At 40.9% G+C, this 144,179-nt stretch overlaps 1 protein-coding gene across 5 annotated transcripts; it reads right to left on the reverse strand.

Annotated features, from left to right (window-relative positions):
- Positions 1–780: 780 nt before the first annotated feature.
- On the reverse strand, positions 781–87,043 carry LRRC3B (leucine rich repeat containing 3B). 5 transcript variants are annotated; one of them, XM_028518171.2, is made up of 3 exons: positions 86,138–87,043; positions 61,166–61,252; positions 781–4,338 (listed from the first exon to the last, which is right to left on the reverse strand). In XM_028518171.2, the coding sequence occupies exon 3, from the start codon at positions 4,172–4,174 to the stop codon at positions 3,395–3,397; it is 780 nt and encodes a 259-aa protein (XP_028373972.1). In that variant the 5' UTR covers positions 4,175–4,338; positions 61,166–61,252; positions 86,138–87,043; the 3' UTR covers positions 781–3,394. The 5 variants fall into 5 exon arrangements, with proteins under 5 accessions (XP_028373972.1, XP_035886475.1, XP_028373971.1 ...); XM_036030582.1 differs by lacking the exon at positions 86,138–87,043 and adding an exon at positions 85,572–86,107; XM_028518170.2 differs by lacking the exon at positions 86,138–87,043 and adding an exon at positions 83,896–85,548.
- Between the last annotated feature and the right edge of the window lie 57,136 nt (positions 87,044–144,179).

The following is a 144,179-nucleotide window of genomic DNA, read 5'->3' on the forward strand; positions in this document are numbered from 1 at the left end:
TGTATGAATTGAAAGTCTCAAGCCAATAAGGAAAACCTACTCACATCCCAGACTGCCTTATGCTTGTTGATGTCAGAACAAGAATTACTGTGGGTAATCAGAGGAGGACCTGAAAAAGAACAGCGTGTACCTGGCAGAATTCGTATATCAGTGCGTTACAATTTGCCAGGGTGCTCTTGAAAGTTAAATCTTCCATTACATAACTTTTTATTCCTTTCTTAAAAATGTTCCAGTTGGGTTGGCATATCTTATGATTTCCCTTGCTGCGGAGATTAGCACATTGTCAGTGATTAGATTGAAATCCCCAGGTGTTTTTTAACTTAAAAGGTTGAGGTGGCGATGTGGAAGGAGAAGGTTGAGCAAAGAAGCTGCTACTTAAGATATTTAGAAAGGAGGTACATGCCTTAGATAATGAGATTAGAGTTAATTTTGAAAACCTTGCAGTCCTAAAATAGGTAGCTCTCTATGGACACAGACACCTGCAAAGGTTTGAAAAATTGAGGAGCCTGTTGGGATCAAAATCGGAGCATCCACATGGGGCCTTTTTCTGAACAGCCTCAGACCTCCGTCAGCTGTCCCCACTCGCTGGCATCATGAGCTGCTGGCCCACTGGGGCGCAGTGTCCTTACAAATGAGGGAAGAGCATTTCCCTTCAACACGGTCATGAAGGAGTCCGATAGCCTGTTATTTACTCAAGAAATAAAGTATTTTCTCCTCCAGCTGGTTTTAAATTAAGACATAGATTTTATTAAACAGTGAAATGAATGTTATTATTTTGAAAAAAGCACTTGCATTTATGGCACCATTCACTAAAAATCTACATATAAAAATCAAGCAAGGGGATAATTTTGAACCTAGGAGGCACCTCTTAACTCTTTGTATGCAGAGAATTACAAACTAAAACATTGGAATTTAACTGTGCCATATCTGAGCGAGAATACAACTATACTAAAACACTCCTCAGAGATTTTTCCTATATATAATACTTACACTTGACTAATTGGTCATCAGCAAAATAAGCTCTTACTAGTAAAAATTTTAGAGGAGCAACCTGGAATGGATTATGCAATTTGTGAAAGCTTTGCAAAAATGAATGTGACTCACACACTCAAACAGATACAATTTATTTAAAAATTTAAAGGGTTATCTTAGCAAAGGCTTGATTTTCCTGTTCTTTAGGGGGAAAAGAGTGGGGGCTCTATTCAGGTAGGCATCTTTTTACGGCAGTACTTACAGAGATCTATTATAATAATGTCCTCCAGGGGGCGTTAAATCTTCAGCAAAGCTCCAGATTCATCGTAGGCCTTCAAATCCAGTTAGCAAAAGCAGACAGTCCAGCTTTCTTCTCACTGGAATGCAGGAGTTCTGGGGCCCACATTCTGAATTTCACATCTCAGCCTTCAGAGTAAGTTGTACACTTTTTAGAAAAAGTAGGGTGGGCATGAAAAGCCCGTGCCTTGGGGTGTGAGCACCAGTGTAGCCTGGCCACAATGCTCTGAAAGCCCTAATAGGTCTTGGGTTGGCTGACTCTCATGGTCCATGCTGGTAACCATTTTAGAGACAATTGGTGTGTTTAAAAACCGTAGTGCCTTCTAAAGGCAGAAATGTGATTCCTGGAAGCCCACAGGTAACCTAATATGGACTGCAGATGGTGAGGTGGGTCAAAATGGCAAAGGATACCTCCTTCCTACTTAAGCTCACAAAGGGCTATTTTTCCTGTTATTTTTAAATGAAACCCTCACTTAGGAGTCTGAAAACCTCTGGGTCTGGGAAACCAGCAACTTTTTGTAGTAAAGTCTATGACTATGAAGTAACACAGTTTGGTGGTTCAGAAGACTGTAGGTTCTGGAGTTGGCTGAAGGGGTTCCCTTATCTGCTTTGTGTATTATAAGTGCTAGGGTCCTGAATTCATTACTTAAATTCCTGTGTCTCTGATTCCTCATTCACAAAAGACTATCTCCTAGGGTAATTGTGTGGATTAAGAGAATCTCAAAAAAGTACTCGGGGCATAGTAAGTGTTCCATAAATGCAGTGACTCTTATTCCTGAGTCTGGAACCCAGATCCCCATGGTATGGCTCCAATTTGTGTCTCATTTCACCCTACATAGACTCCTTCACCCCTAATACCTCCCTACACTTTTATCCCTTTGCTCCCTCTGCTTCCTCTACCTTCCTTGGCTACATCACCATCTGATGAGATCCCACCCAAATTTCAAGGATTAACTGTAATGACACCTTAATGCCACTCCCAGCCCCTACAATTCCCTATTTTAAGAACAAATGAGCTTTCCTCTATTTCTGAACAATGTCAGGGACATAATATCTTGAGGCGTATACATTTGTTAAAACTTATTGAGCTGTACACTTAATATGGGTGCATTTTTAAATATGCAGATTATACCTCTTTAAACCAGCCCAGTAGGAACATAATGAGAAGACCTCAATCTTTGGAGAGAGGAAGACTTGGGTAAGTTCTGAAGTTTTTTACCTAGCAGGTCATTGAACATCTTTCACCCTCAGTTTCCTCTTATGTAAATGAGGTACAGTTGTCACCTTTCCTGTTCCAGTGAGGGCTTACAGACGTACTACTATACAAATGACTTGCACAGTGCATGCGCACAGCTGATGCTACGTGACTATTAGGACCTTCCTTTTCAGCATTGCTATTTCTATGTTGGTCACACGCCCCTGTCCACTAGAAGGTAATGTTGGGAACAGATTATGGGTAGCCTTTTTCTTTTCTGTGTTTCTAGAAAAAAAGTAGAAGTTGTATCTTTTTATTGCTATACACACCAACTTTTAGATAACAAACATTTAGCGGCATCTCAATTGACTAAACCTCTGTAGGACACCTCACTGTGTTATCACCTGGGTTCACCAAGGCTTGGTATTCTAAAGTCTGACAGATACTTTACTTGGTAAATAATTTGGCTACGGCTCCCCAGTGTACAGTAGGGTTTAATGACACATCTTTCACTCTGCTAGCTCTTTAGGTTCACCAGGGTTGTCTGCTGCCCTTTCCTATACAAATGGAATAACTCTACTGTTTTCTTGACCAATAAGTCACTCTGTTTTCCATGGTTCAAAGTTAAGCTTTTATTTGGTTTTAAATTAAAAAAATAAATTTCATTATTAAATAGTGAGATGGAGCTAAATAATGTTCAGATAGTAGCTGACTCAGGGATATACCACCGGGGGGTACAACGGAGGGGTGGATCACCTAAACTAAAATCATTTGTTATGTTGTCATGTCTGTTAAAAGTTCAACAGTGGCATAATTCAAAAGAAACTGATATACAAAGTTTTAAATGTTTACAACTGATGAGAGAAGTAAACCACTTATTCTACTGCAATTGCACACACATTTCTTTCTCAATGCCAGTCAGTTTGGACACTATACCACAGTGCTAATGTCGTCGGGTTCATCTGCTTTCTTTTGCCTGCTTGGCAGGGATTTCAAGTATTCAAGGTGTCTGCGGGCATCCTCCTGATTTTGCCTCACATAATATACCACGTATGAGATCACCATGGTGAACCAGCCAAACATGGTGACCAGCATGGCATAATCGGTAGTTTTTTTAGGGAGGTTACAAAGGTCGGCATCATTGGCAGCATTGAGAAATGGTCTCCCCGCATGTTCATCCAACACAGAAGTCTTACAGATCACGTTGTGGGCTGTCTCGTGATTGGATGCCATGCTCCGCAGAACTTGCTGTAGAGTACAGTCGCAGTGCCAGGGGTTGTTGGCAATTCTGGCCCTGGCCTTCAGGTTATTGAAGGCGTTTTTGTGCACACTTTGAATCCGGTTGTCAGACAAGTCCAGAGTCTGCAAAGTTTCAGCTACTCCTTTGAAGGCATGCTCATCGATAAACTCAATGCCGTTTTTGGACAGGTTGAGAACTCTCAGTTGATGGAGGTCCTTAAAAATCTCATTGGGAATCGATGTGATCTGATTGGAGTCCAGATACAATAAGACTGTTTCAGGAGGAAGATCTCTAGGTATTTCCTTGAGATTTGCATTGCTGCAGGTGACATTTAAGCCCCCAGAGGAAGAACAAAGACAGCCCTTGGGACACATACTGGCAGAATGAAAGCACAGTATCATAAGAACAAAACTTTGTAGGAGGAGACACATGGAGAGGGAACGGGTCAACCACAGGTCTACCAGATTCATGCTGGAATGTCAGCATAATCACAAGCCCATTCCTCATTTACTCCAACAAACAAGCATGACAACGGTTCCAGCCCTGTCCACACCGCTGATTTCCTTCTTGCGTGGTTCAAAAGGCTGCCACTAACACACGTGTCTCTCCATTATTCTTGTCCTTGCTTGGATACCTAAAAGAAAGAGAAGCAGATGCCATTAGTGCTTTTGCAAAGGGAAGTGCATTGCAATTAAAAGTACTCTCAGGCACCTGGCATTCTATGTGGCCAGGAGAGTTGGTTATGCAGGTAATTTCCATGAACACCACTGGGAGTTATCTGCGTAATGGGAATCTCCTGTTCAAATCCCAGTTGCTGTGGGAGAAAACTGTCAATAAATGAAAACATTTCTGAATTATGTTGCCTTGTTTTTAGTTACACAGAATTAGAGCAAACAGTCCAGATTTCTCTTGTCTCTACTGGTTCTTTTCCTGAACCCATTCTGACTTCTACAGTGATACATTTTAATCACACCTTCCTCCCTACAATAACATGCATTAATGTGAGTTAGCCCTGCATTTTGGCTGCAAGGAAAAATAACAATAATATTTCACAAGTAATGATATTAGAGATAGCAGTATCTGTCATGGCTTCTGACATTCCAATTTTGCATATTTTCTCTCACTTGAAATAAGAAATGAATGTGTGCATTCCAACCTTCACAACAAAATGTTGTTAGTGACTGTCAGCTCAGAATCTCCAAAAGAGTTGCCTCCCCTGTAACCTCCTGAGATTACATTATACCTGGGAGAATGCCCTTAACTGAATTTCCAAAGGATTCTCTCTCTGTTTTCTCCCCAATAGACCTTTAAATATGACACATACCTCCAAGCTTTAAAAATTTTTTTTAAATTATTTTTTACAGGGGGGTGGAGACAGAGAAGGAAATAGAGAGACAGAGAGAGAGAGAGAGAGGGAGAGAGAGGGATCTGTTGTTCCACTTATTTATGCATTCATTGGTTACCTCTTGTATGTACCCTTGACCAGAGATCCAACCTACAACCTTGGCATACTGGCGTGATGCTCTCACCAACTGAGCTGCCCAGCCAGGGCCTCTCCAAGACTTTTAAAAATATAAGATGAGAAATAAGGAATAATAGGCTCTAAGATTTCCCCAATAGCCTATTATTTCTTTACAGTCATAAATACAGTGTGGGGCAAAAGTAGGTTTACAGTTGTGAGTATTCGAAACAGTTTATTCTTACATTATTATTTATTGTATTATTTTCCATATGAACAACTGCAAACTCACTTTTGCTCCACCTTTTTATTATTAGTGTGTGAAGGGGCCTCAGAAATTGAAAAACTCAAGTAATATGAGCAAGGTTATGAGCTTACTCAAAAACAGAGATGAGAATATAAGTTAACCTTCAAAACCCTCTCATGTAGAGAGGAGAGGTGTCTTTGCAGTCAGTTTGCAGAGCCGGCAAGTGGATCTGGGAGAGATTATGTGACTTGTCCAAGGTCAAATAGTGTGTAGGTGGTAAAGAAAGGACTCAGGCCAAAGACTTTGTTCTGATTCATTAATCTAGCAACTCTTTCTGCTACCTCCACAGCTCTGTCTCAAATCCATCTGTTCCAGGAGGACAGTCAGGATCCAGGGAGCATTGCTTAATGTGATTTCTGATGCTGTTATGTTGCAGCTCAATCCCAAATGGAGGCCCCCCATGGAGCTCCATGGAGGGGGCTCTCGGCCTTGTGTAGGGAATCCATGCCTGACTTCAGAGGACTCTCTCTCAGGACTGAAGAAACCTCCAGCCCTCTTACAGCAGTGACGACCAAACCTTCAGCTCTCTTACAGAATTTCAGCACGAGCGAAAAATGACTCTCTGCACACTTATCTTTTCTAAAGATCCCAGATGGATAAATACAGAGGGAAATGACTCCAAATGTCACCAAACTCACAGAAGAGAAGATTAATGTGAGCTAAAAACATAATGAACTGGATTGTTAATCATGGAAAAAATGAGATTAGCGACAGCAGACTTGTGTGGATGTGCTTTTGGAATCCTGAGTCCCTTAAATGCCACAGAATGCTAAAGAAGGACCCCTAGGCTTCCTAAGCCATCCATCAATAGCTCATTTCACTTGCAGTGAAATTTTCTCTTCCTTCCATGTTGTCCTTCAAAAGTGGAATTTAGGGAGTATAAGAATTGTCTAAATGGGAGAAATTAACAGGTATGGAGGGGAGGACACTCAGAAGAAAGAGGGTGGCAGAAGGACAAGGCAGAGGGTGCCAAGAGAAGGACATAGGAGATGGGGGAAATGAGTAAGATTAGACAAAATCAAGGACGTCCATGTCATTAAGCAACTTCCATCAACTGAGTGCATATGGCTAGCCTAAATCCTGCTGACAGGTGCCTCTCCTGCTGGACACTCCACATCTCTCCAGAGACAAATTAAGAACCTATCTGAAGAAGTGTGTGTTCTAATCTAGACTACTAGTTTCATGAAGGCAGGGACTTGTTTTACCTTATGCAGAAACAATAGTAAACAAAAAGCAGAAAATACACTGGGTTTGCATTCCAGCTTTGATCTTTATTCCCAATGTGTTGCTGGGCAAGTTGTTGAACCTCACTAAACCTCACTTCCCTTATCTTCATGTAAAGATTTAAAAAGCACCTAATTACAATGTTGATGGGAGCATTTTATGAGATAATCCATGTGAAGCACTTAGCACAATTCTTAATAGGTTGTACAGAACTCAATAATTATTAGCTATAGTTACTATTATTATCCTAGACACACTTCAACTCCTAGCACCGTGCTTGACATGTAGTAAGGGCTAAATACCTATTGTATGAATTCCAATGAAGTACTGAAGCATCTAGCTGTGCTTTTTCTTCCTTATGGTAATTACTTTTATTATTTTTAACATAAATATTGGCCCATGAAATGTCTATTGGTTTTACATCTCAACATGATGGTTTTAGAAAAAGTCCCAAGTGCAGGTTCCTGGTTGATGAAAGGCAGAATGGAATTCTTGTTTAGTAGGCTTCTCTAGACTTAATCATGGTCTCTCCAGAATGGTCAATCCAGTGGTCACAGTCACAGACAAGAAATGGTTAGGGCATATCTTGAATTTTCCATATCAAAGTGCAATCCCTGTTGAAATGGCATCCTTCATACCCAAATAGTTTGCCTACACACTAGATGGAATGCCTATTAGGAGCACAAATTCAGAGTATCTCTTGTATTCAAAAAGGCTGTACTCAAACTCAGTATTTCGTTCTTCTTCCTATGATGTTTGATAAAGAAACAGAAAAGCTTTTGGGATTGCCTAGATTGCTGGGAGCTATGACTCAGCCTCTAGGCCTTCCACCCTCAGCCAGGACAAAGAGACAAGAGATGCGGGATGTAGAGAGCTAAGCCTTTGGATGTCCACTAGGCAGACAGTAAGGCCAAAGGTATCGAGCAAGGTCATCTTCAGCAGGGAGGATGGAAGAGCTGCCTCTTCACTCTATTATGCTGAAATACTATTTTACAAAGGGAATGCTATATTGTTACTGTCCTAAATTACTGGATAGGACAACAGTGGTTCTTGGAACAGGAAAACATGGGGAAATGTGCCTCAGAGTAAAAAAAGTGAGTATTTTTTTTTGAGAAAATTTTTTAAAATTATTTTTTATTTTAATTGTTGTTCCAATACAGTTTTCTGAGTATTCTTCTGATATTGGTTATTGTGCAGCAGAGTCCAGAGCTAAAGAGGAGCCTGAAAAACTCAACCTCCCTTCTGCTCTATTTCCAGTCAGGTCTACCCATAAACCCAGAGTAGCAAACAAAGAATGGGTAGAACATAGAAAAGGCTTGAGGTCCCACTGGTTTGGGCAACAATAGCAGCAGCAGTCACTGCCTGTCCTTCTGATAAGGAACAAGACCCATAAAGGGACAGACCAAATCCAATAGCATCTTTTCTACTTCTTAACTCCCCATCTGTAATTCTCAACTCATTAGACTACTCTATCCTTATCCCCTCATCTCCTTCTAATATATCTGGGGCAATCAGGAAGCTACAGTATTTCTGGATGTGGTGTCCAGGGATGAGATGTGCCTCCAAGGATGGTCATTTTATCCATGGTCCCATGCCTTGCTTATATTGTCCTGTCATCTATGCTTCTGAGCTATAGGAATTAATGCTGGGATTGGGTGTAAACCACCAAATACTATTTCCAGAAGAAAAAAAAAATGGGGCCATTAACAGACTGACAGAAGGCTTTTCTCTCAGTGGTTGAATAACAACCCTGTTTTCCTTTCTATTTCTTTCTTCTCATCATTAGGAGATTCTCAGGATTTCTAACCCCCAAGCTTTTGTTAACTCTTATGAAATAACAGACTGCACCAATTCAAAGAGAAATACCAGACACTCTGATTTCTTCCAATTACATCCTATGTAATTCTGCTACCAAACAAGAGAATTTTTTTTAAAAAAAGCAAAAGAGAAGGTCTTTCAATTGAAGACATTAAATTCAGGTCAGTGAGAAAAAAACTCATAAATTTAAAGTTAAAATTAAAACTTCTGTATGACAAAAAGTAAGATCATACATAAAGTGAAAGATGATTAAAAAAGATGATTTAAAAAAAGATTTCTTTAACATAAAGAGGTTCTTACAAAGGAATAAGGAACTAATCCAATGGATAGACAGAAAAACGACCAATAAATCAGAAGAAAAGATTCTTAATCTCACTGGCAGTAAACTAAATTTATGTTAAAGTACCTATCATCTTGGTTTAAATTTGGAAAATGTCAATAAAAGTGGGAAGAATGAAGTACCCTCAACCACTGGATGAGGGGATAAGTTGGGGCACCCTTTCTGTATGAGCAATTTAAGAACATCTATCCATGATTTAAAATTTAAGAACAAGATAGACTGACTTGTACTGATGTAAAGTTCTCCAAAGACAACCACAAAAGCAGCTTGCAAAAAAAAAAAGGCTCTTTGTGCAACCACACCAAAAATTATAACTAGACTACAAAACAAATATCACCCTGAACTATCAGAAAATTGAGCTGTATAAAGAAAGTCCAACAAACAAAGAATTACAGAAGCCACATTCATCTAGACAGGCCACATTACTAAGACAGGAGTCAAAACAGCTCTACCAAACACACATAGAAACAAACACAGGGGAGGCTGCCAAAATGAGGAGACAAAGAAATATGGCCCAAATGAAAGAACAGAACAAAACTCCAGAAAAAAAGTAAGCAAAATGGAAATAAGCAATTTACCAGATGCAGAGTTCAAAACACTGGCTATTAGGATGCTCAGGGAACTCAGTGGGTACTTAAACAGCATAAAAAGACCTAGGCAGAAATGAAGGCTACACTAAGTGAAATAATGAAAAATTTATAGGGAGGGGAAAAACCAACAGTTTAGGGAAGGGATGAAACCAAGGATCAAATCAATGATTTGGAACATAAGGAAGAAAAAAATTCAATCAGGACAGCAAGAAGAAAAAAGAATACTATAAAGAGCCTCTGGGATATCTTCAAATGTACTAACATCCAAATCATAGGAGTGCTGCAAGGAGAAGAGAAAGAAGAAGAAATTAAAAACTTATTTGAAAAAATAATGAAAGAAAACTGCCCTAATTTGGTGAAGAAAATAGACATACAAGTCCAGGAAGTACAGAAAGTCCCAAACAAAATGGACACAAAGAGGACAACACCAAGACACATCATAATTAAATGCCAAAGGGTAAAGGTAAAGAGAGAATCTTAAAAGCAGTGAGAGAAAAGCAGACAATTACTTACAAAGAAGTTCCCATAAGACTGTCAGCTGATTTCTCAAAAGAAATTTTGAGCCTAGAAAGGACTGACAAGAAGTATTCAAAGTGATCAAAAGGACAGACCTACAACCTAGATTACTCTATCCAGCAAAACTATCATTCAGAATTGAAGGACAGATAATGTACTTCCCAGACAAGGTAAAGCTAAAAGAGTCGTCACCAAGCCCTTATTATATAAAATGTTAAAGGGACTTATTTAAGAAATAGAAGATCAAAACTATGAACATTAAAGTGGCAATAAATTCTTAACTGTCAACAGTTGAATCTAAAAAACTAAGCAAACAAGCATAACAGAACCAGAATCATAGATATTGAGATCAGTTGGAGGGTTATCAGTTGGGATGGGGAAGGGGGAAGAATAGGGGAAAAGGTGCTGGGATTAAGAAGTACAAATTGATAGGCACAGAATAGACAGGGGGTTGTTAAGAACAGTGTAGGAAGTGGAGTAGCTGAAGAACTTATATACATGACCCATGGACATGAACTAAGGGATGTGATTGCTGGAGGGAAGGTGGGTACCAGGCAGAGAGGGCAAAGGGGGAAAATTGGTACAACTATAATAGAATGATCAATAAAATATATTTTAAAACGGGTTCTTATAGCCTAATCCCAGTTGTATAAAAAGTTTTAAAAGAGAAGATAAATATGAACTGTAGGTATATCATTTCCATGTTTACATATGCATAGATCATTTCTAATGGATGTATAAGAACCTATGAATAGTGGTTAACTCTGAGGGGAAGAACTTGGAGATGGCAAAGGAAAAGGAATTGTTTTTTTTTTTTTATTTTACACCCTCTGTATGGTTTTAACTCCTTATGGTACAAAGGCATTTTGTTTGTTTTTGTTTTACAATAAAGCTTTAAAAGATTTAAATCAAAAGGACATGGGATTAGCTGGAAAACCAATCCAAATATATACCTCAGAAAGCCATGTCTGAGTACATGAAAGGTTGATAAAATGACAATAAATACGTATTTATCAACAATTAAATAAAAAAGAAAATTAAATGAACAGGCAGAGCAGACTCATAGATACTGAGAACTTTTTGATGGTGGCCAGATGGGAGAGGGTTGGGGGGTGGGGGGTCGGGTGAAAAATGTGAAGAGATTAAGAAGTACAGATTAGTAGTTACAGAATAGTCACGGGGATGTAAAGGGCAGCATGAGGAATATAGTCAATAATATTCTAATAACTATGAATGGTATCAGATGGGTATGAGATTTTTTTGTTATTACATAACAGTAATTTATGTAATATTCAGTCACTTGGATGTATACCTGAAACTAATATAATAATGTATGTCAACTGTAATTGAAAATGAAACATGATACAATAAAATTAAAATTAAAAAAGAGTTGGGGCAGTGGTGGCCAAGAGGGTCAGGCAAGTGAGAAGACAATGAAATTTTAAAAGCTGAACGTGTTTCCACATGAGAGACCGTGTACACCCACGGACATTTGTGAGGCCACATATAAAAATAAAAGTCTAACTCACAACCTCCAGCAGCAACCAGCCCAAATCAGCCAGGTCTTGATCAGTGATAACTGCCAGCTTTCCTAATTTTTGTGCCTGTTTCCAACTTCAGAATAACCAGGGACCACCACATCTGCCCCCTGACAAATCCCGGAGGATGCTCTGGTTCTAATTAGCCTGCTGCCAGCCTCCCCGTGCCAAAAGCCTCCATCAGGGCATACTGAAGGCTTTCGGTTTTACCACTCTAAAGCTTTTACACTTTCCTTCCCGCATTTGATTCTCTGCCAAATGCAAGGGATCATGGTTAAGTCCCTTGCTATAAAAAGCTTGGAAAAAATGGCCTTTGCTTGTTCTCCTTTGGGTAGTGTTTGTTTATTTTCACAAACACTAAAGTTTGAGTATGTGATATTTTCAGTGCAATATTTCCCAAATTAGCTTTATAACCTACAACAGAAATTATACACTTATTTTTTAATATGCTCAGATTTTTAAAAATAAACTAACTATGGGTTGCATGAGCCATCAATGTGTGTAATTCCTGACCAGAAATTTAGGGAGGCTTGGGGCCTGAATAAATCAGGTGAACAAACAGTACAAGTAATTTTCACCATCACTGCTCTTTGAGGTCATGTTCATACATACGTCTCCTTCCTTCACATCTTTAGTACTAAGGCCTGTGTGAATTTTAGTTCTGCTCAGCCATGAATTTTAGTTCTACATGTCTATTCACAACCACCTCTCACCAGAAGATTTCTCCAGGGGTACAACCTGGGCATACCTAAAAGTAAAATCATTTCCACCCTTCATCTCTACCCAGTTACCTTTCTCCTCCCAGTTACCTTTCTCCTCCACCATAAATCACTTGTTCTTCCCTCCTGATTTTCTTAGTTTTTATTTTTAGTTTCCTTTCTATCTCTCCTATCCTTTATATTAACATTGCCTCTTTCCCGTCCAAACCTCCATCACAGCATTCTGAATGAAAGCAAAAGAACCTCCTTTCCAGACTGCCCACCTGCAGTCTCGCCTTGGTCCCATTCCCCTCTAATGTCTGGGTAAAGGAACACTCTAATCATGCATTCTCACTGGTCAGAAAGCTTTACTGATGCCCTGTTGCCCACAACAATCCTCCTTTTCCAATCCTATCTCCCACCACACTTCCTTACCCAGCACAGAAACCTGAGCTCAGTAACATAAATCAGTGACCAGAAAGCTGAAATAGCACTTGAAATATGAGATTTGTCAGGAGCCATCCTCAGTGAAGAGAGCTCTACAGCTTGGAATAGCTTTCCTGGCTTCAAATCCGACTATGATGATCTGGCCCATGAGTCATTTACGTGGCCCATTCCTAACAGCAGTATGATCACTCAGTTAAGGATATGAACTGTAAGGCAGACAGATACAGGGGGATATTGAGGATCTTTATACTTAAAAGAGTATAATTTGCTTGCAGATGCAGAATTGTTTAAGGCAGGGAGCTCCCCAAACCTCCAAACACTCCCTTCTCTAATATCCTAGCCTACGTATGCTATTATTTATCATTTTCTACTCAAATTAAAGACATCTGTTCATTTTTACTGCCAGTCCATAAGACTTCAGAGGCCAAGTTCCATGTCTTACATGTTTTTCTATTCTCACATTGCCCATGGTAAGGATTTAATAAATATTTATTATTAAAATGAATTAGGACCCATTCTCATTTGATCATAAAACAGTTCTCATTAATTTCACATTTATGACATGCCAGGCATTAATTAAGTGATGACCTCATTTAACAGGATGGTAAAGTTGAAATTCTGACTAGGTTCCTGGTTCAATGGACATAGAAATCCAAACTGAGGTGTCAAGTTGCCATGTGAAGGTTGGTTGTTACATGTTCTGTGAGTCCAACATCTCCATGCCCACTCTGAGAGCAAAATGCATCAAGACACACCTATCCTGTCGCCTCCCCAAGAAGAGGAGACTTATTACATGATCCCTGGAGCTGGGGGGCAAAATGTCCTAAAACAAGAACCAGGTTGATTTATTGTTTGGTGAGGGAGGTGGGTGGTATTTCCATGTTGGGGTGAGCCTTTACTCTCAGAGTTTATCAAACAAGGGAAGGGAACCTATTCCCTATAGGTCAGATATGGCCATGTTGAGGAATGAGATCCCCAGTGGAGAATATTTTGTGTTCCAGATCTCAGTTTCTGGCCCTGACTTTCCCCCTTTGAAACCTATTTAATAAAATAAACATTTAAGTGAACCCTCAATGTATTAGGGGGAAAAAAACTCTTATGAACATATTGCCTGCTTCCTACATGATCTGATACCCATAGATCTCCAGGGTGGCTTTAAAAGTTCTTCCCACCAGGAACACACTGGAAAAACAACCAACAAACAAAAATTACTTTATTTGGACTCACAATCTATCTCGCTGTGGGTACCAAACATAGAATAAATATAAGACTATGTCTTTGCTAACATCTGTATTTATTATTCAACATGCTGCAAGTTTATAGAGACTGTGTGGGAACTCACACATCTCAGTTCCTTTCTGCTATTCTATTCTTATTCCCCAGCAAGTGCCTATGGCATTAACAACAGTGATAGCTCTGCAAACTCTTAACACATAATCTACATAAATGTAGATCCCAAAGACTCATCAGGGTCCAGAGGCAACTAGAAAGCTCCTTTTAGAAAGCACTTATTTAGGCTGAACTCTGTTGCATTTCTGAGTAGGACGAATAACTGTTGCCATTATTAAAATACAGATCCTGCTTACCCCTATCCATTGACTGGGTCAGAAAGGTATAGAATTGAGATCCAAAACCAGGGTCCAGAAACTAGATTCAAGCCTTCTGAGGAATAAATTCCAGGAATTGAGTGAGTACTCACACATCCATGCCTTAGCTGTCCAAGGAGTATGACTAGTAATATTTGCCTCATTGGTCTCAGTTACAATGATAAAATGAAATAAATATATGTGAGATGTATTTCAGAGACCATCAACAATCATTCAAAGATGATATTCTATTATGGGTTTCAGTATTTAGTTGTTTCCTAAAATGTCAAGTCATTCTCATTCTAGAGCCTCATATTCTTTTTCTTAAGCATAATCAACTAGGAAATGATTCCTGCACAGTGGTCCCCAACCTTTTTGGCACCAGGGACTGGTTTTGTGGAAGACAGTTTTTCCATAGGGGATGGGGTGGTGTTGATGTTACTGAGGGGTGGAGACAGGAGGCAGAGCTCAGGCGGTAATGCTGGCAGCGTCCAGGGAGAGGAAGGAGAGAGGGCGGGGAACCCTGCTATACAGCATTCATGCCAAAATACATTTAACCTGAATCTCATGGATAGGAAAGGAACTGACCAATCCCAAACTTGAGACATTGTATGGGGTGACTAGGGCTTTTCAAGGGTCATGGGAGGGAAATAAGAGAAAACAAAACAGGCTGAGGAGGTGTTCTAGATGAAAGGAAAAAGAGATGTGACCGCTAAAGGCCATGCAAATGGGCTTCTGGAATTTAGAGAATGCTAGAAAAGGTCATTATTGGAACAATTGGGTAAAATATTAAATATAAACTATATGTTAACTATTACATCAAATTTAAATTTCTTGAGCTTTATCATATGAGTAGGAAGGAGGACTTGTTTTTTTTTTTATTTTTAGGGAGGGAAGGGAGGGGGAGAGAGAGAGAGAGAGAGAGAGAGAGAGAGAGAGAAACATCAATGTGGGTTGCTGGGGGTTATGGCCTGCAACCCAGGAATGTACCCTGGCTGGGAATCGAACCTGGGACACTTTGGTTCCCAGCCCGCGCTCAATCCCACTGAGCTATGCCAGCCAGGACTTGTTTGTTTTTAGGAGGTACACACTGAAGGATTTTAGGGTAAAATGAAATGACAACTGCAACTTTTCTGTCATCCAACAAAAACAAAACTGTACGGATATGTGAAAAGAGAGGCAAATGTGGCAAAGAATGAACAATTGGTAAATGAAAAATGACATATAGAAAAGGGTTCATTGTAGCAATTCTTCAACATGCCTGAAAGTCTCGAGTTTTTAAAATGAAAATTGGGAGGAGGGGAGAGTCTGTGCTTAACAATAAACAACAACAAAACTGAACTTCAAGAGGAGGAGAAATCCCATTTTTGGAGTACTAGTCAGAGTGTGGCCTATATCCTTGTAGTGATACAAAATGGAAACCCAAGGTAAAAATGAGCATTAAAAAAAAAATTGCATTGCATGCCGAGCCTACAAAAAAGGCTGGCACATTGTCATAGCACATCTGTGTGAACCTGCTTTTAATTGGGCTGCATGGAATGCGTGGCTTGGCTACTTACTAATCATGTAACCTCTCTATCCAAAACTTTTCTCAGTTGAACATAGAAAGTAATAATAGCTTTCTCCACAAAGGGGTTTTATAAGAATTAATCAGGAAAGCACATATAAACACTTAGAAAGTCTTTTGTTACATGATAAACTCTCAGCAAGAGTTGCTATTATTATTATTATTATTTGTGTTACTTCTATTATTGATATCACCATCATCATCCTCATCATCAACGTGGGGTCTAGGGAGGGCTACGTTCCCTTTATTCCAATAATGGGAATAATTCTGATGGTGGCTACAATTCCTTGGGCATTTATTGTGTGCGAGGCACCTGACCAAATGCTTTAATTTTAAGATGGAAGAAGTTTTTCCCCAGAGTCTCCTCATATCTGCTTTAGATGACTTAGATGATGAGATCTGGGACTTTGAGCACATGAGAGTTAGATGAGATTTTGAATTTTGAGTTGTTGCTATCATGGGTTAAGACTTTTGGGGATGTTGGGACATGATGAACATATTTTCCATGGGGATGGATGTGAATCTTTGGGGGCCAGAGAGTTGACTATAGCAGGCTAAAAAATGTCCCCCAATATATCAAAGTCCTTGTCACTAGAACCCATAAATGTAGCATTTTATGGTAATAGAGACGTTTGAAGTGTGATAAGGGATTTTGAGATGAAGGGATTTTCCTGGATCATCTGGGTAAGCCCTAAATGTAATTACAAATACCCTTACATGAAGGATAATTGGAATAGTCAACACAGAAGAGAATGAGGTAGTATGACTACTGAAGTGGACATTGAGGTGATGTGGCCACAAGCCAAGACATGCTGGCAGCCACGAGAAGCTGGAAGCAGCTGGAGATAACTTCTCTAGGGCCTCTGGAGGGAATGGCCCTGCTGACAAACTGATCTTGGTCTGATGACACTGATTTCAAACTTCTGGAATTCAGAACTGGAAGACAATAGATGTGTGTTATTTTCAGCCACAAGGTTTGTGGTAATTTGTTACAGCAGCCATAGAAAATGAGCTAAGTCATAAGTGAGGGAAGGGAACTCAAAGTCCGTTCTAGCTAACTTCCCATTACCCAGGGTCAAGGACTTCTGGGGCAACTAAATGCCTGGCTTAGCTCAGAGCCTCTTGGCAGCCAAAGGAAGAAGACAAGAATATCAGATTATAAAATGGTCATTATCTAATATAATCAAAAGTATTCATTATTAGCAGAGTGAAACTTTTTCAAGTTTCCAGAATTTTTAAAAGGTCCTGTGAAAGGGCTACCATACAACTTAAGGGACAACGATATCTTCAAATTTTCACTGATGATGCATCTCTATTCTCCTTTGGCTTTAGGCATAAGGTGAAATCACTGCTCTGTGAAAGACTTTCTAAGTCATAGGAAGCTAAATGACCATCTAGGGATTATGTATACTGCAGATGCATAATAAAACAGAGATAGAATAATTATCATGTCCCCTATAATGTGTGTGTCCGGGGGGGTTCATAAAATTTATTGTGCAAACAAAGACACTGACAGTGAAAAGCAGTACTGGGACAACAGGCTCAAATGGAAACTGTTCCAGATGAAATGAGACACAAGATCCTATTACCATACACAACATCCTTAAGAGTTAGGAGAAAGCCTAGCCAAATATACAGAATGCCATCTCTAAGGAATGTGTCAATCCCTGACTAAGACTAAATCAATTTTTGTTCAGGGCTCACAGTCTTCCTAGATATCAGCATAAATTATCTTCTGTGGACTACTAACTTTTAATTTTATAAATAATATTATAAAACAAATATAATTTTTATAAATTAAAAAGGCTACCCAGAATTCAAACATCTAACAAGTCAAATATATTATTCTTCCAGGACTTATAAAATATGCACACACATATCTCACTTTATAATTGCCATTTTAGCATAGGTAACAAGTTTTTTCCTTTTTCAAGGTTCTAAATTGTCATGGCATTTATCATTTTAATACCTACATAATGCCCCAGCGAATGCAATTATATATTAGATCTATTTAAACATTATTCTTTCATTAGATATTTTGGTCTTCTCCCAATTTGGCTGATAATTTACCATAAATAATGTGAAATTGAAATGCATGTTTTGAGTCAATAAATTTTCCCTGTCAGATTATTTTAAGATAAATTCTGAGAGGTGAGATCACCTGTGTCAAAGGATTCTCAACTTCTCACCTGAAGTCTGTTCATGTTCTTTCTACAATCAGGGGTGTCCAACTTTTTGACATCTCTGGGCCACACTGAAAGAAGAAGAATTGTCTTGGGCCACACATTAAATACACAAACACTAACGAAAACTGATGAGCAAAAAAAAAAAAAGGTTTTGAGTAAATTTACAACTTTGTGTTGGGCTGCATTCATAACCATCCTGGGCTGCATGCAGCCTGCAGCCCAAGGGGTTGGACACCCCTGGTACGTCATCGAAAGGACCATTGCATACCACGATGGGCAATGTCTTTAAAATGACGAAGTTGTTTTTCCTGTCCAGTTTATATGGAATCTGTGTCCACAGTGTCAAAACCAAATGATGCAGAGTCATTCCATGGGGCAGGTGGCAGCTCCAGGAGGTGGAGTCTCCCTCCCCCTGTGTCATCCATTGTGGATCTTGGTCATATGGCACCTTAAGAACAGCTGGCTCAGTCCATTTTCTCCCTGGTCAGAGCAGAGCAGACCAGAGAAGCAGGATACTATTTTTAGTCAAAATTGGTATTTAAAAAATCTGTTTATTTACAGCCCCTATAACATTTTCTTGGCAATAGCCCACTATTTTTCTTAAGAGGAGTCATGGGGAAAAATAGTGCCCTGTATATTTTTTTGTTTTTCATTTAAAACATAACTGTGCAAAGATAAATATGTAAGATTGTTTCTTCACTGAGGCCCTGTTTATCATAGCAAAAGGAAAAAACAAAGATTAAAAAATAAACTGTACCCTAAAAATCCATTAGTCTATCACAAAAATTAAATATGTACATTAGTACATTGGTACAAAAGAAAGAAGCAATCTACACATCTTGATTTAAAAAAGACCCCAAATATATATCAGGTGAAAAGTGTCCATGTATGATCACATTTATGTAAAACAAAGCAGAACTATCTATACACACAAATAGTTTTAAAATTATGGAAGAACAACAAAATTGAGAGTAATCTCACCTCTCGGGGATGGTTCTAGAGTTGATGGTATGGAGAACAATTTTTAATTGTTATCTTATACCCTTTTCTACTATTGTAACGTTTGGCCATAAGTATGATCATCATAATAACTGGGTAATCAAGAAAGGGATTAGCCAGTAGGCATTGACTGATAACCCATTTTCTATTAGGAGTTATAATGATTACAAAATATACAAGAGATGCTGTGTTTTTGAACCAGTGAATCTCTCTGGGCAGTCATTGAAACTCTGTGAATTTGAGCAGGTGTCTCAGTTATGGCACCACTGGGGGATCTTGGGTAAGTGGATTAACTACTCAGTTTCCTCATCTATAAATCTGAATAACACTTACTTCATGGGTTTCTGATGTGATTCTGATAGTGCCTACATCATAGCACATGTTACATACGTACTGTCAATGTGACCTATACCTTCAAAGAGATCAGAATCAAGTTCAGATTTTCTAAGGGTCCTGTGGAATACTATGTATCTGAGAATTTTACCAAGTGAATATTGTGAAGTCACCTAAGTCTGACAAATGCACTCTTTGATTATCACAATGGGCATCAGGCTTCTAAAGGTTCTAAAAATTTATAGCAAAGTATTTCCTAAAAGTCCTCCTGCCCAAAGCATGACCACTCACAGCATATGATATTTGCTAATCAGATTGAATTAAACCACATTTACTACTACTCCTACTACTACACTCTTACTTTACTCAAATATGCTGGAGATGACAAGCTTTGCAAATAAAAGTTATATTTGCACTGGACGGTCTCAGGCTTTGTACTATTACCAAAGAAAAACTCCCAGCTCCAAAAAAGTTAGTCATCGGCAGCTATCACTGAGGATCATTTTGTTAAATTAAAGAAATGCCCCTTGATTAAAGCTATTCATGCCTCTCAGTAAATGAAAAAGAATGGGCTGGAATTATGTTTGAATTTTACTGTCTCCGACTTCCTCATCCTCAGAAACTACATTCATGTTTGAAAAGGCCATTAATGACATGCTCCCTCAAGGCCTTGAAAACCTTGGAGTGGTGTCTCAAAGGACTTTGACGTTAGACATACCTAAGTTTGTCTAACTCTGTCATTCAACCACTTTTTAGTTACTAATTAGTGCAAATAACTCATTACTATTTTCATGATTTTTTTAGGAAATGTTACTTAACACTGGACTCGATTTTTTTATCTACAATGGTCATGGTAATTCTTATTTCACGTAGTATGGTGGATTGTTTTTTAGAAATGACTTCCACTATTCCTGATCCTGTATTATCCATTCTCTTTTGCAATGTAACCTGCAAGCTCCTCCCATAAAGAGGTAGAGTGTACACCCTCACCCCTTGAATCTGGGCTGTCTTTGGGATTTGCTTTGACCACAATGAGGCAGAAATGACGTTATGCCAGTTTCAAGCCTAGGTCTTTCTAATAGGCCATGTATACTCTTGCTTTTGCTCTTGGGATTGCCTCTTCTCCCGGCTACCATGTGAAAAATCCCTGGCTAGCCTGCGGGATGATGAGTGATCATATAAAGGAGAGGCCAGTTGTCCTAGCAAAGGTAACCAGCCTAGAGCCAGCCATACTCTAAACATGTGAGAAAACCCAGCCTAGATCATCAGAGTCAACTCTCTGACCTGCATGTGACCACAGAGTCAAGAGTGAGGTCAGCCAAGACCAGGAGAACCACCCAGTGACTCATGAATCTGTGAGCAATAATAAATGCCACCGAGCTGGGGGATACTGGTTATGGAGCAAAAGCCAACAGATACACATGACTATCTGAATAATTTAAAAAGTTGATATATTTATGTTTCTAAAATAGTTGATATATTTATGCTGCTTATGCCAAAGCATATTAATATTTTTTTATTTTTTTAAAGATTTTATTTATTTTTAGAGAGGGAAGGGAGGGGGAGAGAGAGAGAGAGAGAGACACCAATGTGCGGTTGCTGGGGGCTATGTCCTGCAACCCAGGAATGTACCCTGGCTGGGAATCGAACCTGGGACACTTTGGTTCCCAGCCCGCGCTCAATCCACTAAGCTATGCCAGCCAGGGCTCAAAGCATATTAATATTTGTTTAACATATATACACTAATAACAAATAGAACAGGATGCTTCTTAATAAAAGTATAATAGAGATCTCATTCAAGAATGTTGTAATTGCTTAATGTTGAAAGGCATTAGCAGTTACATTATCATAAGAAAGTAAGTTATTTAATTCTATTTGCTGACCATGATAGTTAATAATGTTACAAATTGTTATGGCAACCCCCAAGTGACTCAAAAAAACTGATACACAGATTAAAGATACCCAACCAATTCTAAGGTCAAATCTGAATAATACCTTTAATTATTGCTTGCTCCTATATCCCTGGTGCCTAGCACTGTGCCCAGCATGGAGGCAGTGCTCTCTCAGTGTGGCCCAGTGGTTAGGAGCAAGGCCTCAGGTGTCAGACTTTCTGTGTCTGAATCCCACTTCCTTCAACCCCTTTGCCTTGCCTTAGTTTCCTCATCTGCAAAGCAGGATAACAGCCTTGCTTATTTTTTTCATTTGTAATAAGCATTAAGTGAGATTCCTCAGGTAAATTACTTAGATTAGTAACTGGACCATACTCAGTGCACAATACATGTTGGGTATTTCTCTCCATTGAGTGACTTTTGTTTTAAATGTACTCCAGGACACAGAGCCTGTGCAGAAGTTCGGGGCACGTGTGTGCAGCCACCCCTGATGCTTGCTGGTTCCCTCAGGCTTTCAGAAGCTCTCCTGCAAACACTAAGACAAACATCAAAGAGACGACTGTAGAGAAAGCAGAGTTTCTAGAGATTCTGTGAAGAATTTAAATGTCATGTCTCAGCAATTGTGATGAAACAAACTGAAATAAATAAGATTGTATTAATTCAGGATCTATGGCCAGCATGTCTGATACTTACAGGTGTGCACCTATTGTTTTGTCTGCAAAAGATTCCATTAAACAAAACCACTGTCCATGATACAGGCACAAAGGGTAGAAACCCAAGCAACTGCTTTCTCCAATTCATTTTGGCCACTCACCCATCAACAAGCCTGTCAGACCTGTGCTTTCACACAAATTCGCACCAGATAATTTGGCTGATGACCCGAGGCTGGCATGTGGACCCAGATTTCAATTAAAGGTGAATAGACAACCTATTTGCATTCATATTATCCTTCCTTGTAGAACCTCATTATTTTCCTTCCCAGAACCCCTATCTATCAAACCAAGTAGAGATTTGCTACCCCTACAATTTGTTAACAGAAAACAAGGGGTATATAAATCATCCCCAATCTTCATGTAACTTGCCCTTGATTTCACATTTAGATTCTTTATTGTGTTAAACACTTTTGAATTTCATCTTCTCAATGATCACATGGGGGATCCTGTAACATCAAAGTTTACCTCATTTTTCCTGTGACAAATATTTTTCCCCAAATGTACATCCTCCTTAAACATGAAGACAGAATGGAAAAACCAACCAATATACACAGAACGATAGTCATACAACCAACTCACCTGGGTATAATCGATTCAATTCTACCAGGAGGATCATCAGACAGGCGGCCTTCTGTTTACCTAACTACACTAATGGATGAATGAGGTAGCCCTGGTTAGATGAATGGATCGGATATAGTCTAGAAATACCCTTGTCTTTTCCTATTCTCTCCCTGAGCCCTCTACCTTCACAGTTAAACATTGGCTTATCCCAAATATTTTTAAAAATTCTTCCTTTCATTGTAAAGAAACTGCACAAAACAAAAAATGAAGTCAGGACTAGAAAATGGTTTATCTTTTCCATACAGTGTCATTCACTGAAGTTCTACAGGGAAATGTAAGGCTTGATTTACCTCTGGGAATCACCCGGAAAAATTAACAGCTACCCAGGGACTTAGCTTGTGTCAACAACAAACCAAATACAACTTTCCAAACTCATTTAATTGTCTGCAGGATGCAGTAGGTCTTCCTCTATCTCCTTGCTCAGACATGATACACCAGGTTACATAAAACTAAACTGGCATTCTCCTTTTAATATTTATTGTAGCTCAGTGAACCAACTGGCCAGGTAGAAAGCAGCAAAGAGTAAGACTCTGTCCAGGCAAAGCTAAGAAAGTCAAGCAGAGGAGGGAGAGTCATTTCTGGATAAATATACACAAACCCCAGCCTCTCTCCTCTAAATGCTTGCACAATTTTTGAAAAGAAGACCATTACTACTCACCCCAGCACTTCTTGCCCTTTCTCTCTTTCTACTTCAGCAACTTCTAAAGACACAGATGGGAGGGTTGGACAGAACAGGGCAGAACATCTGTGTGTGGGTGAGCCTGTGGACCAGCTGAGTGGTCCATAAGCATCACCCCCAGCTACCTTGGGACCGACAGCATTGTACATGCTCAACAAAAGATCACGTGGCTGAAAACACAGCAAAAGCTTCTCAAGAACCTAAGAGTCTGAAGGGGTGGGGGCTGAGGTCCTGGAAGGGACCCACCCTCCCCTCACCAGTGCAGATTTCCACACTCTACCCCATCTGCATGGCAGTTCCCATGGAAATGGGGGTGGAAAGAGAGCCGCTAATTGTGAGCTGCTTCTTGTGCAATCAGGTTCAAAATAAAAACAGAGAGCCTTTTGCACTGGGGAATGAAGAAGGCAGCATCCAAACCATAAAAACTGGCATCCAGCAAGATGAGGAGGAGGATGTCTTTGCTCTCCATAAGCCACCCAGGGATGGCCTTGGTCACAGGAGACCATGCTCTGAGATGGCTTGCTATTATTCACATGGGAATGGGTCCTGGTGTCCCAGATATACTGTCATTGAGTCCATGACACTGGCTTGGCCCATGAGTTTCAGAGACATATAGTTAAAACATGAAAGTAAAGAATTTATAGGGAGCAAGTGGCAGAGAGAGGCTGAATTTGCACCAAGTGCATGTTTCACTTTAAATTTGTAGCATTTCCCTCTTTGCCTCTACTGTGTCTCAGCTCTAGAAGGTAAGTCTGTATCCGCAACCCTGAGGGACATGGGGCGTCTGAGAGTCTACACAGCCTCTGTGTGCTCAGCTGCTGGGAACTCCCTGGAGCAGAGGCAACTCTGACAGGGCCGTGGACACCAAGCTGCAAAAACAGATGACACTCATCCCATGATGGGGAAACCACAGCCTTGGCCACACAAAGCACTGATTTTTTTACTATCCAGGTTATAGATTCTTGTCTGTTTGGGGGACTCAGGTGGGTCTGTTCAAACTGACCACTAATTATATGGAGCAGAGACTACCCTGCTCTTGTACAGTCAGAGCTAGGAGAAGTGATAGAAAAAGTATAGTCCAGGCAGTAATTATGGGAGTGAGAAGGAAGTGGTCATTATTCTCTACTGGTGCTGGCAAATATTCCCCAACTAGGCTGGACTTTTGCCCCTGGAACAAAGAACCAGGAGGACTATTATTCCCATGGTCCTTTATCCAAAATGGATGCCTGTTTTCTGCAGGAGAGAATGACTTATCTCCTGGCCAGGGAAGGACAGAGGCCTGGGTGTCCGGGTAGGAAAATATTTTTGAAGGTTTATCCCTTCCCTATTAATCAGTCATTGTAAAATTTCCATGTTTTGTCTTCCCATGTACACCTGGAGCACCTGAGCCTTTTCTGAAATGACCAAGATTGAAAGCTTCCATGAGGCACTTTTATAAGATTTCCATCAGTCTCCCAGCAAAAGGAAGACTGATGGAAATCTTCCCAGAGGCCACTTGTGGAATGTCTTCTTGTTTGGTGGCACTGTCCAGTGGCTGCATGAACTAGAGCCATGGGAGATGAAGGAGCCAGGGCTAATTCTGGATTATTCAAACTATGGGTTATCTCAACCCCTGAATTCTCTCCCCATTCCAACTGCCTCCTGCATCCTGGGTTGTTTTCATGGCTTGTTAGCGCTAGCACAGGAGGGAAAGGCAGAGGAGATAAAGGGAAACAAAATTCAAATGAATCTCTCCTGCCACTTGTTAGCAGCTCAGCTCACAAGTATACAAGGGGGAGGCAGCTGCAGCTCTTCTGTGGGTTTCAGTTCTTCATGCTATTCTTGTCCCCCCTGCTGCCAGGCAATATCGAGTGGGCTGCATGGAAATGATCTGTGGGATAAAAGAAGAAAGGAGGGAGGGGGGAAGCTCCCTCTAACAGTAGCTTCTTCAAAGAATAGGGAAGGGAATTATATGCTCAGTGGCAGCACGCCACACAGATTAGTCCAAATTGTATTAAACAAACTCCTGTTTGGAAGCATCTTATCCCTTCAGAACTAGAGGAACAGCGATGCTGAGACCGTATTTAGAGCAATTATAATGCAGAGGATGCACTGATTGTCATAGCAGCACAAAAGAAAAAGAGAAAGTATTCTTAAAAGAGTATGCCAAAGACAGCAAAAGCAGAAACAAGCAAAGACTGTCTCCAAACCTTAAAGAATAACGAAAAGAGAGAAAACTACATTAAGACATTTAAACCCACTCTCACCAACACAGATAATATGGCAGGGGGAGGATGGAATCCTTGAGCAAAAGCAAATGTCCTCCTCTCTCTGAGTTTATGACACACGAAGGGGTTGGACTAGGGTTACCAATGTCCTGTCCTGCTCTGTGGTGGACACTGATATGTGCCACCCAGCTGCCCCTGCCATGAAGGACTTATCCCAGCTGCTGGGAATGCTGGTGGAAGAGAACTTCCAGCTACCAGATGCTTTCGGGCATGTGTCCATGGGAGATTTACTTTGCCTTCCAGCCAAATGACTCACCACACCCAATGGCTGACTAACATAGGACAACAAAGGCCTGGTCATCTTGGCCTAATGTGGGTCAGCTCTGAAGGGCCATTCTAGGTCCCGGGCTGCCTGTGGCATTGACTGAGGCTACCACTGGGCCTGCGTCACAGCTTGATTTCACCCTGTATCTAATCCATCCCATCCCATCCTATCCACAAACGTTGATCTCAGGGGTTCCTCTTAATAAGCCTCTTGCATGTGGAATCTGATCTCCAGAGTCTTCTCCCTTACAAGCTCAATATGCAGTAATCACTACTGCTTTCTCATCCTGCCTGGGATGTGTAACTTATCACTTTTTCTTAGCTGTAGATTCATGTTTGTGTATGCTGATGGTATATGTAAGAAGAGACACTATGAAACCAGTCAAAGAAGAAATGCAAGCTGGGGGTCGGGTGGGAAATGCCAGTGAGAAAAACACTTTGAATGAGATGAATGAAAATAGAATAAAGAGATTTGGCTTCACATTTATTAAAAAAATCAGTATTGAAGTGACCATAAGGAACATGGAGCACCAAAAAGTCACAACTATATCAGTCAAGAAATGTTTATGGCACCCATACCAGGTCCAAGTATTGGGAGGAAAACAGTGAGTGGGAAAACATGGTGTTTGCCTGGGAAAGGTAAGGGGCATAGTCTGTGTGAATCCCCTACTGTAGCTCAACCCATTAATGAGAAAGGAACCTCTTTGGCTAAACCAAGGAACATGGCATTTTCTATTGGGGGGAACTGCTTGCAGTACAATCTTAGAGAATGTTTGCCACCAGATGAAGACATCAATAGCAGAGAGACTGGACTGAATTATTGATTGATCTGGACACACTTCCCCACTAAATGTCATTGGACACAGCTTTTAGACCCTACAGCTGGGAGGAGTAAAACAGGATACAGCTCAATCACGGCAGATTTGTGAAACCAAGATCTTCCTGAACTGTCTTATAGGAGTTTTCCATCAACTGAACTGCCTAAGAAATTTAAGATAGAGCCAAACAATATAATAATTTGCAGCTAGTTTTTTTAAAGGTGAAAACACACACACACACACACATGCATACAGGTAGGCACATATGTAAAGTCTACCACATCCTAATATTAAAAGGGAAAAAAAGCCAGTTGTAGAATAGTGTGCATGGCAGTATAATTCCATTTTAACCAGCAAATACATATATAGCATCAGAAACTACATCAGATAATTTCACAATTACTAACTCCTTGAGCACATATAACTACCTTTTAAGAAATTTACAAATACAGGCTCCATTTTCCAGGTGAAGAAATCGAAGCACAGAGAAATTAGTGAACGTGCCCATGGTCACAGAGTTAGCAAGTGGCTCAGCCAGAACTGGAACTGCTCTGTCTCATCAACACACTGAAGCTGGCCTTTGCGAGGAGGAAGTATAGCAACACCATGTAACATCTGGGTGATGTCTTAGGGTTTACCGTATGTCTTACAGAGGTGTGGCTGTCATTACAGTGCTTTGCAAATTTTCAGTGCTCCTTCTGGGAACTAGCAGGATTGCCCTTCTCCATCCTCTATGAAGTTAGGTGTGGTCATGTGACTGCTTTGGTGAATGAATTCTGAGCAGAACTTAAGTAATTTTTAAGTCTCCCCTCCCCCACTTCACATCTCACCCCCTTCTACCTTCCTGGATCAGTGTGTAGCTGTAAAAGCAGATACCCTCACTGACTCATGTGGACAGGTAGTGCAAATAAGAAATAAACTTCTTTGCCTTTTTATGCCACTGAAACAGAGCTTATTTATTGCTGCAGCATTTCCAAGCCCATCCTCACCATTACAGTTGCTTAACCTCCTTCCATGTACTAGTAAGATGGAGAGCCCTTTGGCAGCAGATACTGAGGGTCGAGAATCCTTTTAGAAAAAAAGGACAAGTTGAGCAAAGTCAAGAAGGCAAGAAAGTACATTTGAGCAAGTGCAAATATCCAGTGTGTGTGTGAACACTGAGGTGCTGACCAGGGTAAAACCAGATTGCCGAATGCCATGTGAATAAGGAGTTCATTGTGAACTTAAGAAATATAGAACGTTATTAAAAGAAGTAGGGCAAAGGACCAGAAACTGTCAGAGAAAAGATAGAAAAGTGTAAGCATAGATGCAGCATGTGTTATGGTCAAGGCCAAGACATCATCAAGATTTTCCTACCAACCTGCCCAGTTCCTGATACGGCACGGTCCTTTCAGTGCTGTGCAGATTGAGGCTCAGATTGATTTCATGGGAACTAGCTGTACAGGCCAGTCCCATGCAATCTGCTTTCACCTTTGGGTCCTTGGCCACTATCAGAAAATGCAAAGCCTTCCCAGAGAGTGCTGGAACTTTCCCAACTTTATTTTTAAAAAGAGAGAGAGAGAAAAAAAAAAAAGATACCAAGGGAATGTTCACCCTGTTGTGATCCTGACTGAATAACCAGCAAGCCATCTACACCAGCTGATCCACCAGCAGAAACGGGACCGATCCACAGCAGACAGTTCAGCCAGAGCATCCTGAGACAGTATCGAAAGGAACAAGCCAGTGTCAGACATTACCATGCCTTACGCTCAGAAGAGCCCAAAGAGCTGGCTCCGAGATTTGCCTGGTGAATTGCTGGAAAGTAAGAATAGAGGTTTAGTCACGAGAAATTCTGCTGCAGGTAATTGAGGAAAAGTGGATGTCCCAGCTCTGCATAAATAAGCAGAGGAATACAAAATGGAAGCCTGGCCAGGCTGCTCCTGGAGCCAGAACTGATAACTAGTGGGCTGCAGTGTGGTGGAAGCTGTCCTGCTCCTGGCAGGCAGGGTTTTAGGAATGGAGTCTGACTGGTTTCAGTGCTTCAATAGGGTAGAAACCTCCAGCACCTATGGGTCCACATAGCCACAGCCCTTACATACTAGACCTTCAAAAATGGGTGTGCTTCCACTCCTGATCTGCACCCTATAGCCCTTGGTGGGGCCCTACCGTGACTCTGCTCCTTGGGAAATCCACCCCCCTGTGTAACCTTGACAATCCCTTCTTCATTGGGTCTAAGCAATGGGGCCCCAGGAAAAAACTGTGGGTGCCGCAACTGCTCAAATCTGGCTTTGCCAACATTTGGAGATTACAGACGCTGCTGCTGCAACTTACCAATCACATGAGATGACGGCAATGTTAATGCCATCCCGCATCACGCCAGTGCTTGCCATGCCCCTACAGGTGTGATCTGAACTGCTGTCTCCTACCTGGATGGAGCAAGGGAAACCCTAGAGCCTCATGCATTTCCCTTCCCTAGATCCTGACCTTTCTTGAGCTCCTTCCATTTCCAAAAGGTATGGCTGAAGTCTCAGCATGCCTTGGGGCTAAGCATGATTAGAATATAAAAGACCTCAAGATTGAGTTGCTGGGGTTTAACTGGTATAACAAAAATGACGACAGATTGTTTTTGCATGTCACTTTTAATACACGCTGCAGAATGCCTGTGTAGAGACACAGCGTGTAAATTAGGAAATCGCAGATCGAGCGTTGTGTTGGGTAAACACAATGGAAAAGTGAAATAAAAAATAGAGAGTTAATTGATGTAGAAGAAAGAAAAACAGCAATCTTTTGATGCTCATGTTCTTTGGGTGAACATCGCATGCAGTACTCAATGGGAAGGCAAAGAACCAGCCCACGGGGGTAATGACACCCCCGTGTGAGAACCCTGAAGTAAGGGGGCCTCACAGAAGGCCAGTGTGGCTTTCAAATGAACAATTCCACCACCAAAGAGAGCATTTGATTTTTTTCCAGGCTGGGGTCTGTCTCTCTGGTGGCATCTGGCCAGGAAACCTATTTTTCCATCTCAGTGACAGGACTTCCTGAGGGAAAATAAATAGCTCTTCCCACCAGGAACAAAAAAGCAAAAGGCAATGTAGTTACACAGTGAACCAGGTGACTAGAGAGCAGCCAGAGAAGTTCTGTTCTACAGGGGACAATGTGTGTATGCAGGGGCGAGGGTGGGCGGGGAGCAAAACAGAAAGAGGGAGTAAACTTGAAAATTTATAAGGGAAAATGGCAATAATGGGACACAGATTACATGTCGAGGAGATCTAAATCCTAGGCAATGTGTAAGAAAAACAACATCAGCATGAAATGAGTGGGTAGGACAGAGAGGAGGGGCTGGCGGCAGAGCTGTTGCCACATCCTGGGTGAGAAAAGATTGAGGGTTAACTGTACAACGAGACTATGGTGTAAAATGCCTCTGGTTAACTGCAAAATCTGGTACGGCCTGTGCATGCTGATTTATTAAGTGGATTGTTTCATCTAAATTTTCAATTCAAGAGCCTTTGCCCGTTTCAGAAATACTTTCCTTCATACCAGGTTTATCAACCATCTCAGTTCCAGACAGTGATTGACATCAATGAAAACATAGCGATAACAATGGCTTTGATAATTACAGTGGGTGATATTTACTAGCCCTTATTTTGGACTCTATGCTTTATACACATCAGCTCATCATATTCCACCCTCAGAGCTATCTGGAAAAGTGGGAACTGCTATCGGTCCCGTTTACAGATGAGGAAATCAAAGCTCAGGGAAGTTGGCTCGAGTCAGTGGCAGACCCAGAGATGCTGACTGCACAGCCTGAGCTCATACATCTTAGGGAATATTGTCTCTTACTGTGCAGAAGTAGTGGATTTATGTTGACTCTTCTCTATTGGACTGTGAAGAAGAAAGTTTCATGTGCTACAAGTTTAGACATGGTTTTCAAATGGATTTCCCTATATAACCATATCTAAACATTACACTATATTAACCATAAATTCTACACCTATATTTTTTGTTAACACAATTTAGTACACTCCCAAAGGACTGACATTAGGTAACCACTGTCTAAAAAATGTCCATATGCACAAAAGAAAAATAAAAAGGACAAGCAAATGTCAATGAGAACAGAAACTCTGTATTAATTACCTCACTTTCTAACCTTCTCCTAATTCTTTCTCACGTCCTCTAAAGCTATTATATTTAAAAGCCTAAACCAGACCACATTATTTAACTTGTCTTGTGTGGTATGTGACAAAAATATGTGAGAGAACAAAAGGCTAGCTTTTCTCTTCTTGGTTCAATGTCACCTTTGGGATGGAGCTTTCAAAGGAAAATTCTATAGTTAATAACAGAATAAGACAGATAAAGCTGAAATATTTGGAAATCTGTGTTTTAAGATATACCAAAATAGGTCTCACCTTTTGGGCTGGACCATGCTTTAATTCTTTTGGTGACAATGGAACAAGAGATCTTAGAGACAAAGAAGGAGGAACCAGCTACAGTTTCCTTTACAAAATGCAACACCCAAATAATTGTACATGGGTTTTTGGCATTCTGACCGAACAAACAAAATTTTGGTCAACGGTTTGAACAGTTCTGGGCTGCCGAGTAGGAACTGCAGGTTTGTGACATGGAGTGATGGAGAGGATACAGGAAACTAAAGCGGTGTCTTATGTGTGACATTACTGGGCTACCTACTCTTCCCACCAATGGGTAAGATGAAAAATCCTAATTCCCAGACCCATCAGGAAGTTTACAGTCTCTGCCTCTGGCATTAGACTTCACCTAGAAGAAATGCCATCAAAACTTTAAAAAATTTTATTTGTGAAACAAACAGATAGTCGATTTCTTAAGTAGAGCAATGAGATATATTTCTCAAAAGTGCAATTTAGCAGGATTCTGAAACATAGTTCAAGCAGAGCATCTGTGCATACAATTTTCTTTACCAGTAGCTATTTTTATTGGGAACTTTTTTGAGACCTTGGGACAATAATCATTATTTATGGATATCTTTGAATTAACATAAGAAGGAACAATTTCTCCCTAGCAAGAACCAGGAGATTCAGATTCCTGTGGAAAATTTCCTGAGATCTCTCAGTAATTTCAGTTAATACTAAAGCTCCATGCATCCTATTTTCAATGTTTCAAGTACATTTGACATTTCTTCTTCAAAACAAAATAGTTATTCTAAGCTAGAATCTTTAAATGATCAACTATGTAACTTTCAGCAAATTATTTTAACCTCTCTATACCTTGGTTTTCTTTCCTGCAAAATAGGGACAATTGTCTCAACCTTAAGATTTACTTATCTGTTTCCACTGTCATTCTACTAATTCTCTATCTGACTCTTAGGTAGAATAGTAAGGACCTGTGACCCAAGTCTGCAGGTGAAATGGAAGTGAATCTCATGCAGGCCAGGAAACTTTTGATATTCTTGCACAGGTAGTGCGCAGAAAGTCCCTCTCATAGACTAAGTACTACTACTACTACTACTCCTACTACTACTACTAATAATAATAATAACAACAACAATACAATTTGCAATGAAATGGATCTTCAGGGCAGCTATTTTCTTTTGCATCCTGCCAAATATATCATGGATGTTACATGGATATATTAATTAATATATCAGTCTAATAATATACCCTTGAAGTTCTAAAAGGATGGCTTTGTGTGCTTAACCGTGGTGGGTGGGTGGCAAACTGGTGTCTGGTTTCTTAATCCCAGCCCTCCTTCATAAAGCATGCCTCTGGTTGGGCCTCGCTTCTCCTCCAGGTCTCTGGGTGGGGAGTGGCAGTGGGAGAGGAAGTGTCTGAGGTTTCAGGTCAGGGATTCTGGGTGAGGATGCCAGGGATGCCTCTGTGTCTCTTGAGTGTTGGGTGGAGAAGAGAATAAACCTTTAGAAGACAAGGAGGATGTGGAACGCTACTGGAGAGGAAGAATGTGACGAGTAAAATACAACCACAGAGCATCCCACCCACTCTTAGCACAGGTGTTGCTATATCCCAGAGTCCAGAACAGTTCCCCATAAAATGAAATATTCATCTTTGCAAACAGTAATGGCATCCATTTATTCAACAATTTTGTATTGGGAGCCTATTATGTGCCAGGCACCAATTAAGGAGTTGTGGGTACAGAAATAAATAAAACAGCACAAAGCACTCCTTCACAAGACTAGTCTTCCCACAGGCAAGATGGGCACCACCTCCCTATTTGACAAATGGTTTCTACATCTAAACCTTAGGCATCATGGGAGGCAAGAAAGAGCTCAAGGCTCATGGATGTAGAATCCCAGCTCAGCAGAGTGATTCTGAGCAGATGACTTAAGAGTTCTGAGGTTCTGTAAGTTAGAAAATGCAAGGAAGACCATATGGTCTCTCATATATCTTATTTAGTCTTCACCTGTTAATTCTAAATAAAATACAGAGAGAAGATACTTTCCTGTTCTGGCAAGAAAATCTTCAGGACAATCAATATAGAATGTTTAACACTACAGATATAGGATTCTTAATGCTGTCCAACACGCAGTTCTCATTTCCTAGAGGAAAAGATGACTCAACATCCTATTTCACCAGCCACCCCAGGACTCTGGGCTGTTCAAGAAATTATCCAGTCATGCTAACCCTGTACCAAATTCCTAACCAGATTGGCCCAGCAGGAGTCTTTCTCTACTATCAGTAAGAAACAGAGTGAAAAGGCGAAATAACTCTTTATACATTGATACCCAAAAGCATTAAGGAGCTATCCAAATAAAAAAACTCTGATGTTATTTTGGCTGTTCAGTAACAATGAGACACATGGAAACTTAAATGTTATCATTTTAAGAATGAAGAAAGACCCAGGACAATTTTTTTTTCTATCCCCTCGAAATACAAAACAACACCTGGGAAAACAAGGCTATTTTTTAAAATAAAAATAATTTTAAAAAGTATATCCCAAGCCCTGGCTGGCATAGCTCAGTGGATTGAGCGTGGGCTGGGAACCAAAGTGTCCCAGGTTCGATTCCCAGCCAGGGTACATGCCTGGGTTGCAGGCCATAACCCCCAGCAACCGCACATTGATGTTTCTCTCCCTCTCTCTCTCTCTCTCTCTCTCTCTCTCCCTCCCTCCCTCTCTCTCCCTTCCCTCCCTAAAAATAAAAAATAAGTAAAATCTTTAAAAAAAAATTAAAAAATAAAAAAAAATTAAAAACCACCTCTTTAAAAAAAAAAGTATGTCCCAGAATTCCAAGCAACCTGGGTTTTTGTTCTTTTATAGTTTCCATAACCTTTAGTAACTTTCTTAAAAATCAAAAGTAGCATGAAATTAGATACTCAGGACAACTAATTCACAGGCCATTTTTCTTAGTTGCCCTGGAGTGAGAAGCTGATTCACACCTGAACCTTTGCCTTTTATCCGTCATGACTCCATCTCACCTGAGACCCAAAGGTGTAGACAGCAGGTGTGTGGAACCAGGAGGTCAGGGAGACTCCTGCACCCTAGGGTGGCTTTGTTGCCCTTGTTCTTCCCTGGTCTATGGACCAGCAACACTTACATTCTTAGAAATACAGAGTCTCAGGTTCCACTCAAAACCTACTGTACAAGGACCTGCATTTTCACAAGACCCAGGTGATGTGTTGCACAAGGAAGTCTGATTCTCTCTGCCTGGGCCACCTCTGCAGAATGAAGGAACAAAGCAAGTAATCACTATAGGGGATAGGCTAATGGAGAAAATGAAACTAAGGGATTCCTACTCTCCTTCATGTGACATTCCTTTGCTTTTTCCACAAGTCCGTGCTTGTATTGCTTCCCTTTTATTCATTCATTTGCCCTTTTTCACAAATATTTTCTTATGAGCTTCCCATGTTCCAGGCACTGCTCCCCAAGTTGAAGATAAAACAGTGAACATGACAGACCAGGTCTCTGCTCCCATAAAGCTTCACATTCAGGTGGAGGAGGGTGGGGCAAACAAGAGGCAAATAAACTGTTGAAAGTTAGGAGCAACAGCTCCTGTAAATAACAATAAAGCAAAATAGAAGAATGAAGCCTGTTGGTGCATGACAGTGCTATTTAAGACAGGAAGATTGGGGGAAAGCTCTCCAAGATGGTAACTTTTCAGCAGAGAACTGACTGAAGTGAAGAAATAATCTATGAAGATAGTGGGGGGAACACTGTTCAGGCAGAAGGAACAGCATGTGCTAGGACCCTGAGACACCCTCAGCTTCTCTGAGGACAAGTAAAAAGTTCAGTGCAGCTGAAACAAAGCAGGCAGGGGCACAATGGTACAGATAGGTTTGGGTAGGACAACAGAGGACAGACCATAGAGGTTCTCAAAGACTATGGTAGAGGGTTTGGGTTCTATTTTAAACATGATGAAAAGCAAGTGGAGGATTGTGAGCAGAGAAGCAAGATGGTCTGATTTCTACCTTGAAAGGGTAACTCTGGCTGTTATGACCACACCCACGCCACCTGCCATCACCTCTCCTGCAGAAGCACCTACACCGCCATAGCTTGTCCATCCTTGAGGATTTTGTACTCCCTGTTCAAGTATTTGATGACTGAATGAATAACTGAATGTATCCATGAATGAACGAATGGTTCTAGTAGTCAAGATTTTGCCTACCCAAGGCAAACGACTGTATGTTATATCATTCATTAAGATCTTTTCTCATCAAATCTATATGGATTTGCAATAGGACAATAGACATGTCAACAGGAAGTCCACTCAAATATTCCTGGAAGGTCTAAGCTTCCTAGAGGAAGTCGAGTTTTCACTTCATTATACACATTTTTTTCTCACAAACAAAACTTAAGTATATGAAAGAAATTTCTAACACTTCCCCCTAGAAAGCTCTTCCTTTGTTATTCTCAAAGGCTCCCATGCTAAGCTTCAGCAGACTGTGGGTTGGGTACTGGATGACCTCCAAAGTCATTTTTACTTTTGTTTCAATGAATGTATGGTTTTATGTCCTCTGATTATGGTGCTTTTCCAACCTTCCCACCAGAATAAGCTTCAACAACCAGCATTATGTTTAGCGTGGGGCTTTGAGGGTCCACTGGCTCACAGGTACAAAATCTGGTCCCCTGGGCACCAACATTGACCTACAATATGACTCCTGTCAGATGGTCACAAGATACACCAACAAGCCCTCTCTGGGGCTTTCGTATGTACCAAAAACCACTTTTAAATACCCTAGTCTGGCTACTCTATATTTAATATTTTTTTCTGTAAATTCAAACACACAGAATGACATAGTTGTTTAGCCACAGTTGTTTCATTGGGATGAACATTTTGGTTAGTGGGCACCAATTTATTTCAATAGGTTGAAGCTTAGAGCTGGGGAGAGGGAGAGTGCAGAGGGACCATGCTTTTGAAAGATCTATAAAATGAGTTTAACAATGAGTTCTTGTTACTTTATTGGGTTTTCAACTTTCTGGCAGGAAAATAAATCTTGTTTTTATTTATTTTTATTTTTATTTTTATTTTTTAATGGTTCTCAAATTTTAATTATTCTTATTTTTTATTTTTGTATGTATTTATTTTTAAATCTTATTTTTCCTTTTTTAAAAATTGTTGTTCAAGTACAGTTGTCTCCATTTTCACATTACCACGTTCTTGTTTTTAAAGCCCATAACATTTTAATTCTTGGCCTTTCTGTTAGGGAAGGATGTGAAGCACACGTTTGCAGATATAGAAGAAAATGTTTTAGGGCAAAAACTTGAAGGCCCAGGATGTGGTCCTGATTAAAATAATTTGCTTCCCATCCCTGAGCCTCAATTTCTCTATCTGTAAGGTGAGGCTAGTCTTGATACTCTAAAGGTAGGCATCATTTTTGTAAGACACATGCAAAGAGGACTGGGTCCACCTCTCCCCATACTAAGCACACTGTGATGGAATTTGCAGGGTACACATGGAAGGCACATTCAATGAAAGAACTGAAATATCAGAATTCTCTGGCTAGCTCTTTCTATGTAATAATGAAGACATTAATGATTATTCAGCTCCTATTATGTTCCCAACATCATACTGAACTACTTATGTAAATTATTGCTTTCCATTTCTTAACCTAATGAGGTAGTAAGTATGATTATCTCTATTTTATGCTTGGGGAAACTGAGACACAAAGTGATCAAACAATTTGCTCGAGGTCACATAGTTAGCAGTAGGACTGGGAATTCATACTCATTATCTCCTTCAAAAAAATGACTTCTGCCTTTCAATTTATTATAAAAGCTTTGATGCCACAATAATTCCTAATATTCTTATATAGCACATGTGGTATTTCATGAGATTTCAAACCAACCAACCTGGGACTCTCATAAGCTCCATTTTATAAATTAAAAAACCCAAAGCTCAGAAAGAAGAAACAAGATACAAGTCACAGAGTGAACAAGAATTCAAGATTTCAGAATAAAAATACAATGAATGGGCTCTTGAATCACCCACAGTGACTTTCAAATAAGCAATGAGCTAGGAGGGAGGGGACAGGACTCAAAATCAAATCCCTTTAGTTATTTTGGGAGATACACTACTAATAGGTCTGTCTGTATTCTAGGAGACTGATTCATGTCTCTTATCTAAAAAACAAAGTGATGAAATGATTTCTCTTTGGAACTGAGCATCTACCAGGAAATGTACATCCTTTCCTAACCTCCCCCCCGCCCCAACCTCTTCTCCTGTGATGAAAGTAATGGATTAATTAACAGCACACACAGGATAAAAATGAATGGGACACAGGAGAGAAATGATTACAATGAGCTGCTAAACTGATAGCAAACTCAATCAAGTACAGACATGAAGGCAATATTAATTCAAATAACTTAAATAAAGATAAGCAGTTTTTATGGGGAGGAAAAGCCTTTTATTAAGCTCATAGAAAAGTGATTAAAGCTGGAATATAATGGAAGGATGAGGAGGCTTGATCTTTCACCTGGCAGCCAGTCCCCCTCCACCCCCCACCAAGTAACGGAGCTGAACACAAACAAAATAAACTGAAATACTTGGTTTGGAAGGGGTATCTGTTAACACTTAATTCTGCTTATGGAAAATCCAAGGAATCAACTTTCACCAGCAGCCATATGACTTTTAGTAAGATACAACTTTGGGGAATGAAAAGTAATAAAGTGCGTAATAATTTTTTCTTCAGAATGTCAAAGAAGAAACCTCTTTTTTTATTTTCCGAGTTACTGGTTTGCTCTGTTCAAGTAAGACAGATTTAATGAAGAGAATAAATCTGAAAAACTAAAAAAGTAGCAATTAGTAAAAGTTGGGGTTCAGCTCCATGACTGTTGGGGTCATAATGGGGTAAAAAGGTAACAATCACTATCTCCTTCTTTTATAGATACTGTTTTATTTTTTAATATTTTTAACATAAAATATTAAACAACACTTTGGCTTCAATAATCAAATCTTTCATTTTCTGAATCTAGCTAAGGCAGCTCAGGGTTGTCAATGCAACTATGGAAGAAGAATCACCCAACTATGGGAGCAATTTGCTTCACCTTCGTGAAATAAAATGAATGGAGAATCAAAGGCAAAGGTGGTGGTTCTGGAAGCACGAGACGACGAGCTGCAGTGGGACGTGGTGGAAGCAGCAATGACTCTGCAAGTCCCTCATCCCCTCATCCAATTTTTGTTCCACACTCACAAGCACAAGGACCTCTTGGGAACACCAGTGCCTCTGTGAACCTACCATAAAATAGTTGAATTTTTAAATATTCATTCACTGAAAAAAAAAACCTAATTGCAGCACGGTACTCTCAATTCAGCAGTGCTTTTGAATGAATTTGCATTTATTAATCTCAACAAATAGCATCTTTGTATATTTACCCAATGGTTGAACGTGTATATGTGTGACATGAAATTGTTCAATCTACAGATGATGTTGATAAATGGATGGCTTCTAGAACCCTTATAAGCAATCTGTGGTGCCCCAGGAATCTTCAGCTGCTAGATGGGAACTACTACACCTTTTCTTTCTACTAAAGACTCCATGGTATAAAAATAGGCTTTTAGAAGGAATTCCAGCACGTTGCCCTGCAAAAATTTGCAGCCTATATGCATTGAAAAAGAGCCAGAGGATTATACACTGAAATGGTAACAGTATGCATTGCTGGCTTAGGATAGTTTCAGGAGGTTTATTTGCTTTTCTGTATTTTCCAATTTTTCAACAATAATGATTTGTTCCTTTCACAGGAAAAAAACAAACAACAAAAAAGACAAACACTTAACCAAAGGTTTCTGTGCCACAACAGCAGGGAGGCCCTAGTGGTCCTCTGTAAACTTGCAAGCCCAGATTCTTGGAAAATGTGCCTAGTATCTGCTCTCAATCTCTCCTGGGGACCCATTCCTTCAAAGTGATATTGCAAACTATGGAAATCTAAATATGTATTCTACTACCACAACATACACTACAGAACCAAAGTTTGTGGCAAAGATAACTGCATTTTCACTGTAAAAGTAATCCTGTCTTGCTCCTGCCTAAGTCCTTCGATGGCTCCCCCATTGACCTGTAGGGTAATTTCATGCCACAAGGCTTTCTGATCCTGCCTCATGTCTAACCTTTCTGCTTAGTAACCAACTCTGCATCTGTCATGACCCTTGGGAGCCATCTTGCTTGCTACTTTTTGGGAGTCTAGTCTTTTCCCAGAGCACACCCTCTGGAACAAAGATTCCCCAGTTCTTTTAATAGGGCTCATGTAGGAAGAAGGATAGGTTCACTATTCCACACATTCCCAAGATAGGTTAAAAAGAAAGTAACCCTATTTTCAAAGGATTTAACTGAAATCTAGATATGCCTCCATCACCTGGCTATTTGAAAAATATAGGCCCAAAACACTATTTATGCAAAAATTAGTGAGAGGTCTAAAACAATGTTGAGTCCCAAAACTCAACATTGATGGTGTACTGAAAACTGATAGTAACCCAAGTATCTGTGTTTATATATGCAGGAGGAATGTACAACAGCACCGAGTATGGTACTGACCACTATTTATCTCCCAATGTTCAGCCAATGTTTGCTTGGAACCTGTCCACCTGAAATAAAAATCATGCACCACAGCCTCTTTTGTAGTTAGGAGTGTCCATGCAACCAAGTTTTGGTCAAGGAGATAAAGAGCAAGTGTTGTGTTGTGCTGTACTTCAGATCTCATCAGAGAGAAGGCACACATGCTCTTGCTCCATCCTGTTGCATGGAATGTGGATGTGATGAATGATGGAGTTTTATGAGCCCTTCTGGACCATAAGGATGCTCTAGAAATGACAGAAGAGTGAATTGGAAGGGATTAGGTCCCTGAATGAATAATTTCTATAGCTCTCATTCCAGTTCTAGATTGCCTACTCTGGGTTTGTTTCCAGGTGACAAAAGGATAAATATTTGTCTCTGTGTTTGTAGGACGATTTCTTTTTTAAGATCTCTATACTTGTAGTCCAAACTAATCTTAAAGGATATATGAAATTTTGTATGATAACTAGGCATTTTAGCAGAATACATAATTAGAACCCTTAATAAAATTAACAATGCACTAAGGTCACTAGGTAAATGTCATGTATTAGGGTTACTTAGCAACTCATTTAGAAAGTTAGCATTCTCATCATTCTCCCAGAGACTGAAGGACCATGGGGTTGAGTATACCTGTCTAAACTGAGTTTCTTTTTCTTTTTTCCTTGAAAGGAAACCTTTACCAACAGTGAAAAAAATGACAGAAGGAGAGTTCTCAGAATTCAAGGAGCCCAGGCTTCATTATAAAACAGTTCACATTCATTCTTAGTTTTAACATTGTCGCTGGCAAAAATTGTTAGTGATAGTTCTCTTTTCAGCTTCGATTCCTATCTTTGAAAAAAGATGTTATAATTGATATAGTTCTAAAGTATAAAAATAGCAATTTCTATCCTATAAAATACCAAACCAATACTCCTCAAAACTGTCATGGTCAGGCAAAACAAGGAAGGATTGAGAGATTGACACAGACCAGAGAAGATAAGGAAGCATCAGCTCAGGGTGATGTGGGTCCTGAATTGTATCGTGGGGGTATGGGGGAGGCACTGTGGTAGAAACAATGGTGACATTCAGATAAAGCCTGCAGTTGGGCTGGAGTTCTAAGTGTGACAAACCAAGCCAATATAAGGTGTGAGCAACCAGGGAAACTGGGGGAGGGTGCACGGAAACTCTCTGTTCTACCTCTGCAGCTTCTTTTGTGCACCTAAAACCATTCTAAAATTTAAATTATTTATTTAAAAATGGCAATATGTATTGGCAAGTGGTTGAAAGAATTGGCTGAGATAATAGGTATAAAGCCAAGGGCTTGTCGAAGGCATCCAATAAATGGCAATACCCTTCCTTCCAAGTGAACCCTTAAATCCCACCAATGCCTTTGTTTTCTGATAAATTCTTTGACACGTACCTCTGTCTTGGCATGGCTGAAAAACTTATTATCATAAGCTTTCATAAATTTGAGGATGTCTTCCTGCTCTTTTCTTTTCTACCATCAATGATCTATTTGTTGTCAGCTTTTCCTCATAGTTACTCCTTATTCTTCCTTGAAATCTTTTCTCTCTGCTGTCTTTCTAAAGGCCACACATATCACTAGATTTAGGATCTAAATCATATGAAGTGTCTTTACAAAGGCATCCCATAATAAGCTTCTTAACAACAAAAGTCCTCCCTTCTCCCTGGTTCTCCCTTCCCTTCCCACTCCCCAAGTTTCACACAGGGTAGGTTCACAGCACGTTTCTGTTAGACTGATTTAAATGAATAAACTTGGACTACAGTGGGAGAATTGTTTCAGGATTCTTGAATGATTTATTACCTTTGCAAACATTTCGGCATGATGTCAGATTTAATTACAACACTCAACTTTTATCTCTCTCATATTTATTTCAAAGTCTCAAGTTAGACAGATTTTCTAGTACATGAGTTACTCTTGTGAACATCAGATGCCTCTGGGAACTTCGTGAACTCTGTCAAACCACCAGGATGAAAACAGCGATGGAAACCCTCTTATAGTAAAATAAAAGCGTACCTGATATTTGACCAGAATCCAAATTGCCAAAAGATTCCTCACTTATTTCCAAAGAGTGTCTGGCAAATCGCACACTATTTAAAAAAAAAAAAAATTCTAGGTTCTTTCTTGCTCGTTCAGCCAATTTTAGTGTCTGGTTATAGATTTCTTATACCATGTACTTTTATCATCTGTGGCCTCAATTCTCTCTTCTGTAGTTATCAGCAATACATTGCACTCTTTTCTAACAGATAACATTTTGAAGTTTGTTTTGGTAAATTATGATAAAAGAGAACACAATGAGTCAGCTGGGAAGAAAAACACATCAATAAGACAAAGCAGTGGTGCTTCTAGGAAATGGATTTCTTTTAGCAGAAGAGAATGAAGAATACAAGGAAAGAACAAAAGATGGTAAGAAGAAATAGTTGAGTGCACGTGATTTTTTAATCACGGCAAAGGGAAATCTGACTTAGAAGTTAATTACTCAGGTAAGTCAGTCCTCCAAATCCCAGCTGGCCTTGGGTTACAAATGGGGCCAGTGGCACCCTGCTCTGGGCAGCTCAGACCCTCTCGGGCATTAGTCAAGACCCAAGCCCCAGAAGCAGATGCTCTACCCTCATCACCAGGGATCCCTTGATGGTCTTAAGTCCTCCAGCTTCTGGTGTGCTCTTACTCCCTGCAACCTACACTCATGCCTTCATTGTAAGATGACCCTCATGGCGCTGGAACCCATTTTGCTTAATCCAATACTTCTCAAAGTATGATCCACAGACTGGGAGACTCAGTGTCACCAGGGGACTCATTAGAAATGCAAATTCTCGGGCCCTACCCCACACCTATTGAATCAGACACTCTAGAGATAGGGCTCAGCAACCTGCATGTTAATAAGCCCTCTACTTGATCCTGAACCATGCTCAGTTTTAGCCTCACTGACCACAAGAGGAAAGCCAAGTGACTGGGAGATTATATTTTTGGGAAAAGGCAGCATTTAGCCCATGCCAATAAATGTGGGAATATCAACACCCTGGCTGCTATACCCTGGTGGGGACAAATCAGGGGTGGCACCCAAACTGTCTCCAGAACTGCCCTGTAGAACTGAAGCAAAATGACCCTCTGTGGCACTCTCTTGATGCACAACCTCACTTGGCCTCCTCCCCTTCACTGCCCTGTCTCACTGCCCTAGGACCACATCCTAGTAAATCATCTAACATGGATCTGCAGCTAACAATATGTTTCTAGGGGACTAAACCAAAAATACCTCTTTCAGTGAAAAGTTCAGTGTCATTGGTTACAGCCTGGTGGCTCCAGGCCCTGTATATCCCAGAGGCTGGCCACAACAAGATAAGTAAGACTCCCTCTGATTTCAGAAAACTCAGAGCCAGTGGCCATAGTGGTAGGGAGCAGATGCATGAATGCATATTGTCAATTTAACCCTACTGAAATTCTCAACAGTGCTAAGAAAACATTTTTACCAAAATCCTTTAAAGAGCCAACAATAGGCCAACCTAACTGCTGAAGTGTGGACAAGAATTCATGAGTTGGGTTATGAAAAGTGAAGAAAATATTTCAGCCCAAACCGTGAACTAAAACGTGGACACTAGGAACAGAGAAAAGTCATGCATCATTTGGTGCTCATGTGGTGTCAAGTGGAAACTGCAGATAGGCAGGTGATGAACTCAAAAAAATGAGCAAGTGTATATCCTGCTAAGCTGCGTGGGCTTTACAGTGTGGATGATGAGTATCCACTGATGAGTTTTAAGCATGAGAGTCACATGTTCAGAAGTGCTTAGAAAAATCCTCCTGGCTGAATTAAGAGGAGCAATTCCGTCAGCAGGGAGACCAAGTCAAAGACTCATCTAAGCGAGACATAACAAGGGCCTGAACCAGAGGAGCACATGGAACCCAAGAAATATTTAGGATGTGAAATTGCCTTTGACCAAAGAAACGTAGTCCTGAATGAGAGGGAGGAATTAGGCAAGGCCAAATCCAGGTTTTCGTGCTCGTGTGGAAAAATTAACTTTGAGTCACAATCATTTCCATTTTGCTAGTTCAGAGTGAAAACCAAACAGTCATGCTAGGAATTGCTACCCTACCTTAGGAAAGCCAGATAAAATTAATATTCTAGATCAACAGTCAATAGAAAACTTCGTGGGGCCTGAGAGACACAAGGCAGTTTTGATTGGCACTGATACGGGATTGCCACAGATGCAGAGGGGCTAGGGTTGCTGGGATATAAGGGAGATGGGAGGAAGTTAAGGGCTAAATGGGGGCCCCAAAAGGGGACATAGTGGCAGAAAGTATTTATTAATCAGCACCAGTGCATTTCAATATTTCAACATCTGGTCTGCTGGTACCATGCACGAATAACAGTTCTAGAAAACAAGATTTGTTTTTCTTATATTAAATTCTCTGAATCTCAGAGCATGCAGTACGGAAGGAGTCTAAGAGCAGTAACAGTAATGAATTAAGTTAACCTAAATCAGCAAAAACACCAGGCACCATTGATCAGCCCTTTCAGTTACACACAAGTTAGGCATGATTACTTTCAAAGGGAAGTTAATGAAATTTTTCATTCTTTCTTAATTAATACAATTCTAAGTCAGGAGAAAATTAGACACAGGACATGTGAAAGCTTACAAAAAGAACGAACAGTAAAATGAAGATGCGTGTGTGTCTGTTATGTGGGGGAGACAAAAGCATAAGCAATGGGAGCTGTCAACAAGTCACACTACAAAATAAATTCCACAAATCACTCTTTGGACAGAAACAAAGATAACTCCTAACTCTGGTATATAAATATCCCCATTAAATGTGCCCCTTTTCCAAAGACAGAACATGATTTATTAATCAGTACAGAACTTTATTTATTAATCAGGCAGAACTATATATTAATCAGTACTAAAGCATTTCAATATTTCAACAATGGGTCTGCTGGTACCAGGCATATCAGATGAATATCAGTCCTAGCAAACAAGAATGTTTTCCTTGTACTAAAGTCCCTTGACAAAGCCCAAAGATGCCTACAAAAAAGGGGAATGCCTTTGGAAATGGTTTGGAAGAGGTTTTTTACTGGTGTGTCTTGGAGTCTGGAGGGGCCTAAAGTACAACCCAAACTAGTGTCACCCTCTTGCTCCTGAGGCATTAGTAGCAAAAGTGACAGAGTGGCAGTGCCAGCACAAGAACTCCATTCCCCTTCCACCCAAGGGGTCAGTCTCTTGATTCTTTGAAAGACCTCCCCGAGTAACACAGATGCACATGCTCACCTCTCTCCTTTCCCTCTACTCCGTTTGCCTTCAACTCCTTGGTATCAAAATGAGAGAAATACTGTGAGGAAAGACCAGTTTCAGACTTTTACAAAAATAACAAAAACATCAATGGGTCTCATCCTGTCATCATAATCGGAGAAAAGACCGTCTGCTAGAGGGGCAGGCTGGGATGGTAAGCGTAAGAGGTAGTGGTGGGAATCAAGACACAGCTCCACCACCAAGGGAGCTGCACTCTCTCCAAGAAATGTATAGTTACAGACTCAAGCCCCAGTTTGAATAAAGCAGGGTACAGTGTTAAAAACACATACATATCTTTATCTACCTTCTGGAGACATGGACAGAAACCAATCCACAGGAGCAATGCCATAGATACAGCAGAGCTGAGAAGCTGGATGGTGGAGAGATTTCAGAGGAGGGTCTGGGGCTGCCAGGGCGTAATGGAAATGGGAGGAAGTTGGGAGCTAAATGGCAGTCCCTTAAGGGGACACAGTGACAGTGACTATTTATTAATCAGTCCTAATGCATTGAAATATTTCAACAACCAGCCTGCTAGCACCAGGCATATCAGATGATTATCAGTTTAGCAAACAAGAATATTTTTCTTGTAGCTCAGTGGATTTGAGCGCCGGCTGCGAACCAAAGTGTTGCAGGTTCAATTCCCAGACAGGGCACATACCTGGGTTGCAGGCCATGACCCCCAGCAACCACGCATTGATGTTTCTCTCTCTCTCTTTCTCCCTCCCTTCCCTCTCTAAAAATAAATAAATAAAATCTTTAAAAAAAGAATATTTTTCTTGTATTAAACTCTCCAAATCCCAAAATGTGGAGCCCAAGTAGGGCATGAAAAGAGTCTAAAGACAGTAATGAATTGCATTGACCACAAGGATCTAGAAAACAAAAATGATAGGGTAGTCCAGCATTAATAGCCAGAAGAAATGACAATTATCTAACTCAAGAGCAGGCTAAAGGAAATAAGATCTGAAATTCATATTTTTTTTAAATGGTAAGGTTGACACGACCAGTTTTCTGGAACCAATAAGTCAATGCTGGGGTGATATGTTAAGGGCAACAGCATTTCTCAGGAAAGCCTCAGCCTGGAGTTTCTGAGGGCTCACAGAGGTCGGAGCCCATGGTGTGGAGCACACAGTCACCAGGGCAAGCTCTCTGTGCAGGGTGAGTACACTCTCTCCGTTATGGATCTGCCTGCACTTTCCTGACCTTCCAGCCTTTGCAAGACACAGTACTGTCAGAGACCAACTTTGGGCTTTGGTCTTGAGCTGGAGGAAGCAAGGAAAATCAGAAAACTCAGTGCAAGAAGTTGCATCAACCCAGTTCCAACCCTGATGATTTTCACAGATTTGGCATGTGCGGGACGTGAGGGTTCATTTTCACGAGTGCTGCAGTGTTAGTGCGCACAGACATGTCCACGACAGCAGTGTTTGTGACAGCTCGTTGTCTGGACAGACTACAACACAGGCATTCACTGTGATGTTACACAGCCATTAAAATGATGTTTATAAAAACCCTATCATAGGCCTGGCTGGTGTGACTCAGTGGACTGAAGGCCAGCCTGTGAAGCAAAGGGTCGCTGGTTCGATTCCCAGTCAGGGCATATGCCTGGGTTGTGGGCCAGGTCACCAGCAGGGGGAGTGTGAGAGTCAACCACACACTAATGTTTCTCTCCCTCTCTTTCTCCCTCCCCTTCCTCTCTAAAAATAAATAAATAAAACTTTAAAAAAAACTTTATCATAATGCTAAATCTTGCAGTATAGTAAAAAGGGAGGATATAATTAGCTGTACAGTATGATTATAGTTAACTATAACAAAATGCATAAAGACCTAAAAGTTGCCAAACATTAATAGCACTTGGGTGTGGGGATTAAGATTTTGAGTGGCATTTCCTTATCCTCTAATTTATTAATATCTTTCCAGTTTATTTTAACAAATGAATAGAACAAACCAGCGTGCTTTGGATAAATTGTGGGCACTTACACTGCTTACAGGATTCTGTAGGTAGTAAATGTGGTCTCCAGATATGAATTACCCGTTTGGCCCCAAATTGAAGCCATAACACTTTTTATTCTCTTCACACAAGATGTTCCCATAAACAAAGACCATTGCAATGTTAATGCGTGTGTGTGGGGGGGGCTAGTGAGGGGATTTCAATTAAAGACGCACACACATGCGGAGTCAGCATGTGCATGGACTGGTTTGAAAGACACCCATAATCCATTCAGGATATTTTTGATATTGTTCAAATACCCAAAAATATAAAATAAAAAAAAAGAAGAAAAAAAACTATTGAAGCTATTAAAATTACACATGGCTTAATAATAGTAAGTCAAAGATGAAATTATCCTAAAATTAACTGAAGAGTTTTTATTTTTTAAAGAAATATATACTATGCTGACATTATGACAGTATAATACCCATCACAACCCTGTGAGGTCAGTACACTTATTGTCTCCATTGTAAGGATGAGGAAACAGAGGCTAAGGCAAAACAGGTAACTCACTGAGGGTCTTGCAGCTAAGAAATGGAAAAGACAGGAATTGAACTGAGTACTTTCAGACTTCAGTTTCTGCATCTTTGACCACTATTCCATATCATCTGCATCTTTGACACCAGAAAGACACACCTAGATACCTCGCAGCCAGTAGGCCTCAGAGACCATCCTTCTCTATGAATTTTTGCTCTAGAACAAACCAGAGAAGGTGAGTGATGCACAGAAAGACACAGATACCTCTTAACGACTAGTTTCCTACACTGGCCACATCAAAAACCTAAATGAACCCTATCTTAGAAGCCAACAGTTAAAGAAAAAATGATGTAATTGCTTGACGGTTCTCCTTTTATTAAATCATCTTGAAAGTGTTACCTATTTGTATGCATAGAAGTCATTCCATCTTTGTCCTGTTTTGAATTCACTACTTTATTTAAAAAGATAATTGTGTCTAACTCTAACATTTGATCTGAAAGCAAAAAACCCCAATAAATTCTTTCTCCTTGTAGTTCCCTATTCTCAAGTTGCCTGAATTCTTATGCTGAGTAGAAGTGTACTAATACACAATGATGAGACCTGTTTTATCTCCCACTAAAATTTAGAGGAAGAAAAGTATGTGCTGCTGGAACATAAAGATTCTAAGAAAAGTAAGGGTTTTTGCAGACTGAGAAATATGTTGGAGTGAGACACGGCAACAAGAGAAATCATGGGCAAAATCTGATGTAAAATTCTGTGGTGAAACTGATTTCATGATGAAACACCTTTCCAAATGAAGAGCCAAATGCAAGAGAAGCCGGAGAATCATTTTGTTTCAGGTGGGCTGACACTGACAAGAAGAATCTACAGGGAATAATATTTCACAAAACGGGAATGAATGAAATCAACTGATGGGTCTTCTATTGGTTTTTAGCCCCTACGGAACATTCTATTTTCAGAAAACCTAAAGAAATTAAATCCAAAAAGAATTTTTTTTGAAGTGTTCAGGGCAAAACAAGCTCTCCCTGAGGAAGGAGCAAATATATAGAAATACAGACTAAAAAAATAAGCTGGCTATTTATTTTTTTTTTCAGATTTTATTTATTTATTTTTAGAGAGGGAAGGGGGGAGAGAGAGAGAGAGAGAGAGAGAGAGAGAGGGAGAGGGAGAGAGAGAGAGAGAGAGAGAGAGAGAGAGAGAGAGAGAGAGAGAGAGAGAGACATCAATGTGCAGTTGCTGGGGGCCATGGCCTGCAACCCAGGCATGTGCCCTGACTGGGAATCGAACCTGCGACACTTTGGTTCGCAGCCCGAGCTCAATCCACTGAGCTATGCCAGCCAGGGCTATAAGCTGGCTATTTATACAATATTGCGGAAAATATCTCAGTCCTGGCAGGGTGACTTGGTTGGGGTGTAATCCCATATACCAAAAGGTTGCAGATTTGATCCCAGGTCAGGGGATATACCTAGGTTACAGGTTTGATCCCCAGCTGGGGCACATAGAGGAGGCAAGAAATCAATGTTTCTCTCTCACAATGATGTCTCTCTCTCTCTCTCTTCCTTTATCTCTAAAATCAATAAACAAACCCTTGGGTGAGGATTAAAATAAAATCAAATCAAATATCTCAATGATAATCAAATGCTTCCTTCTAATCCTAAGAATCTGTCTGCACGGTTGTATATAATCCATAAAATTTCATATGCATTACCTTATTTTGACTTCCCAACAATTCCGACAGGTTGCCTGGGCATTATTAGGCTCATTTCTTAGATGATGGAACTGAGACAGAGCGACTAGAGGATTTATTAAAGGACAAAGGCAAACTGTGGAATCTGAACCTGAACTCACATGTACTTGTTACATGTGAATCCAGGAAAACCATGGTAAGAGAGTGTACTCGGCAGCCAGCCTGCCCAGGCTTAAAATCTAGGCTCTGCTGATCTGGGCAGTGTAAGAAATGAACCTTTCTATGACTCAGTTTCTTTATTTATAAAGTAGAGATAATAATAGTACCTACTTCATAGGGTAGTTGTAAGGATAAAGTGAGTTAATATTCACAAAATGCTTGGCACCTTGTAAGCACCACCCACGTGGCTGTTATTATTAACATACATATAAATATTTGGTTCCACCTCCCCTTTTAAATATAAAATGATGTTTGTGAAGACATGTTTCCAATTTTTATACTTATATCTACTAAAATTTTCAATGTGCTGAGCAAAATCATTAGCAATTTGGCATGTGACACCAACCCAGAGACTTAATTGTCTATGGATCCTAATACACCCCACAATTACAGCCAAATGTCCCTTCTGTCAGGTAATTGATTATAGGCATGCCCAGCCCATCGCTCAGATGGAATGGGATCTGGTATCTTCAAGTTTATTGTCACCATAGATGCAGTCTTAGAAGCTGTGCTGCCTTAATTATGCAAACTCACAATGACCTGGAGGAAGCACTTGGTGAAATACTGCAGATTGAAAAAAACATGACCTGGCTGGCATAGCTCAGTGGATTGAGCGTGGGCTGCGAACCAAAATGTCGCAGGTTCAATTCCTAGTCAGGGTACATGCCTGGGTTGTAGGCCATGACCCCCAGCAACTGCACATTGATGTTTCTCTCTCTCTTTCTTTCTCCTTCCATTCCCTCTCTAAAAATAAATAAATAAAATCTTTAAAAAAAACAAGAAAAAACATGAAAGATCCCCATTTCCTCCCGGTGGCAATTTTTTTTACCTATTTCCACAAGTACAGCCTAGTATTTACTCCTTATCACAGATAGCAAATCATCTGAAACTGTTTTGTGTGAAGAATGAGGCCTTGGTAAGAATAGTCACTGCCTCACCCCAGCTCTTCCCTTCTTTTCAGCGTGTGGCCACTGGACCAGGACCAGCAGGGCCTGGGAAGCTTGTGGGAAATACCAGGTCCCAGGCCCCCCTTCAGGCCTACTGTATCAGCATTTGCATTTCAGGAAGATCCCAGGTTCCAGGGCACACAAAAGTTGGAGCAGCCCAGGGCCACCACTCTGCAGGCGGTTTATTTGCCATTTCCCCTTTGCTGGAAGGGAGTAATAAGTGGCTAGTTGTTCAGTGGCTGGGTAAAGTCGAGATTAGCCTGAATTTGACAGTCAGAACTAGGGTACACTTCAGCAACCATCCTAGAACTAAAAGCAGCCGGCCTCTTGCTGGTTTTCTCTAATGTCTCTTGTTATTTACTTATTAAAGCTGGAAAAAACAGATGTGGCCTCACCTGCCACAACCCAGGAAAACACAAGGATGAGTCATCACACTCCATAATTAGATAAGCAGGCTCGGGTTCATAGCTGGATGAGCCCAGAAATGAATGAAAAGCCAGGCCAGACAATCATCCCTCTGCAAAACTGGGCTCGGAAGGCAACCCGGAAAGGAATAAGCATCTTGGCTGGAATGAAGAAGTTTCAGAGTCTCCCAACTAGTTAAAAAAGTCGGGGGGGGGGGGGAGAGGGGAGGGGGAGTAACTCAATGAATCACTCTAACTCTGGAACTACTCAATGCCTGAAAGAAAGTCTGAGTCTGTTTAAATGACTAACGCCATCCATTCAGGAAAGTGACCTAGCAAGTAAAAAAGTTGTAATGCAATCCCTCAGGATGAGCCCTCCCTTCAGAGAGAGAGAGAGATAGCAGCTGCCAGAGCTTCAGGTTATAGCTCAGAGGGGTTAGTCACAAACCATGACAGTGCCAGCCCCTTGGTCACTTCATCTTTGGCAAGAAAGTATATTTTAAAGTTGAATATAACTCAGTAAGTATCAACCGGGCAGCAAGTATCTCCCTAGTGTGGTGGGAATGTCAAACACGCAGGTGATTCAGGCTGTTCCCTCAGGAATCTGCAGTTATTCACGGTATGGTATTTTCATGCACAAATATCCTACTTCATTTTTGTGAGGAGAGAAGGGCCAAGCTGGGAGTTTGGGGTTCAGAAAGCACTCTCCAGGAGATGGGTCCTTAAACAGCAGGACCGGTGGTCACCAAAACCACCCATTTTAATATCTCTTTGACATTTGATGGTTTTCACACACTTATGCATCAGCTATTGATTTGTATGTAGTCTGGGTCCCTATAAAGAAGGTAAAGAAAGTGTTTTTCCTCTTGACTTAACAAAAAAGGCTCTGTAGCTCAGAGGACTGAGTAAGTGAGTCATGCTTGCATGGCCACGAAGGGGCACAAAAAAAGAATTGGAACTTGGATTCCATATACCCGTCTAGGTCTTTGTCCGCTCTTCCATGCTTAGTCCTACATTGCTTGCCAAGAATATCCACACACCTATTTCACTCTGATCTTGACCTTAGATTATCTTGTGAAGCAGAAAGCAGTGCGGGCCGGCGGTTCTGATTTGCAGATGAGAAACTTGTCCAGCGGCTCTAGCAAAAGGGTCACCAGGATTGAAACCCCAATCTTTGGATTCCTGGGCTTGGGAGCTTTCCTCCGCTCTCCTGATGTGAGTACTCTCAGATTCATTTCCTAATCTTCTTGGATACTTGGCTTCACTATATTTTATGGCTTTCCTTGCAATTTAGTGCAGTCATGTGACCGAATTCTGGTGAACGGAATGAGAGTACAAGGGATTCATGCCTTCTCTAAGGCTTGGTTCATAGAAGTATCACGTGCACAGTCCCCTAAGCCTCTTGCTCTTCTGACTAACTGGAATGGTGACAACAGTGACACCCTTGGAAGTCATGTATTGATGATAATAGAGCCACAGTCAGCCTAGGTCCCTGAGTGACCGTATGGATCAAAGTCACTCTCCCCTTCCACCTTACCACCAACCTCAAATTGTCCTGCACAATCATATGATCGAGAAACAAACGTTTGTTGTGCTGAGTCATGACATGTTTGGGTCCATTTGTCTTAGTACTTAGACGATCTTGGCAGCCCTGCATACCAACTGTTTGGGGAAACGGCAGCAGCCACACACCCCTTGCTCTGCCTCACAGAGACGATCAGATCCACCCCTGCAGTGATTCTTTAGGACACTCATAAATCATTGAGTCAAAATGACCTGCAGAGGTGAGCAGTCAGACACAGCCATTAGGAAGCAGTGTAGAGAAGTAGATGAGATCAGGTTTTGTGAGCGAACCTCAGTTTGAAGTCCGACTCTATCATTTATTAGCTGTGAGAATTCTGGCTGGTCCCTTAGTCTCTCAGAGTCTTGGTTTCCTCGTCTATAAAATGGTGATAATAAATGGTGATTATGTTATGGTGCATTTTAAGCCACATCACAACTTATACGACATGTTTGGCACAGACCCTGCTATATAAAGGGTACTGGGTAAACAACAGGCATTATTGATACTATTTAGTGTGCATGTGCCCCATGGACCTCTTCTGTCACCACAACACAGCTTGAGTGTATCTGCAGGTCATATGGGTAGTCGGTCAAGGAGTAGAGACGTGAGCTCTTCTTCATTTGATATTCAAAAGAGGACAGAGCCATGGAAGAAGAGCTATGACAATTAAAAAGATAAAGGTAAGTGCTGTTGATGCAACCAGCAGAAATGAATTAGTGAAATGAACGGAAGTGTATTTGTCTCCAGCATGACTGGATTTTACTAATAATCCCCGGTCAACCTGCCGAGTAAGTTGTACTTATCAGCGAGTGCATAAGTCACACCATCACAAAGGCTCTCAATTGGATTTTACCAACAGTCTGCATAAACAAAGCAGCATGTAACTCAAGGCACAGACATTAGTATGCCTCGAAGAGGCTTTCAGAGAGCTCCAGAGGGTTACAAAGAGTTACATTTTCTTTTCTGTTGTTCACTGGCTCTAGGATAGGGTCATAATATTTGCTCTATGACTACAGGCTTATTTCCTCCATTACCATCTTTGACTTGTCATTTTAAAACTTGACTTTGGAAATGTCTCCTTTACTGTAGTGCTTAGTGAACGTAATGCAGACAAATTGACACACACGTGGACACCACAGGGTTCCCATGGCTTCAGATCTAATCAAACCATCACCAAAATAAAATGTGCCCATATAAAACCATAGCCATGCAGTACACTGTTTTTAAACTCCATGCCATTCCAAATTCTCATGTTATTCGATACTGCATTTTAAAATGACAATCTCTAAGTTCAAGTGTATTTATTGACATTCTATGTTACCAGTTAAATTCATTCACGCTAAGAGCATGTACATCCTTCCTGCGATTATCAAACCATCGGGAGCTGCCTTTTCTGCAGGCAGAGTAAAAGGATATGATTAGATCCGAAAGCATCTCCAAAGATTCGCTGTTGCAATTTTTACTGTGATTCTCCCTATGTCCCTTGCTTGTATTTTAGCATTAAAGCTGACACATGCTGACACATGGCAGACCGTGAATCCATTCTCTGGGATAACACTGACAAAAATGCTCATCACCTCCTGCAGAGCCAACAAGGACCACTGGCCAAAGTCTGGGTGCGTCTGCCTCTGAGCTATCTCATCTCCATTCCTTCTTCTTCATCCTCATGGCCACCCCCTGGCATAGTGCTACTCTGTCCTTAACACCACTTGCAAATCTTCCCTTTTCCTGAAGAGACTAGGCCTCGAACTCAGAATTTCTGAGAGGGAGCTGACAGGTAAAGAGTATCTAACAAGAAACAACTTGGTTTTATTTTTGTAGTATTATTTCCTAAGACTAAATTTCTATTTATGAGACGTGACACTAGTTTTCCACTGAGGATGTCGTAGAAATATTTGATAAGTAGATAGATAGGCAGATAGGCATATATTCTACACAGATCTATTTCAGTAAAAATAAATAAGTCCATTTCTAGGAAACGGTACACGTAATAAAAACCGTAAAGATGTAGGTAGTAACTAAAGCTAGGAAATGTCATTTTAAAGCAACATTAGCCTCCTCATATGATGTAGGTTTGTAGTTTTTTCTTTATTCTGGGCACTTTTTACACACTGGCACTTTGTTCATTAAAAACAAAAACACAAACAAAACACCTTCTCTGCCCAATGGTTGCCTTTGCCTCTGAAGCTACACGCACCACGTTAGCAGCTGGGCATCCAGCCGCTTCACAGCACATTCTGACCCTCCCCGATATTCTCTCTGTTCCTTTATGCCTCCAGGCCACAGCCAGGAAGAACTTTGTGTTGTCTCACCACCTACCTCCTTATCTCTGCTTTTGCCTGTGTTGTCCTTCTGCCTAGATCAACCTCCTTACCCCCTGCCGAAAAAGTCTTTGCTGTTTCTCTCATGTCTGAAGTGCTCCTAGAGCATAACCCCATTTCCCTTTAGCATTTATTATACTTTACTTTCTTTTATAGTTGTGTATCAAAACCTCCTGAGAGATTTTTAAAATAATTGATGCTTTAGCTCCACCTTAGACATTTTTGTTTAATGTGTATAGAGTACAGCCTGGGCTTTGGAGGATTTTAGACACTTTCCAAGAGTCTCAAGTATGCAGCAGGATTCAGGAATCCATCACTAGAGACATTTTAGACCTTCCCTGGGCCCCTGCTTTGGACGGTCCGTTGTTTATGTTTATTCACTTTGGTACAGATGGAATGGCAGTGGGAAAACAACTCAAAAAACCAATTGAGCATTCTGAACAGATCTGGGTCTGGGCTTGCTAAGCCCGACATGGTCTTATTCTAACATATCCAGATCTCTGATGGATTTTCCATCATGATGCTGTCACATAATTGCCCAGGTTATTATGAAGAGACCACCAGGAATGGGAAGGCATCACAGTAAATTCAGCCAGACTTTGGACTGCGTCTGCACCTAGGAAATGTATCCTGCAGGCTATTTGAGGTTGTTACTTAGACATGAGAAAACAAAACAAAACAAAACAAGTCATCTAGTGTCACCAGGTATGGACACTATAAATTCCTCCAATGTCCACAAGATGCAGTTCATGTCTTTATAAAGGAAATGCCACCAATCAGATGAACCACTGATTCTGAAAGATGGTGTCTTTCAGAATGCCTGTGCCTAATACCTCCTGACACACACGTGGTACAATCTGTTCTTAAAAACAAACAAGAGAGCATTTAAAAGGGTAGCATTATAGGTCATAGTAAAATCTAACACCTGGTTCTGAGCTGTAATCAGAAAAATGATTTAAGGGCCTAATAAACCCACCATGATCAAGAGTTCTCAAATCTCTGCTAGACTTCAGGTTATCTTACTGTTATTTAAAGGACACGGTCAGTTTTATTTTCTGTTGGTTCTTCCTTCTGATAGTTTCCAGGTTTTGTTTTATACTCCACCACTCTCGGCCTCCCCGAGGCTTAAATTGGTGAGAAATGAAATGCCAGTTCCTCCTAAAACATTATTAATGACAGACCAATTTCTTAACTTACGTGTACATTTCAAATCAGCTTTTCTGCCATCTTTGTTATTCTGCCTGTAGAAAAATGACAGAAATTCTAGATTTCAGGGAGAAACCATCCCGATATAAGACAAGTCAGCCAAATTTAATGTCAGAGAGATGCAAGTCATTTTCCTTTCATTAATTCCCACTAATATCTTCTTCTTCCTCATTTTCCCTTTCCGCACCTGTGTCTCTTCCATTTTTTGGCACTTCTGTAAGTGCCAGTTTTTTAGACACTTTTGTTCTCTCTTCCTAGTATGTCCACTGACATCTTGTCCATTCTTTTTTTTTTTTTTTTCATAAACTCAGCCTCTTGTTCGGGGGTGACCTCTTCCTAACCATGAATCTACCAGGGGGTGCTGTCACCCCTTCACCTCCTCTTGGACCCTGGCAATGCCTTGCCCTGGTAGCAGTGAAAACAACTCCTTCCAGAAACAGATTCCAGCACATTAAAGATGCAGGCTTATGCCATAATAAAAATGTGTGTGCATATGGATCAGAACTGGAAGGCAAGAACCCAGAAAAAATTGAAAATGTTTCGTAGTATCATAAAATTTAGGAAGATGCTTTATTGACTTCCCTTGGTGTTGTTATGACTATGCTCATTGCATTTTCAACTTTTAAGTAAAAAGTACACCCTTTTAAAAAATGTTATCTTAAAGTCCACAAACATCTATGGATTATTTTTTAAAGGTAGGGCTGTGGGTGAGTCATTCAAAGTCTGAGAGAAAATAATGAGTACCTTTGCAGAGGCACACTTCGTACGTGGACATTTGAAACGGCATGTCCTCTCTGGATTAAAGGATTCCTACACACCCTCCCCTCAGAGGAACTTCATTCTTGCAGAACTTGAGCTGCTCCCGTTCTCTTACCTCTCTGCAGCCTTGGATTTAGTTCCCTGGCTCGTCTATGCTATTCCATTTGCTTCTCTGTTCTGCCCCACTTCACAGCTGTGCGATGACACCACATACTTCCCGGCAGCAGATGCTGGGAGAAGCAGGTGCCAAAGCAGCAGAGGCTGTGAGAAATGGAGAGAATGCTTCAACGGGTGGGGCTCTTCCTCGCAGTCCCCAGCTGTCCTTCCTTCCTAGTCCCCCCGGGGCCGGGACAGGCCTAGGTGATCACAGGAGTGTTGTCATTTTCTCATCTATAAAATAGCCTTTTTGAGAATGCACTGAGGTCATACATATTAAAGAGCCTAATTTCTCAATATATGGTTATTTTTTCTATGCTGCCACCTTTTGAGTTAGCTTTCCAGGCAGAATTGATCGGTAAGGATGTTGGGGCAATTTTCCATCTATTTCAAGAAAACCATGTTTGTTAGGATGGGCAATAAGGGACTTCTGTAATCCACATGAAGGTTTGTTTAGATGGGCCCCTGAGAGAAGAAAATAAATGAAAGGTGTCTGTGGGATATATTACGACACTTCTCTCATTCATTCATTCATTCATTCACTCCACAAGTATTTATTGAGCACTGATTCCATGTTAGACTACCTTATAGGTCTCCAGGATACAGCACTGATGTAGCAAATTTCCTGACCCTGTGGGAGCTGAGCTGAACAGAAGAGACAAATACTAACAACTGAACACACACACGTGCAAGCTCCTGGATAGTATGTCAGGGGTGATAAGTGCTGTGTAGAAACTCAAACTGGGATAAAAATGACAAAGAGTGGGGTTGGGTGGCGGGGGGGGGGGGGAAGGGGCGTGGTCACATATCTCAAATGGTGATCAGAGAAAGCTTCTCTAATAAGGTGACGTTTACATTTGTGTAGAGCCGTGTCTGGAGACTTCAGAAATTGTTCTTCAGTAAAACAAGCACATCGGATGCTTGGGAATTCCTACTATAAATGCCTCTAGGAGTAAATCATTTTTAATAGACCCCACCTCCATATGGAAGAAATTATTTTCCATGATAATCATGAAATGGAACAAATATAGCTCATGTATAAACTAAAATGTGCACACATCAAACAAAATCATACACTTGGAAGCATCCAAAAGGTAAGCAAAAACTGAAATCATAAGTGGTCACAGAGAATAGCAGAATTAATGGACTCAAGGTCTATCTATTTTTATAATCATTGTGCTCCACAGTTTGTTCCAAATCTACTTTTGAAATGCCAGGGTACATGGTACCACAGAGCAGGAGCCATGAACAGTGCCTGAGCAAGAGAAGGGTCTGAGACCATTTGTCCTCCTCATTCAGTAGGTAACTAAGGCTGTGGGCACTGGTCTGTATTACCAGGACTTCCCCAAATTAACTTCCATGTAGAATACAGCACTTATTCAATAATAACAATAACACGCTTTGGAGCTTACTTATGTTATTAAAATTTAACAGCAACAGAAATGCATATTCTGAGGAGGAGAAAGTATTTTATTATTGACGTTTGCTTAGATATGCTAGTGTTTGGTGATAAGAAGCAAAACAACTCATAGTTGGTTTCATGAGAGTTTTAAATTGTCTGTGTGCCTGTTTACTGCCTGCCCCCATGACATGCCACTTCTACTGCCCCACCCTGATATGCTACTTGGTGGGGGAGCTGAGTGACCCCTCTCTCTTCGTTTCCAGATCTAACATGCTCCCACTTCCAAATATGTTTCACACTCTCATTCATGGACTGTTGAGACTCTGGATACAACACCCATATTCTGGAAGTAAAGTGATCTGTCGTGGTTTCTGAGGCTCAACAGAAAAGCTTACTTGACTCATAAGTCAGAAAAACTCAAGAACTATGTCATTTCACTCAGGTAAGATATAAAACTGAAATAACAAATGAATAAGCAAGACAAATTAAACAAAGAAACAAACAGAAACTCCCAGTCACAGACGACAGAATGGCAGTTACTGGAGGAAAAAGGGGTTGGGGGAAGGAAAGGGTAAAGGTGGTCAAGTAGGTGACGATGGAAGAAGACATGATTTTGGGTGGTAAGCACACAATACAATATGCAGATGATATATCATAGAGTTGTATACTTCAAACTATATAATTTTACTAACCAATGTCACCCCAGTAAATTTAATACAAAAATTTTCTAAAAGAAGTGGGAGCCACCCAGCTTTCCTATTTATTAGAAGAGGCTTACTTCATTTTTTGAGAACAAGTAACAGATATTTGCGGAATACCTGTCATGTGCAAGATGGGAAACCAGGCAGTGAACAGAGGTCTACAAAGTTATGAGACATGGTCTTAGACCATAAGACATTTAGTCTTGGACACAGCTTATAGAAGGCAAAATAAAAAAAATAAAGCAAATAAATTTAAGAGAAAAAAGCTTACTTAAAAGGGGTGGGGGTTACTTGAATAAGAGGTGGTCAAGGAAAACTTCCGCATTCATACTTGACCTTCACTTGGAAAGGAGGCAATGGCACTGGAGAAGTTGAAAGCAAGAGGAGGGAGAAAGCCTTCAGTGGAGACTATATCAGGGCCTAGAAAATGTAGAGGACATTCCAAGTCCATCAGTAGTGTGGATGATGTGCAGAGTGAGCACTGAGATGCACCACAAAATACATTAGGAGGAAGAGAAGGAGAAGGAGGCCATGGTGGGCCTTGAATGCCGGACCAAGAGATGTACAATCCATAACTGAGAGTCACCCAACACTTTAAGCAAGGAAGTAACCAACGCAAAGTGGCATTTTAGGAAAATGAATCCGTTGGTAATATGAAGCAAGCACTGAGGCAGAGGGAGAAGATAAAGAACAAGCAAATCTGAGAGCGGGCATACAATGATAGCAACCTGAACTGAGGAAATTCTCCTTCAAATGTAATGGGAATGTATGGACATAGGTCAAAGACCATAAAATTAACACTCTGAGCCTGACTTTATTTTTTTTTAAATTTGGGGAATATGAAGAAAAAGGCCTGGGGAAAACTGTCACAGAACCAGCATCTGGGAAAATTCTCTTAGTTGGTTGGCATGGTATTCTGGACTAAAGATGAAATGTTCTGAACTGAAGTTTCCAAAGCAATAGTACAGAGAAGTCAGAGAGGGGCTGGGCGTCCTCTTTGCACCTTCGAGCTCAAACGTTAGTTTCTTCACAGAAGCCAGTGGAAGCTTTTTTGTCTTCCAAAACAAGAAAACAAGTGAAAGAATCACGTATGTGATGTTCCAAGAAAATTTTGTCTCGTGGTTGGTTCTACCAGGAGCAACCTGGCCATCAGTGAGATGATCAATATGAAACCCTTGGACACCTTTAGGAATTTAAGATCCATCTTCTATTTCTAATTGTTTTCTTGAAAACACAAGAAGCTCCAGGGGGGGAAAAAAAAGCTATGTTTAAATCCTCTGAATAAGCTGTATTTCAGAGCTGCACTTAATTTGTGATTTCTCCTGTGCTAATTAAATCACCTCTCCTCTTCAAACAGAACTCTGTACAAAAAAACTTCAGTTCTCCAAAACAGAAAAATGCCTGTTCTTATTTTTGAGTCGTCTTAAGGGAGAAATGTAAGTTTAAGATGGTAGGCAGTCAGTATATTTATCTTTATTACAGATAAGGTACTCATTTTAAGGCATAGTCCATATTACAAATTTGGTGTTATAACTGTTTTTTAAGTCACTCAAGTTAAAAATACTATAATTTAAATATTCGTGCATCAAAGTCCTTGTGATATATATATATATGTTTTTGGGAGATACGAGCATATTTATGAGAGTTTCTCTTGGAAGTTCAACAAAAATACCCCATGTCCTAGGACATATGGGCAGGATTCTGGTTGTCTGGAGATGGGAGAGAAGAAATCAGGTTGGCTACGCACTCTCCTTTTCTGACTCAGTTTACCAAAATTCTTATACTTTGAAATAGAGGGAGATGATACATTTTGAGAGCCATAGGTGAAGTCTTTCTCCCCAAATTCAAATTTTGGTTTCACTTTCTTAAACTAGAAATTTCAATTTCCACTGACACTTAGCCCATTTTAACTGGGGATGGGGAAGGGAAAAGGCACAGCACCATTCAGTAGTGTCTCTACAAGGTGGCAGAGAGGAAGGGCTTTTGCCCTCTGGAATCAACAGGATCCGCTGCCTGATTCAGCCACTATCAGGGTGATTTGCTCACTTATTAAAAAAACACATCCCTTAAACGTCATGAATAATGAATTGAGATTTCTGCAACCGCCCTTCCTTTCCCTCCACAATTTAAATCAAGCTCTTTCAAATCCAACATACTACATCTTGATTGAAGACTGAAACGGTTATAAATAGTAAGGGTTGAAACGTTCCCACAATGGTAGGTAGATGAAAAAAATAATCCTCCTGCCCGTGGACAAGATGTCCCCAACAGCTCATTGGCATCACTGTCCTTCATCACAGAGCTATCTTGAAGGAACACGAGGAACAAAAATAGTCCACGGCCACAGCCATGGGCATGGCACCACTGTGCCTGCCTCCAAGCTGAACCCTCTGAGTTTGTTTCCTGCCTCCCCCAGACCAAGCACACGATGCCATTTTCTTTAGGCCTAACTTGGCACAGGGAAGCTGTGTGTAGCTCGAGTGCTTCACACAGTCTGCCTCGGAGGCTGGGCATTGTTTAAATGCTGCCTGCTCTGTGTACTTACATCTGTAACCTGTTTGCTGAGCACCAGTTTCCAAGCTGGAGAATTTTTCATCTTGCTTCAAATTCCTCCAAGTTTCATTTGAAATCCCTGCCAATGAAAGCAGTTAAATTATGTGTCAGAAATGCGAGACCTTTATAGAAAATGCGGCAAGAATGAGAAAGGACACTTCAGGCTGGGGAGGAGGGAAGGGGTGCATCATGGCAGAGAAGGCCTGACAGTAAGTGTTTGATAATTTCCAAACAACGCTCTGAAACCTGTGCCGTCTGACCTTCAGAACAGCCCTACAAGCCTCTTCCGTCTCTCGTGGAGGTCCCAATACCTTCCATGCAACAAATTTTTATTGAGCACCTAATACATACCAGCGGCTGGTATCCTCACAACAGTCAAGGCCTCTACTCCCATAGAGCTCAGGGTTGAAAGGAGAGACAGATAATGAAAACAAACAAATAGATCATCAAGGTAACTTAACACAGGGAGAGGAGCCATGAAGAAAACCCCTCAGGGTAATATGTTAGAGAGTGACCAAGGGTGGGAAGGCTGCTCTGAGTGGTGACATTGGAGCTGAGAGTGAAAAGTGGGTAGAACGCCATGGGCTGATCTGTGGGAGGGGCATGGGAAGCAGGAGGAAGTGTAAGTTCAGCAGCTTAGACACAGGAATATGCTTGGCGTGTTCTGCGGACAGAAAGAAGGCCTGCGTGACTGACTGCAGCTGAGGGACAGAATGGTAGGGACCTCCCTACCTGCACGTGCGTGACCATGCATAAAGAAAGAAGATGGAGGAAAAGGAGGAAATGAGGCTCATATTTGTTGAATGTTTACAATGAGCCAGGCCTTGAGCCAAGTCCACAGTCATAGGTGGCAGGGCTGGGCCTCCATCCAGGCTCTCTGACTCTAAATCCTTTAGTTTTCTACTACACCATGCTGCCTGGCCCACACCCTGCCATCTGGAAGAACAGCTTTGGTTCACCCAGGTGGAAACAGAGGAAAGAGAAGCAACATTGATATGCAGAATGCTACATGGGATCTTTTTTATCTGCCGACCTATCTTGCGAGTGATTTTATATGAAGGGCATATGTTGACCTGATTTTTAAAACTTGCAATTTTTCTAATGCTAAGAAATAGTGCTTCCACTTCCTGTCCTCGGTGGCCTCTCAGCTGGAGAATCAGCTGATGGATTCTACACTCTGGGGTAAACTGAAGCAGAGCAGATAGAATACAATTATCAGATGTAACTGAAAAGGTGAAGGAAAAAGAAAAAAAGTAAACATATTTAATGCCTCCAGGAAATGAGTCCAAATAGATCTTGATCTGTGTTACAAGGAGATTGCAATGTTAGTTCGTTCCCCCACCCTCCTTTAAGCAAGTTTGAATACTCTCTCTGTCACTGCTTTCACATGAACTCAAATTGCTTTAGAAACCTGTCATATTAAATTAGCCAAAGCAGATAGTAATTCAGAGGGGTGCCAATGTGGCATTATTGAAAATTGCTGGTTGGAAGGCTTCCTTGCAGCATTATTCAGGAACAATAACTCACTTTCATCACCATGTGTCAGTATGAGCAAATGATGAGCTTTGTGTGGTTTTTAAATTAAACTTCCTTAAAAGTCCGTCACGAAGATAAAAAGTGTGCAGAGAACACCTGCATTCATCAATGAGAGAACAGGCGAACAAGAGCACACTCGTGTGCTGGCGCCACTCTGTAGTGTCACTTGGTGTGGAATACACCAGAAACACTGACGCTGTGGCAGCCTGGCAGAACAGTCAAGTTTCAGAAGCTCCTTGACCTTGACATCAGGGGAAAGCTCAAAGGCCATGAGAATTAGGAATAGACAGCAAGAAACATTTAAAATAGAAGAACTCTTCCTTGTGATATCAACAATCGATCATCTCCTCAGAGAGGCATTCCACAGCCACCCTGATTCGTCACTCCCTGTCAGGTTACCCTCATGCGTTTTTTCCTTTTTTTTTAAACAAGACTTAGTAAATTTTTATATTCCAATTCATCTCATTACTTGCTCGACTACTTCTACCCTTCCCACTCCAGAATGTAATCTCCATAAGAAGCAGGAGCTTAACCATCTTCCTTTGCCTCGAGGAACAATACCGGGAACATAATCAGCAATAAATAAATATTTATTAAAGGACTTTTGAATTCACAAAAAAAAATCTCATTACACCAGAGCAGAGGCTATTCTGTAACAGTATTGTTTTATGAGCTGTAGGCTAGAATCCAGGTAGTCACCAGGAACTGTCTGTCCTGGGTTGTGCTGACCTGAGACTGGCTTTATGTCTAATGGTTACTTAGCAGAGAGAATATTCGTGGTGGAAGAGCTGTAGAGCTATTGTGGGCCTTGGCATGCTCCTTAACAGGTCAAGAAAAATGTTATCCCAAACCATCAACACAACAAAAAGACAACCTACTGACTGGGAGAAGACATTTGCAAATGATACATCTGATAAAGGGTTACTATCCAAACTGTATAAGGAACTTCTGTAACTTAACATAAAAAAATTTTTTTAAGCTCTGGCTGGCGTAGCTCAGTGGATTGAGTGAGGGCTATGAACCAAAGTGTCGCAGGTTCGATTCCCAGTCAGGGTACATGCCTGGGTTGCAGGCCATAACCCCCAGCAACCACACATTGATGTTTCTCTCTCTCTCTCTCTTTCTCCCTCCCTTCCCTCTCTAAAAATAAATAAATAAAATCTTTAAAAAAAATTAAAAAAAATTTTTTTTAAATAGGCAGGAGACCTGAATAGACATTTCTCTAAAGAGGACATATAGATGGCCAACAGACATATGAAAAGATGTTGAACATCACGAATCATTAGGAAAATGCAAATCAATTGTAAATTGATGTAGCCAATATGGAAAACAGTATGCGGATTCATAAAAAAAAAATAGAGCTACTATACAAGCTGGCAATTCCACTTCTGGGTATTTATTTAAAGAAAAAAATACTAATTTAAAAAGACATTTGGGTCCTTATGTTCATTGTGGCATTATTCAGAATAGCCAAGATATGAAAGCAACATAGGTGTCCATTGATAGATGAATGGATAAAGAAGAGGTGATACACATATACAATGGAATATTATACAGCAATAAAAAGAATAAAATCTTGCTATTTGCAACAACGTGGAGGGACCTAGAGGGTATTATGTAAAGTGAAATAAGTCAGACAGAAAAAGATAAATACTGCATAATCTCACTCATATGTGGAATCTAAAAAATAATGAATAAACAAAATCAAACAGAGAAAGATCCACAAATACAGAGAATAAGCTGACAGATGCTAAAGGGGAAGAAGGGTGGGTGAAATAAAAACAAGAACAAATTTTTTAAATGGGGTATACTAAAGAATAAAAATAATAGTAAAAAATTTTAATTGTTATCCAATTCCTGAACACCTACTTCTTTTTTAAAAGATTTTATTTATTTACTTTTAGAGAGGGGGAAGGAAGGGAGAAAGAGAGGGAGAAAAACATCAATGTGTGGTTGCCTCTTGTGTGCCCCCTACTGGAGACCTGGCCCACAATGCAGACATGTACCCTAACCAGGAATCAAACTAGTGACCCATTGGTTTGCAGGCCTGTACTCAACCCAGTGAGCCACACCAGCCAGGGTCTGAACACCTACTTCTTGATTTACACAATGAAATTCTTTTTTAAAAAATTCTTAATGTATTTTTTCCATTACCACTTAACCTCCTCATATCCTCCTCACACAATGAAATTATGAGATTATCTCTGCAACCTATCTCAAAAAGTACAATGTTTTCTTATAGGGTTTCTCTGGAAAAAGTTTAAGTCTGAGTCTGCAGAAAGGGTGCAAGGATTGCACAGTGAACACTCTGGGTTAACCAACTACTGACATTCTGCCACATTTGCTTTCTCTCTCTGTACACTTACCTGGGGCTTGTGCTGATGTATGTGGACACACATGTCTACGTGTCTGTATATATGTATGTGCCTCTGTGTGTTATCTGCATGTATATATCTCTGTGTGTTTGTATGGGCCTTATGTGTACATGTGAGTGTGTGTGCACGTGTGTATATTTTGGCTTAAACTATTTGAAAGTTAGTTGCAGAGATTGATGTACGTCATCCCTAAATATTTCAGCATCAATCTACTACTAAGACCGAGGTTCGTCCCCCGGACTATAATCATGACACTCAAGCAATTTAAAATTCAGTACACTATTTTCTAATATGCAGTTCATTTTCAAATTTCCTTAAGTGTACCCAAGTGTCCTTTATAACTTATATTTTATCCAGGTTCCAGTTAAGGATCACACATTATATTTAACTGTCATATCTCTTTAATCTCCTTTTTCTCTAGAATGGTTCCCCAGACATGGTCTTTTGGGTTTTGTTTGTTTGTTTGTTTGTTTGTTTTGGTCCTGTATGACATTGAGATTTTTTATAGAGTCCAGCTGTTTTACAGATTTTCCCTACAATTTAATTTGCTTATTTCCTGTAATTATATGTGGTTAAAGTCTCACATTCAAGGTATCTCACATAACCAAAATAAAGTGGATGTGAAATAACCCACATTTCCGAAAGAAATTTTTAGGCTGAAGTACCAGACCAATGGAGAATAAAACACTCTGACACAGGTATCAGGTACCACCTGATCAGACCATTCCTGAATTTGTTAAAATCTTTGTAATGCAATTAGGTTAGTGCTTCCCACACATTAGTCACTCACATACTCCCTTCAAGGATTTTGCTGCATTGGAGTTCTACTCGTATAAGCATTTATATACAATCTTTTACTTTAATTCACTTGACTTATTTAAACTATTTCTTATCCCAAGGAGCAATACTGATATTAGTGGTTTTGCTCTGCTTACTATATTTTTCTAATGTTTACCAAGTATACATAAATATCAAAAAATATTTGTGCACATTTATAAGGGGGGAACTAAAAAATCCTAAAAACTATCTTCTGGAGGGTAGTCCCTGGGAGTACAGGCTGCACCCACTAGTCTAGTGTTCAAGACCTCATCTGTATCAGTGCACCAGCTGGTGTTATTGTAAGAGGTTGCATTCTGATTCAGTGAATTTTTTTGAAGACTCTTTTAACATGTTTGCCCATTTCATGATGGGTGATTTACAAGCACACCTGTCCACACTGCACTGAGTGTTCAGCAGTTTTTGACCAAAATCAGCTTGACCCCCATGCCCCACCTCTCCCATTCACCTGATCTTGCCCTCAGCAACTTTTTTTTGTATCCCCGGATGAAAAAAGTCCTCAAAGGGAAATGTTTTGCTGATGTGGAAGAGGTGAACAAAAAATAGCAGAAGCACTAAAAGGCATCAAAATCAACAAGCTCAAAAACCGCTTTGAGCAGTGGAGAAAACATCGCGATAGGTATATTGCATCAAATGGAGAGTATTTTGAAGATGCCTGAAGTTTAAACATGTATGAATAAATACACAATATTTTATAAATAAATTTCAGGAGTTTGGGGGGCCCCCCTTCATACAACTACCTCCCACACCACCATAGAGAATAGTACTTAGGGAAACTCTGAGCAGAGCGTGGTCAAACTGGGGGCTGGGGGCAGTGGCGTGCGTTTAGACAGAGTTGGCAGGAAAGGCCTGCCTCCTCGGGAACTAAGGAAACAAGAAGGTGCCAAGGCTGGCAGGCCAAGCCGAGGACACCATTGAAACAAATGACAAAACCTGCAACTTGAGAGACGGTGCTTCTATGTATAGTCCCCAGATGTCAGATCAATTGCTTCTCCATTCATTATTCCCCAACCCCCTGAACAGGCAAGAGGGAAAACAAGGCTCAGGAAAATGCTTTTCAGGCAAACGCTAATGCTGAAGAAACCACCATGTCTTCCGGAAGATCAGTCTTTGTGGCCTGCAAAATATGCGTATTGGATCACAGGATTCCTGATATTTCACAGCCTCTACATTTTCCAGGAGACCGAGGTCCAGGAATGCTGAGTGCGTTGTCCAAGCTCCTACTGCCAGTTCGTGGCAAATCAGGAACTTCATCTACGGCTTCAGATGCTCGGACCAGTTCATTCTACTCCCCAGGCTGAGGCCTGAGCCTATATAGCTATTTATATACAAAACCACCTATACATGCATACCACATACATATATAAAACCATATTTATACACACATACATATAACCACATCCATATATACCCATACACACTCACACACATGTATATATGTAAAAAACATTCTAGCTTTCTGAGCCCATCCTAAATTCTCTTTCAACCACAAATGTGTCCAGCCCCAAAGAGATCCTTCTCCAACCCTCACCCTTGTCATCTTTGCTGCTCACCAAACAGCCACCTTTCTCTGTGTCCCTGCATGTATGAACTGTGCAGCCTGACCCAGCCCACACTTGAATGCCTTTAGTAACTCTGGCCACCCTAGGTTCTACCAATGCATGAGCATACTGTAAACAGTCAGAGTTAGACCCCCTGATAATTATTCTAGGACTGGGCCTATCACCCCTTTTCTACCTCAGGTCAAACCCTTCGAAATAGAAGTCTGGCTCAGGGGCGAGCTGAGAACACGCCACACCTGTACTGGCTGCTGGTAGATATTCAGCCATTCATTGGCCCTGGATGTTCTCAGGGACTCTCCCCTCTCTTTGGTCCCCACATCTAATTGGTTATTAAGTTCTGTGGCATCTGTGTCCTGAGCATCTCTCTCCATCCTTGCTTCTCCTTGCTGGCTCATATGCCTTGGTGCAGGCCCTCGTTTTCCTCTGAACACTGTTACAAGATCTCCTTCCCGTATCCATGAGCACTGCCTGCCCGCCAAGCCACCCTCTACATTAATGACTTTTAAAGGGTAGTGCAGGGACGCCTGGAGGTCCCTGAAATCCTTATAGGGGACCCAGGGGGACAAGACGATAGCTATAACATTGGAGGCATGATCTGACTATAGACATGATATAGACTATTCCATAGTATTATGTCATAATACTAAAGACATGAGTGGCCTTTGCTACTCTTATTCGATCACCAGTGTACAGAGGCATTTTCCAAAGTCTTTCTGACACGGGCTATCACAACAGAGTGAATGCAGATGCAGACAAGAGAATCAGCCTGTCTTCTATGAAGCCAGGCATTAAGGAGATATGCAAAAATGTAAAATGACATCACTCTTCTCACGGAATTTTTGTTTTGGAAAAAAAAAACTATTTTTCCTATAAAAATGTGTTTTTATGTTAACATGTAATGCGGTTATTGTGCTACTTAATGAATTAGTAACCATGTTTTAAATTTCTGTTTTCACTTCTAATACGGTACATATGGATAATATAACCCACATAAACAAAAACTCCTTGGGATCCTCAATAATTGCTGAGCATCTAGAAGGTTTCTGACACCAGAAAGTCTGAGAACCACTGCTTGTATTATTTTCTTAAAGTGAACTCATTTGATAACATTATTTCTCCATTATAAACCACTGCTACCCAAAGATAAAGCCCCTGCTGTTGATCAAGGCCCTCAAGGCCATCCGCTGCAGCTTTATCTCCTCACAAGGGCTGTCACCTGCCTTACTGCCTCACTACCCGCCCCAACACCCGCTGTGCCCATGCCCCATCCAGCCACCCCCAGCCTCGGTTCCCCAAGTCAACTAGTGGTTTTATATTGTGTTGACTTCCTTCCATTTGCACTAAGTTTCCCGGAATTCCCTTTCCTATGGGGTTCCAGTTAAGGCTGGCCACAGTAGAAATCTGTGTGAAATTGGGAAGCAGAAGTGAAACTTCAGCATTACACGTGCAAGGCAGTGTAGCAGCTCCCATACCTTGTCGCTGACTGTCTAACTTACCTCCTAGGCGAGGGCAGAGGTGGACTCCCATCTCGCCCAGCTCCCGCTGCCTTTCCACCCTGAGTTTCTGAGTTTGCGTGTGCAGCTCCTGGGAAAAGGGCACCAGCTGCTTCTACAGGCCAGGGGTTCAGTTCGTCCTCCCAGGTGCCAGTGCACCCTTGCTTCCCCTCACTTCAGTCCCATTTTTCCCCCTCTGAGCCCTGCTGACCTAGAGCAACATCGGGCCCACGAGCAGCAGCAGAGGTGATGCCTTCTGTTGACTTCCTCATCAGCTTCCTTCATGGGCCTTAGTCAGAGACCTTTCTCTGCTCCTCCACCTGAGCCCCACTAGACCTTCACCTGTTTCCCATTAGGCCTCCACAGCCCAGGTGGCTCCCACAACTCTGCAAGGTCTGACTCCTACAGGAAATCCATTATTCCATGTCATTCTCATTGGCTCTGCGTCCCTGTTCACAACCTAATTCATGCTAGGTTTCCAGGTGTCTTCCCCCTCGTCTCTAATGGAATATCAATTTTATCTTCCCTAAATCAACTCAGGGTCTCAGAAGTCCTTTCAAACCATTCTCACCAGCACACCACCCGGGGGGGATATGCCTCGTCGTCCTCATATCCTCGCTGCATTTAGCATGCACGTGCAGCCCTCCACCGAAATGCTTTATGAACTCGGTTTTCCACAGATGCCTCTCCCTCCTGTGTCTGCCAGCTGTCTGAAATCAGAGACAAGATCTCATGATCTATGCCTTTGTATCCCCAGTCGCTGGAGCAAATGCATGCTTGTTAAATGACCTGAACACAGAGGAGGCAGAATAACTGTGGCACTGTGGATTTCTAAATGTCAGATGCTGGGCCAGAGGATGAATGGGAAAGTGTGGGAGTGAAAAATCCCAGTTTTCTAAGCTGAAGGGTCTGCACAGAGTTTAAAGTTTTAAAAGTCTACTGATTTACTAGGGAGCTTATTAAAAATGCAGTTTCCTAGTGCCACAGATATTCTGTGAATATGTAGATATTTCTGATATTCTGAGTTAGCTGCTTCAGCACCTAGAGCTCTTCAGTTTAACAAGACACGGTGTTCTGATGGAGGGGGTCCTCAGAACACACTGCTTAGGGCACCGATTCTTAAATTAGGCTGTTCTGAATCACACGGTGGGGGAGGTAGGGAAAGAAAGGAAGATTTGATAAAAATGTAGTTTCCTGGGCCTCAGCCAGATCTTCAGAATCAGAGATGCTTTGAGAGCGGTGGGCGTTCAGTGGGGCTGACAGTCAGGAAACTAACTCGCTCCCCTGGTTTAACTGGTTAGTCATAAGAACCTGGGGCAGTGGCATTGCCTTCCTGTCTTCATCTAATCATCTAAACTCATCCCTGAACCGTCCTTCTACAAAGCGGGGAGCCTATGGTGGCCCTGGATGTAAATGATGAATACCAAAATGATGAAGGAAAGACCTATTAGGGGGTCATCTAAAGTGATCCTAAGGAGAAGAGAGGAAACTTGTGGAAAAATACTGAATTGACACAATCGAAGAACCGATTCACAGAAAGGACAAAAAAAACCTGGAAGACAGGCAGCTTTCCCCAATTTTTCCAGAGTTTAACTGTCTCCCTGTGCCTGTGGGTCCTCTCCAGGCGTGTCCCCATGTAATCTGGGTTTGCACCACGAGTAGGGTAGCTGCTGGGCACATGTGGAGATGCAGCCCTGGAAATGTGGCTAGTGACACTGAAGAGCTAAATGTTTGATTTTCTTGGTGAATCATATGAATTTGAATCTAAAAGTTAATCCTCAATCCAGTGCCTGGAAAACATTTAAGTACAGTTCAAACAACTTGGATATGTAAATGGACTTTTTGAACTGTAAATTTTATGAATTCTGAATAGAGGTCAAGTGTTCCTAATGAAAATTCAGTGCCCAAGTGCAATATGCTGTGAGTGTAAAATACACACTGGATTTTAAAGACTCGATATGAGAAAAAAATTCAATAAATTTTATTTGACTCTGTTAAAGTCATGCTTAACGCGATTATCACGTTAAAGTGATAATCTTGGATATATTAGGTTAAGTAACACGTATTACTAAAATTAATTTCATCTTTTTCTCTTTTTATACGTTTAATGTGGCTATTGGAAAATTTTAAATTACATAAAGAGCTAGCATCATATTTCCATTGGAAAATTCTATTTAAGAGCATCTAGAATGTGACTATTGAGTGTTGTCACTAAATATTTTGAAATTATCTTGGAATGTTACTTTATAGAAGGAAATCAGGGCCCCTGTATTGTCACTTCGGAGGGCTATTGGCTGATTCCAAGGATGCACTCATTCTGGAAATGCGGTCTTTTCAGGGTCTCATCCCCTCTCCCCTCCACCAACTATGGAGCAGCCTTCAGGGTAGCTGATGAGCCCCCTTCCAAAAAGGAGCCTGGGGATTTTCAAGTCCCGATCTGGTGCTTACCCTCCTCGATCACCCTCATCATTCAGCAGCCTTACTTCAAATGACTTTGGCTTATTTAAAAACACCAGACCCACCCCAAAACAGTTAGAGAATTAACATTGATGCGAATAGTCAAAACATTTTATTACTCCCTCTCAAAAAAAGATCCAATACTATTTTGAATAAAGGCAATAGCATCTCTCTCCTAAAAGGTCAGTTTTGAAGCCAATCACACTCTCTAGGTTGAATTCTGGCATATTCCTTATATAAACTACCAAACAGAAAATGACATTCTTTTATAATACCCTCTGTGAACCTCATCTGTCTGAAAACTGCTTTTGTTGTAATTTGCCACATTATCGGGTGTAGACTCACACACTGAGACAGGGGTTTGTAACTCAGGTCCATGGTCCTTCTGTGTGGCCGCAGTTGGGTTCCGCCAGGAACCCACAAGGGTAGAACATCTTTTCTGATTTTTTTCCATTGATCTCTGACAGGAATTTGATATTTCCTTTCATTTTAACAGCAAACAACAGGCTACACTACTATTATCAGTGCCTATCATGTCACCAATAAAAATCACGGGTTTTTTCCATAGGAAAATACAGTTATTCCAGAAATTCTGAATACCATTTATGCACACCATGACTGTAAGACCATTATGGGTAATTCTTCTGATGATAGCCCCTCATAATATACAGAGACAACTATTGCTCAAGTTCTCATCCGACAGTCACAAAAGCAGACAGGTGCATCTTCTCATAGTGAACCAGACCCCTAAGATGCTTTACGGTTTTCCCTGTCGACACTTGTTTGTTCTTTATGGATACATGAAAAGAAGCCAGTCATTTAAATGATCTGTTATAGTTTTGTAAAACTGAACAGTTCAAATGAGACATTTTAATTCTCCTAAGTTATCATTGTCTTTTGAAATCTAATAGGCATGTGGGTTACAAGTCTAGACAAGGCAAGTTCAAACACCTCCAATGGGTAAGTTAACTACTGAAGTGTGTTATTAAAAGCAATTTTTAAAAATATTTTTGACAGATTAGGCAGAGATACAGATCATGCAAAATGTAAGTTATATGAGAATCAATATGTTTTGTGTATTTTTTATCTTCCTGTTTTTGTTTTTATAATCCTATGTACTTAAATTATTACATTTAAAATATTTTTCCATTTTATTTAAACAAATTAAAGAATATTTGATTTTTACATTTTTTAAATTTTTACATTAAAAAAATAAGGAGGGGTAGATAGGTTTCCCTAGACTGCCAACAGGAAAAGTGGTGAAATAACATCCCCTGACCCAGGCATCACCTTACTGATGTAGGGCCCTGAGTAGCCACGTGTTTTTAACTAGAGACACCTGCTACATGTGGATCCACACACGTGACCGTGCGCCGGTCACAGTCATGCTCACACTTCCCACTCCACACACAACCATGTGGGAAGGTCTCTCTGTATTCCTCCTCTATTGTCACCACACACACACACACACACACAGAAAAGGAGGTGAGTTAAAAAAAGAATTTGTGGTGCACAATTTCACATGCGAAAGACCCTGAAGTGGATGATGACTTAGAGATTCTAAAGCTTCGAAAGCAAGCACTAATTTCCTAGTAACTCAATACATTACCATTAGTTTTTCCAGAAACCAGTTGACTCTTCCCCCTTCAGTATGAAAAGTGAATTAAAATCTTGCCTGTTATTACCGAAGAAGCTATTTCCCCCTGTCAGTTGAAGACGATATAAATGTATATTTAGAAACACTACAGCACCTACCACTTGAAAAGGAAGCCGTGCAGGGCTCACACGGGAGAATCGGGCTCGGCAGGAGAAAGCCACGCGTCTTGGAGGCCCATCTTCCTCAGCACTGTTGTCCCAACACTGACAAACGCCCCAGCATAAAACAACGCTGTCACTTTTAGAAATCTTGTTCTGGTTTTTTTTTTTTTAAACACCAAAAACAAGATTCAGCCCACAATTTAATATTGTCAATACATTTTCTTCATTATACAACTGGCACGCCAACTGTTACCTAAGCACTTCAGATTCTTCAAATCCCACACCCACACGCCCTGAACTCATCTGCACCCAGATATGAATAAAGATGAATAGCATCTTGAGGAAATAGCTTCTCCATTCTCAAATGGCAAAAGCCATGGAGCAAACTCCTTGTAGTGTCTGAGGGATTGCTTAGACAGACAAGAGTGAACCCTAATGCCACCATTTTTTTTTCCCAGAACAATCACATCCTTCCGCCAACAACCTGCCCATGGGGGATATACAATGAAAAGGTACCGCAGAAGTCCTTTCTGATATCGAGGTGCTGTGTTTCTCTTATACATAAATTACTTTTTTATTTTTGCCAAACTTAAATTAATTAGGTTTTGGTAGGTCAGCAGCCCAACTCAGCATCATTTGCGAGCATGCTGAGTAAATAGGAAAGCATGCTGACTGTATTTATTTTACTATCATTACATCTCCGTGGGGTAAGCTAGTAAAAAAATTCAGGCTGTTAACAGTTTGGTGATATATATACATACACACACAATATACTTGAAAAAAATTTTTTTCTTCATCTGTAACCATAATTTCATGAGCTCCCCAACTAGACTTGAATGAATTTTTTCCCCAAATGTTTGTTTATAAATTGGATATTTTCATTCCATTCATTAGTGTTCCTTCATTCCTTCAACAAGTATCTACTATGTGCCGGGCTGGTGGTGAACATAGATAAAGTTGTACAAAAACAGACACATTTTTGTTCAAAGAGATGTTTTACGAGGTGCCTAGGAACCCAGGCTAATTTACAGTAATTTCCTGTATCAGCCAGCTTGGGCTGCCATAACAAAATACCATACTCATAGACTTGGTAGAGCAGGAATTTATTCCTCACAGTTCTTGAGACTGGAAGTCCAAGATCAAGGTGCCAGCAAATCAATGTCTAGTGAGGGCCCTCTGCTCAGGTGGCAGATGGCCGTGTTCTTGCTGTTTCCTCACATGGCCTTTCCTCGGTGTTTGTAGATGGAAAGAGAGGAAGCAAGCTCTCTGGTCCCTTCTTATTACAGCTCTAATCCCACGTGAGGCCCTCACCCTGGTGAACTCATCTAAACCTAACTGCCTCCCAAAGACCCCGCCTCCAAACACCATTCTGTTAGGAGTTAGGACTTCAACACTTCCTTAACAGCAAATGTGTTATATCACCTATAATGTTAATTCAATAGACCAAAATTTTCCAATCCATATCCGAGTAGTGGGACCTTGGCTCCTGTGGAGCTTCTGCAGTGGATAAGGGGGACAGGGTCCCAGACATCAACGGGGTGAGAGTTGTAGCAGCATCAGATGCCTCAGTATTAAGGACCAGGAGGCTTAGGGCTTGGAAGAGATTGAACTAGACTCTGAGGCCCAGGTCAGCTCCTGAAGTAGGGGTGTTAGGATCTCTATAGTGGGGCCAAAATCTGTAACTGATATGCTTGTGTAGATCAGGCATCTTTACTTCAAGGCCTGCCTGCATTTATTTGTTTGTATATTTATTTGTCTTCACCCAGGACCATTTTTTTTCATTGCTTTTAGAGAGAGAGTAAGGAGGAAAGAGAGAGAAACATTGATTAGTTCCCTCTCACAGGCTCCCTAACCAGGGATTTTGCAATCTAGGCATGTGTCCTGACTGGGAATCAAACCTGCAACCTTTTGGTGCACAGGAGGACACTTCAACCAACTGAGCCACACTACCCAGCGCAACCTGCTTGCATCTTTGAAGCTTCTCAGGATCAAGTTCAATCAGGAAATACAACAAAACACATAAAAACAACACAAAATCAGAATAGCACCAAGATCCAATGTATTTAAGATAACCTTGGGGGTTTTTTGCTTTTTTTTTTTTTTCCATAGCTGCTGTTACATAGTGCTTTTGACCAGGCCTGATGGAATTGGCTGGATGCATAGCCACCTCTCTGCTGTGTGAACGCCAACATCCATCAAGCTCGGCCCCTCCACTAGAAATAATTAGACTCTTTAAAGGTCTGATCATTTCCTTAAAAGCCTGCATGATCAAAGCCAGCTTGGAATGGAAAGAGATCAAAAGAAGGGAAATTGCACAGATGCAGGTGCAGATTTTAACATGACCTAGACTAATACCGGGTAGGGCTGACTGCTTCTCACAGAATCCTCCCTCACCTCAGAGAAATGACGCACCCCACGCAGAGGCTGCGCGCACCTTTCCCGGTGATCCTGGATCCATGCGGAAGCAATCAATAGCTTAGATCCATCTTAGCTGCATCTCTGACACGCAGACTTCCAAAATGGAATGTCAAGCTCCTTCGTGATGTTTTTTAACAGAAGGAAGGGGAACAAATACGCCTACATTTCTCTTCCCCCATCTATTGTTAAAATTAAAGAGGCAGGTGAGGACATTTGGGGTATCTCTGGGTGACTGAATAAGGCTTGGGGCTGCACTGAGTGTATGTCTCTGCCAAGGAGGGCCTACGAATAATTCTAATGCATGTCTGGTTCTTTGCAAGGGCTTCCATCCCCATAGCCCAAAGGCTCCTCAGAGCAAGGTATATAGGACATGAAATATGATAGCCATCTGGCAGAAACCAGAGCTCAGAGGGCTTAAGGGACTCTATCTGTGGTCATACAACTAATGGCAGAATTGTATTCGAAACCAGGAATTCTGATTGTTGATCTTACCTTTATACAAGCTTGGAAACCAGCTTGGAAACTCCACTCTCTGCAGGAGGCCAAATAGAGCCTGTGGATGAGTTTTGTTTCTAATTGAATTAATTCTACCATTAAACAATAAAAACTTCCACATAAAAATCTGGAATTCTGACTCTTTGAAAAAAAATCCAGGGGTCTGGCCCGACCTGGTGCAGGCAACAGTAGAGCTTACAGTAACCCACATATGTTTGGAGAACCCCCTTCCTCGCTTTGCATGATCTCATGCTCAGCTACACAAAACTCAAACAGCCCGTGCTGTTCCCTCATCCATGCCTGTGCTCAAATGACTTCCTTCCTCCTGGGACGCCACTACCTGTCTTGCCATTTTGGAGGGTATATGGGATCAATCTTTCAGGATTCAGTTCAAATGCCCCCAGCTCTGTGAAGTCAACTCTGGTATCTCTGGAAAAACTAACCAAGCTTTGCTCGAGGCTCTTGAATATTTCTCTTGTGCTTGTTGTATCGAACCTCTTTTCACATCACACATGTATATTCAATGCTAGGCACATGGTAAACAATCAATAATATTGTAATCATTCCTAAAAACAAAGACTTCAATGGTATTTCTCATGTGCCAGAGACTGGACAAAGCACCTTATACAAATTAACTCATTTAAGACTCACAATTACCTATTATTATACACATTTTATTAAGGCATATGAGGAGTTAGGAAACTGAGACATATTAGAGGTTAGGGAATTTTCCCAGAGTCACTCACTTAGCTATTAAGTGGCAGAAGAGGAATTAGAACAGAGTCTAGCTATCTCTGGACAGACCGATGGATGGTTGGATGGATGGATAGTTAGGTGGATGGAGGGAGAGAAGAAGAGAAAGTGGGAGGGGGGACAGATGAACCATCAGGAACAGAGAATGGTAAACCAAGTGGGGAGAGATGTGATGGAGCACTTTCTATCACACCTACTCTTGTAGAAACTTCCAGTCTTGTGATGAGGCAGAGGCAGTGCTCTGCGTAGGTAAAGGTTAACAACAGGCTCTCAGCGGGTGGGGGCAGGGGAAGCACTGCTTTGTAGTGTCTGATTGTTTCTGTGGTGTAAATCCTCCTACCATAGCTGATTTCAAGCTACCAACATCATATTACTGAATGCAGAGACGGAGAGAACACGTGTGAACAAGTGCCGGTACTAACCAGCACTAAAGCAGCAGCATTAACACACCAGGCTGTGGAATATGCCAAAGAAAATGACAGATGCAGTGACAGGCAGGGCCTGGTGATAAAGGACCTATTAAACCACACTAGGGATGCAATCTTCCTCTATGCAACCAGGAGTAATTTAAAAGTTGTTAATAGGGAGTGACATGATTTATGGTTATAAAGAGTTGGATGCGACATGGACAAAGAGTCCAAATTTTAGAAACTCTTATCATACTTCCTACATCTTTTCTGAGTAACAGTCATTGCTGTAAGGAAATGTATCAATGGTTCCATTTCTTTCCTATTGTATCACTTTGTCTGGTATTTTTCTCTCCACTTCCCACTCCCATCCCCTTATTCTAGGCTCCCAGAAGGGCTCCAGGTGTCAAGGCCCTCAAGACTGTGGTGTCCATCCATCACTGTAGGACCTGTGGCATGTAAGGACTGGAAGGCCTAAGCCAAAATGTGGGTCTGAACCAGTTTAAACAGAGAAGCCCCCATGTGGAGTAGACATAAAACAACGGCAGACACATCTTTGACATTACAGACCATACAGCTGGCATGGGGTGTAGGGACCACTGAGATTCCCATTATCCTCTTACTTGGGAAGTGGGGTGGAGGGCAGTCAGCTTCAGCAGCACGGAGCCACCAAGCTGGCCAGAACCAAAGCTGGAATTAGAACCAGGTCGCCTGGTTCCCAGTCCAATACTCCGTGTGCCCATAAAGAGTGTTTTCTGAGATGCTGCCTTCCCCCTGCAAAGTCAAAGGCTTTCTTCAAAGATCTTTTTCATCTACTGAGCAGGTTCCACTTCACCAGTTAGAACAGACAGAAACACGGTGATATCCTGGAGCTGGGACATTCGGTCACGCTCCCCCAACACAGGACAATATGAGCCATCTGTTTAGGAAACACTGCATGACCACAGTCCCCTCCCTGTCACTTAAGGCCTTATTGTCCAGTTTGAGAATTCTCCAGATCCTGGCCTTTTCCCATGGGTTTCCATCCACCTGCCTGTACCGAGGCCATTTCCTGATAACTAGGAAGTGGGCAGGGAAAGGAAGTAAAGCTTAAAAAGCCATTGTGGCAACTCTGCTTTGAAAAAAAATTGTTAAGAGGGGAAGTTAAAACTTTTAGCTGAAATGCAATGCAGTCTGATAACTGAACCTCAGTTCAGGTGAAATTGGCCAAGGCTACAGGGCATCTGGCCAAGGGGGCATCGAAAACTGAAACGGAGGCCAATGTTCACTCAGCCCAAAGTCAGAGCCTCCTGCTCTGATGAAACCCACTTTCCATTCCTAACAAAGGCATCCCAAAGCCTGGCTGTGGCCCAGACACATCACCCACTGTCAGCTAAAGCTATTCTCCACTTCCAACGCCAGTCAGTATCCACACCCATCATTCCCATGAACAGGGCAAAGAAAGCCAATTCCTTGGGCCAGAGAACTGAAAATTGGTCTGAGCAGAAAGATCAGAGAGAGAGACAAGCTGCTCCCAGGCCTGTCTCAACTCACACCTGCTGTCTTAGGGTAACAACTACAATCCTTTTCATTCTCAAAAGTACCCCAGTTGTAGAGAGTAAATTAGATGGTCACCCTAGTCCAGGGTTCTTAGGGGGAATCACACTCCTCTGAAACATCTATCAACAGAGTTGAAATGACCCATGAACTCTGGTGGAAAACAATCACAAATTTGTTTGCTAACAGTGAGCGCCAATTTAGAATTTCAGGTTATTGTGAATGCAAGCCACACACGTCAAGTGCAGGAGCAGTACCAACCATTTTGTCAACAATGTAAATCAGATACCTTCATGTCACAACACAGTTGCTGCAGGCACCTCACAGCAGCGTCTATGCTCCTCCCTCCTTCAAAGTGATGGCAGCCATTGGCCCCCTCAGTAGATCACGCCACAATGTTTTATATAATTATATATATATATAATATATGAAGTTGAATGTGTACTACAATCATATAATGCATTTTATGCACTTAAACACATCATGCTGGGGTCCCTAAGCTTGCCAGACCACCAAAGGGTACCTAGGCGTTGTTAGCGGGATTAAGAGTCACTGATCGGGAGATTAAGAAGCCAGGGTACCAAGGGACGGGGGAATGTGAGGAGGAGCCCATGTCCTCTAGCTCAGGTGCTGGCCTGCCTGTGAGTTCTTCAGACCATGAGGAATTATTTAGATATGATATTTTGCCTTACATGCTTCTTTTTTTTTGTCACTCCTATTAGCTTTCTTTATCTTCTCTTATTTTTATGTCTTTCTTTTTCTTATCCTTCTATTTCAGCATGCTCTCAAATACCTCTTCATCTTCCTGAGTTGTTTCCCCTGATGGCCTATGTCCCTTACCTCCTCTCCCAAGCCCCACCCCCAGCTGCTTCTCTGTTGCCTCTCTGGGCCCCTATGATCTGGTTGGCTACCAGCCACCCCTTTTCCATGAGTTTTGTAGCAAATACTTAGGACCCCAAGAGTCTATACTATACTATCCCTTCCATTAGGGTAGGGTATTAATTTTGTTTCTAGAAAGTGTTCTTGAGAAGGAACCTAAAAGCAGACGGATCACCCAAATAAACAACTATGAAACACCTCATGGCAGAAGGTCATGTCACTTTGCAGATTCCAGCGTGAATATAATTTGTAGAAAGGGTGGAGAATATTTCTTCTTGATAACCCCCAGTGACCAGACATGCAGGAAAGGTCAGCAGAACGGGCCAGGATACTGCTCAGTCACCGCCTCCAGGGGGAGCCCACTGTAGCGGGCCTGTACAAGGAATCCTTGTGTTAAGCAGAGCTGAGGTTGGAAGACTAGAGAAAATGCCAGTGTGACTTCATGACCTTTGCGAGTTAGCCTTGGACAAATATACGAGCACCCTCACTGGGGGAAATATTTGTCCTGAAACAGTCATCTCTCCCAGCCTGAAGGTACTGAATACTTACATGCAGACTGAAAATTCTATCAATGACCTGGAAAGAAAAGAAAGAAAGAAAAAGAAAGGAAGGAAGAAAGGAATCTGCACTTGAAAACAGTTTTGTCAAGTGTTACTTCATGTGTGAGAATGACTCACAGTATTTTTTTATATTTGTTACCATTTTATTTGTAATAAAAGGCACAAAGCCTTTTTATAAAAACTGAAGTGTAGTGACTGTGCATTGGACTAGTGTTAACATAAAAAGCAGCTCAGAGAGCTTAGGATAAAATGAAACCATAAATTTCATACACTTTGCTGATGTGTTCATTTATCCTCTTAAAGATTATCATTGTGGTTCTTTTTAATATTTACTCAATTATTTTTATTAAATGAATTATAAGGCTCTTACTGTCAAAGTATTCCCTTTTGGAAAATAGTATGTTCTGTGTCTTTAAGCTCTTGAGAAGATTTCAGACTGCATTCTCATATAAAAAGGGCATTACATGTCTCATGTTGTGATATTTTAATTCACTAAGTTTTTATAAAGCACATACAAGTATAACTAGTGTATACATCCATCATAAAAGCTTCCATCCTGGTTGCCAACCACTGGTAGAATAACGCTCATCGAAGTGGCAAACTGTGGATAAACTGCTAAAGTTCATAATCATATGTTATTGAAATCTAAAAGCAGATTAAGATATTATATATTTATTTAAAATAAAATCCATGAGGGTAAATCTTCTCCGGTTTTACTTAGTCCTCTTTTTTATTCATTTATTTCCCTTTGATAACTTCTTCAAACTCTGCAGAAACTTATGATTTGTTGTTATTAAAACTAGATTGAATCCAGATGCTCTGGTGCTTGATTTTGTTCATTTTTACCTACTAACCAAAACTGAGAATTTTAATTCATACTATGTATTGCATAAACATATTTATTCATTGCGTTCTAAATAAAAACAGTATTTTTATAATCTTTTCCCCAAGGCATGTTGCTTGATAGTAACTGTTATTTCAACTGTGAATATGTGTATGTGTATATATACATGTGATAAATGTGTGTATATGTGTGTGTGTGTGTGTGTGTGTATTTATTTATTTATTTAAGGTAAATGTGCACCCAAAGATTTGCCCAGCAGTGTTGTGTGTGCCCTTTAACACTATACGACACAGGAGTAAAATCAGGAGAGGGGATGTGGGCCCCATAAATTGGATGACAGCTAATTCCACTATTACCTCTGGAAAAGCCAGGAATTGGGAATCAAGATGCACGCCAAGGTGCAAAAAATTATCTTGCTGTAGAGTTCCTAAAAAGATAGACCATTTCATTTAGATGTTGTCACACCTGATTTCAATGTTATATCTTTTTTCCCTCTAACACAGCTGTAATCCAACTAAAGAGTATCCCCACCCTCAGAGGGTTACCCTTCTGGGATGATATGATGTTCAGTGGTTCTTCCTGAGGAGTGGGACAGCTGTGCATATTTTCCCCTGCTTGTGTAAAAACAATGTCCATTTCTAATGAATTCTCTAGAATGGGAATGCCTTCCTTGAGATAACTGAGGATGCTGGGATTCAGATCAGCCAACCCAACAGCCAAGGCAGACTGAGGCGGTGGAAAGGAAGGAAGGGGTGGAGGGCGGCTCTTCGTGCAGGCTCTCCAGGGCCATTTCTGTCACACCAAAGTCCTTGATCAGCCAAGCCCCGCCTCCTTGATCCCATTCCCCCTGGCCAGTGCTATTCCCTCACCCTCACCTTTTCCTCCCCCAACCCTACCTACAGCTGGAGGCCCTTGGTCCTCACTTGTCACAGCATCAGGAGTGAAAAGCCTGTTCCAGGTGACATCAGTGGACCAAGTTTCTACTCTCTGCCTATACTTCTTATCCCCCAATGGGATTCTGATAAACAGCTTTTTCCCATAACACCTCCTGGCCCAACCTCTGTTTCCTTCAGCCGACTGTTGGTTTGTCTCTGGGGGGAGGACATCTCGGTAATGCGGCTACAGGGAAAAGGCATGGGGTGTTCTCAGAAACCAGATTTCTGCCCTGTAAGAATGCCTAGGGGTCCACGGGAACCCTAAGCTCCTGGAGAAACTCCGCTTTGTGAAGGTGCTCGACAGGTGAGGAAGTGGCCACGCACTACTTTTCCCCCTTTCTGAGCCCCAAGTATGTTTTGCCTCATAGTTACAAAAGCCTAAAGTTTAACCCCGGGGTCAGAAATCCAGAAGAAACAATAACGAATCATTTCATTGGATTCAAAAGGATTTTTCTCTTTGAAGTACTACGTTTTCTCTTATTTTCAACAATAATTGGGAGTCAGGCAAGACAGACCTACTCAACTTGAGAGAAGAACTTGGCTAAAATGGTTGAGAATCTATTTAATTTAACTTAGAATCATCTAAAAAGGTTGCATCGTTGGTTGATTTTTGTTGACTTGAAATATAAATATTCTACTGCAATCTTCTGCAAAACAGGCAGTTTGTGGTGGTTTATCCATTATGTGGTGGTGACTTTTTCCGGTTTACGCTAATTGAGGCATTTATGAAAAATTAGCAAAATGATCTACTTTCAACAAAAAGTTTTTCACCAGTTAATTAATTTTCTCTAATTGATTTTAAGATGCTGGGAAACAGCGGCAGTGAACATAATGTATTTATGCACGAACACAGTTTATTTTCACCAGGGTCAGAAGACAGAGGTTCCAACAGCAGTTACTCTACAAACACACCAAGTGGCCCTGCCGGTCAGTGAATCTCCTCCCTACCCCTGGAGGGACAGGGGTGATAGCTGACGTCCCTGTAGCTCTAATATTCTGTGATTCCGTCACTTGAAAGGGACCCATTTGCCGAATACAGTGTCTGCAGTTTGTGACCTCAGAGCAAATCTCTGTTCACATTTGGATCCCTCCTTCCATTTCTGCTCACATTTCAAAAGGGAATGTCTACCAAAAGGTTTGGAAAAGAAGTCCAATGTCAGCAGCCAGTTCCTTAAGTCTGCTTCTAGTACCAGGATCCCATCCTACCAAGATGCACCCCAACAGACTCTCAGGGGAGTGAGATGTTCCCAGGGCCATAGCTACAGGGGCGCCTAGGCAAGGGCTGACCCTTACAGTATTGCCCCTGGGATTTGGAGTAACAGGCTGGAGGCCTCACCCACTTCCTTGTGGACGCGGGTCTTGAGGACCAACTAGGCAGGGAGTGTGGGACACACCCAGTGTTCTCTGCTCACCAGAGAAACCTGCCCCACCACCTACTGGCTGGATGACTATGAGCAAATCATTTCTCCATGACTTAGTTTCCTCACTAATAAAATGGGAAAAAATAACTTCAATTATTTTCCTCGGGTTGTGAGGATTCAAACTAAAACAGCGCACGTACAACATCCAGAATAATACCCGGCATAGGGTAAGGGGCTCAATAAATGCTAGCGCTGATTATTGTTATTACTACCTGTCTCCCCAGAATAGTTCAGCAATCTGAAAAACAAAACAAACACCTCGGTGTGGACTTGAAGTCTTCTCCCTTCAAGCGTTCTCAAAGGACAGGTTCCAACCTGTTTCTACGTGCAATGGGAAGTGACCTGCGCACAAATCCAGGTGATAAGCATGGGGAGGGGGCGGGGAGAAGAAGGAGCGGACCCTGGTACATGGGAAGCTAAATCTTGCGAGTGAGGGATTTAATTCTGGGCTCCTACCTCAGGTATCCAGGTAATTCAGAAGAAGCCAACGCTCTCTCCCCGGTGCCTGGCCTGTGAGGGTGTGGCCTTGGTGCTCAAGCGCAGCGCCCCCGAGCAGGAGCGGAGGGAATCCCCGTTCCCGCTCCTTGGGGCTCTGAAGCTTGCCGCTGGGCGACAGGGAACTCGCGGCTCCCGGGGTGTCCCGGGATGGGAGGGCCGACCTCGGGACTCCTCCCCGGAGCCCTTGCCAGTCGACGTCTCTTCCGGAAGGGTCTGGCCAAGGAGTGGGGCCCAAAAAGGGGACTGCGTTGAGCTGTGTTTTCTCCTAGTTGGTGCGGGAGAGCAGGAGACGTCTACAGGGCAAGTGCAGAGCCAGTGGCACCCCCAAAAGCCTGCACGTGGGAGGTTTGAACAGGGAGGACCAGAGGGTTTTACACGTCTCCAGATCCATGCAACCTCCAAATTCTTCTCTCATAGGTACAGTAGGGAACGAGAACCGAACTCTAAGCCAAAGGCGCTGGTAGGAGATGGGCGTGAACCAACTCAAAGAGAGAAGGGTTAAATGGGGTGCATCCAGGCCTTTAGCAGCTCAGTGTGTGCCCCACCAGGATAAATGGGGCCCCGGGGGCTGCCCCCCTTTTTTGCAACAGCAGTCTAAGCCCCCTCCCGCAAATGCTCTTCCATCCCAGACTGCTGGGGTGCAAAAGAGAAAAGAGCCTTCCCTTCCTGCATTGGCCAAGGGATCTGGAACAACCAGAAAGATCTACCTTGGGGCAGCAAACTAGACAGCCCACCTCCGCACGGAGCCCCTGATCTGCTGGGTCTTCCCTCATCCAATGTCCATACCCCATCACCCTGCACTCCCTGCAGCTCTGCGCTCCTGAGCCTCCCCAGGCTCAGCACCGGGCTCCCCCACTCCCTTGCTCCGCCAGGTGCGATTTGCGGAGGGAGGTGGGGGAGGTGGCTCCCAGTGCAGCCTTCACCCCTGCGCTCTGCTCCAACCGGTTCGGACCCCGGTCTACAGTCTCAGAGCTGGGGAGTCTCCCCCTACACCGCACACAGTCCTCCCCGGGTGCCAGGAATCCCCTTCCCACAATGCGGCTATGGAAACGTCCTTAACTCCAGAGCACCCTGTAGGGAAGGTGGGCGTGGGTCTACAAACCTGGCCGAGGAGGTGGAAGGGTGCAGAAGCTGGTGCCAGAGAAAGAAGGGGGACTTAAGTCCTCTTAGAGCCAGGAAAAGCATCCCTGGTCCATGATCTAAACCACTCAGTCACCGCCCAAGACACCAACGCATTCAGAATCTCGCCGGGAGGTATGTTTCTCCAGGAGAGGGAGATCGCCCCATCCCAGTCACCCAGAAGCCTCCCTTCCCAAGGTCCCCGGGGCCCCAGCATTCCAAGGCTCCATTTCTCCTCTCTGCGCCTCCCCCATCTGTATTTACACACCCGGCCAGCAACCTTCGGACTCAAATCCCTTTTCCTTCCCATCAGAAGCCTGCTCGGGACTGGCCCCTCGCCCGAATTAGCAGAGCCTTTTGGTTTCCCCCTCAATCAGATCTATCCTCGACACTCAGCTTCCTCCCCTACCCCCAAGCAAGCTTTTCCCTCCCAAAACCACTTACTTCACCCACCCGGATCTGCACTTGGCGTTCCCAAGGCGCAAAGCCGCAAGCCCCTCCAAGGGTTTCGTTACCTAGTTGGAGGTGGCAAACGCAAGGATGGACCGACTCCCGCTGCGCTGGACAGAACCCCAGGGGTGGCCGCAGCCTTTTCCCACTCCCCACCTCTCCTTTTCCACCATCTCGTCTCCTAAACTGCCCCTACAGGCAGGATGAGTACTGCTGGGTCCCAAACCCTCGCCTCTCTAGCGGGAGCTGCAGGGAGTGAAAAGTCGACTGACAAGAATACAGAGAGAAATGGGCAGATGTATTCGGCAAGGGAGGGGGATTGGGGAAGGGCACACGCGAAAACTAGGGGTGCAACTTGCACGGCACAGGGTGAGTACTGCGCGGAGAAGGGGATGAACAAAAGTTTGCAGACTATTGCGTGGCAGCTGGCTGCACGCGAGGAAATAGGGTCGACTCTCCCTGGCCAGGGGTGGTCTCTCCAAGGGTCTGCGCTAAGGGGAACAGGGGGTTGGACGTGGCTCAGAAGTGGTGTGATAGTTCTCCTCTACTTGTTAGTGGAGGAATGGCCTAGGCACCTGGGCAGAGGGATGATACCGCGCTTTGCGAAAAGCAACAGGCGGCCGCACCTTACCTTGCGCCAGTCCGGGACTGGGGTAGTTGCTCCATCCTGGTGGCGCAGGGAGAAGGCGTTAGGTATGCATGCCGGGGGGTGTGCGCGTTGCCAGAGCTGCAGCGCCGCTATCCACACGCGGCTGCTAGCCGGGCTGCCTACTCCAGACTGGTCGGGTTGGGCTGGCTGGCTCCCCCGCTGCGCCCACGGCGTTAGTGCGTCGCGGCTGGAGCGCGGGATGCGGGCGGGCGGTGAGTGGCTCGGCTGGTGTCCTCCGGAGCCTTCACACCACTGGAGTACGGCCCCGAGAGGCGGTGCAAGGCACGGCTCGGCTCCAGCTGCTGCAGCGGCCGCAGCAACCCCTGCGCCGGGCCGGGAGCCTCGCAGGAGGAGGAGACAAAGACGTGAGGGAGGCGAAGCGCCTCTCACCCAAATGCAATGGGGCTCAGTCACTAAAGGGGAATCGCTTCCAAACCTGGACTGAGGAGGAGGAAGGAGGGGCGAGAAGGCTGGGGACTGGAAAAAGCAGCAGGGAATAATGAACGTGGTAGAGCCTTGGCCAACGCCTCGCTGGTGCTGCCCTCTCACCTCCCCGGTGCGGGTCGAAATAGAGAGGGAGGGAGGGGGCTGAGCTTTTGCCGCCGGAGATGTGGAGCTTGGGTGGGAGTGTTTAGCACCCCCTGCAGCCCTCGCTTGCCTAACTCACACCCTCTTGCCTCGCTTCACTCTCAGGATGCTATGGCCCCATTGTTTCTCCTGTTTTCCTAACTACTGAGATCAGAGCTAAATTAAGCTGGCAGAGAAGCATAGCATAGTGATAGGTTGGTTGATTGTCCTCTAACGGAGAAAAAGGAGAATGCTTAAAATCCATTTGACAAATGGTTGCCTACTAGGTGCCAAGTACTCCGCTAGGCTATTTGGAGGGAAGCTGAATAAGGCCAGATAGCCCCTCTGAAGGTTCCGTGGTCAGATCTCAGAAGGATCCCCTGCAGTTCCTGAAGGCCAGAGTTTTGGGGTTGAGTCATGACGCCTGTTCCATAACCCCAACCCAATTTCCCTTGCTTTCCAGGGATAACTGGAAGTGTGGAGCTGAAATGGAGTCCATAGGCCCTTTGTAAGAAAGTGTGTGTTTTCAGATTAAAGCCGATTACTAGTTTTAGTAATGTTCTCATTTCATGATTTAATTTATTTATCAGATCTGCACCAAAAACAAAAAACAAAACCAATTTGGGCCAAAGGAACTGTCCTTCCCAGCCATTACAAATACCTCCTTTTTTTACAGCCTCTTCCAACTGCACACCTCACCCCAACCCCACGAACTACTCTTTCCTTTGTCTTCACTGTATTTGCCAACCACTTGCAGAATTTACATATCTATAGATTTTTAAAGTAGACTTTTATTGCGTCACTCACCTGTGAGTATTTATTACCTTTTTCTTTTTTTGGTTTCCATTGCTGCATTCAGCATTGTTTTGTATGTAATGGGCATTCAAGGAAAGCTTAACCAGTTGAAGGTCGTTTCCTCCTTTAAACAGAGTTGAACCTCAGCGTCTCTAAAATTAAAGGGACTTGGTGAAGGCTTTTCTGAGAGCCGGGGGTGGGGAGAGGACACATAGAAGTATACTCACAGTCCCTTTGGCCTAGAAATGTGAAACGATCTCATTTATTTCTGTTTCTAAGCAATCTTCTTCCCCCACTGACCATCCACCTCTGTGTGCTGAATTCCCAAAGGCAAAGGAACCAAGCAGTTGCTCACCTGCCTAGAACCAGGGACATGGATTCAGCTGCCAACACCCGGAGCAAACCCATTCGACATGGAGACTGACCGAAAAAACTTTATCATTTTGTGACCTGTGTTAAGTATGTTAAAAGCGGACCAAAGTTTCCTCATTTCCAGTGATACTCTCTTATTCTGGATGAATTTTACGATAGCTTGGGAAGTGTTTTATTGCTGAGAGGTTTAAAAAATGTGCTTTGTAGTATGAATTTTTAAAATTTCCCTGTTCCCAGAACTTCCTATTAATTATATAGGATGGATAACCTAGATCAGAGATGTACTATGAAAAGGTCTATAATGTGTAGGAGATTAGAAAAAATAACTTTAAGATATCATCTATTTCCATGATTAGGAAGGTCATGGTTTAAAGTTCTGTTTATTTTGTTTTGATTTGTTTTTTTAAATGAGGTTTTAGTATCCAAACACAGGTACATGTGGATGGCAGTTAGGTAATTTGGTATAATTTCTCTGAAGGGGAATTTGGCATAACTATTGAAAACATAAAATTTTTGCATGCCATTGTCCCAACAACTCAACTTCTAGAAGTTCATCCTCAGGAAATAATCAAGGATGTACAAACAAGATTGATCTGCGAGGATATTTATCGCAGGGCTGTTTAGACTGGTAGAAAATTGAAAACAAATAAAACCAAACTCAAATGACTAACAAGAGAAGAATGGTGAACTATTTTGAAACCATGTAAATACTAGTCAGACATTAGACTGTTGTTGTAAATGAACAGGAGAATATTATCATGAATGGTGGTTATAATATAATTTTAGTTTAAAAATTCAGGTGCACAAGATGAGAAGTAGAGTAGTAAGAATTTGTTGGCAGGTCTAGGTTTGGAGTCAGACATTTCTACTTGCTAGCTGTGATCTTGACCTCCAAGACCTCAGAGCATAATTGTGTTAATGTTATTTATCTAATAGTGTTGCTGCGCTTTGAATGAAATAGTATTTATGAAGCACTAAGTACAGTACCTAGTATATAATAAAATATCAACATGTTTTGGGGTTTTGGCAATCATTAAATGTATAAAGGTAAGTTCATAATATAGTACATTTTTGGTTACATATGTGTGTATTTAGACTCATGTACAGAAAAATATATAGTATTAATAGTGTTTATGGCTGTTAGTACTGGGATTATGACTTTCTTTTTAAAAATATGTGTAGTAATCAATAACAGTGGAATTTGTTTTTAATTTAGTTTACTTTTTATTTAAGAATACAATTTCTGACAATCGACACAGGAAATCTGTTGACTTAGATGTTTTCTGCTTTAGTTGATGCACATGGTCATCTAGAATACTTGCTGACTGTTGGTGTCACCCATGCTATAAAAAGGATAAATGACAGGGTATGGAGTTTGTCACCTCTGATATAAACTTAGATTTGTTTTGTAGCAACCAGGAATCAAGTCCAGCTCAGCAAAATACACTGTTTAATATAAAGAGCTGATTGGTTGCTGCCCTGCTTTGTCCTGACAGCCAATAACAAAGAAGAGGAGAGAGGAGGTATCAGAAGCTATATTTGTAACTTTTGATTAGTGAATTAGAGAAGAGAGCGCAGCTCTGAAGGTGCATGAGCTTCAGTGACCTTCATAAATATAGTAGGGGCCCTTTTGGGTCCGAGGTGGAAATTTTGTAAAAACTTATCTATGAATATTACAAATTTACAGATGCAAATGTCATAGAGGCAAATACCATTTATTGCTGTTTTTAGCTTAACCTTTTTTAGAAATAGTAGGGCATCACTTTAAAATTAATAGTTTAGAAATTTCACATGTAAAGGAAATTACTTAAGTGTTGAATAGCATTCTCCATGTGAAACTCAATAGAAAAATGGAAAGGCATCCCTCTGAACTCCTGAGCTAAGTTTCCAAAATTGGAATAGCTGGGGTTTCTAAAACCTCGCAGTCTAATAAAGAATGGAAACAAGGCAAAAAGATGCTGCTGTCATGAGTTCTTCACGGAAGATGTTCCAGTTAACTATTTTAAAGACCAAACCACTCAAGAACTTCTTGGCTTATGAATTTTAACAATTTTTTATTAGCCTGAATCTGGTTGGAATTTGGACAAGGCTCAGGGAGGGGAGCTCACTTCTGGCCCACTCAGCATCAGCTTGGGGCACTCAGTTGAGATCTGGAGGATTTGCTTCCCAAATGGCTCGCTTGCGTGCCTTGCAGTCTGAGCCTACTGTCAGCAGGCAACAGGAGCTGAGGGCCAGGGACCTCGCTTTCTCTCTACGTGGGCCTGTCCATGTGCATCTCTCCACAGCTTCTCATAGATTTCCTCACTTCAGGGAAGTTGAGGTTCACAAAGAGAGCCCCAGCAGAAATCAGACCCTCCCTGGGCAATGAAAACCTGCATAGTTAATGGTCACCCATTTTACAAACACTCCAGTCTTCACTAACAATTACACATTTTAATCCAGAATTCACAGGGCAAAGTAAACCAGGGAGCTAGCCAGTCATTTGAGTGATTTAGGCAAATAGATTATTTTTTCTTTCACTTATTGAGATCATATAATTAAGAATAGAAGGAGTAGCTGGGAATGTAAATAGGTACAACCACTATGGAAACCAATATAGAGGTTTTTCAAAAAATTAAACATAGGCCTACCATATGATCCAGCAATTCCACTTCTGGGTATTTATCCAAAGGAAATGAAGTCATTATGTATAATGATGTGTCTGCACCCCTCCGTTCATTGCAGCATTATTTACATTAGCCAAGACATGGAAATAACCTAACTGTCCCTGGATGGATGAACGGATAAAGAAAATGTGGGGCATATACACACACAGAGAAATGTTATTCAGCCATTCAAAAAAGGAATCCCACCATTTGACAACATAAATGGACTTTGAGAGCATTATGCTAAGTGAAGTAAGTCAGACAAAGATAAATATTATATGATCTCACTCGTATGTAGAATCTAAATACCAAACAAACACACTCATAGATACAGAGTACAGACTGATGATTGCCAGAGGCAGGGGTTGAGGGAAGGAGGTGTGGGTTTATTACTGATTTAAAAAATAATTACAGAACTACCCATTTAAATGAATTTATAAGAAATTTATATATATAAATTTTAATGATGACTTTACATATTAAAGACCAAATTCCTATGGTTTTCGTGGGCCTGGGCAATTTAACTTTGTTCCCAGCCCTATCCCATAGCTTCCTCTAGCTTGTCATGTTTATCTGTCTTATCTGGGTTTATGCTGACTTGCATTAGAGCTGGCTACTGACAAGTTCTCCTTTCCTGCTAGACTATAAGTTCCAAGAGAGAAGAGACTTTATTTCAACCAGTTTATAACCCCAAAGCCATCTGCCCAGAGCCATGCATGGAGTAAGTGCTTGATAAATGCCTATGAAAAAGAGGAACAACTCAACATCTCTTGCCTTTCCAACTCAACCATCCTATCTCCAAAACGGCAACATTGCTCCTCAGCTGCTCCACAGGGGAGCTAATTAATTCTATGAAACTGGAAAATGTTCTGAAGTTCTGCAGTTCTTTGGAAGCACTCAAGAACATTAATACGTGCCATAAAGATATTACTGTTACTTCTCTGATGCGTAAATGGTGAATAATCCATTTTAATGTGTTTGCTTTGAATATACTTGACCAATTTGCAGGAAGTCATCTACTCATGGATACCTCTGTGGGCTGAATAAGATGTGGCCTCTTCTAGCTCTATTGTTTTGTTCATTTCTTCAGCTTCCTGAGCTGCTGTTACACATACTTCCTGCCAGAAAGGTGTCCATGATGTGAGAATTAGCCTTTCGGAGTTTCCCTGTCTTGACAGGTTGTGTGGGTAGCTATGGGATTCTAGCCGTGCACCCCTAGTCCCCCAGCCTTATAATTACTGTGGGAAATGCTGTGTAAATAACAAAGCTGAACGATCCAATAGAGAATCCCCGTCTCAGGCTGTGACTATCAGAATCTGTTCCCTGGGAATGTTAGATGAGAAGACTGGGAGAGGTGGGTTAGTCTCTTTCATGGCTGAGGTTGCAAGATGTAAATCGTCAGAGCCATGAGCAGGCACGCTGTCTTCCATGTGAAGGAAGCCACACCGCAGTGTGAGTGATAGAGCTGCCGCGCAGGGACAGATGTGAGAGGCGCGGTGATTCTCCGAAGGGTCTCAGGCCCTGGTTCCAGCTGTTTGGAGGGCCAGCCCTGTGTCTGCTTCCCCCCAGCTTTTCATTCATCCTCTGCTTTCAATAAATTCATCTTTTTCTTTAAAATAGTTCAAATTTGGCTTCTGTCACTTGGGACCAAACAAATTCCAACTAATGCAATGTCAAAGAAAGATTTGAGAAATGCTTCTCAGAATAGGTTTGATTAAAGGCTGGCGAGCGAGCACTCAGGGACATTTTGACATGAAGCTTATATTTTGAGAAGTTAAAAGTCCAACGAATGACATGAATTAAACCTTGTGTTTCTAGACAATGAGAACAGGATCTGACATGTACAAACAGAATGCCAGTATTTGTGATTTACTAGAATGGTGGCTTCATGAGAACAGAGATTTCAATTCTTTGCCCCTCTGTGCCAATGACTGTAATAGAATTCTGCACATAGTAGGAATTTAATAAATATTTGTTGAATGAGTTAATATATGTTTGTTGCATCTCTTTCTTACTCCAAGTAAGAAACACACACACATACACACACATATCCTCCTATTTATTTATTGAATTTACATCATAAGCCAGCCACTGTGATAAAGGTCATCAAACATCTCATTTTATGTCACCAGACTGTGGAGTGGAGGTGAAGGCCACTGTGGATTGAGAGAACTTGTTCTCAGAGATTAAACAGTTTGCTCCAAGAGTTTGCACACAGAGTCTACACATCGGGGTCAGGATTTGAGCTCAGGGGCATCAGTCTCCACACTGTGTGCTCTCTACCACACTGCAATCACATATTACCGTATCTCTCTAAAGGGCAGAAATCTCTTTAAGCTGCAAAGGGGTAGGGCTGGACTGAAATATTGCTTCATATATGACTCCAGTTCTAATTATCAAGGGTTTAGTGATCACAGACTTTTCATTTTGATAGATGAGTAAGTTCCGGGCTATGGTGCCACCACCAGCCGCTACCAGTCAATGTTTCCTTGGAAAGTCTCATTGTCAGGATGGAAGTCCTCCTCCTCTTCTTCCTGCCTTGTTCATAAGGAGATATTGTAATGCTGCCTGGTGCATGTATCTGCTGGTGCCACCACACCACCTTGGCATCGCCATTCCCAGTCCCACAGCTTCCACAGAAAGCACCTGCTACCCTATCCCTGGTTCCTTGAGGGGTAGCCTGGAAGGGCTACCCAGGGGACTTACCCTCAATGACTGATAAGGATTGATGGGTAGATACCCTACACACTACTTCTCTGTTGGTGTGATTCCAAGGAATGTTCTGCACTGTCTCCCAGAGTCCCTCGGTGTTTCTGTGGGGTCCCCAAGTCCCCACAACACTAACTTGCTCTATACTGGCTTCCTTCCTTTCCCTTCATGCCTCACTTCTCTAGACCTCTTCCAGAACTTTCCAAATAAACAACTCAAACTCTCACCTTTAGCTCAAGGACCGGCTTCTAGGGTAACCCAAACTAAATCATCTTTCTGGTCTCTTCACTGTGATTCCAAAGGGAGAACACTGATGTGTTCAAAAGAAGAAACTGAGCGTTATTTATTACATTCCTCTCTGGGAAATGGTAAGCCCACAGGACACGCATGTTTGGACTGTCCTGTGACATGTGCTTAAGGACTTGCCCTCATGGGAAGGTCATTAGTCAGCAACTGGATGAATAAGCCAGTGCAATTTAGAAGTGCTGCATTAGGACACCCTTCAGGTCCTTACTGCTCTAAAATCATGTTGTTCAATCAGCGTTTTCAGCAACATGGTGGACATTTTGATTCCACCAAGATTAGGTCAACATGATTCCTAAAAGCCAACAGATGGATACAATGCAACTCTACATCAACTAACAAATGGTTAGATGAAATATGTTATATCCATAAAGTGGAATATTATTTGGCCATTGAAAAAGTGAAGTATTGATACACACTACAGCATGGATTGGCCTTGAAAACACTATGGTAAGTGAAAACATTCAGTTACAAAAACCCACATATCACAAGATTCTGTTCATATGCAATGTCCGGGAGATTTACAGAAACATAAAGCAGATTAGTGAGGGGTTGTATGGGGATGGGGTGGGGGAGGGGAGAGGGAAGGGATAGCTAAACGGCATGGGGTTTCTTTTTGAGGTCATAAAAATGTTCTAAAATTAACTGGAGTGATAGTTGCTCATATCTATGAATATACTAAAAGCCACTGAAAGGTACACTTTAAAATAGGTGAATTCCATCTCAAAAAAAACTCTTAAAGTTAGGTCCACATGGTGATGCAAAATGTTAAAAACAGAGGAGGTTGAATGAAAGGTATATGAGCATGCTATGCAACACCTTTGTAATTCTTCTGTAAATGTAAAACAATTTTGAAATAACAGTGTTTATAATTTGGTCAAAACTTGGGAAAGCCCAAACTTGGGAAGGTTCAGAACCTCTCTAACACAATTAATACTCATCTCATAAAGTGTTTATCAGAATATTTTGAGATAATGTATGTGACACCAATGTATCTGGTGAAAATAGTCCCTCTCTCTCTCTCTCTCTCTCTCTCTGTCTCCTTATCTCTCTCTCTCTACTAAAATCGGAACCTAGGTTCCTAAGTCAGAATCACCACTGTGTCTCAGGTATTTCCTTTCCTTCTGAGATCTCCATTATCCTCCATGTTTCCCTGTTAATTCCAGATGTAAGATTTGTCCTGACAAGGTGTGGTCAGAGGTCAAGCGATAAAGTTAATATTCTTATCACTACAATTTAACAGATACAATGAGTCAGCTCAGTTTCAAAGCCAGAGATAATTATTTTTGAGGTGGGGAGGGTAAAGTGATATTAACAATTGATGCCACAGTGGCCCTCCTTAGCAATTAGTTGCTATTACTTTTTTTACATCCCATCCTAGCCATTTTCTCTATTTTTGTGTGTTTTAGGAAAATGGTATCATTCCGTCGGACCCACCACATCTACATACTACGTACTACATGTCTAGTTGCTGAGGCGGGCTTCCCTTTCCTTCTTCGGTGGCCCCTATGGAAGCAGTACAGTATTTCTGCCGGTTGGTCTGGAGTCAGTTCTGTATGTAATTATAGGGTTGATTTTCTTCTTTTGTACTGAAGTTTTCTCCGCCTACCGGGGTTGCTCGGGATGTGACAAAGAAGCTTTCCCTGTAGTCTCGGTTTCACGATGAGAAGCCCAGGGCCTGGGGGAAATGCCCTTGTGGGAGTGGAGCCGGGGTTTTCAGTTCTCTCTCCAAATTTAAGGGACAAGGAAGCTACGGACAAACCATTCAATGCTCAGGCTTCAGTGTTCTCCTCTGTAAACTGAAAGGACCTTCCTCAATCATCTCTAAAGTTCCTCTCAGTCCCGACTTTCTCCCAAATGCAAGCCTTTTTTTTTTTTTGCTGAAGTTTACTGACAAGTAGTTGCCAAACACCAGAAGAGTGTGGATATGTTGTTAGCTAATATTATCTCTCATCTGTTTGCAGCATCTTGAAGGGAAATCCTCTTGGGGAACAACTCTGTGTGCTGGTGTCTGCTCTGAGCAAAGGGTGAGAGAACACAGGAAGAGGGAACTCGGGAGAGGGCGGGCCCCTCCAACGTGGACAGGGATGGTGTTGCTTTGCCATGACCCTGAAACTGATACACAGAAACCAACGGAAGGCTGGTCTCCGTGCCTGGGAGATGAGTGTTACATAAGTGCAATTTTACTTTCTGTGTTAATCTCTGCTGAGGTAATTGTCGTCCTTCTATTTTCAGTGTGTTGTTGGCAATGCTACATGGCCTACTGACAGTTGTTCAATAAAAATAGAGATCGTACTCGAGAGGAAAGTACAATATTCACATGTGGTCAATGCTGTGTTTCTATGAGCCACAGTACTCCATTCCTCAAGAGTGCATGAGGAGAGGCACTTGCCAGCGAGTTTTACCAGGAATGAAGGATGAGTTCAGTTTACAGGTTGTCGGATATAGCTGGCATGCAGCTTGGTGCACGATAAGCTGTGTAACAATTTCAGCAGGGTGGGGGCAGGTCTTTGCATGATGAAGGAAACTGGAACTCATAATCTCCTCTTTGCTCATTATGTATTCATCCCTAAGTCATATTCGCCCTTATTCAACATAGGCACCACCAAGTCTACCTTCTGAATATCTCTCTAATCATCTACACCACATTGTCAACCCCCTGCAAATGTGATTGTGACGTACCCTCTTCAAAATTCTTTAGTGGTGCATGCTACATCTTAACTTTACAGCCTAGAGTCTCATTATAATCTTCTGTCTTCTGTCTGCCTCTCCCACCTTCCCCTTCTTCTAGGGTCCAGCCTAATTAAGCTGCTCACACTTCCCCTGAATTCACCACTCTCTTGTGCCTCTCGCTGAGGTGCTGCCCAGCCTCTTATCCTCCTGCAGACAGCTTCTCCACACTGTTTAGGTGCCTCTCACCACATCACCCCTGAATTGCCTTTCCAAACTCACCAGGAAAAGCTAAAGACTATTTTCTCCTCATTCCCAATGTTCTATGTACATACTTCCAATATATGGCAATAATCAAACTACCGTTGTCAAGGTAAACTCAGGTCTGATCATTTAAAGGCTGGGACTCTGTGTTGGATTTTCAACTCTATCACCAAACCAGAGGAGAGGTACTCAATAGATCTGTTAGGGAGAGAATGGAGAATCCTTTACTGGGCACTTATTAATATATATCCGGCTCCATGACTGTTATTTTGCGTGGTAGACAGAAAGGGAAACTAAGCCATCTCTGACCCACACCTGGCAGAATGATAAAGGTAATGAGAGGATGGGCAGAGATATAATTATAAAAAATCATGCATATTGAAAATTCAGTAAGCCAGAAAGTCCTCTACTCTTGGGTAGGACTTAATAAATCATGGAAAGGAAGGCATACTACAGTTAATATTAAGGAAATAAGAAGTTGGACTCCTAATGACTTCCCGTGTCTCAGTGAATGGAAAGGCCCTGTAAGACCTCAGTATTAAATCCTCCTAAATAAACATATAAATATAAAAATTGAAAAATGAACATGGTAAAAAGGCAAAAAATACATAAAATAAATCCTCCTGGGATAGCTGAGAATGACCCTGATGATTGAGAATCTAAGATATGAAATAGATCAGAAACTATAGATGTTCCAAGTCAGGGGAATCCTTGTAACCACTCATTACGATCAGTGAAGATATTTAAAGGAATTCTTAAATGGATGACTTTATACCTGTAGAATTTAACTATCAGTCCTAGGAGAGTTACTCTCTCATTCTCTTTAAATCAAAGACTTTGACTTTGGTAGGGAGTAGGGGGAGGTGAGGCTGGACAAATAGCAGAGAGGAAATTATAATGAGACTTAAAGACTATACTGTGGAGTTCATATTTTATCACAAACAGTACGGGGAACCATTAAAGAATCTTGAACAAGCTATATCATAGTCACATTTGCAGGCTAGAAGTCTCTGACTGCTGTGTGCAAGATGAATGGGTGGTGTAAATTCAGCGATGGAGATAGTGAAATCGTTTAGCACTTTATCACAATACTCCAGGTGAGAAATGTTACTGCTCTAAATCAATATACTATAGATGGGAGGTGGGGAGGAAGGGATGGTAAGTCATGGACCAATAGGGGGAGATGGTGATGAAGCAAATTAAGGGATCTGATATTATCGAAGCACCCACACTATGATGGATTCCAATCATCCTTTCCCTGTGCTGACTCTGTGGGGTATCATTAGCACTTCGAAATGCCCATGGCCAACAGAACCCTGGCCCTACTGTGGTAGATACCATTGGCTAACCAACTAAATGACCATTCTCCTCCCCAGCATATTTTCCACAGAGCCTATATCTCACTATAGAGGTTGAAAACCTGCTTTCCCAGAAGCCTTTGCAGTGAAGTATGGGCATCAGACATGATTCCAATCAATGGCACCTAAGGGGAGCTTGCTACTAGTAATTTTTTTTTAGTGAAGGCCTTTTTCCCTTTAAAAAAGAATCACAAGAGAAAAAAATACTTTTCTTCTTCTGCTAGTCAGGCACTTTGCCATGCCTGTGCATAATGCTTGGAAATATGGCAGCCATTCATGACCATGAGGGGAAAGCCTGAAGACAAAAGCTGTCATGTTGAGAAGAGAAAGAATGGAAAGACACTGGGTCTTGCCGATGTCATTTGCATTATGATGAGGCTTGTAATCACCTACCTCAAACTTTTGCTATAATACAAAGAAAGCTTTGTTTTGAAAGTGTTTGCCACTCAAAGGAGTGGTCAGTGGACCAACTATATCAAAATAACCTGCAATGTGTTAAAACTGCAAAATCTTGGTTACTATTCCAGAAGTACTGAATCAGAATCTTCATTTTAATAAGATCCCCAGCACCAGTTTAAGCCACCTTTAATTAGGTATTCTGTTACTTGGAGTTGTAAGCATCCTAATTCATATACTTACTATACAGAGCTTTTATAAGTGAATTAATTATACTTTCTTTGTTATTCTATAGTATTTGACCACTCCTCTATCATTTCACCATGTTTATGCAGTCGGGTTAGGAATAGCTCTGAGAGTCTGACCCATATGACTTCATACATTTCTTAAGAGCAGGCCCTGTGTCCTATTGACCTTTGCATTCCCCTTTTTGCCTAGCACTAATCTATGTGAAAATAAATGCTCAAATATCTATTGAGCAAAAATGTAAAGTGAATAATAATTTCTTTGTAATTATTGAAAATTTTAGACCCTCCTATAAAAAGCTATAATGGGTTCTAAGGTGTGCTGGTGATCTGCCTTAGGCCATAAATGTGTTCTATATTCTTAGTCAACCAATTTTCTAGGTAAAGCCCCACTCCACAGAGCTCTTCAAAGTTGAGATGGTCATAAAATCCCGGGCCTTTTGCATGGTGGGACAAATCACTGCCATCTTCCCAAAGTTTAATTGCCTTATTGTCACTAGAATAATGAAAGTCATCTCAAGGTATCCCCTATCAAAATCATCAGCTCTAGCCCTCTTGGGATCACTCTATACATATGGTGTTTAATTTAAAGTAATCAATGGCACAAATCAATTACCATTTAGCATCCAGCATTGACCCCTGAATACGGCCAGGAAGGAAATCCCAGGCCATCTCAAATTCAGGAAAAGCCAAAAAAGGGGTTGGCACATTCAGCTGACTTAGCTTTTGTTAAAAGTCTCTGGCAGTGGCCAAGCTTAGTGAAGCTAGAATGCTGGGATAAATATAGAAAATTGATTTATCTTTTTCATTTAATAAAAAGCATTCACAGGTTTTATAAAGCAGAAGTGCTGCATATAGGTCATCCAAATAGAGGGCATACACACCAGACACACACGGAATAGCTTTTAGCCACCTTGCAACACAGAACACGAATATATAGCAATATTGTTGACTTCCTGTTTTATCCATGATTTTGTAAATGCCTTCATAACCAACCATATATCTGTCTGCTGGCCTGCTTCCTCAATATCTGGCAAAGCAACGGGCATTGTAGATGCTGTGAGCATAGCCCAAGACCTACAATGAAGAGACGGAGACCCCAGCTCCACTCTGGTTAGAGGTGAATGGGGGAACCTACCTCCTGTTGGCCTCAGCTTATTTAAATGAGCACCATAATTTTGATTTTGAATGCTTCCTCCATGTCAAATTTTGGGGTGGATAAGAAAAACGGTACCATTATTTAGAGGAAATAGTTTCACAGATATCCTGGGAGACTTCTTTTTTCTGTTTCGACAACAGCTGATTGGGACAGCTCTAATTGGGCAAAGGAGCAGATTCGATGTGGCAAAATAATCCCCAGCAGTTCCTGCCATAATTCAATATTGTCAACTGAAAGCTTAACTTTACTGAACCAAATTGCCCAGTAAGGCGCACAAAAGACCACACACAGGCAGCTGTGGTTGTAACTCTTCAATTGTCCTCTGCAAATAGGGAAATTGCCGAAGCTATTTCAGAATCTGGGAATGCCTATTAGCAATTTTTTTCCCTTCAAATTATGGCCTAGACTGAGAAAAATTAATCCTATAATTGGTGGGGGCATTTTTTTCACTCTCTGAAAGAAAACTGATTTTATGTATGTATTAGCAAGATGTTTTTGAGACTGTATTTATTTGAAATTCTTTGGAAGTTAATTTCTCAGAAAAATGAAGTTAGTTAACTAATCTCTAGAGTTTCCAAACTTGGGTTAACAGACTTTCTACTTATATGTATGAATAACACATTGGGAAAAAAAATAGAGCCCTGGCTTGCCCGAGGTCACTCCGTTAGAGGAAGAACCAAGATCACAGTCTCATTGTCACTTTTGCTCAGAGTAGTGATTCTTAACTGGTGGCGGCTTTGCCCCTCAAGAAACATTGGAAAATGTCTTGAGACATTTTTTGTTGTCACACTAGGAGGAAGGTACTACTTGCGTATACTGTTGGGATAAAAGCCAGGGTGCTGCTACACATCCTACAACTTACAAGACAGCTCTCCAGTACAACGGAGTGGAGGCCAAGGAACAAGGGATAAAAGGAACATTCAAATAGAAAAGCTCTCATGCTTCACACACACACTCGTGTTAACCTGAAAGTCATCAGAAAAAGACGAAGTAGTTGTCTACATTATTTCTAACACTTGCGTAGAAGCTGAACAGGGACAGTTGCAACCGCAAACCTTAGCGCTTCCCACAGCATGTCTCTTTCACTCACATCTCATCCAACATCAGCACCTCCTGTCAACACCACTTTCAAATTATATTCCCAAACCAGCTGCTTCTTACCACCTCCCCTGAGAGCTCCCAGCTCAGGCTATCATTGCCTTTCGTCTGGGCCACTGCAGTGGCATTCTGTATGGCGTTATCTTCTTCAGCTCTGCCCCCATTCAATCTGTTTTTCTCTCAGCAGCCACAGCGACCTTAGCAATGTTAACCTGATCATGTCACTTTTTTTGCTATAAAGCTTAATCCTCCATCGGGGCTAATTCTGTTCTCCTGTGTGCTATTTTAATGAGTAGGACATATTTTTGGTTATATAATAAGCGGGGTATTACTAGCCTTTGGTAACTGGGGCCAGAGGAAGCCAATTGTCCTGAAGGAATAAGGGTTATGAAGAACTTCTTGCCCAAACTATTCAGCAGCTCTGGTAAGATGCAATAGCCTTGTTGCCTACCTTGCTCTTCACCTTGTTCTCTGTGCTCCTGCCAGTGACCTTGATGCTCCTTATCAATCATGTTTCAGTCTCAAGGATTATACACTGGTTGCTCCCTACCCAAAAGGTCTTCCCCAAATATCTCTGTGCCTTGCTCCTTCATTTTATTCAAGTCTTGACTGAATTGTCATCTGATGTAAGAGACACTGTTATACTTTTATCTAAGTTAGTATCCCCTTCATTAAGGCGAGGCGTTATTTGTTTTCACAACTGTTTCCTCATTATAAAGTGAGCTCCAAGAGGGGAGGGATTTTGTCTGTTTTGCTCATCCTTGTATCTTCAGTGGCAAAACAGTGCCTGGCACATGGAAGGTATTAAACAAATACATGTGGAATTAATACAGAAATGTATGTCTTCACTTGAACCAAAAAGAAATCCCTCTAGAAATGTGTGGTCAAAGTACAAAAAATCATAAATTTCCCTTTAACTTGATGGCTGTATGTTAAGAAAACCCCTAACATTTCTGGGGGGAAAATTTCTATATTCACCAGCTACTGCTTAGAAAAAATTATACTTAGGAAATAGTCTTAATTGTTATTTTAATTATTTGCTGACTAAAATCTGTCTTTGTGGACTGAGTAGTAGAAATAGGTCAAGCTATGTTTCAAGAACTTCAAGAACCATGGGAAAAAAAAACAGAAATTAATCAATTCCCTTAAGATATAATTAATAGTCTTATTAAGAGATGCAAAGTTTCGTGGACTCTTTTATGCTGACAATCTTAAATGTTTAAATTCAATAGAAATGGTGAAGTGAGAAAAATTTCTCTCCATTAACTTTGATGGGAGCTGGAAACGTGGCGAAACTGCAATTGCCTTGAGGCCTGATTCCAAGCCAAGGCAAGAAACTGCTCCGCTCAGGGAAAAGCTTGAGCTTGGAAAGACAAACTCCCAGCAGTTTTCTGATCAGTAGAATAGAACTTGGCATCCTCTCTGCCCACACTTTTCTGAGCTTTGATCATCCCCTGCACCTCCTTTACCCCCGCAGCTAAAGGACAATAGTGATGGAGTGGGGTGAAGGAGAATGGCAACCCTGAAGGCTCAGCGTCATTGGGATGTGTTGAGCCATGTGTTCTGGGTCAGGTTTCCTAGGCCCAGAGCCCTAGTGGGCATTCTTGTGAAAGTGATTTATCGGGGGATGCTCTCAGGAGCAGGGGACTGTAGGAGGCCTCACAGAGCAGGGAAAGAAATCTAAGCAAGGGTGTAATCTTAATTGGAGTCTAGTTTCAGCTTGATCCAGTGGGGAGTTCTAGAATACGAAGTGGACCATGGAATTGGTCCTCCTTAAGGCAAGAAGACTGGCTTTTTATACCCCCCTTTTTTTCTGTCTTGAGTCTTTGCTCAGTAGGATCAAGCATGACTTTCCAGAGTGGGGCGACTGTGTACCCTCAACAGCGATGATCACAGAAGCTGGGCGTGGGGTGCTCCTATGCTGTAAAGGGCATTTGAATAAGGCACCAACAGCATTTGCTTCCTATCTGTCAGTCCCAAAGAGACGTGAATCATAGCTTCAAAAAAAAAAAATACCCAAGAGCACTTTCTTTAAGTTCTTTTCTTGACACAGCATTATTCAGAGTGGCCTTGAGAATCATGTCTGGCATCTTGAGTTTCTTCTAAGGGAATTCTGCTAATGTAGGGCAATGTCAACATGGTGTTTGCAACACCAAGTAACATTTCCTTTTCTCCTTGAAATGTTTCAAGCCATATTAACAAGTCTCAGAGAGCAGTGGAAGAGGTTAAAAATAGATGTTAAAGCCACTGAAAGATTTTAAAACGGAGTCCATTTTATCAGCAACTTTGAATAATAATCAACCGAAACCATTTGAGCAAGTCCTTTAGAAACCTTATTTGCATTTATTTTCTTTAAGAAAAAGAAATCTCTGAAACAGCATGACATGGCCCAGGGCTCTCAACCTCAGCAGCATATTCATTTTGGGGACAACACATTTGTGTCTGTTCTCTGCATCATACGATGTTTACCAGCATCCCTGGCCTCTCTCTCTACTAGATGTTAGTGGTACCCAGGCCCTACCTCTCTCCCCTCATATTGCCAAATGTCTCTCATAAAGGGCAAAATCCTCACTGGTTGAGAACCACTGATAAAGCAAAGGGAACCCAGGATAATTTTTGTAGCCATGGCAGGGCCATTGACCAGCTATGTGTCTTGAGCAAGCTGAAAGTTCTTCCCAAGGTTGGCTTTCTCATATGTGAAACACGAATAATGTCTACCTTACACGACTGTTGTAATAGTTTAAACAGAGAACATTTGTGCAACTTTTAACCTGATACGTAAGTCAGTGTATGTGCATGTGCGGGCTCCCTTCCCTTTTTTCTGAACTAAAAACCTCTCAAAAGTGGTTTGCCTTCTTATGGGTAAAATAGCAATTAAAGGACCATTGGATACAAACTAGGACATGAAGCACGTTTCTACTTCAAAGATCTAAAGTTGATAGAGAAAAGAAACTAATTGCTCCTAATTGGAAAAGATGTCACTCCTACGTGTTCCCTCTCAGTTTTTACTAAATATTCTTTGGGGAAAGTATATTGGAAACTTAAATAAGAATTTAAAATAACATTTTCTGAATGCTTAATTGGGTAGCAAATACTGTGAAAAGCACTTCATGTGGAATATATCTTGAGTAGTTACTACTGTCTCCAATTCATAGATGAGAAATAGAAGCAGGGAAAGGTTAAGTAACTCCCCCCAAATAGCAGAAAATGATGGGGCTGGAATTTACTCCAAAGTCATTTGTTGGAAAGTGGACGGTGGTTTGGGAAGAGGAATGCACCAAGAGGTACAGCTGTGATGATCTGACAACTCTTTGATGACCTGCTTTAAAGTCTAGTCCAGTAGCCACAATTCTTCCTTGAATTAGATTATACAGACCCTGTGCATGGAAGAGTTGCCTCCACATGCCATATGCCGTTCAAATTAAAATAATAAAAAAGTGCATACAATTTAAGAAACAACAAAAGGCCCTATTTTTCTATGATGAATACATTAATTTTTTAGAAACATCTAATAACATTTTTCAACGATATTTCCCTCACATTTAGCTTTTCTATTGGGTATCCAGTATGACAACTTGGAGTTTTATCGTCCTTCTGCAAATGTCTTGATTTTGAATCAGTGACTTTAACCTTGGAATGAAGGATTCATGACCTTGGAATAAATGGTTCATGACCTTGGATTGAAAAACTTAGCTCCACTCTTCTAACCTTGGTTAGACAGCCTCACTTGGATCCCCCAGGTTTCTTTTGGTCTAGGGGAGGCACCAGCAAACTTCAGCAAAGGGCCAGATAGTAAATATATGAGTCTTTGTGGGCCGTGGCGTCTCTGTCATGGACACTCAACTCTGCCAGTAGAGTTCAAAAGAAATCATAAGCAATATATAATAAACACACGGATATGACTGTGTTCCAAAAATATTATATTCTCCCAAATAGGTCATGGCTCAGATTTGGCATATGGGCCATCATTTTCTGACCTCTGGTCAAGGGCCATGTTATGCGGCTTTATGCATGATTACACAATAAAAACAACAGGCCTTAATGAGAAAAAATGTGATTCAGGAAACAACATTCAAAAATTCTATCTGAGACACAGAAAAAGATAGTAACCTAATTAAACCAATGTTGAATGGCTAAGAAATACACAAATGCTACAACAAATATGGCACTCTTCCTTGAAAAAGACCTGAAGTTTGCCCGTAGAAATATGCTTTGAAACCATGAGCTACTGTGGACCTGGTATCACACTAGTGCACCTGTCACCTGAGCAAGGTGCCCATAGCCCATTGGCAGGGCAGTTGAGGTGGCAGGAAAATATGCAGTTTTAAAATTTATAACATATCCTAAGAAGAGAGAAAAGATGCTGGTCATGTCTACCTGAGCAGGACATTTCACCAGAGTGTGGGCTGTCATGCAAAAAACTCCCAGGTCCTCCCATTAAGTTTCTCTGTGGGGATTCATATTAACATGCAAATGAGTCAGACCATGGTCTCTCTCCGGACCACCAGACGTCCAGCATTTTCACCTGCTTCCCACACATGTCATCCGTACTGCTCATTGTATGCTTACTAACAAATATGTTTTTCTCTAACTGCTTTCCTTAGAAACTAGTTGTACCCCAAATGTAGATGAAATGGTATTTTAAAAAAATGTTTAGATTTATATTGGTGTTTCTTTAAGTTAAAAACTAATGAACATTGAACTAATACTGGGCAATCCCAGGATTAAATGTGTCACATGCCTTATTTCCCTACTTAAGCATATATCTCTTTAAGGTTGAACTTATGAGATAAAGTTGAAGTTTTTTAGTTGGGAAACCTGGGGCTCAGAAAGCTAAATAACCCAAGAGGTCACACAGCTAGCAAGTGGCAATGCCAACTCAGTCTGTTTGATTTCAACTCTCCATTCTAACTACCAAGCTGTACTAGTTAAATACTTCTCTACAATTATCTGCACCCCCACCCCTCAAAGCTTAGCAGTGTAAAATAACCGATATGGGTAATCTCACCCATCTGAGGGTCAGGAATGAGGGAGCATCTGAGATTGATGGCTTCCATGAAGGGTCTCTCCTCAAGTTCCGGTCAAGATGTGCCCTGGGTCTGCGGTCCTCCCAATGCTTCACTGGATTAGACATCTGAACCCAACTGCATGAATGTTGGAGGGAAGCTGAAGCTCCTCACCCTATAGGAAAGTTCATAGGGCTGCTTACATATGACTGACAGCTGGCTTCCCCAGAGTGACTGATTTGAAAGAGAGAGAGATCTATACCAAAATAAAAGTTCTAGGAGGCATGTGACCTAAGCTCTGTGCTATTGGTCACAGAGGCCGACCCTAGTAGAATGTGGAGGGCACTGCACAAGCGTGTGACTCCCAGGAAGCAGACACTCCCGTAGACAAACTTGGAGGTTGCACATCAGTGCCTACCAGAGTTGGTGTTACCACATGAAAGGAACTCAACAGACCAAATGGCTTGAGTTTCCCTGCCAGCTACATATCAGCAAGGGGAATGTAGAAGACCAGGAAAAGGGGACAAGAAGAGTGATATAAATTAGTTATTATTTTTGCATCCTTCACAGTGCTTTGGATTGCATTGAGTATGATATATTGAGGGTAGTTAACCCTTTTCAGGACACACACACACACACACACATAGGCGTGTGTGTGTATGTATGTGTGCATGCGTGAGAGGCAAAGAGACAGAGAGAGAAAGAGAGAAAGAGACAGATGCTACTTTTCCAGACTCCCTGTGCACAGATTCACCATCGACATTAGTATTGTTTTACTGTTTTTGTCGTATCAGGACAGGACATAATCTTGCTCAGGAACTGAGAAAACCTGATGGGGAGAGAAGGGGAGAAATGAACCATAAATGTTGGAATTACTCCACAGCACCAACAAATGATAAACTCCCGCCGTTCTTCTCATAGATCTATAACCACAATTGCACTTGTCCCTTTTTAAAAATAGCAATTGGAGTCAAGAGTATTTCTAAGAGAGTAGAGTGTCATCTTCATTTTTAAACATGAATAAGCTACACAGACGAAGCCTGTGGGGGCTAAAGCATTAGACAAAAGACACTCAGAGCAGGGAGAGGTGCACAGGCAGATTTTATTGGAGGTTCCAGAAAAGGGTTGTTTGTTTGTTCACTCTGTCACCTAGCATTTAGGCAGCCTTTATTATGAGAGGGCTCCTAAGCATTTGAAGGCATATAAAAATGTGCAAAGCACAGGCCCTGCTTTCTATAAGTGGAATATTATCGATTGATTCCCATAATAGACAGACACAGCCTCAATCGCTTATTCATTCAGTAATCAGATTTTGCTGGGTCAGGCTTTGTGTTGGATGCTGGTGTGGCAAAGATAAATAGAAGAAGTTGTCAGTTCTCCAGAGCCCACAGTCTAGTGAAGGGTCTGGACTGACGTGGACCCAGAATAAGAGAAGAAGGAAAAAGGGAACACCTGATTCAGTTTGGGGGAGAGGATGCGCAGGTGTTAGGAGACATTTCTAACAGGAAGTGATACTGCAGCTGAGTCTCAAAGAGAAAATTTTGAATCAATCTTTAGATCTACATTTGTGTAACTGACTTTCTATCTGTCTGTTTATTAAGAGTATGTGGCTTAGAGATTATAATCACGGGCTCTGGTTTGAATCCCAGCTTTGACGTGAGCTGTGCAACCTCAGGTAAACGACCCTCTTAATGTCTCAGTTTTCTCATCCGTAAAATGAGAATAATGATAGAGATCATTTCCTATGATCCTTATGAGAACAAAGCGGGCTAATATTTGTGAAGTGCTTAAAAGAATACCTAGCCCCAATAAGCTCTATGTAGATACTAGCTATTTCTACCTATAGAGAGAGATACTAAAATTTTTTACTGAGTCTTGGAAATTAAAATGAGGGCCCATAAAAGTAAAGCCCAAGGTGCAATGTTGAGAGGGGTTCCAACAGATAAGGTGGGAAAGCCAGAGTCGCAAATGTTTTCCCAGGCAGCAGGGATAGGGGCCGGGCATCTCAGATTCCTCCCAGTATCAGAGGCCTTTGGAGGAAGCTGTTGTACTGACAAATTCTTGGATGTTCTTGCATATATGACCACAGCCCACAAGGGTACTCTGGTGTGCCTGCAGCGGCCTTCTGCTGGGAAGAAGAGGGCAGATAAAAACTTATTCTGACTTCAATCTGCATCTTCTCATCGTTTCTCTCCTTCCCTACTCTCCCCCTTCTGGTGGCCCAAAGGCTGAACCCACTGGAGAAATTTAGGCTGCAGTCAAATTTGGATACATGTCATACATGTATCCAAGTAACTGGTTCACAAAGTATGGGGTGGGGAAATCTTATTTGTAGCAAAAGAAATAACAATAAATGTTACAATATTTTGTTGATATTATGGTACCATGATGTATATGCATAGTTCCATGTCATTTAGTTCCAAACTGGCTTCCTGATGAAGCTATTATTATCATTCTCACTTTAGGATGAGTGATGGGATATTCAGAGCAATTAATAGCTTTCCCAATGTTATTATTAGCAATGGGAAGACCTGGGTTTTGAGTCTAGATCTATATGACTCCATAGCCAGTGTTTGTAACTTCTGTGATATGTGACATCGGAATTGGCGGGCTATGGAGCTTCAGTGAAGGGAGAGAGGGGTCAATGATGACTTCTTCAGAGAGATGGTGTTTGAGTTGAGGATCAAAGATGGGCAACGTGTACAAGTGGAAAAGGTAGAGCACATCATTTTCAGCCAAGGGCTTCTGAAGCTTATGAGGACCTGAGAGTCGGGAAGAGCCTGGTGTGGCTGAAGCATTGGGATGTGGGGTCAAGGTCAAGGAGAGCCATTTGTTCCCTCAATTTAATGGAAATGTAAGCCCCACTAGGGAGGTGATGGGCAGGAAGAATGGAGGGACTGGCCAAATGTCAGATGATGCACCCCACAGAGGTGTATTCTATCCCCTAGCCTTTTGCCCATGGTCAATACTCAGTTTCTGCATCACTGTCTGAGGACAGTGGCACAGAGCCCAGCTGCTGGAACTCTAGACACACTGAAAGTGGCACAGACGTCTGGATTGAACTTGATGATGGGAAATGAGGGCAGAAGAGAAACCAGTAAGGAGCTGAACTTCAGACAGGAGCCTGGAGGATCGTGAGGCAGACAGAATACCAGCTTGCACAGGAAGGAATCCCTTCTCTCTCCTGTAGACAACACTGATGACGTCCCACAGCGATGCCAGATTGGACACAGACATTCCACAGAGAGCCGATGTTTCCTTGAATGGTGGTTCCTGGAGATATCAAGTCCAGGGTTTGTTTTCAATGATCCTATTCTTTCCCCACACCATTCTAAACTAGAAATCATCCCCAGTCAGCTGGCTTGGCATTTTCAGAGGTGATGTGAATCCAAAACAACAAAACTTTGATCTATTCCTTAGAGGAACAGATATGCAATGGCAATAAAGCCATTGCAGCCAAGATATGCAAGCTACCCAAGTGACTGTCCACAGACGAGGGGATAAAAAGCTGTGGTACATATATACGATGGAATATCATTCAGCTGTAAAAAAGAATGTCACAGATTACCATTTGCAACAGCATGGATGGACCTAGAGGGTATTACGCCTAGTGGAATGAGTCAGTCAGAGAAAGAAAAATACACTATGATTTTACTTACATGTGGAATCTAAAGAACAAAATAAATGAGCAAACAAAACTGAAACAGATTCACAGATACAGAGGACAGACTGATGGTTGCCACAGGGGAGGGGACTTCGGAGACTGGTAAAAAATGTGAAGGGATTAAGCATTACAAACTAGTACTTACAAAATAGTCGTGGGGATGTAAAGTACCGCACAGGGAATACAGTCAATAGTATTGCAATGAGAAGGAATGAAGCAGTACAAATTAGTAATTACAAAATAGTCATGGTGATGCAAAGTACAGCACAGGGAATGTAGTCAAAAATATCATAATAACTATATGGTGCCAGATAGGTGCTGGAAATATCAGGAGGAACACTTGATAAAGTATATGATTGCCAAACCACAATGCTGCACACCTGAAACTAACACAAAATAATACTGAATGTAAACTGTAACTGAAAAATAGAATTAAAAATACCAAAACATTCATTGGTTTTGTAACTAATGATTGAGATGCAAGTGCCAGCTCTTAGCATTAAGCAGCTCTGTGATTTTGGACAGAGTGCTTGCCTTTCCTGAGCCTCAGTTTTCTTAACTGTAAAATGGGGCTAAGAAAGCCTATTTCACAAGATGGACATGGGCAGAAAGGAGATAATACGCATGAAAGCATGCCGCTGTGTCAAAGCAGTGAGCACTTAGGCTGCAGGAGAGATCACAAAGCCATTGCAGAATCTGAGGAAAGCGTAATCTGCTTCTACAGCTGTAACCCTCGGGCGTCCAAGTGCAGTGCTCACGGACACTGTTCTAGGCCCCGCTCTGCTAGGTCCCTCCCAAGTACAGTAGCTGCTTCCTCCCACAGATGGGGCAGGAGACAGCAGGACTGCGGGCATTAATGGCTCCCACGTCATGCAAGGTTTCTGATTTAAAAAGTCTCCCTCTCCACTTCTTCCCTGGCATGATTAGTTACTACATTTGCACGTCTATGGCCTTGAGAAAGTTAGTTACTCTCCATGCTTTAGTTTTCTCATGTGTAAAATGGCAATCCTGATAAGCACCTCCTTAGTTATTGTAAAGAAGACTTAAGATACTACGTATAAGGAGAGTCCTTGGCATATACTATGCACGCAATAAATATTCGCTACTGTTAGCATTGTGATTACTGCACCCCACTGCAATCATATCATTCCTTTACACAGGGGGCTCAGCCCCACCAGACTGCCTGTCCATAGGAACTGGGCAGGGGGAGGGGGCCTGGCATGTGGTAGATGAAGAATAAATGAATCCGGGAAGATCAACTGTCCCACTGGCCATGAGTGGGGAGTGAGCGTGGCAGGAGAAGTACTCAGAAGAGCAGAAAATGAGCTGAGCCTCACAGAATGCAGAAGTCATTGCGAGGGGAGTGAGGCAGTCACTCCAGGGAGGGGCCCAGTGACTGACAGGAGGGCAGGGCTCCAGGCAACTGCAAGGTGACAAATGTCAGCGAGGGGTGGAAGAGGTGGTGAGCAATGAACAGGGCTGGAGAGGGAGGTGGGAACAAATCATGGAGGCCTTGAGGGGTGTGGCAAGTAGCCTGATCTGATCAGTGTTTTCTAAACTCCGGTGGGCATTGCCTTCACAATTGCTGTCTGATGTGATTCGTGCAGTATCTTTTACTTAACTTCTTAATGTTTTCTTCAACTTGATTTACCGTGTACTGTCACAAATAACCCATAGCATTGTGCCATAAATATAAGCTAATGGTGAAACAAGTAGTAAAAACAAACTACATCAGCAAACTCTTGCCAGATAGTTTTCCCTGCAGAGGCTCTTTGCCGACTGTCTGTCTCTTGGCTAAAAAGGGAAATCAGTAGGTTTTCGAGGAGTGTGAAAGCCTTCGAGCACATATGGCCAGCCTTTCATTTAGAAGGAGGGAGACAAGCTGGGAAGGGAGCGGGCTCGCTGCTGTGGAATTGGATGAGGTAGCAATGTCACCACGAGTCTCTAAAAGCATCTTCAGAGCTGTCAGTGACAAGGCTGCCAGAATTAGGGAAACTCTCTTAGGGGTGATGGGAACATCTTGGAAGGGTTTTAGGGAGGACATTGACCCTTTTAGAACATCACTCTGGCTATAGTGTTGTGGTGTGGATTTATGGAAACTGAGTGGTAGCCCAGAGATCAGGGAGATGGAAACTGCCCAAGCCCAGGTGAGAGGGGATGCATGTCTGATTAAGAACTTAGTAACTTTATTGTTGGGCTGGGAAGGAGAGAGGCTACACAAGCACTATTCAGGGAACATGGATTGTGCTTGGTGACTGACTATGCAAAGAAAGAATCTGATTGCTCCCAAGGGGTCAACTTGGGTGAGAGGGAGAATGAGGGTACCACAGTGAGAGGGAGAATTCTGCATGGGCTGTTGCCACTTCTCCTTTTTTAACTTGTCTGGTCATCTGCTCCCAGCCTCCCAGACTCTTCCTGTGGATTTCCAGGACACTCAGACCTCAGGATGCTCCTACTCACACGCGGGGAAGAGTGCAGAGTCCAAACCCATCCCAAGGTAAGGGGCAGGCTGAAGACAAATCCCTCTACAGCTCACCATCCCCACTTCACTGCTATTGTATAGTGAAGGGCTGGTTAAAAGGAAAATGAAGCACAGGGGGTAGGGAGGGCCTACCAATACACCCAGAGAATCCCACGCATCCAGGTGTGGATTCAGCAACTGACCAATTTTCTGTTTCCAGTTGGTGGCAAAGTGGGGCAGAGAAACTTAGAGGCTGAGTATATGCATTTGTGTCCCAGATCATTTCTTAATACTGCCGGAGGAACAGTTTTCTGGGTTTCAGGCTGTCCTTCTTCACTGCTCAGACAGATATCTTTAATTGCTACAGTGGAATTTCTGCCCTTCCCTCTGAGTGGCTGGAGGTCACCACATCAATTTGGTACACCCTGGAAATGACAGTATCCATCTTATTCTTCCAATCCAAATGAAAATAGCAGCTGGCAGTCACACCAGAAAGTGGCTAACCAACTAGCTCACACTATGGAATAAATGACTACGAGCAGGTTAACTGTCTAACATTTAGCAACAAACTAATCCAAAGCATGAATACTCCATGTGCAGGATTTTCAGATCCTTAGGGTTTTATTTTGAAGTAAAAACTGTATCTTTTCCTTCCCTAAATCCACAGCCACAAGGCACTAAAGTTCCATTGATTTAGTCAAGTGGTCTATAAAAAACACTCTTAAAAGTGTTATTAGCGTGTACTTTCAAATCCAGCAGGAGAGTCAACTAAATTCTGAAATAAATACTTTCTCTTATTTTAAGAATGATCACATCTATTTCAAAGTGAAAACTTACTAGTGATGCTTTCAGTTGAAAGCATCCTAAAGAGAGTGAGAAAAATGCATAAAGACTTTCTGTGGAAGATCAAAATATTTCCATTTAGTAACTTTATTAGTAGATGGACTAGTGATGTAAACATTTCATATTGAAATTCCAACATTATCTGGATGGAAGAATGGAAAGGAACACAGGAGAAAGTGATAAACATCCCAGGAATTAAAGGGAACCTATGGTGTTCATTATTTTGAGAAAGTAGTGGTTTCTCCTTCTTTCATTTATAAATATGTCAATTTCCTCAAGGTGGATAGCTATTGAATTTGTTCTTCTTGACAAATTTCCTACTTGAACTTTTCCTATTTCTTAACTTGACTTTGAACTTTTCCTACTTGAAAAGATTCAAGAAGATGTTTCTAATTAGGTTTAAAATACTTCTTAGCCTTGGGTGGGAGGTCAATCGATGTTATAAATGGTGGTTATTCAGTCCCCATAAGGTCAACATCAGCCAAACCGGTCTGTCTCCTTTAAGCTTTGGAAGGAGAGTAGCTTAGGCATATTATGTAGCTTAGGCAATGTTATGAACTGCTCTGCGAAACAATCAAAATTAATAATATGGTCTATGGGACATATTTTTCTCTACTGAGCTGTGTTTTTCTAGCCCAGAAGGACCTTCTTTGACACAGTACTTGATTTATTTAGTAAAATTGTAGACTTCCTAAGACAGAAATGAACTTAAATGTACACATACCCTGTGCTGCTACATCGAAAATAATGTATTTTTCATCTCTGGATGACCAGAACTCCCTGGGGAGCTTTCTAAAACCATGCACATGCCTGCATCACACTTCTGAGCTACCTGTTGGCCCCGGCATTGGAATTTTTAACATGACCTCCCTGGCCCTGATGAACAGCTAGAGTTGGGAAGCACTGACTTGGAAATTAAACTCACCTTTCTCTACTCTTTAGAACTTGCTTCTACATGGTCCAATTCAAGCAACACTTGATTCATGTATAAGGGGTTTAACTTATAAAACGAGCCCTGATTCAGCATTTGTTTTTCTCTTTCTAGGTCCAACATGAGTTTTTTCTTTCTTCTCTAGCCAAGAAAAGGATGAGATTTTGGCTGAGTGGGAGAAGAGACTGGAGGTAGTCCCCACAACTACCCCTTGGAGAAAATAGTGAGCTTCCCTCTCTTCTTCAAAGCTCTACCAACAACATCTGGTGAAGCCATCTGGGGCAGACAGCAGGGAGCTAACGAGACCCTGTGTCAACAACTCACTGTAGCCTGGGCTTTGTACTGTCTGGCTGCTACAGCCTGGTCTTGAGCAACAACATGATGCTGTACTTCTTCCTGGGGAGTGGGCTGCAAGGACCCCACTCATCTGATAAGCCCCAAAGCAATATATCAGCTATAACAGTTACAAGAGCCAAAGTACAAAGAAAATGAATTCATATACATTAAAACTTACTCTATTTTTAGGATATTGATATAATAGATTTGTTCATTGGCACCTATGACATATACTCCATACTCTCAAAATAAGGTTGTAGCCTTTAAACTTAATGAGTCAATGAATAATTTTTCATATTTTATGGTGCTTAATATTGTACCATGAACTTTAGTCAACAGAGTATAGGAACTAAATCCTGCCTTCAGCATCTATCTTGTGTACCTGGAAAAAAAAAACAACCCCTGTGAATTGAAAGACCAGTCATCTTTGGAACTTTAAACACTGACTGATACAGAAAGACTGAAAAAGAATAGCATTGTACCAGAATGGGGACTGGAAGAGTCCTGAGAATCCAACAGAGGAAATTCCACCTGGTAGAGGGAGTCACTGGGGAATCCGGTGCCAAGAAATGCTCTGAATGTGCTTCCAGCAGCGGTCCAAGCAGAGAAGGGGGGTGGGCGGTGTGGACTGAGGGAGGCTGTTGGGGTAACTCCAGCAGGTGTGATTACGTGACTTTGTGGCAACAGGATTCCATTTTTGAAGGGGAAAATGATAAGAATTAGTTTTTGGTTTTGGAAAACAAAGAAAAAGAATGAGTCAGAGGAGATGCAAATTTCTAGGGTAAGTGAGGATATAGACATAGTGATGCTGGGAAAGAACGCACTTTGCTTGGAACACTTTGAGGCTGAAGACATCCTAAAACAGCCGAATAAAAGTCTCCAGTGGGTCCTTGAAGATCAGAGGTTGAGTCAGAATAAAAAGGGACGTTGAGTTTTAGATTAAGGGAAGATCTACAAAAAAGGTTAGTTGAAATGTTGGGAATGATGGGTACTCTAAGGTTGGGAACCTATGGGAAAAACATGGAGAGCACACAGAGCCTGGGAAACAGCCTCAAGAGGAAAAGAGAGCTCCGCGTTTGTGAGGGACATGCTCGTGTAGTTTCTTAAATGTGTAAACACCTCCGGTGTGGCTTTGTTTAGACTTTTGCCCAAAGCAACTCCATCCTACATGATCAGTTCACACAAATGTTCATAGAGGATGAAGTTCCTTTTGCACATGTTGAAGAGGGGTCAAATTCCTCGTTCCATTTTTCTTTAGTTCTTATAACTGGATTGGTAATAAAATGAAACTGCCAGAAGACTAGATAAACAGGAGAGAAACTAATTTCATACATGTTCAGGGGAGAATCATAATGCTTGCACAGAGCTCAGATCATAAAATGGGGCTCAAAGAAATGATCAAACTGGACATCTTTTTTTTTATACTTTTTAGAGAAAGAAACAATAAATTTGTGAGAAATTGACAGGACAAAGAAAATGAGTGCTTATGAGAAAGGAATCGAAACTAGGTCCGGGCTTGTGCAGCAATTTAGTCAAGCCATGACAAGGAGGGTTTATGCAGGCCTTTGGATTTTTAACTCCTGTGACAAGGCTCCCTTTCAGTCCTCAGGAGCAGAGAGGGCCCTTATCACAGGGACATTTTTTTCCTGCATTTAGAGAGACAGAGGAGAGACAGAGAGCTCCTCCTACCCCTTCCTTCTGCTTCTCGTGTGATTTTAATAGGAAACAAGCAACACACCATTGTGGGGTATCTTGAGACAGCCTGGCCTGGCCCCACATGCATTTCCCTGTGATGACCAATTAGCTCCACCAGGACACTTTGTCAGGCAGAGAAAAAAAATGTACCTAAAAAAAGAAGAGATCATTACCTTTTAAAAACATGACCTTTCATTTTTCATGTTTTATTCATTGTTTTTGAGCAGGTGAGGTTAAAGTCGTTGTTATTTAAACTGCATTACTAATCCATCGAATTCATGAGGAAACTATTAAAACTCAAGAGTGTTAAGGATTTTTTACTTTTTTCCCCTCCAATTGCCAGTCATTCACAGCTCCTTTTCATTCCAGACTGAAATACGGGGCAGTCCATGGTACTTCACAGACAGTCAGCATGTACTGGGGTTCCACAGGCAATTGTATGAAATAATCATTCTCTCTCTCTCTCTCTCTCTAAGAATCTGAATAATATAACTCGCCTATGTGGGCCCATTTCACTTCATCTTTAAAATGGGCCTAATGTGAACTGACGTGCTCGCCTAATAGGTTTTCACAAAGAATAACACTAAAAAATGTAATAACATATGAAAGAACTTTCTAAGCCATTAAGCCTGTAGTCATGAAAGTTATCACTGTGGCAAATATTATGATCGCCGCAAAGCTGATCCTCTATCAGTATAATGGTAAGGAGGACAAAGGAAATTTCAGTGGGCAGATCGCCAAGCAAATCCCAGGGATGCTGGCTGTGGGTATGTCTAAGATTGCCTGGGTTTGAGTGTCACCAAAAGGAGGCACTAAGGCACGAGACTTTGTCCATGTTGTTTATTTGGAAAGTGTTGTGAGGGAGTGGGGAAGGGAGATGGGGAGGAAGGACAGCAGTCAAGGATGCAAATGAGCCCTGTGCCACTGTGAGCCCCAGGGGCTCCCTGCCAGGGACAGCCTCTGAGGGACTCACTGCAGCCCTCCTCAGAATTGTCCACTGGGGGGTGAGGGAGTTCAGGCACTTGGTCGCCAACTCCCACCCCATCCCGGAGGATGACACGGGAAGTCTTAACTCCTCCCACTCCCATGCTTTGACATGTAGAAGTTGAAGAAAACCAGACTACGTCACCCCAATATATACATCTGTGACATAAAAAATCTACTTTTACTTGAAAGCAATTATCAAGCAGCAAATGCAGGAAAAACTCTCTACTCTCCCCCTCTTCTGCCTAATGGCAGGATATAAGTTGTCTTTTACTGGCGAGGATACCAGAGGAATCTACAAACAAATCTTCCTCCATTAGTTTCCTCCCATATATTTACCTTCTCAGTCAACCACCCTCAGAAGCCAAAAACGATTTTCCTTTGCCTTGTCATTTATCTACAAACTTGTTGCTCTTTGTTGAAGACAGTGCATAACCCTGAGTTCCAAGCCATCTAATTGGAGTTACTCATTTCTGGGAACCCCCGTACGTTACATGTGTAACACACAAGTTAATAAACGTGTTTGATATTCTATCTGTCTTTTGTTACAAGGGATCCAGTGGAGACTCTAAGGGGGGCAGAGGAAAAATTTTTCCTCCTCTGCAGAGGTAAGAATATTCATTCCCTCTGGCTAGAGTGCACCCTCAGGCAGGGTTGCAAGAAACTACAGGCATGTACAGGAACATCTGCAGGTGAGCTACAGGGTGGACCAAGGGCATGTGGGAGTGGCTCTGAGTATCTACTTTGTAGCCAGGCCAAGGTGGTTTTGAGTCCTGGGTCTGCTCGCCATAAACTCTTCTACCTCAGCACATTCCTCAGCTTCTAGCTTCAGTCTCCCCAGCTGTAAATGGAGAACAGTAACAGCTACCTGGCAGAATGTTATATTATTATGCGTCCTTTTTATGGCACATACAGTAGCCAGTGTTATTCAAAAATGTAGAATGTTCTGAGAAAAGTTCATGCTAGAGTTCAACGAATATAAGAAGTCCCTTTTAGTTGCAACATGAGTTCAATTTTGTAAAGTATACATATTTTACATGTGAGAGCAATCCGTGGGACAGAACATACTCAAAGATTAAGCGTGGTAGGAATTAAGATGAAGATTAATTCTGGCTGGTGGAATAATAATTTCTATTTTCTCATGTATATTTTCTTCACTTTAAAATTTTTCTACAAAGTATGTATTCCTGTAAAATCAAAAAAAGGCAAATTTGATAAGACCCATTTTTCAGGACTTGTGAAGAGGTAATTGTACACAAAAAGTACTGATTACAGTGCATGAGTCAGAATATGTGCATGATATATGGCCATTTAAAACAGGCTATTAATAAATATTACTAAGTGACTGCTTACTTTGCATGACATACTGTGCATGTCACCTTACATTTATTTTCTTTTTAAACTCTCATCCCAGTCTTATAAGGTGATGGCCTAACCGCTACCACTGAGATGTGGAAACTGAGAAACTACTAAGAAAACTGAGGCTCATTAAAGAAACACTTTTCTACATCTCAAAACTCCTCAGAACGGCTTGGGCACTTTTAGACAAATCATGTAGAAAAATATTCCATATTTTACACTTTTTTTTAAACTTCAGGGACTGATACAGTTTTGATAATGGCTGCTTTAGCAGAACAACGGTGAATGTGAAATGTCAAACAGTAGCCCCCAGGCCACTGCAGTCCCTGGGCAGACTGTGTGGTTTTAATTGCAAAGGACCCAGGAAGCTTTCAGCTCACCCTGCAAGGTAAGATTTCTGGGCATCTCTGAAAACACAGTTATCTTTTGTAGCAGCAACAACGAAATGCTGAAGACAGCATTTCAGCCTGCAAAGACCTATCCCAAAGAAGAGAATAGAAGAAGAGGCTGCTTCTCGGGTAGCTCTGTAGCAGTCCACCTAACAAAACAACACCCAGGACATACCCATTATGAGCACAGCAGGAGAAATAAAGGAAGGAAGATTCATACTGGACAGAATGGCATTACTTCGCTTTATCTATTTTGCTGGCGGTAAAGCTGAGTCCCTTCTCATCATTGTTGTTGGTGCGCTATCTTCTCTTGAAGCATTTAGGATTTAATTAAAATAGTTTAAACAGCCATAGCCTGTCAAGCTTATAACTCTCCTTGAAAACCTTTCTGTACTGCCCTTAGTGAATTTCATTATAAGAGAATCAAAGAGAAAAGCTCTGGAAATTGTCCCCACGAAAATAAATGGGAAGAGGGGTGGTGGAGAGGGAGGCAGGTGGAAGTGCCTGCATTTGTTTGAGTAACAGCAAAGCCATTTATATTTTTTCAGCTTAATTCTTTTCAAATGAAAAAGGGCCTCAGTGACTGTTTTGTCAGAGGTGGGGGCCTTGGAAAACAGAGAGAGCGCTGAGTCCCTTTATTCTCCCAGCACCTCTCCAGCACTGTTTCTTGGATTGGGAAGGGAAGGAGGGACAACAGCTGTGCTTATGGCTGTCTGAATTCCAGGTGGCAGGAAAGCTGGTAAGGCCTTTGAACATGTGTTCCCTTTAAGTAGAAGGAGGGTCCTGTGTGAACAAGCAAAAGACCTTGTGTCCGGGGTAGAGAATAGACATTGCTCTCTAGGAGACAGGAAGTCTGGGACTCCCACTAGTGGGTTCATTATTTGTAGACTTCATCGCTTGTGTTGTTAAGAGAACTTAGAATTAAAATGCCCCATTGCATTGATTTGTCTTGTATTTTTTAAATGATCACTTATCTGCCTTATACCCTCCTCCACCTCTATCCCCCTCCCCACGATCACCACATGGTTGTTTGTGTCCACGAGTCCTTTTTCTTGTTTGCTCAGTCAGATCGCCACTCCCCAACCCCGTCCCTCCCCCCCAGAGCTGTCAGCCTGTTCTCTACCACAAGTCTGTCTCTACTGTTGCATTGATTTTTAACATTGGTTCTATACTCATTTTGTGATAGTTTCCTAGGTTTTACCTGTATTTCCCCTCACTTTTTCTAATTTCTATTCTCTTATGGTACTTTGTGCATTGTTGTGAGCCACCTTAAGTTGTTTTTGGAAGAGAATGATGTCTAAAAACATTAGAACAAATCATTTGTAGGCAGTACTGAGGGATCCACTCAACACTTGGAAATAAGATTTCCTCCAGGAGTAAAAATAAAGGGAGCCCACAATGTGGAGGGGACACAGCATGTCCCAGAGACTATGGTGATAGACTGTGTGTTTCATCTGGAGAAAGAATGTTTTAGTTGAAGGAAGTAATGTATAGAAAGTTGGGCTAAAAGATGCCAACTTGATAGTCCACCACTGTGACAGAGAGAGTCCCTAATAAGAGAATCTCTATTGGAGGAGATTCATCACATCTCACATTAGCCTGGATAAACACCTTCTATTTATTATTATTATTATTATTATTATTATTGCTATTATTATTATTTTAGAGAGAGGGAGGGAGGGAGAAAGAGAGGAAAACACGAATGTGTGGTTGCCTCTTGTGCACCCTCTACTGGCAAGCTGGCCCACAAGCCAGGCATGTGCCCTAGATGGGGAATTGAACTGGTGACCCTTCAGTTCACCGGCTGACACTCAGTCCACTGAGCCACACCAGCCAGGGCTGGATAAACAGCTTCATAGCATCCACTTCCTTTGGTTCTTATCAATGCCAACGTAGCATTTTCTTATTTCAATCACCCATCCATTCATCCACTTACTCATTTATGGAGTGTTCACCATGAACCCTGGTGAAATGTACTGGGTACTAGAGGTCATCGTTGCAGCCCTCTAGGTGCTCTATCTATAGGTTACCAATGTCCTGAAAATCCTTGGGTTTGCCTCAGTTTTACCAGCCACTACTCTCAATATTCATAGAAAACACAAAGCTGATTGCAAAAGCTATTTGCACACCTAGCTAAAAGCCTGAGCTAACCCAGAAAATGTTAAAATGGAGGCAGGTTCTCTAACCAAATGCACAGAAACACAGCATTTTGTTAAAAGCCAGTGAATCTGTCTTGGACCGATGCTCCACGTTGACCTAATGGCACCAGGGAAAACATAAGACACTGCCACACATCTAGTGCAGTGCTGGGTGTTTTCTTGAAAACACTACTCAATTTTGACTTTATATATTTCCTCAGAAGCAGTAAATCCCTAGAGGATGGGAATAATTTTGTGCAGTCCTCAACATGCTCTCCACCCAGGGTCAGCTCCACACAAATAGGCACGAATAACAGTAATACCTGTTATTTGTATGAGGACGATGATCATAGTCATGAGGCCCCAGTGTAATATTCTGAAAACTCAAGAGCACTGTCAGAGCTGAGCTTTTGGGAGCACAGAAGCTGAGGCTCTGCTGTTCATTTCCTCAGGCTACTTTGTCCTCCCTGAATACAGGGTTAATGGTGAAGCCATAAAAAACCCTAATCTGTCTAGTATCTATTTTTTTCAATTTATATACTTCTTTCATTTCCCACTGTGGGAAATATAATGTCTGAATTGAGCTCAAGTATCACCATTTTTTTCTTTAAATTACCAAAGTCTTTCTCTTTGTTCTGGTTTCTTTTACCTGCATTTTTCTATCCAAATACTTTTTTTTATTATATGATACTAATGAAATATACACATCTGTGTAGTGTGCAGTTTCAGGTGGTGTGTATACAATCTGATAATGATCAGTCAGTATCTCCAAATCAGACATTTTAACAGTTTTTCTATGCCACTAGGCTAATTTTTTATGTGCCATGTTTATAGCTTCTTAAAGGTATATTTGACATATGCTAGTTGAAAACATTTCCAGGGAGGCTGACCCTTGAACAATGCAAGGGTTAGGGATGCAAAGCCCTGTGTAGCCGAAAATCCACATAAAACTTTTGACTGCCCAAAGCTTAATTATTATACAGTTTGATGTGCTGACTCACATACACAACTGAAATAATTACACCAACAAATCTAATGAATATATTCTTCACACCCAAAATCTTCTTTTGTAATTCTTACCTCTGTTCCTCCCCACCAACTCAACCTCTGTCTAAAAGCAACAATGCATTTACTTTCTATTACTAGACTTAATTTGTGTTTTCCACAGTATTGCATAAGTAGAGTCATATACAAATACTATGCATTCCTGTGATCTGGCTTCTGTCACTAGGCATAATTATTTTGAGATTTATCTGGGTTTTCTTTGCATGCCTGTAGGTAGGCCATAGTTTGTTCCTTTTTCTTATTGAAGAGTGTTCTGTTCTATGTGCACAACACAATTTTGTTTTCAGCTGTTGATGGACAGTTTGTTTTCAGGTTTTTATTCTTACAAATAAAACTGCTGTGCACATTTCTGTGCATGCCTTTACATGAACATATGCCATCAGCTCTCTTGGGTAAATTCAACAGGAGAAATGGCTAAGTCATATGATGGTGTATGCTTAATGTTTAAAGAAATTGCCAAACTATTTTCCAAGTTTACTGCACTATTTTACACTCTCATCAGGAGTGTATAAACATTCCAGTTGCTCCACACTTGTATCAACAATTAGTATGATCCAGTCATTTTAATTTTAGATATTCTAATAGATATTAGCAGTGTCTCACTGTTGTTTTAATTTTCATTTCTCTAATAACTAATGATGGTGAACACATTTGGATGCCTACCTTCCATCTGTACATATTGAAATCTTTGGCTTATTTTTTTTGGCTGGTATTTTTTTATTTAAATTTTTTTTCCATTTTAATTGTTGTTCAATTACAATTGGCCCATTTCCCCCCCATTACTCTCCCCACTCTCCCCACCCCTGCCTCCCACATTCAATCCTCCCCCACACCCTATTGTCTTTGTCCATGGGTCCTTTATGCATTGTTGGGGACTGCCCTGCCTAATCTCAGGAAGGTGTAACCCCCCATGACTTAGGCTGAGTGAAAGACCTCTGGACCAAGAGCCACTAAGGAGACAAAACTTATTTCCCTGGCATGAACACTGCCTGTTCTGTGCCTGACCTTCTAGGCTTGATCAGATAGCCAATGACGGGTAAGATTAGAAGGAATCGCCTAAGACAGGCATGATCATGAGGAAGCCTCTGGGAAGAGAGTCAGGCTGTGGAAATGAAGGGGTGATGGACATTAACCTCTGCCCTCTCGGCTTTGTCAAAGCCTGAGTCCTTGTTCTTAGATGTGAGAAATCCAAGTCTCCTGGCTGCCTTTGTCTCCTCTGCCCAACTCAGGCCTGCAGAAATAGTAAGGGCGGTGCAGCCCAGACCAGAGACAGTGGACCCCCAGGGTAATCAGGCCTGGGACATAGAATATGCAAGATCCTGTGAGATCTGTTTGCTGGAGGATGTTATTAGATTACAATTTGAAAGCACAGACAGGAAACCTAAACTAACCTTTTGAGCCATGTAGTCTTTTCATATGTTAAAAACTCCAAACTCTCCCCAGAATCACAGTCAGGGTTCTGTCTGCACCTTTGTAAGTCACCTACTTCTTTTTTTCTTTTCTGCCAGACTGTGAATCCACAAACTAAGTCTGTATTCTCAATGAAAATCTGTTTGGGAATGGATACTGGGCGCTCTCCACTAGAGAGAGAGGCTGTTCTCTCTCTATTTCCCCACAGGACCTGGTTGTCTCTGTGTATGTTTTTCTCATGTTTCGACGAGCATCCGCAGCAGAGATGGATACTGCTGGCCAGTATCCGCCACAATACATGTTTGTTGATGACCCTTCTCCTTCTTTGCCCATTTGTTGATTGGGTGTTTTGTTTCCTTATCATTTAGCTTTGAGAGTTCTTTACATATTCTGGTTAAAATTCTTTTAATAGATATGCAATTTGCAAATATATATCTTTTAACTCTTTTAAAAATATCTTTCATAGAAAATTCTTAATTTTGATAAAATCCACTTCATAATTTATTTTTAGGGATTGTGATTTCAGTGCATATAAGAGACATTTATCTAATCTAAAGTTATAGAGACTTTTTTCCATGTTTCTTTTTGTAAGTTCTATACTTTTTGATTTTACATTTAGCCTGTCATCTATTTGAGTTATTTTTGTACAGTTTAATATATGCATATCAAAGCTTATCATTTGCTTCTTTGGATATTCAATTCTTTATTGACATATTTTATTGAAGTGTTTTAATTAGGAATGAAGAAGGTTAGTAGATAAAAGACTCATTTACTTGAAATATGGTGTGTAAGGAAAGCCCTACAGACACCTTGGACTGCCAGGAAGACAAACAAGTCAGTCTTAGAGCAAATGAAGCCTGAAACATTCTGGAAGCAGAAATGATAAAACTGAAGCAGTCTTACTTTGGCCACATCATGAGAAGGCAGGGTTCTTTGGAAAAGACAGTCATGCTGGGGAAAATCTAAGGCAGCAGGGAAAGAGGAAGATGAAATACGAGATAAATTGACTCCATTAAAGAAGCCATGGGCATGAGCCTACAGGAGCTGAGCAGGCTGCTGAGAGCAGGACATTGTGGACATCACTCATTCATAGGGTTGCTAAGAGTCAGAGCTGACTCAATGGCTTGTAACACATGTAACTGACATACATTATGTTAGTTTCAAATATGCTACATGATGATTCAATATTTGCATATTTTACAAACTAATCACCATTATAAATCTAGTTAACATCCATCACCATACATAGTTACAGGCTTTTTTTCCCTTGTGGTAAGAAAAAACTTTGAAGATCTACTTTGTAAGCAACATTAAAATATGCAATTTGGTATTATTAACAGTAGTCACTATACTGTATATTACATCCTTATGACTCATTCATTTTATAACAGAAATATAATGTGGGTTTTTTTTTTTTTGCATTTTTGGATACAGAATTGTTCAAAGAGCATTTTTTAAAAATCTCATCCTTTCTTCACTGAACTGCCTTTTGCACCTTTGTCAAAAATCAATCAACCATAATGTGTGAGTCTACTTCTGGATTTTATGTTCTGTTCTATTGATTTATTCATCTAAATTTATGCCAATATCTTACTGTCTTGATTTTTGTAGCTATGTCTTACATCTTGAAATCATGTAGTGCAACCTTTCCAACTTTGTTCATTTTTTTCAAAGTTGTTTTAACTAACCTAGATCCTTTGCCATTTTCAAATGAATAATAGAATCAGCTTGTCAATTTCTATAAAAAATGTCCAGGAATTGCTTATTATTACATTGAATCTCTAGACAACCTTGAGGAGAAATGACATTTTAATGTATTAAGTCTTCTTATTCATGAACAGTATATATCCTTGCATTTATTTGGGTCTCCTTTATTTACTTCCAGCAATGTTTTGTATTATTCGCTGTATAGTTCTTGCATATTTTTTATCAAATGTATCTATATTTTACACATTGATGCTACTGCAAATGGTATGTTAAAATTTCAATTCCAGCTTGTTCACTGCTAGTATATATTAAATACTTTTTTAAAACAGATTTTATTTATTTATTTTTACAGAGGAGAAGAGAGGGAATAAGAGAGGGAGAGAAACATCAATGTGTGGTTGCCTCTCAAGCACCCCATACTGGAGACCTGGCCCACAACCCAGGCATGTAGCCTGACTGGAAATCAATCTGGTGACCCTTTGGTTTGCAGGCTGGTGCTCAATCCACTAAGCCATACCAGCCAGCTATATTAGATACTTTTAATATATTGATATTGATCCTGCAAACTTGCTAATTTCGCACATTAGCTCTAGTAAGCTTTTTTGTAGATTCTTGAGGTTTTTCTTCAAAGTCAGTCGTGTCATCTGTGATTAAAGAGTGTCTACCTTTCTTTTAACCTGGACACCTCTAATTTTAAAAAATAATTTTAGATTTATAGAATGGTTGCAAAAATTTATTTATCTCTCACCCATCTTCCTCTAGTTTTATCATCTTACGTCCATGACACATTTATCAAAATAAATTAAACTTGGTACACTAATATCCACTATCCTGGAGACTTAGTTATGATTTACCTGATTTTCCTCACATATCCTCCTTTTCTAAATAGGCTTCAATTAGCATTACATACTTCACGCATACAGTCAGTCATCTCTTTAGTGCCATCGGATCCAAAAGTATCTCAGTCTTTCTTACTGTTGATGACCTGATGTTTTTGGAGCACGGTGGTAAACTACTTTGAGACTTTGGATTTGTCTGATGTTTTCTCATGAATATACAAACATAATGAAATTGGGAGACTATTATCACTCTTATACCTAAAATTTCCAGAGTTATTTTACTTTTTATCATTAATGCATTACATTTTATAAAAGGATTTTCTGTATCTATTGTTTGATAGTATGATATTATTTTTTTCTTCTGTTAGTCTAATATATTATATTATTTGATTTTAAAATATAAACTTATCTGCTCTACTAGGATAGAGCCTCATGCTCTACTTTTATTAGGACGGTTTGGATGACTTACATTGTATCTATGTAAACATTAGATAAAGAGCTAGAGAAATTGGGTTTTACCTACCATCCTACTGTTTCTTTTAGTTTGTCTTGTTACTTTCCTCAGTCTTTTTCTGGTTTCTCTGAATTAATGTATATTTTTAGTAATGCATTTTATCTCTCTGCTGGTTTATTAGCTACATGTCATTTCAAAAAATGATTTACTTGTTACTCTAGAGTTTGATATTTCGCAGTCTACCTTCACATAAAAAATAGTGTGCTATTTTTCATATAATGCTCATACTGCAAAAACACCCCAGCATTCCACCTCTTCAGTGCTGCATGCAATTGTTTTCACAGACTGAGCTTCTATGTGTATTATACATCACACAGCACACTGACATTATTTTTATTTTAAACAAATGTCTTCAAAGAAATTAACCATTAGATCATGTGCTTTTGTATTTAACCTCATATTTGCTATTTATGATCCTTGCCATTCCTTCTTATTGATTTAATTTTCTATCAATACCATTTTACCTTCAGCCTAAAGACTTCTCTAATATTTCTTTTGATGATGAATTATCCCAGTTTTTTTGGTCTCAAAAGGTCTTAATTTTGGTTTCATTTTTGAAGGATATTGCCCCTGAATGTAGATTTCTTGGTTGATGGTTTTTTCTTCCTTTAAAAAGGTTATAATGGTCAATTCATTGTCTTCTCTCTTGCATTGTTTATAATGAAGACTAAACACTCATTTTCTTTTTGTTCCTTTGGATATAATGTTTTTTTCTCTCACCTGTGTGCTTTGATATGTTTTTTTTTTTTTTTTCTGTCATCTGTGTGCTCTTTACCACTGATTTTAAGCAATTTAGTTAGGATATACCTTGATATCATTTCCTGGGTTTTTATTCTGCTTGGGATTTATTAAGGTCATGTCTCTGTGAGTTTTACTTTTCAACAAATTTGAAAACTTGTTCGTTTTTGGCCAGTATGTCTATAAACACTTTTGATGCTTCTCTTTCTCTCTCCTCTTCTTCTGGCACTTTGGTTACATGAATGATAAACCACTTGGTGTTCCAAAGGTCCCTTTGGCTCAGATCACTTTTTAAAAGTATTTTTTCTTTCTAAACTTCAAGTTGGTTAATTTCTACTATATATTTTTATGTTCATTGAAGTTTATTGCCAGCATCTAGTTGGTTATTAAGTCTAGTGAAATTCTCATTTCAGATATTGTAATAATCAGCTCAAGAAGTTCCATTTGCATGCTTTTTATATCTCTATTTCTCCTTTCATCATAATCATAATTGCCTTTAAACTTTTGAGCATATTTATAAAAGGTGTTTTAACTTTCCTGTCTGCTAATTCAATCATCTCCAGAGATGTTTATATGAAATGTGGTTTTATCTTTGCTATAGGTTACTGTTTCCTGCTTCTTTGTGTATCTAGCAAATTTTTATTAAATGCTGGACACTGTAAATGTTATACTGCTAAGTGTTTGGAACTTTTCTTTCTTCAGAGAGTGTTGATTTATTGTTTTTTTTTTTTTTTTAGCAGAAAGTTAAGTTACTTAGGGAGCAGTTTAAATCTTTTTTTTAAAAGATTGTATTTATTCTTAGAGAGGGGGAAGGAAGAGAGAAAGAGAGTGAGTGATACATCAATGTGTGGTTGCTGCTCATACACCCCCTGCTGAAGACCTGGCCCACAATCCAGGCACATGCCCCGACTGGGAATCAAACTGGCAACACTTTGGTTCACAGGATAGCACTCAATCCACTGAGCCACACCAGCTAGGGCAAGAGCAATCTGAATCTTTGTTGCTTGTTTTTAAGATTTGTTATGGCAGCCTCTTCTCTACAGCTAACTCACCCCTATTACTAAACTGTGATTCTACTGCTGTCTCTACTAAGTGTCCTGGACATTTAATGTACCCTCACCTTTCTGGTTGGCCAGCTCCATGTGAATTCTGAGAATTGTTCAGCATATAGGCGACTGATAACTGTTCATTTCCTGAAAGTTTTTCTTTAGCTAGTAGTTGTTATGGCCTCATGAAGTTTTACACTACATGTAGACTTGAGGAGACCCAGTTTCAGATTTCTGGGGCTCTTTCTCTATAGAGATTCTTTCTCTCTGGTGCTCTGCTTAGGCAAATTCTATTCAGCCCAGACTCCCTGGACTTTCATCTCTTCTTCCTGAACTCGAAAAGACTACTATACTCAGCTTGTGTTTCATCTTCCTGCAAGACATTCCCCACAGTGCGGTCATGCAGAAAGCCCGAGTGACAAATGGTCTCAGCCCTTTCATTTCCCTTCTCACAGGATTACTTTCTTTTGCTTCTTGTTGTCCAATGTGACCATTTTATTTATTTTTCTAGTTTTCTACTTGCTTAGTTTGCTAGTTTTGCCATAACATAGTAACACAGATGAGGTGGCTTAAATACTGGGAATTTATTTTTTTCACAATTCTGGGAGCTACGAGTTTGTGATCAAGGTTTGGCAGGGTTGGTTTTTTCTGAGGCCTCTCTTCTGGGTTTGTAGATGGCTTTCTTCTCCCTATGTCTTGACATGGTCTTTCCACTCTGTGTCTGTGTCCTACTCTCTATCTCCTCTTCTAAGAACTCCAGTCATAATTGGACTATGGCTCACCCTAGCAATATCATTTTAAGCTCAGTTACTTTAAAGACCCTAACACCAAATGTAGTCATAGTGAGGTATTGAAGGTTAGGACTGCAATACCTAAAAATTGGGGGGGCAGCAACACAATTCACCCATAAGGCAGCCTAGTAATGGCCACTTTTTCATGCCAGCAGAAGAATTTTTTAATTGCATTTATTTCCATTACCACTGATCTCTCTTATACCTGCCTCCCCCCTGTAACAAACACATTGTTGTTAATGTCCATGAGTCCTTTTTTCCTTTTTGTTTGATCCCTCCACACTCTAACCACCTCCCATAGCTGTCATCTGCTCTCTATCTATGAGTCTGTCTCTATTTTGCTTGTTAGTTCATTTTGTTCATTAATTCCACATATGCGTGGAATCGCATGGTATTTGCTTCTCTCTGGCTGGCTCATTTCATTTAACATAATGTTCTCAAGGTCCATTCATGCTTTTGCAAAGGGTAAAATTTTCTCCCTTTTTATAGCCAAGTACAATTCCACTATGTAAATGTCCCATAGTTGAGTTACCCACTCATCTACTGATGGACACTTGGAGTGTTTCCATATCCTGCGTACCAGCAGAAGAATTTTTGAATACTTGCTATTTGCCAGTCGTTTTATAAGCACATTATACTCATTTAATTATCCCAATATTTCTACCAGATAGATGTTATGAATTCTATTTTAGATCTAAGGACACTGAAGCTCAGAGACTTAGGTAACTTACCTAAAGTTCTGTAGCAAAGAGCCTGGATTTGAATCTATGTATTACTCCAAAACCCTGGCTCTTTGAGAACACACACACATGAAAGGCAGGACTAATGTCTCAGGACTGGACTCTTGGAACTGTGGGCAGGTATTTCTGGAATACCTGGACCTGAAACTTGAATGGATACAGAGTTTCACTTCTTAGGAAGCAAGTTACAAACTTTCCCATGTCAGAAAACAGGGAAGTACTAGCATGAACCCCATCACTCAAATGTCAAACATCTTCCACTTTTTCATCTCTCTCATGCAAACTCATACTTCATTTATGCTTATATAACTTTATGATAGTTTTTAAGTAAGAAAAATTTTAGATGTTTTATATAAATGAGATGCTGCATGTCATAATAACCCAGCAAAACCTGAGTAAAGTTGGTTTTATATCTAAATTACCAGTTCTATAAGGATAGCTGGCAAAGATAACTCATCACTTTGGGAGATAAGAATATACTCATCAGTCAAATTTAAGAGTTCATTTAGTCATGCAGAGAAGTAATTAGACATTGTTTAATGTTCTTCTAGGAGCCCATTCCTGTCAAGGATAATCAATGATCATCATAAATGCATTATGACAGCAATTGTTTTTATTCTAAATACTAGAGTAGAATAATGCTTGGCATCTGAGTTTTAGTATTAAGTTGTATCTGATGACAGCAGGACACTTTTGGGGAAAATAAATAGTCAATATAGGTGGCAGAAACAGACATAGTGGCATGTGATGAGGACTCTACTGTCAATATGCGAATTTGGGCATGCGATGTGAATTCTAAGTAGTTAATGTTTTCACCTGTAACTGTGCCATTGATTGTCAAATGCTAATGAGCTCCAAGGGCCCTATTTGATTGGACTTTCTCATGTAAAATAGGTCCTGATTTTAAAGAGAAATAATTTATTCTTTATTTTCCTTGCTCAAGTAATTTTTTTAACCTGTGACTATAATGTCAGTATTTTATTTATTCATATTTCATTTTTTGATATTTAAAAATAAAATGGTAACATATTTTGGAGTGATGAACACACAATACAATAGAAAGATGATGCAATTATAGAATTGTATGTCTGAAATTTATATAATTATATTAACAAATGGCAACCCAATAAATTCGATAAAATTAAAAACTAATGAAGAAAATGTTAAAGAAAAATATCAATTTTTTTCAGGCATTGTGGTTTTGAAAGAGCACTCTACTACCAGAGCCCCTCACTCAACTTATTTTATAGACCAACCCATGACCTAGACATTGGCCTTTGTCTAGTGTCTGAAAGTGCAGATTCTAATGTTGCAATGCTGAGAAATGGTGCTTGAGACCAGGATGAAGATATATTTAACTGTATTTGGGAGGGAATTCCTGGAAGCAAGAACGGGGAATGGAAAAGAGGGAAGCACAGAGGCCATCAAATCAAAGTGTCTAACTCCTTTGTTTACAGTGTGTGCTGGGACTCCATCTTGCCAGGGAGCCTCTGAGGCATCCCCTAGACTGTGCCTCAGAATTTTCCCTCTGAATGTAAGAAGCATTTTCAGTCAACACTCATGCTCTATTAACTGACAGGTGCCTGCCGGGGCATGAAATTGCCTGGTAACTGGCTGTGGGGACTTTCTAGCATTTACAGAAAAGCCCAGAGACAGGAAACCAGAAGCGATCAGGAGAGGAACTGGCATCAACGCCGGTGCCTGGAACTGTCCAGCATAGCTACTCTGAGATAAGGGTGGGATGTGACCTGGGACATTTAAAACATCTGCCACAAAGGAGGTGTTCGCCTTATTTTTTAAAAAGTTGAATTCCTTTCTAAGTGTGAACGAACCTCTTCCTGATGAGCATATTTCCTTCCAGTGAGACACAGAGCACCTCCGAGTCCAGGCATGTGTCCAGTCTTCTAAAGACAGAGGAGGATGCAGTTTAATCTCTTCCCAGACACAGTGCCATCTGGACCTGAGGTTAATGATCTAAAGATGAGATCTTTAAAGCATCACTCCCGATGCAATGGCAAAGGCACAAATATAAACATGTGTGCAAATTCAGGGCTAAAGAGTGTTTAATGGCATTCCTTTTATAAGAGATCTGGAGGGAGTATATTAAATGTGACCTTGCAGGCAGATAAAATAAGTGGCCATTACAACCTACATTCTGAGACCTGCCATACCTGGGAGAGAGAGGCTGTCCTGGCAGTGTTCCCATCCTTAAATCAGGGGAAATTTCATCATAATGATATTTTAATGGCTTTAATTGACACACAATAAGCTGCATATGTTTATACTGTACAGCTTAATTAGTTTTGACATGTGAATGCCATCGTAAACCATCGCTAAGATTAAGAGAGTGAACAGATCCGTCACCCACCCACCCCAAATTTCCTTGTGCCCTTCTGGAATTCCTTCCCCACAGCCCCCTCTCCTCAGGCAACCCCTGATCTATCACTTTCCACACTGTAGATTGGTTTGTACTTTATACAATTGTTTATAAACAGACTCATATAGTATGTATTTTTTGGCTTTTTAAACTAGTATAAGTATTTTTTAAAAGATTTTATTTATTTATTTTTTAGAGAGGGAAGGGAGGGAGAAAGAAAGAGAGAGAGAAACATTAATGTGCCGTTGCTGGGGGCCGTGGCCTGCAACCCAAGCATGTGCCCTGACTGGGAATCAAACCTGCGACACTTTGGTTCACAGCCCGCACTCAATCCACTGAGCTATGCCAGCCAGGGCCTAGTATAAGTACTTTGAGGTTAATTCGTGTATAAATAATATATTCTCTTTTTAGGGCTATTTTCCACTGTATTGATGTACTACAATTTGTTTATCCATTCACCTATTGATGGGCACTTCAGTTTCTGGCAATTGCAAATAAACTGCAATGAACATTCACATACAAGTCTTTGAATGGACATATGATTTCATTTCTTTTAGGTAAAAGAGAAATGGCAAGGTCATATGGCATATGTATATTTAACTTCTTAAAAAACTGCCAAAGTGTTTTCCAAAGTGGCTGTGTCTTTTTACATTTTCAGCAGCAGTGTATGAGAGCTCCAGATGCTCCACATCATTGCCCATGCTTGGTGTGGTGAGTGATTTTACTGAAAGTGGGTATGTAGTGGTATCTCTTTGTGGCTTTAGCTTACATTTCTCAGAAAGCTAAAGATGTTGAGTATATTTTCATACATTTATTTGCCATGCATGTATCTCTTTTGGTAAATTATTCATTCAAATATTTCACCTATTGCTTTATTGCTTATTTTCTTAATAAGTTTTTGAGAGTTCTCTATGTTTTCTTTATAAGCATTTGATTTGCAAATATTTTCTCCCCAGCTGTGGGTTACCTTTTCATACTCTTACTAGTGACTTATGAAAAGCAGTCCAAAAATCTGATAGACAACAGTCTAGTGATTGCTGGGGGGAGGTGGATGTAAGGGGACTAAATGGTAATGGAAAAAAATGCAATAAGGATTAAATAAAGAAAGAAAAAGAAAAAATGATAAAGGAACTAGCTAGGAAGAGTTGAGAAATAGTGGTATGGTGGAACAAGTTCTAGAAAAAAGTAAGCATATTTCAAGTAAATAAGAATTTAATATTTATGTATGTACACAGGTTATTTCTATACTTGACTCCATAAACTTCTTACCTTAGAATAATTCATATTACTGGTTGTATAATTATAGATTAAGTATTCCAAATTTCAAGCATTGTTTAAAGAAAGAATATACAGATCCTAGCTTAAGTCTAATAGTCTTCTTTGTAAATTAGAATAACATTGTTGAGTTTTTCTATACTGTTCTAATTATAAAACACATTCTAAAGTGAAATTCCATGATAAAATAAAAATACTATGTTGCATATTTGAAAGTTGAAAAAATTTGATGAAGTTTAATATATTTTTCATGGATCCATATTTTGCCAGATCACAAATATTTCCTTCTATGATTTTAGCTATAATTTCATAGTATTAGGTGTTGTGTTTAGGTATATAATAAATTTTGATTTAATTTTTATGTTGTATAAGCTATGGATCAAAGCTACATATTAGAATTTCTAATTGCTCAATCACAAAGTAATAGTGGTAGCAGAAGAAGTACTTGTTGTTCTTTGCTGGTTAATGTTGAGTCTTTGAAAAATGGCAGGCTAAAGCATTCTTCAACTATAGTCAGTCATCTTTAATCTCAACCCAGCCTGGAGAAATTGGTGTAGCTGATTGCTACACTACCGCATATTTCCTTGACGTGTCTGTCTGTTATTTAAGTCACAGCTGCTATGGGCATTCTGGTCTAGGTCTGAGTCCTTTCCATTGCCACCTCTCACCTCAGCACTCTGCATTCCCCACCAGGGTTCCTCTGATGTCACAGAGCCAGCTCTCACCCAGCACTGACAGAGCAGCCTGGAAATGCAGGAAAGTTAATGCTCTAGGCATCCCTCAGCCAAAGCAGACCAAGAACCAGCAGCTAAATGTTCCATTCTCATGTCTCTCAGGTGAGCAATTGTGGACTCTCCTCAGGCAGCTGTAGAATCATGCTCTTGTTGCCCACAACACAACCTTAATAAGATACTCCTTTTGCCTTTTTGTTCTTTTTTTTAGTCTTTGTTTTATTCTCCCCACTTTCCCATTGTTATTTCCTTGAGAGTATCTTCCAAATAAAACACCTGCACCCAAGTTTCTATCTCTGACTCTGCTTTTAGGGGAACCAAAACTAAAGCAGTAGTTATTTTTATCTCCATATTAGAATGTATTAGATATCACAGAGGTCAAATAAATGTCCTAAGTTATCAAGCTCAAAATTGGTAAAGCTGGGATTTGAACACAGATCAAAGCTCCCAGAACCTACGTTCATGCCTCATTAGGATAAGTCTGCCCACGCATCCACCGTTTGGCAAGGGCAGCAACGTGCAGCAGTTAGGAGCAGGGATCCAGGGGTTCAGAGACCTGCTGAGACCTCAAGCAAGTCACATCACATCTCTGGCCTCAGTATTTTCACATATAAAACAGACATAAGTTTTTACTTTTACCTTATAGGGTTACATGAACCATTATTTCTAAAGTGCTTAGAACAGTGCTTGGTATGTAAGAAATATTACATGTATTATGATTACTATTACTATCAGTTGTTGTTGTTATAATCAAGTCATACAGGACCCAAGGATATCTTTCCTAGCATAGAACTTGCATGAAGTAGCCTTCCTAGTGGGAGTGAAGAGGCAGCAGGGGGTATGATACCTACCTGATGGAGCATAACAGTTGTTACCCTGGGAAGCTATCTGCTCTAGGACTTTTGTTTGTTGGGAGGTTTTTTTTTTGTTCTTTTTTTTAATTACTGCTTCAATTTCATTAGTTGTATTTGGTCTATTCAAATTTTCTGATTCTTCTTGATTTAGTTTTGGAAGATTGTATGTCTCTAGGAATTTAACCATGTAGTTGTTTGTAATATTTTCTTATGATCCTTTGTATTTCTGTGTTGTCAGTTGTTACTTCCCTTTCGTTTCTGATTTAATTTATTTGGGTCCTCTCTGTTTTTCCCTTGATAAGTCCCATTAAAATTTTATCAATCTTGTTTATCTTTCAAAGAACCAGATCTTAGTTTCATTTATCTTTTGTATTTTTTGGGCTCTATTTTGTTTATTTTTGCTCTGATTGTTAATATTTCCTTTCTTCAACCCGCTTTTGGTTTTGTTTGTTGTTCTTTTTCTAATACCTTTAAATATAAAGCTAGATTGTTTATTTGAGTTTTTCTTGTTTCTTGAGGTAAGCCTGTAATGCTATGAATTTCCCTCTCAGGCCTGTTTTCATTTGTGCTCTGTAATTTGGGGTTGTTGTATTCTCATTTTCATCTGTTTCAAGGTATTTTTTATTTTTCCCATGATCTCATCATTCATTGTGTTGTAACATGTTATTTAGCCTCCGTGTCCTTTTGTGTTTTTCAGTGTTTTTTCTTATGATTGATTTTTTCTTTCACACCATTATGATCAGAGAAGATGTTAGATATGATTTTAAACTTTTAAAATTTAGACTTGTTTTGTGTCCTAACATGAGGACTATCCTAGAAAATATTCCATGTGCACTTGAAAAGAATGTATATTCTGCTACTTTGGGATGAAATGCTCTGAAAATATCAGTTAAATCCACCTGATATAGAGTGTCATTTAAGACCACTCTTTCCTTGTTGATTTTCTGTCTAGAAGATCTATCCATTGAAGCCAATGGGGTGTTAAAATCCCCCACCATGATTGTATTACTGTTGATCTCTCCCTTTATGTCCATCGCATTTGCTTTACATATGTAGGTGCTCCTATGTTGGGTACATAAATATTTACTAGGGTTATATTCTCTTGTTGGATTGTTCCCTTTATCATTGTGTAGTGTCCTGTGCTGTCTCTTACTATAGTCTTTGTTTTAAAGTCTAGTTTATTTGATATAAGTATATTGCTACTCCAGCTTCTTTTCACTTTTATTTGCATGAAATATCTTTTTCCATCCTTTAACTTTTAGTCTGTGTATATCTTCCATCCTGATGTGGGTCTGTTGCAGACAGAGTATGTATGGGTTTTGTTTTCTTATTCATTCAGCTACCCTATGTCTTTTGATTAAAGTATTTAAGCCCTTTTCAGTTAAAGTAATTATTGATATTTATTGCCATTTTATTCTTTGGTATAATGAGCTCCTTTAGTTGATTTTTTGTGGGGTCTGCAGAATTCTTCACTTCTTCGATTTTAAATGATAATCTTGCTGAGTAAAGTAGTCTTGGTTGTGGGTCCCTGCTTTTCATCACTTTGAATACTTGATGCTAATCCTTTCTTGCCTGAAATGTTTCTGTTGAGAAATCAGCTGACAGTCTTATAAGACCTCCCTTGTAAGTAGCTGTCTTTCTCTTGCAGCTTTTAAGATTCTCTCTTTGTCTTTAACCTTTGGCATTTTAATTATGATGTTTCTTGGTGTGAGCCTCTTAGGGTTTATCTTGTTTGGAACTCTCACTGCTTCCTGGACTTTCCATCTTTTTCTACCACCAGGTTAAGGAAGTTTTCAGTCCTTATTTCTTCAAATAGGTTTTTGATTCCTTGCTCTTCCTCTTTTCCTTCTAGTGCCCCTATGATGCAGATGTTGACAGCCTTCATGTTGTCCCAAAGGTCCTTTAAACTATCCTCATTTTTAAAAATCTTTTTCTTATTTTTGCTGCTCTGATTACCAGAGAGAAAGAAGGAGGGTGAAGGGTGGCAGAAAAGGATAAAGGGGGGATAAGTGACGACAGAAGGAGACTTGACTTTGGAGTGGTGAACACACAACAATATACAGATGATGTGTTATAGAATTGATCACTTGTAACTTATACAATTATATTAACCAATGTCACCCCCAATAAATTCAAATAAAAAAAAAGAGTTGTTAACCTGGATTCCATGGCTCCTCTGTCTCCAACCATATTATATGCAGACATCTCTGTGTGAATATGCACATTTTAATGTGTAAAGTTTCCATAGCTTTAATTCAGTTATATGAGGGATCCATGACCCCTGCCCCCCTCAAGATTCAAGTCCACAAAGCTGGGACCACTGATACATTAATCCTGGAGCCTATGCTTTTAGTACAAGGGATTTTCAACTAGAATTCAGGGAATCCATGAATTTGGATGCAGAAAAAGTTACCACATTTTTACTTTTACTTACATATAAGTGGTATTTTATATTTCTTTTCATCCTTCATTGTGAATAATTCTATTAGCAGTACCTGTAACCTTGTCATAAATTAAGAATGCATTTTCACATTTTCAAATCATGGAGTTTTTACACTAGCATGAGATATTATTTATACTCATCACCACTTTGAAATTACAGTAATTACCAGGCCTTGCTTGATCTTGCCATTTAATTTATTAATAAAGAAGAAAACATTATTCTATTATGATTTTTACATATTTTTATGACTATACTTTTATATAATTGCTAGTTTCCTTGGCAATCCTATGTGTTTTATTTTATGGATTTGGAAACATTATTCCAAGAAGATATTCACTAGATTTATCAGATGATCAAAAGGATCTCAAAAATGGTAAAAACCCATGGCTTAGCCAGTAGACTATGCTGCTTCTGGTAGACTTTCCAGTACCCAATTTTTCTGGTTTATATAGAGATATATTGTTATTTCCCAAGAGGTTCTAGTTGTATAACATTAAATCTAGCAAATCTCTCAGCTCCTGACTCGGAAACAGAGTTCCCCAATGTGTCATTTGGTGGGTTCAGTCCTGGGGAGTGTTTCTCAATGCGAGGTTTAGTATTTCTACATCGAGGTAGAGTTAGAACAGATATTCTGTGTACTTTGAATCTGGTCCAGAAATAAATACTCTTCAGGAAAAGCATCTCTTACATTTAGAATCTAATTAAATGATGAGAAATGTTGGCAAATTAGCTTATAATCAACATTATACTGCTGGATGGATCTTCCCATTAAAAGGATTTCTGTGCCTTTTTGTAAATTATTTCCTCCAAATAGGTTTCAAATTGTTTTCTTTATCTACTTGTTTGTGTTTAAGGGGTAGAAAAGCAGAAAGCAATCTTTAGTTATAACCTCACCTCTTCAAGCTTGAAGTTTAGGTGAATATAAAGTTTGGGTAGAGGTCTTAGCCAGTCAGCTGTATTTGCCAATCAAACTTGAGCTGGTCATGTGATTGGGCAGACAGATCAGCAAAGCTTTGTGGCTAAACTAATCATTTATTGGTTATATATTGTCTGAATTAATGCCAAAGAAATATATCAAACTCCATTAGTGGAGGGGAAGAACTTTCAAATAAAAATTTAAAAAATATATGCAGTTAAGAAAATATTGGGGTTTACTCATTGTGAAGAGAAAATTGTCAGTTCTTTAACCATAAACAGATGATGACTCAGGATTGTCACCGTCTCCAACTGTGTAGGATAATGTTGGTTGTTATGGTATTTGTAACCTACTCATAACTTTATATTTCCAAGCTGCCTATAAACAATCTCCTTGTCACCACTGTGTGTATTTATGCTGGAAGGGAGGGAGAACTGGGCAGACAACAGCACACTCCAGGTGATCTAAACCAGCATCTGGGGCAAAGGAAGATCCCAGGGTGTATCAGATAGGACATTTTGGGTTACAACTAACAAAATATAGTGTCTAAACTGGTAGAGGATGGTTATCTTTTTTGTTTTGCTTTAATGTTACCTCCCATAACTGAAAATGGTAAAACTGGCTTGAAACTTGGCCTCATGCAACACCCAAGCAACATAAAAAGGTCACAGTTTCTCTCTTTTGATTAAAAGTTTCTTCATCAATGGCACTTTCCTCCTGTGGTCATACAATGACTGCAGGCATCAGGGGGCTGCAAGCTTCTTTAACAGAGTTCTGCTGGAAAGAGAAAGACTTGTCCCTAATTGGCCTATCCTGAATTATGTACTCATCCCTGAACAATAACTGAAGGAGTAGATGGAAGAGGAAGATTAACTAAAGCTAATTGGGGTCCATACCTGGAGAACAGGATGGAATCATTCCTGTCCAAACCACAGGGCTTGGAAAATACAAAGACTTCTGAAAAAAAAAAAAAAGAGAGAGAAGCTGGGGAAACCTCTGAGAATCATCACCTATTCAAGGGAAGTTCCTTCTTACAGAAGGGGCAGGTCATAGGCCTCACAGGTTTTCTGATCAATCATATTCTATCCACGCTGCCTTTAAAATACATTTCTAATTTGTTCTCTTCTCTCCAAGTCCATAGCCAGCTTCTTAGTCCAACTGCCCATCACATCTTACCTGGTCCACTACAATAGTTCCCAAGTGCCTTTTCAGCCTCTATTCCTGCCCCTGCCACTATTCATTATCCACACAGCAGCCAGAAGAATCTCATAAAATAAATCAGATCATCTTTAACACACACACCAGTGACTTCCTATTGCTCATAAAATAAACCCCAAGCCCCATATAATAGTTTCCAAGGCCCTGTGCATTCCATCTCCTGCTTCCTTCTCCCACCTTATCTCAACATTCTTCTTACTCATTGTGCTCTAGTCTCAATGGTCTGCTTTCATTGAACACTTCAAACCTTTTTCTGCCTTCAGAAGTTTGTACTTGTCCTTCCTGAAATGCTTTCCCCAGCACTATGCATGTTGCTCTTTTGTCAGGCCCCAATCAAGATTATACAAGGAGGACCCCCCCACACAAAAATGGAATTATCTTCTGGAGGGCAAGCTCCTTGGAGTACAGGCTTCCCCCACTAGATGAATGTTTTAGGAATCCATCTGTACAGTGTGTCAGCTGGCGTTGATGTGGGGGCTGTGTTTGGGTTCAGTGAATTCTTTTTGAAGACTCTTTCAATACATTTGCCCATTTCATGATGGGTGATTTATAAGCATGCATGCCCACACCATGCTGAGTGTTCAGCAGTTTTTGACCAGAACCAGCATGACCCTCATGCCCCACTCTCCCTGTTCACCCCACCTTGCCTTGAGCAACAGTTTTTCTTTCCCCAGATTAAAAATGTCCTCAAAGGGAAATGTTTTGCTGATGTGGAAGAGGTGAAACAAAAAACAACAGCAAAAGCACTAAAAGGCATTAAAATCGATGAGTTTGAAAACTGTTTTGAGCAGTGGAAAAAAGTCTTGATGGATGTATTGCATTGAATGGAGAGTACTTTGAAGGTGACTGAGATTTAAGTATGTAAAAATAAATACATAGTTTTTTAATAATAAACTCTGGGTATTTTGGGGTTACTCCCTCATATTCTGACTGAGAATAATGGGGGTGAAATGGGGACTGCTTGACAAATCAGCCCAAAGCTTGGGGATTTTAAACAGCAATTCATTATTTTTCACAACTCTCGGGTCAGGATTTCAGGCAGGGCTCAGCAGGATGGTTCTTCTGCTCCATGACATGTTCATTGGAGTCACTTAGCCTCATTCAGCTGGTTGCAATGCCTTCAATCGCATGTCAGTCCCAGATCATCTCTGATGTACAGTCTTGGGCAAGGTGCATTTGCTCAGAAGAGTCTTAGGTCCGGCACGCTACTATAACCACATGATTTAACACCTAACACATATGGGGGCCCAGAAAAAGATCAATTTAAATGAATTAGTATACTATCTTTTTCAGAATAAGTGTGTGCATACCTGTATGTACAAATAAAGAAATGTTCCTGTCTCTAATAAAAGAATTAGAGACAGGCAAATTCCCTGTCCTTGCTGCATTATCGACCCACCCCAGTGGCTCTGTCTCTATAGCACTCTGGCTGTCTCTTGGAAACAGAATAGAATGGAAATGTCTGCACAAGATGGAAATGTCAAGCACCTTTGAGACTCTCTCGTCTGAGACATCTCCAACTTCCTCTGCCAGATATTCCCATCAGGTACTCAGATTAGCTAGGTACATTAGTGCCTGTCCACTTTGTGATGATCAACACTGACCCCTGGGCATGTGTTCTGTTTTTATGCTCCTTGAATTCCTCCACTTTGTACTAAGCACTGCCATCATTACAATTCTATGCTTCTCTGAACTTACTCCCATACTTTGCTTGCTGAGGATCAGATTCATCTTCAACTCACTGTATTTTCAGTTTGATTAATTATGCTTAATCAAGGATGGTGATTCATCAGAGCCTGGCCCCACCTGCAGTCTACTCTCCTGCTCTCTTTCCCTGTGGTCCATCACCACAATCAGTTAGTGTTCTAGTCCAGTGCTTCTCAAACCTGTGTCAGAACCACTCAGAGAGACTGTAGGGCTCGCTCCAGAGACTCTCATTTGGGCAGCTGAATTGGGGTTGGATAATTAGCATTTCTAATAAACCTCCAGATGTTGATGCTGATGTTGCTGGCTCATGGTCACGCTTTAACTAGCACTCTTCTTGCCCTGTGGTATTATCTAACACAGAAGTATGTTTATATGGCCACATCTTTGACTTTTCTATTCCAGCTGCCTAGATTATCCTTCCCTGACCTCTTCTTTTGGGAAATTTCTACTCATTTTGGAGTGACCCCGATTTAGTATTACCTCCTCTGTAATGCTTTTTCTCTCCATCTCTTACCCCTAAAGCATCAGTCCTTCCTCATTAGCTTTATCCCTAGCAAGGTTTCCCACTGTGCTGCACTTTGCTTTCATGCATTTATTTTTCCCACTAGAATCCAAGTTCAGCAAGGTCTGAGGCTACATTTTTCTATGGCTCTGCATATCATTCTCACTAGCAGAATTTTAAATACAAAGATATTTATTAAATATTTGTTCTTGATTAAATTGTCATAGCTATTTCTTCCTTTCTTAGGTGAAACTATAATTGCATTACAACTCCCTACTAGAGGTTTTGTTCATTTTTCTTTTTTAAAAACATTACATATACACCAGATGGCACAGAAAGGCTTTAGCTTAATTCTCTAGGTGCATTGGGGGTATTAGGTAACTGCTGTGCACAACAAAGATCTCAAGGAGCATTAGCACAGTCTAACAATTCAAATCCCCTTTAAAACCATTATTGTCCTCGGAGACCCCCAGCAGGCCAGAGCCGTTAGCGACAAAACATGAGCAGCACACTTTCCAAATAGGAAGGATGTGACTTGTGTGCAACGGAAGAAAATTGGACCAGTTAGACTGAGTGTTCATCTGACCTACTGAGCTTCATTACAAGTTGGGACCATTCAAAGCTTGTAAATTAGCTTTAAGTTTTAAAAAATATGTATATATCTCAGGGTGTTAAAAGTATATGATTTGCTACTTCTGCTTCCTTAAGCTATTCCATAAAGAAGATCCGGAGTACCATAATAAAGAAGAAAGATGGTTCCCTCAAAGAGTTTCATTTGTCTGGCTGAAATGTCTCATTGGAACATTAGCATTTCCAGACAGAAGCAGAGGTGGGTTATAGGGAGCTGGGGGACAATCATGTATATTAGCTTTACATAATCATTTATCCTTTCTTGCAAAGGATGAGCCGTTATATCTCGTATGCCTGCCCTCCTGTGAGAACACCTGCCTGAGACTAATGACTTAACATTTTACCAGCAAGAATCCACTGAACTGGATACTGTCACATAATTACCCCACAACCAAGCATTCTCCTAGTCTCCTCTCTGCCCAAGCAACTCTGCTCCAGGGGGTTGAGTAAGCAGTTTTAGCACCAGTGACTTAGCCCGCTTCTGGAGTGATTGGCTGATGGATTAGCAGAGTCTATGTTAAAAAGGCATCAGTCTTTTCTTTGGGAGACCAACTCTTACTTGATAGAGAAAGTAAAGAGCTCACTGTGAAGGCAAATTGTCCATCTAAGTCAGCCTCACAATAATCTCACTTAATTTTTGGCAAGTTCAGTGGAATCATGGCTACTTATTTTATTGTCTAAATTATAATCATTTACTATGTTTTGCTCAAGTTGTTGCAGGTTGGGCCATCGGGAGCTCTTTCCATTGGCTTTTTTGATGCACAACAATCATTGTTGATCTTTGTATGTTGTTGTTTTAATCCTTACTTACTGGCACTACAAGGTTCTCCAGTCTACCTCGTATCTTTCCTATCTCAGTTCTAGAAGCCATTTCTCCAAGGAGCCTGGATCCCTTCTTTGGAGAAAGGTATTAGAAACTAAGATCTGAGTGCTAGGTTTACCTGCTGCTACTGCAGTCTCACTGTTTCTTGGTCCTCTCAGCTGACAAAGCAAGGAAATACATGTGTGTATAATCCGTGTATATCCACATGCCTGTAAATACTTCTCTATGTAGTTATCTGTGTCTGTATTAAGCTAAATGCGAGTTTATGCTGATGCCCCCAACTCTAATCCATTACTACAGTTCATTTTAGCCTGCTCTCTAACTTACCTGTAAACTCCCATGCCAACAGCGAGAAACCTGGCTCCCGCCATCTCCCGTTGATTTATTTAGTTGGTCAGCTGTGTGGAGATGTGCAGCAACTTCATAATTTTTTAACCCATACACTCACTGAAAAAAAAAACACAGATTTTTTTTGTAGAAATTTCACACTTCATATTTGAATACCCCAACCTCCTAACTTATTACTTTTAATTTCACACATTAATGTTCCCTATTAATATTGACAAATGCACTGTTGGGTATCTGCCATGACAGCATGATAAAAATTAGCTTTATTTCTCTAACATATATCCCTTGTGCTTCATCTATTCAATTGCTTCCCTGCCTGGAGCCCCTGACAGTCACTGGTCTTTTAGATTATCTATAGTTTTGCTTTTTCTAGAATGTCATATAGTGGGCATCATAGAGTATGTTGCTTTTTCAGACTGGTTTCATTAACATAGCAATGTGATTTTCAGATCATCAGATACGAGTGTGACTGCTGGGTCATACAGCCACACTGTATTTAGTGTTGTAAGAAACTGCCAAGCTATCTTCCAAAATGGCTGTACCATCTTGCATTTCCACCTGCCACGAGTGACAAGTTTGTGTTCCTCTACAGCCTTTTCAGCAGTTGAAGTTGTCAGGTTTTAATTAAATAAATAAATAAATAAATAAATAAATATATATTTAGCCATTGTAATAAATATATAATGGTAAAACTTGTATTTTAAAAGGTAGGTAAATCCCTTATGGTTAGTTTTTTAAAATAGTGTTCAAAGATTCATCTGAGTTTCTATTAATAGCTCTTCTCAGTGTATGTTTTCCTGTTTCTATGAAGAAATTATTAATTTCTTAATAGGAGATAGGCAGCGAAATTGTTTAGTCAAGCTTTGGTCCATGTACAACACCACTGTCATCGCATGGAATGCCTGTGAGAGATGCAGAATCTGGAGCTTAAACCCAGACCCACTAGATCAGCATCTGCACTAT

The sequence above is a fragment of the Phyllostomus discolor genome, chromosome 7 (assembly GCF_004126475.2).
Source record: "Phyllostomus discolor isolate MPI-MPIP mPhyDis1 chromosome 7, mPhyDis1.pri.v3, whole genome shotgun sequence".
In the NCBI taxonomy this organism is placed as follows: Eukaryota; Metazoa; Chordata; class Mammalia; order Chiroptera; family Phyllostomidae; genus Phyllostomus; species Phyllostomus discolor.

What these genes read in the sequence shown, in the direction of transcription:
- LRRC3B (XM_036030583.1), bottom strand. Translation starts at nt 4,174, where the DNA reads ATGAATCTGGTAGACCTGTGGTTGACCCGTTCCCTCTCCATGTGTCTC.